Consider the following 144179-nt stretch of genomic DNA (forward strand, 5'->3'; position numbering starts at 1 on the left):
ATTTAACCCTTGAGCCTGCGGCAATCCTTTTGAACAGTATGCAGACACAGTCAGAGAGTTCTTGAGTGCTATCAATATACAGAGGAAGAAACTGTTTGACTGCTCTATGAATTAGTACCAACATTTATTTAGATTAGATAAGACACTTATGGTACACTGAAAACAAAGTGATTAAAAACATATTTAGGCAAATCTCATTTGTGGCAGATAAGGCTCTCAGATTTGGTAGTTGTGTGATCTAAGCAAATATGGTTTTAATAATGAATTAAGGTTTAATTTATAGATTTTCCACATTGGATTGTTTAGAAACTAGTGCCTGTTTGGGAAAGATCTGTTGCACTGAAATTAGTGTATAGGGACTGGTATAAGGTTAATGAATTTGGGTGTTTAGAATACATTTGTTCACTCAGTTCATTAGAAAGACAGCCTGAGGCCTTAAAAATAAAACTATCACCATCTGAACAGCAACAGTTAGTATTTATCAAACTATATAGTCAAAACAACCAGTTAGGGCCTATCAAATCTACAAAAAGAAACTGTGAGACCCTTAGCCCAATTTCAAGCACTAAAATATGAGACCTGAAGAGGTTAAATGGTTTGTCTAATGTCATACTTCTGGCATAAGCAAAGCCACAACTTATAGCAGGTTGCTGACTTTAAATCAAATATTTTTTTAGCCACACCATAGGGTCTTCGATACCATGGCTACTTATTTATATAAAATGGAACATTTTTTTTTTTTCTCTCAAATGTAGACATCAGTCATCATCCCAGACTGAATATGAGCCTATCAGTTCCCTAAGCACTGTGGTTGGTTAGCATGTAAATCTTACAAAGTATCTGTCTGGCCTGTAACCTCCCCGTTTTTATTTCTGGGAATTTCCCTGACATTTCAAAGGGTTGGACCTCTTGTAGCCATGTTTGTACTACATGACCCAACCCTGCAGTTTACAAGCTGTAGATGGACATTGGAGTTGGACTGAGTTAGACCAATAGGATTCTCACTCTAGGATTTTAGCACTGTAACTGAGAGGTTCTCTTCCAGTCCGAGCTATTCACTTGAATTGAAGTAATGGAAACTCTGGGACTGCAGGGCAGCCAGAAGAACTGTAGGAAGAGTGTCAGCAGAAGACAGGAGTAAAGCTGACATGCAGAGAGCAGCAGAGGCGAAGACCAGGTAGCCCCAAGAGAGACTGCCTTGCTTCCGCATCATTTTCCGGTTCCTGATGACTTTCTATCAATAGTTTCAAGGCTTAGCTATATTTTCTACTTTTGCCTTCTATAAAATACCTCTGAATCCTCATACCAGGAAATAGCATCTCTTGTAACAGGCTCTAAGAGAAAGTGTGGTATTGGCTGAGCCACAACGGCTTAGCTATGAGGATTCCCCCTGAGCCAAGCCTGAAGCTAGCATTCTTTGGAAATATACTGAAAGAATATGAAAATATGCTTGGTAATTCTCAGAGATTTTGAGTATACCAAACCAGAAAGAGATAAACTCTAATCCAGGCTTTTTATACTGAATGTGGAGAAAATTAGGGCATATACATAGAGACAGCTGATATCTGTCTAGATCAAGAAATGTATGATAAGAAAATTCTATGCTTTGCCCCTGTAATCAGTAAAGATAGGTTAACTACTGTGACAAGCATCAAAATTCCTGAAGCTTAGCATACTAAAGGATTATTTCTCACTCCAGCAAAAGCTCTGTTTAAGGCAGCAATTTTGGACAGATATCCTACAGGTAATATCTCAGGGACACAAACTCCATCCATCTGTGGCTCTACTATGCCCTAACTCTGATTCCATTGTTGAATTCTCTGTATCCAGGCAGTAGATGGGGGAAGAGAGAGAATCCAGAAGTTTGGAGCCTTGACAGTTAAAGCACTGCCTACTTCAGACTCCAAACAAGAGTTAAGACTGGAAAAAAAAAAAAAATTGAGCTACAAAAGTCCCTTAATACTCAGCCCCACAAAAATGATCAGATTCTGACTGTAGCCATCCCATCTATTCTTTCAGAAGGCATTAAAGTGGCCAGATACAAACTGAGAAGGAGGCATGAGGGCAGAAAAGAATAGACGTAAATCAAGCTTGAGCATTATATCTAGGAAAGAATTTGGCTGGTGGTCACTGATACATGAAACCTACTACAAGCAAGTACATCAGCAGCTTACTAAGCTTATAAGGGAATTGTATTACCAAAAGCAAATTCCAGAGTTAATACACCTTTGTTTGTAACAGGCTTAATATAAATTTTGGGTACTCAAATTTGCACCAGCAGGAAATGGGCTCAGAAAACCACGTAGCCACTAAGGAGAGAACAGTCTTCAGTGTCGATTTTAGATAATTTAAAAGAAAGCATCTTCAGAAGATGGAGCCTGAGTTCACAGAGAACAACAACCAAGGCAGTTCCTCCAAAAGAGCAGAATCATGTTCTAATCAAGGAAATTTCCTTACTCTTTGGGTAAGATTTTATAACTTTTATGAACCAATTATTGCCATATCTCTACCATTTTTCCTATTTCTGCATAGGAGTTTTATTGCTATTATCTTTTGCTGGTTCACAATTATGTGGGGGAAAAGATGGAGGAGATAACTTGTCTTTAGTCCTAGGTCACTGAGTGAAGATGCCACACTTTAGTCTGATGGAGATTATGAGCAACACCTAGAATTCTAACTGGACTTTGAGCAAATATGGTGGCCAGATGGGACTCTGGGTTATCTCTATGTGTAGGGAAAAGAGTGAAACAGATATTTGGTCACCAAAAGAGAAGACTATTGCAGTTGCAAAGAGTGGCTTGCTGTTGACCAAACTAAGGTGATTTTCCTCTAGGGCACACAGCCAAATTTTCCTCCCTTGCAATTAAGTGCAGTCATGTGACTGAGTTCTATTCAATTGGAAGAGGCCTTTCCATTTCTGAACCTCGGCAATACAAAACCCTTAGAACCAATTATCTCTCTCTTCCCACATCTACTAGTTGGAGACACAATCCCATGAAGTCCTTGCAAGCAAATTTTTTAAGATGGCAGAATTAACTTAAGTTCTTGAGTGACTGTCCTCTACACTGGTAGCCAACTAGACTTGTGAGTTAGAAACTTCTACTGTGTTAAACCGAGATTTGGGGGTTTATCTGTCAACTCCCAAAATTATCTTTGCTAATAAATCACCCCCACACACACACTGTAAAAAAGTTTAATGAGCTGATTGAAAGATGGTAGCTTCTTGGCCATTAGAATAGAAATAACAAAAAGGACCCAACTTTGAGACCATTACTCAGGCCCTCCAAGGACCCAGCTCCAATGGAATGAAAATAACCTAAATAAATCAAAACAAACAAAGTAAAAATAAAACAAAACACCATGATCTCTAAAGATGGAATGTAAATAGTCTCCACTATCTCCACATTTTTATTATCAATAATGCCCTGAGGTTAAGGCCACTGAGAAGGTGAATAATAGAGACAGAATAGCAACCAAATTTGCTGCTAAGAAACTGAAGTTTTATATTACCCCTGGTCCAAATCTGGCTTTTAATTCAAATCAGCAAGGATATTCCCAGAGTATGACTTTTTAAGAATTCTTAAGAGGTATTATAGTAAACTAAAGGCTCACATATAAAACTGAAGTTGTTTTTATAGAATTTGTGGTATCAAAAAATACCAGCTATACAAAAGAGGCACCTTAGGGCAGTCGGTTATAGGCCCTCTGCAGGCCCTAGGACTGATTACAAAGATACAAAGAAGTGGCCTATGAAGGCCACCTATCACCCCCAAAGAGTATCCTATCCCAGATCTTCCCAGTGGTTCCTAGATCCTACACAAGAAATAGCCACTCAGTAGAGGAAAAAATAGTGTTCATATTTATGAACCAATTAATACACATTGCTACAATAAACATTTGGTCCTTTCATTTACTTTCCTATGTGCCTCTTTCAAGATGTGTTTATCCTTTGGACACATGACTGCATGAGCTATTTTGGAGATGTTGGTTTTGCCCTCTGTGCTAATGGGATTTTTTTTTTTTTTTTTTTTTAATGACAGTTTTCTCTTCCACTCCTCTTCTCCCATAGGTTACAGGTGGTAGTAGTCTTTGAGCATTTCCTCTGGGCACTATAGCTGCCTAGCCCTGTGGGTTGTCATGTATTAGAAAATGGTGGAGCGAGATACTCAAGAACATCTGTGAATATGTGGGAAGAATGAATGTCATTCTTCTGTTGAGCAGCCAAAGAATGACACTAGGGAGACACCTCAGACAATGTCTCCCACCCCATGACAACTTTCTTTCTATGGTACTTGACCCTTTCCACCCACAGAGGAGAGCAATGTCTCTAGCAGTCTGTTTATACAACATGACTATGCAGATACCCTGTTCTGGGCATAACTGATAGAACAGAAGTGGGCACATCACTGAAACTAAACCAGTGAAGTTATATTTCCTAGAATTTTGCAGTTTGAGATCCTAGGTCAGCCTGACAGTCTACTTAAATTGAGATCATGCAACAACAGCAGAAATGAGGTTAGCATCCTCTGCTAAGATCACAGAGGAGCAGGTAAAGCTAGACTTCGAAGAATGGAAAATGACAAAAACAGGCAGAGAGAATCAGAGGCGAGAGGCCATGAGACCCGGAAAGAGTGAGGCTCTGTGTGAGGACATCGACTCCCCGTGAGTCCTGCTGAGACCAAACTGTCCTCCATGATCTTCAGTTTTGTAAAAGATAAGTCTGCATCTTCTCCACAAATGTTGTTCTGTTGTTGTTGCTGATGTCAGCTAGCTCCTGCTGGTTTTGTTTCCTAATGCCCAAAGCACAGGGCAGCAGCTAGCCACTCCCTTTGAGGCCAGCCCCTTTGTGCAGTTAATTCCCTAACTTTAGCCTCACCCGGTTAACTTAGTCCATTTTACCCACTGTCAGTCTGTTGAGGTACCAGCATTCCCCCGGCCAAGTCTTAATGATGATTATTGAAGGATTCCTGGTAGACACAGTAGACTGTTTTGGGGGGTTTTTTGTTTGTTTTCTTTTTTTTAGTTTCGCTGACTGTAAAATTCCTTTCCCTTTGCTTTATTGAAGTCAGATTTCAACTATGTAAGGATTATCCTTTATATGCGTTTATAGCTGCTATTCTGCTACTAATTCTATTTATCCCTTATCTATTTTACACTCGACATTACTTAAATAGGAGATATTTTATTCTGTGTGATCAGAAAACTTGTGATTTTTAAAATAATTTTCTTTGATGTATTGAACTCTCTGTGCTTAGTTCAGGCCTACCATGTGGTTATTTGAGCTGACCTAGCCAGGGTCTCCTACTGTGCTTTACACTGACTTTTGAGGCCTCCTCCAAGGCCAGGTTAAAGGTCACCTGAAAATACTTAGCTTCTAATAGATTAAACGTGCATCAAAGCTAATTTTGGTTTGTTTTTTTTTTACATATTTTGCTTTGGGCCTTATACTCTTGTATACTTTCATAAAAGTCCATTCTCCATTTAATGGAGAAACACTAGATTTCACTGAGCGCTTCTAATCCCATGGCCTATATTATACCAACACCAGACTCTCTCCAAATAACTTATTTTACTAGACATTAGAAAAGTAATAAGTTAACATTGAGAAGAAGACATTGCTTCTGCAGGTTGCCTCGGGATCTGCTATTCTAGAGTTGACTTAGATGGGACATCTCAACTGGGGTAACTTTGCTCACCTATCTCATTCACTTCCTCGGACCAGCAAGTTAATTCAGGAATGTTCTCTTTGTGGTGTTAACAGAAACACAACAGAACCACTCTGAATTCACTCAAGGCCTGGCACTGGCACCCTGTCACTTCTGCCTTATTTTGTCACCCAAAGCAAGTCACATAACTAAACGCAAAAGCCAATGGTCAGGGAATACACTTCACTTTTATGTGAGGAACTAAAAAACCCACATGTCAAAGGGCCCAGATAGAGAGAAAGATTAAAAAATCAAGGACCATAAGGCAACCCACCACCACACCCCCAGCTAGCCTGCTATCACTATATTTGAAATAAGGAAATTGGACTTGATACTTTTAGGCCCTTTCTATCTCTAAAATTATGGTTCTGTATAAACTTCTCAATATATTGCTTTACAATTGCAAATTATTTTCATTACTCTACTTATCATAGGTATCTGTGCAGATTGAATTTATAACATACTATAGATGCTTTAAGCTATGTAATACACTTATTGTTCTATTTCCAGGGAGGACTACAGTTAAATTACATAGAAAATCTGTTAATTACTGTTCTTTAAACTTAAGAGAAAAAAAACGGATTCTGTATACCCTTGTATGTAATTCATATATCCTCAGACCTTACCAGCCTGCAGAAATGAATGAGGTCACATCAGATTTTATACCACATCACATTTTACTGGTTCTGTAATCCACCTGTAAATTGCTACAGCTCCAACCTCCAAACCCCACACAGCTACTGAATCATTTTTAGGAGTCCCCAGTCTGCACTGTGCATGCTTATAAATAAGTCCACTTATACTCTCCAGCTCCAGAATATTTATTGATACTTTGTCCCTGCAAATACACTTAAGGACAGCATCTTAAGTTTTCTTGGCATAAAATAAAGTGCACACATTTTAGGTGTACATGTCAATGAGTTTTGACAAATTTATACACCTGTGTAACCTTAACCATAATCTAGATATTGAGCATTTCCATCACCCCCAAGAGGTTCCATGTACCCCTTTCCATCAATCCTTCTCCTTCTGCCCCCAGCCACAGGCAAACATTGACCAGCTTCCTTTCACTTTGGATTAAACTTGCCTATTTTGTAGAGGTTCATATAAATGAAGTTTTACATCAGGCTTTGTATCTGACTTCTATAGCTCAGCAAGATTTCAGTGTGATTTATTCATATGGTTGCTTGTATCAGTGTGTTTATTCCTTTACACTGCTGAGTAGTATTCCACTGTCTATACATAGTCATCTGTTTATCCATCCAACTGCTGAAGAACAGTTGAGATTTTTCCAGTCAAGGGTATCATGAAAAATGCTGATATAACATTTTTGCCCTAGTTTTTACATAGGTACTTGTTATACCTTTTAATTTAATCATTATAGTATGTATGTAATGGTATATTTTGTGGCTTTAATTTGCATTTTTCAGAAGGCTAATGATGTTGAGCAAATTTCCATGTGATTATTAGCCTTTTGCTTATATTATTTTATGTCATGTATTTTCAACATTTTGCCTGTTTTTAATTGGCTCAACTTATTAATGAGTAGTAAGACTTTTTACATATTCTGGACACAGATCCTTCATCAGACATATGTATTGTAAAGATTTTCCCCCTGTCATTTTATTAAATGTCTTCTGTGAGAAGTTATTTTTTTCCTGAGTACCTTTATCAGTTTATTTTTTTATGGTTGGTGGATTTATGTCCTTTTTGAAAAATTGGTATCTATCTCAATAGATTTTTATCTACAATTGTTTACTGCTAGTAAATAAAAATAAAATTAATCTTTATATATTAACCTATTGTTCTCTAATGTTGGTAAATTTATTTATTAAATATAATAGTTTTGGTGTATATTTCTTAGCATTTTTAAAATAACTATTATGAAATCTACAAATAAAGACACCTTTGCTTCTTCCTGTCCAATCTGAATGTCTTTTAATTCTTTTTTACACATTATTGCTGAAATGTTGAATAAGAGTGATGACAGGGGACAATCTTGCCGTGTGCCCAATTTTAGAGCAAAAACATTCACTGTGATAACTAAGCATGGCGTCAGTGCTATATTTTTTTTGTAGAAGCTCTTTATCAGATTGAGGAAGTTCTCTTCTGTTCCTAATTTGGTGATAGTCGTCTCACAAATTTGTTGTTAAATTTTTGTTATATGTTTTTTCCTGCCTCTATTTAGACGATCATATGGATTTTCTCCTTTATTCTGTTATTATGGTGAAATGTATTTCCAAATGTAAAACCAAATTTTTACATTCCTGATATAAACATTACTTGGTCAATTACTTGATATATTAACCTTTTTTTTTTAAACTGGATTTTATTTGTCAATATTTAAAAGTTTTTTTTTTTTGATGATCATATGGTTTTTATTCTTCAATTTGTTAATATGGTGTATCACATTGATTGATTTGCGTATATTGAAGAACCCTTGCATCCCTGGGATAAATCCCACTTGATCGTGGTGTATGATCCTTTTAATGTGTTGTTCGATTCTGCTTGCTAGTATTTTGTTGAGGATATTTGCATCTATATTCATCAGTGATATTGGTCTGTAATTTTCTTTTTCTGTATTATCTTTGTCTGGCTTTGGTATCAGGGTGATGGTGGCCTCCTGGAAAGAGTTGGGAGTGTTCCTTCCTCTGCAATTCTTTGGAAGAGTTTGAGAAGGATGGGTGTTAGCTCTTCTCTAAATGTTTGATAGAATTCACCTGTGAAGCCATCTATCTGGTCCTGGACTTTTGTTTGTTGGAAGATTTTTAATCACAGTTTCAATTTCATTACTTATGATAGGTCTGTTCGTATTTTCTATTTCTTCCTGATTCAGTGTTGGAAGATTATACCTTTCTAAGAATTTGTCCATTTCTTCCAGGTTGTCCACTTTATTGGCATAGAGTTGCTTGTAGTAGTCTCTTAGGATACTTTGTATTTCTGCAGTGTCTGTTGTAAATTCTCCTTTTTCATTTCTAATTTTATTGATTTGAGTCCTAACCCTCTTTTTCTTGATGAGTCTGGCTAAGGGTTTATCAATTTTGTTTACCTTCTCAAAGAACCAGCTTTGAGAAGTTTTATTGATCTTTGCTATTGTTTTCTTTGTTTCTATTTCATTTATTTCTGCTCTGATCTTTATGATTTCTTTCCTTCTACTAACTTTGGGTTTGGTTTCTTTTTCTTTCTCTAGTTCCTTTAGGTGTAAGGTTAGATTGTTTATTTGAGATCTTTCTTGTTTCTTGACATAGGCTTGTATTGCTAAAAACTTCCCTCTTAGAACTGCATCCTATAGGTTTTGGATCATCATGTTTTCATTGTCATTTGCCTCTAGGTATTTTTTGATTTCCTCTTTGATTTCTTCAGTGATCTCTTGGTTATTCAGTAACGTATTGTTTAGCCTCCATGTGTTTGTGTTTTTTACATTTTTTCTGTGTAATTTTTTTCTAATCTCATAGCGTTGTGGTCAGAAAAGATGCTTGATAATGATTTCAGCTTTCTTAAATTTACTGAGGCTTGATTTGTGACCCAAGATGTGATCTATCCTGGAGAATGTTCCATGTGCACTTGAGAAGTGTAATCTGCTGTTTTTGGATGGAATGTCCTATAAATATCAATTAAATCTATCTGGTCTATTGTGTCATTTAAAGCTTCTGTTTCCTTATTTATTTTCATTTTGGATGATCTGTCCATTGGTGTAAGTGAGGTGTTAAAGTCCCCCACTATTATTGTGTTACTGTCGATTTCCTCTTTTATAGCTGTTAGCGGTTGCCTTTTGTATAGAGGTGCTCTTATGTTGGGTGCATATATATTTATAATTGTTATATCTTCTTCTTGGATCGATCCCTTGATCATTATGTAGTGTCCTTCTTTGTCTCTTGTAACAGTCTTTATTTTAAAGTCTATTTTGTCTGATATGAGAATTGCTACTCCAGCTTTCTTTTGATTTCCATTTGCATGGAATATCTTTTTCCATCCCCTCACTTTCAGTCTGTATGTGTCCCTAGGTCTGAAGTGTGTCTCTTGTAGACAGCATATATACAGGTCTTGTTTTTGTATCCATTAAGTGAGCCTGTGTCTTTTGGTTGGAGCATTTAATCCATTCAGGTTTAAGGTAATTATCGATATGTATGTTCCTATTACCATTTTCTTAATTGTTTTGGGTTTGTTTTTGTAGGTCTTTTTTTTTCTCTTGTGTTTCCCATTTAGAGAAGTTCCTTTAGCATTTGTTGTAGAGCTGGTTTGGTGGTGCTGAATTCTCTTAGCTTTTGCTTGTCTGTAGCTTTTGATTTCTCCATCAAATCTGAATGAGATCTTTGCCAGGTAGAGTAATCTTGGTTGTAGGATCTTCCCTTTCATCACTTTAAGTATGTCATGCCACTCCCTTCTGGCTTGTAGAGTTTCTGCTGAGAAATCAGCTGTTAACCTTATGGGAGTTCCCTTGTATGTCATTTGTTGTTTTTCCCTTGCTGCTTTCAATAATTTTTCTTTGTCTTTAATTTTTGCCAATTTGATTACTATGTGTCTTGGCGTGTTTCTCCTTGGGTTTATCTTGTATGGGACTCTCTGCACTTCCTAGACTTTGGTGGCTATTTCCTTTCCCATGTTAGGGAAGTTTTTGACTATAATCTCTTCAAATATTTTCTCAGGTCCTTTCTCTCTCTCTTCTCCTTCTGAGACCTCTATAATGCGAATGTTGTTGCATTTAATGATGTCCCAGAAGTCTCTTAAGCTGTTTTCATTTCTTTTCATTCATTTTTCTTTATTCTGTTCCACAGCAGTGAATTCCACCATTCTGTCTTCCAGGTCACTTATCCGTTCTTCTGCCTCAGTTATTCTGCTGTTGATTCCTTCTAGTGTATTTTTCATTTCAGTTATTGTATTGTTCATCTCTGTTTGCTCTTTAATTCTTCTAGGTCTTTGTTAAACATTTATTGCATCCTCTCGATCTTTGCCTCCACTTTTTTTCTGAGGTCCTGGATAATTTTCACTATCATTATTCTGAATTCTTTTTCTGGAAGGTTGCCTATCTCCACTTCATTCAGTTGTTTTTCTGGGGTTTTAGCTTGTTCCTTCATCTGGTACATAGCCTTCTGCCTTTTCATCTTGTCTATCTCTCTGTGAATGTGGTTTTTGTTCCATAGGCTTCAGGACTGTAGTTCTTCTTGCTTCTTCTGCCTGCCCTCTGGTGGATGAGGCTATCTAAGAGGCTTGAGCAAGTTTCCTGATGGGAGGGACTGGTGGTGGGTAGAGTCGGCTGTTGCTCTAGTGGGCAGAGCTCAGTAAAACTTTAATTCACTTGTCTGCTGATGGGTGAGGCTGGGTTCCTTCCCTGTTGGTTGTTTGTCCTGAGGTGACCCAACACTGGAGCCTACCCGGGTCTTTTGTGGGGCTAATGGTAGACTCTGTGAGGGCTCACGCCAAGGAGTACTTCCCAGAATTTCTGCTGTCAGTGTCCTTGTCCTCACGGTGAGACACAGCCACCCCCCGCCTCTGCAGGAGACCCTCCAACACTAGCAGGTAGGTCTGGTTCAGTTTCCTATGGGGTCACTGCTCCTTCCCCTGGGTCCCGATGTGCACACGACTTTGTGTGTGGCCTTCAAGAGTGAAGTCTCAATTTCCCCCAGTCTTGTCGAAATCCTGCAATCAAATCCCGCTAGCCTTCAAAGTCTGATTCTCTAGGAATTCCTCCTCCCATTGCTAGACCCCCAGGTTGGGAAGCCTGATGTGGGGCTCAGAACCTTCACTCCAGTGGGTGGACTTCTGTGGTATAAGTGTTCTCCAGTTTGTGAGTCCCCCACCCAGCAGTTATGGGATTTGATTTTATTGTGATTGTGCCACTCCTACCATCTCATTGTGGCTTCTCCTTTGTCTTTGGATGTGGGGTATCTTTTTTGGTGAGTTCCAGTGTCTCTATTTAAAAGTTTTTACACCTATTTTTTTGAGGGATTTTGGTGTATAGTTTTTTTTTTTTTTTATTAATGTCTTTGGCAGATTTTCACTTCCGAGTAGTGTTGCCCTCATAAAATGATCTAAAAGAATTCCTTTCCTGCTCTATTTTCTAAAAGAGTTTGGTAGAGTTAGTGTTATTATTTTTTTAATTGTTTGATAGAATTTACCAGCAAATGCATTGTAGCTCAGAGTTGTCTTTGTGGGAAGATTTCAGTTATTAATTCAAGGTCCTCAATAGATATAAAGCTATTTAAATTTTTTATTTCTTCTTGAGTCAATTTTGGTACTTTGTGTCTGTCAAAGAATTTGCTCATTTCATGAAGGTGGTACAATTTGCTAATATAAAATTACTCATAATATTTCCTTATTACCCTATAATGTTGAATCTGTGTTGATGTCCTTTCATTCATGATATTGGTGTCTTTCCTCTTTTCTCTTGATTAATCTAATTAGAAGTTCCTCAATTTTATCACTCTCTTCAAAGAACAAGCTTTCGTTTTCACTGAGTCTTTTCATTTTCTCTTTCACTGCTTTCTTATTATATCCCTACTTCTATTTAGTTTGAATTTAATTTGCCCTTTCTTTTCTTGCTTCATAAGGTGGAAACATAGATAATTGATTTTGGACCTTGCTTCTGTTAATTATAAATACTTAAAGCTGTAAATTTTCTCTTGGTGTCGTATTAACTGCATCCTAAAATTTCAGATTTTTATATTTTTGCTTTTGTTCATTTATAAATATTTTCTGATTTCCCTTGTGATTTCTTTTTTGACCCATTAGTTAGAGGTATGTTTGTTTGTTTTTTTTAATTTTCAGGTATTTGAATCTTTCCTAGATATCTTATTATGTCTATTCCTAATTTAATTATATCATTGGCAAAGAACATACTTTGTATGGGTTTAGTCCTTTAAATTTATTGAGACTTTTTAATAGCAGCATGTAGTCTAGCTTTAAGAATGTTTCCATGTGCACTTGAAATGAATGTGTATTCTGCAATTGCTAGGTGGAATGTTCTGTATTGTCAGTCAGGTCAAGTTGGTGACAATGTTGTCCTAGTCTTCAATATCCTTACTGATTTTCTGTCTCCTTATTCTACTGATTACTGACAGAGGACTGTTGTAGTCTCCAAATATAATTGTGGATTTAGCTATTTTTCCTTTCAGTCTGTCAGTATTTGATTCATGCATTTGAAAGCTCTATTATTAATTATATACACATTTAGAATTACTAAGTCTAATTAATAAATTGACCTTCTATCATTTGAAATTCATCCCTTCATCCCTTGTTGTGAAGTCAATGTTTTTAAGATTATTGTTTACCTAGTATATATTGTTTCATCCCTCCAATTTTCATCTAGCTGTTTCTACATATATTAAGAGTTTCTTGAAGACAGTTCAATTGGGATTTTATCATCCAATTTAACAATCTCTGATTTTTAATGAAGTGTTTAGATTATTTACATCTAATGAAAGTATTGGTATTTTTGGGTTTAAGTATAGATTATGCTATATGACACTTCTGCAGGGTAGAAAATTCTAGGTTTACCAGTTGTTTTTATGTACTTTACATAAATTTTCCTTCCATTGTCTTCTCTCTTGCATAGTTTCTGATGAAAATTTATAGTCTTTTAATCTTTTTTCCACCATATATAGTGTGTATTTTTTTTCTCCAGCTACTGTTATGAAATTCTATTTATCACTGGTTCTCTGAAATTTCATTATGAGGTGCCTTTTGTATTTTTCCTGCTTGGAGATTTTTTAACTTCTTAGATCTGTATTCATTTTTCATCCAATTTGAAATAGATTTGTCATTATTTCTTTAAATCTTTTTTCTGACACTCTCCCTCTGTGGAATCTTACTACATATATGTTAGGATACTTTACTGTCACACAATTCACTAAAGATCTGTTCATTACTTTTCAGAATTTTTTTCTGACTGTGCATAGTCTTTATTATTAGGATTTAAGTTTATTGAATTTCTTCTGAAGTTTCTAATCTTCTGCTAACACCATCAGTGACTATTTCATCTTAGATACTGGTTTTTTCCTAGAAGTTTTCTTTTATTTTGTTCTTTTGTATATATTCCATTTCTCACCTATCTTCATATTTTCTTTTATGTAGTTGAGCATATTTGTGATAACATATTGGTAATCCCATCACTTTTCACTTGTGGACCTTTTTCTATACACTTATCTCTCTTCTGATTTTGTGTTAAAATGTCTCGCTTATCAGCATATCTAGTAACTTTTAATTGAAAGCCAAACATTGTGAACTTTATGTTGTTGAATGTCTGGTCTTTGCTCACTACATTTAAAGGGTGCTGATTATTGTTCTGCTTATCAGTTATGTTATTTAAAGTTAAGTTTGATCCTTTCAGTATTTACTTTAACTTTTTGGGGGTACTTCTATAGTAGCTTATACTCTAGGGAATGCTTAGCCACATTTCTAAGGAATAACTTTTTGGATGTCTAGTGAATGCCTTGAGTGATCAATGAGGACTTGCAACTCTGACTACTGGGAAATTAAACATCTTTCAATCCCGTTGTGCAAGGTCTAGAAACAATTCAGCTCACAGCTCACTCATACTTCTTTGTCCAACCATATGGAGTTTCATCCTATACTTGGTCAATTTAATATTCAGAATAGAATCAATAGGGCACTTAGGCAGATTTATGGAGCACTTGTTCTGTGTAAATCCCTTATTTTCAAAATCTACCACCACAACTTTCAACCATGATCTACTTGTGATCCTTCTCCCTGCTCTAAGGTCTAGATCATGCCTCCAAGGAGAAAGCCGAGGTAACTGTAGGGATAACCTTGTTTCCTTACCCACTCTCAAGAATCACAGTATTGCACTGGATGTTTTCCAATATATGAAACCTGTTCATATATTTTTTTCTTATTTTCTGGTTGTTTTTGATGAGAGGTTAAATATTATCCCTGTTATTCCATTGTTTACCAAAAGCAAAAATTTTATCTGAGAAGTGGGTAAAGCAGTATAGATTGGAAACAATTTTAAGGGGGACATTGTTGCTTATTAACACCAAGCATGGGAAACAGTAATAGTTTTTGAAGTTACTACAAAACAAAAGCCAATGGATTGTAATGCTTATTGCAAACCTGACATAATAATCAAATAACAATCTTACCAATAAGATCAATGTGGTTGAATAGAGAGATTTTAAGGAAAACTTTAAGAGCCTTTCTCTGATTCAAAATTGTATGCCAACAATTTGGAAAGGTAATCCTTAATGCAGATGATTCTAGAGAAGCACAGAGATAATGATCCCCAAATAATCATTCACTGCTCAAAGTACTGTTCCGACATCTTACACAGATGAGTTGCTGAACAAATGATATAAACTGTCAATATCCAGCTCTGTTCAGGTTTAAGAGAAGGATTTAGGTAACAGGGAAGTGAGATGTATAACATTTCAAGGGAAAATGTCTCCTACTGTAAGATGAGTTAAACAAACAAAATAAATACAAAACTGTGCAACAATTAAAGGGTATTTTGGGATGGGTTGTAGTTGTGTACTGGGTGTGGGGAAGGAAAATAAAAAGTTCATGAAGAAAGGTATGTTAAGATCATAATTTAAGAAATTTAATTCACTATTCCAGAAAACAAAAGAAATTTTAATATAACTGATTCATGTTATCAAGGATATAAAAGAAGATGTAGACATTGAAACAAAATATTCAGAATGGGTTACTCAGTAAGAAAACAAGATGAAGCAGTTACTGACTGATCAGATAGTTATTGCCTGAGCAAAGAAATTCAATGGATAATAATGCAATTGAAGACTTAACTTGGAAGGAATAGAAACTTTATAGAGAAGCAGAGAATATACATTATTTCGATGGGGAAGATATTCTGAGAAAAATCACAGAAGGAAAAATAAAAGAGAAGAATAATGAGGAAGAAAGGTGAAGGATATTGAGGGCAAACAAATATGAGTTAACATATAGGTATTTGATGTATCTAAAGAAGAGATGGGGGCTTCCCTGGTGGCACAGTGGTTGAGAATCTGCCTGCCAATGCAGGGGACACGGGTTCAAGCCCTGGTCTGGGAAGATCCCACATGCCGTGGAGCAACTAGGCCCGTGAGCCACAATTGCTGAGCCTGCGCGTCTGGAGCCTGTGCTCCGCAACAAGAGAGGTCACGATAGTGAGAGGCCCGCGCACTGCAATGAAGAGTGGCCCCCACTTGCCACAACTAGAGAAAGCTCTTGCACAGAAACGAAGACCCAACACAGCCATAAATAAATAAATAAAATTTTTAAAAAAATTAAAAAAAAAAAGAAGAGATGTGTACAAATGAAGCAAAATGCATTTTTAAATAAGAAAAACACAGAAAAAATTAAGGAAGACCTGAATCTACAGTTGAACAGGCCGCCCTATCCCAAAAAAAAAAAAAAAAAAAAGAGTTACAAAACAAGGTATACCTTAATGATGATATTCTTTAGCTTCAAGGGGCAAGAAGGAAACCTTACTTAATAGGGGAAAAAAGGAAGAGATTATCTACCAATCAGAGAAGAAATATGTGACTGGCCTGAACATTCTCAGCAACCTCAGATAACAGAGTTTTGATGGGAAAAGTCTTTGACAAAATTATATATTCAATCAGTCTGTTATTAATCATGATTGAAGGGATTAAACAGGCAGTCTTAAATATTCGGGGACTGTGGAATTGATAGATAGATAGATAGATAGATAGATAGATAGATAGATAGATAGATAGACAGACAGACAGACAGACAGACAGACAGACAGACAGACAGATATTTCCTGGGGAGAAAAATGTTTAACCCAATCCAGGCAACAAACATATTCAAATAAAAAACTCACAAATGAAGAACTTAGAGCATGAACTGGCTAATAGGAATCAGAGGATAAATATAAGCACCGACTTATCTTAAATTTTATTAGTATTTATATTCCCAACAGCTGAACTATTGTAAAAGTTAAAAGAATGCTATAAAGAAGGAATTTAAGTTATAATAGTAATAAAACTGAATAATAGATTGGCACCAAAACCCAAGATTGTGTTACCAAAAAAGGAAAAAAGAAGTGGAGAATTTCATCATCTTTGGGGATAAAGAAATTCAGTGTCTGCTGTTTAATTTCAGAAGTTTACAAATTAGAAAATATATTAAGTATACATTTAAGTTTATTATTTGAAGTTATAAAAGTAATAATTAGTTGAACTGAAAACATGCAGCCTACCTAACACATTACTGGTAATGGTGGCTAGGGATTGGGTAACAGACGATATAGCAAAATTTAGAAAATAATGAAACCAACAAAGAAGTCTAGAGCAAACATAAACAAGATGGAAAACAACAAACTTATCTAAATATTATGACACTGATGTATTATGACAATAAGTGTAAATAGGATTGATTTCCATAATAGTAATTGATTTAACAACAATCTGAGATCCTTGTACGTGCCAGGCACTAGAAATAAGATAGACAATATAGACCCAATTTACACCTTTATTTAGTTTGCCGGATAACAGACGACTGGAGAAATAGTGAAAGTCTTATGAGCGCTATGAAAGAGAAATACAGAATTCTAAGAACTGTGTAACAGAGAGAACTAAATTGGTCTCAGTGATCATGGAAGGCTTCTGAAGAAGTGGCATTTATCCTCGGACCTGTGAGTGAGTAGGATTACTTAGGCCAGATGAAGGGAGGGGTTAGAGGGCATTCCAGACAGACAATAGAACTAATACAAAATCACTCTCCAGAAAGAATATAGTGAGATGAAAGAATGTTGAAAAGTAGAGTATGTCCCAACATTGGCAAATGAGAAGGAAAGTTTCACATCACAAATCTGGCAGGGTAAGCAGGAAGGCCAACGTTAAACTTTTGAATGTGAATTTATAAACAATGAGAAGACCTGAAAGGTTTCACACAGGAGTCGGGTCTAATCAAATTTGCTTTCCTACTAAATGATTCTGGAGGCAGTGATGAGAATGAATCAGAGCAGTGTTTCTTAACCTCAGCACTATTGACATTTGGGGCCAGATAGTTCTTCGTTGTGGAGGAGTGTCCTGGGCACTGCAGAATGAGTAGCCATATCCCTGACTTCCATCTACTAGATGCCATTAGCATCTGTTGGTGAGGATGTGGAGAAAAGGGAACCCTCCTACACTGTTGGTGGGAATGTAAATTGATACAGCTACTGTGGAGAACAGTATGGAGGTTTCTCAAAAAACTTAAAATAGAATTACTATTTGACCCAGGAATTCTACTCCTGGGTATATATCCAAAAAAAAATAAAAACATTAATTCAAAAAGATACATGTTTAATAGATATTAATATATATTTTACATTTCAGATGTTACATGCAATATGTATCAAATATATATATATATATATATATATATCTGTTATTTTTTTTCTGGAAACCTAATGCCTAGCATATCTAATTAACGCTAATATTAATGGCTACATAGTAAGGAAATATCATTCAAACTGATTATCTTGTTGATATAGATGCCCTAGAAGTTTGGGTTGACTTTAGCCTTTTATATTTTTAGTGAATTTATCCAAATTGGGTTTGAATTTTCATCCTTTGATCCGTTTGACAATATGGATAGAAAATCTAATCCATTCATCTCTATGATGAACTGCAGAAATGCTCATTTTTCATGTTTTTTTTTAAAGAAAAATAGAAAGTAAGATTTACTTCTGATTCATGGCAGTCTACAGTGCTACAAAACCCTGTTTCCAAATTTGCATAAGCTAAGTGGATTCCAGGAATAGGAAGGAAAAGAACTTGCATGTGAGCAATTCAAATCCTTTCAAATTTTCTGCATTGTGAGCACAAGGACCTCCAGTCAGAAAAAAAAATCCTTATTTTTTTTCTTGACTTCCTTGATTTTCACACTGATTTAAATAGAAAGTAAATATTTCTGACAAGTACTTGGTTGGCAAATACTTTGTAGATGTTTCCATTACATTTTCCTCCGAGGAGTAGACAGGCTGTTTCAGGTGTCCAGGGTCTGCTGTACTGACAACATAATTAATGAAAAGTCACTGAAGTGTGCAAAGGTCCAAAGAGGCCAAAACGCCAACAGTCCCCACCACTACAATTCAGCATATTTCCTGAGACTTCCCCATTTCTAATTGTGATCTAATTCAGGTTGGCACCTGGCAACTGGTTGTTCTACTAATGGTACTTTCCTAGTAACAGACATTTTGTTTCCTCAGATGTTTGTCATTGCATCATAGCAGCTTCTTGGAAGCACTTTGATGGTAACTAGAAAAATCAAAACTCTTCTGAGATAACATTGAAGACATCTTCATTCCTTGGGCCTGCTCTAAATGTGAATACAAACAATGTAAAAATGTGTTTTACTAGGTGTGTCCATTGGTCAAACCTCAGTCCAGATATATTTTCAACATGTGTATGATGAGATATTAAGCTTTAGGAATTGCCCAGGGAGTACTTGGGAGATGGCTTACTCTGCCAAATTTGTGCACATCTGAACTGAAATAAGGGCCAGGGCAACCTCTGTGACAGATTTACCTTTAACTGTTTGATGGAATATGTAAATTTTACCAACACTCTAATATCAGTAGATAACTGCAGACATGACAATGAAATAAAACCTTTTAAGAAATGATGGTCTCCAAATTCTCATACAACCTTCAGATATATTCTAAAAGCCAAGTATTAGTTCAGAACTATATCTAGTTATTCCAGTTTAATGGTGACTGTAGGGGAAAGGAAGGAAGGAAGGAAGGAAGCAAGGAAGGAAGGAAGGAAGGAAGGAAGGAAGGAAAGGAGGGAGGGAGGGAGGGAGGGAAAGGCTCTTAGCACATAAAAGTATTTTATTTATATTAACTTAATGAAAAGAGCAAAAGAAGGTGTTAAAATAAGTCAGAGGGGTAAATCATTCTTAGGCTAATGAAGAGGACATGGAAAATATAATATTGGCTTATAGTAAAGAGATGGAAAAATTTAGTTTTAAGAAACTAGGTTCTTCTTTAGGAGAAATAACATTAAGTTTCACCTTTAATCACTCAGATGACAAGACTGAATTTACTATAATCTCCTAAATAGGCATTCAGATATAGTATGCAAAGGCAGTGTGCTATTTGATCTTATTTCCCCATCACCAAGCACAGGACCTGGCATATTCATTCACTGACTCAATAAATCTTTATTAAGTTACCATATGCAAAATGCTATGCTAGGCACAGACATGTAACACTGGAAACTCCTCCGTAAAACTATATTCTGACGGGAAAGACAAACATTGAATTAGAGACTGACACATAAAAGACATTCAGTAATGGATAACTAGATGGACGGATGGACGGACGGATGGACAGATGGATGAATGGAATGCATACTAAAATAGATGACCTAAGAAGTTGCATGAGGCTCTGCAACCTTAGCCTTTAGTACAGTAGTGTCTGGTATACAGTTGACGCTGAAGAAATTTTGTTCAATGTATAAATGATTTGCTAAATGACAACATGAAAGTTCTAAATTACTTCAAATACTTCCTCTATTGGCCTATTATGTTCTAAATGCCACAAACAAGTCTTCTATTAGTCTGATATAACTCTTTAAAATTTCACTATTAGATCACTCATTTCTAAAGAATATGCCAGAGACAGCTCATTCTCCACTGCTAACTTATTAGGGCTAATCACAGTTAATGAATAATCATAGTTGGTCTCACAAATGAGAGAGACATTTTCATAAAAGTAAGAATCTCATTACCAAGAAAATGAACAAACGTATGTTGAAGGAGTTGAGCAGTCAGGGCTGTAGGATGGTAATGGAAAAAAGTCTTTAGTTCAAAATTTACTTCTTGGATGGCCAACATGGTTAAAGAATTAGGATTTTTAAATTGTTATTAAATAATAACTGAACAAACCATTGATTCATTTCAATGATGTCATCCTAAGTGGAAAGTTAATAAATAAATAAATAAATAAATAAATAAATAAATAAATAAGATGTGGAAAGTACATGCACAAAACCACTTATTGCATACTCATGTTATTATTTTCCCATTACATTTATAGACCAAGCAACACAATATTATTAATATTAAAATCTGAGAAATCTAAGAAATTTACATACAGCCTACATATGTATAGGCAAAGTCTGAAATTATAGTCATACTCAATTGCTAATCACTTTATAAAAATTTTGGCTGTCTTTAAGTCAATGTTAATTATTATTGGGAAAAACCAGTTCAACTTCCTCTTACCTGCATTGACTTTGTTCTCTACATTTGGACTATCCAGCAAAAATGCATTAAAATTAGATTCTTATTATTATTTTCATTCAAACTGTTCATTTCCTAATTAGTACCAAAAAAGACCAAGTAACACTGGGGACTTCTGCTGAAAATTCTGTCTTGAGGTCATAGCTTATCAACACTGGGGAAGATCATATCCATTTAGTTCTGAAGTTGTTCTGAAGTCATATTCATAAGATCTAGAATGAACAAGTCAAAATTTTTTTATTCTCCACATTCAGTATTATTGAAAATATCCAAAAGGCAAAGACTACTCTGACCAGTACCATTGTAGGAAATGTGTTTGATGCAAGAACTGGAAGGGAAAAAGAAATGATTGGGTTTAAGGCTATAAATGTGTATGTCTGAGTCATATTCAAAAATATTTGTGAAATAAGTGAGATTGCCTTTTAACAGGAAAATTTTAAAGTAATATCCAAAAAGAATTTAACTGTATTAGACACTGAAACTATGACAACAAAATGAATGGTAGATTTAGTTGACCTCAATTTAGAAATTCAATTAAGTAATAAAAAACAATACAGCCATCCTTATTTGGCAATGTGTTGAAAAGTTGATTAATTTCTTTTTTCTTTTTTCTTTTTTTTTTTTTTGCTTTGAACTTTTCAGCCAGTTGCTTTTGTTCCATGTGAGCCACAGCTTTAAATTCCAGAAACTAAAGAGCTTGTCAAACCGATGGTTAATATTTTAGAAAAAACCCAATTAATTATACTGTTGTTTTTCCACACCCAAAGGGTGAACCAATTAAAAAATAAGACAAAAAGTTAGACAGAGTGAAGATTTTAAAAATCATCTGTATTACTGATAAAACTAACACTGATTAATATGGCTTTAAAAGGGAACTACAACTGCTCCCTCAAGGCTGCCCAGAGTGGGACAATTCACCCACCCACTCAGAGGCTGAACGAGGCAAAACTCCCTACATGGAGCCTTTCTCTGTCAAACTTAATTCCAGGCAGAGGTCAGGAGGCCTGTTTTCTACAGGCAGGTTGACCCCGGAGAGAAGGGTGGGGAAAGGCTGAGGTCAGATCCCCAGTGCTTCTGCCAAAGTCAACAGTGAAGGAACTCTCTCCATCTCCTTGGGGAGAAATAAATGTTAGGATTCAAGGTTGAGAGTATTTAGACAAAAACATATCCTCCTACACAGAAACTGTCATGAAAGTTTCCCTTCCACCCAAAAGTATTATCAGGAAACTAAAGTTCATAATGGAACTAAAAAACCCAAACCCTAGAGTTCAACACTGACACAGGACAAAAGCATCAAATGTTTAGAAAGAATTCACCTCTTTCCTAAAGAAAATCAATTATGGGAGCTCAGAAGCCAAGCCAAGTTTCTTAAATGACTAAACTTTCATTAAAATATTGTGTGCACACTCACTGATTAGTCCAGGTTTTAAAGTCATGTGCTTGTTAATATCTGATATGATAACCATATTTTCAGAGGCAATGGGCTGATGTTGAAATATCCTAAAAATTATGCCCCTACATATGCTTTTTTTTTTTTTCTCCTAATCCTATACCCTATTCCTGCATCTATAGTGCAGAAAAGAGGTTTACTGTAAGGTTAAAAACATTGACAGGTAATATTGCGATTTTGAGATTTGTGATTGATTTACAATTTTTTTCCTGCTGTATTTTCCCTTTTCCCCTCACCACACATATTTCAACTGCCTTCTTTCCTGTTCCAAACAGGGAGCCAGCTCAGAGGAAAGAAGGTATGTAAAAGAACTCAAAAAATGAGTAGCCTGCAACATTTTAGAAAAATTAGTAAGTTTGTTGAAAAAGAAAAAAAGCAGATTGAAAGTAGAGGCAGGTTGATTTGAAGAGCTCAGGGAGACATCCTTTAGCCATGTTTTCAACCCCTACACAAACTATGTATATAACTTAGTGCTGGGAAGGGAAGGAGGAAGGAGTCTATTGTGGTGGATCCCCTGGCTTGGTGCAGACACGACCCCAGAAAGAAATGTATTTCTGGGTCTCTAGCACAAAGCTGCAGACCTGAAGGTGCTATTTGGTCAAGAATATTGGTTGTCTTAGGGTAACTTGTGGAAATGTATGATTTGGTGATCCTTCCCCGACAAATCTAACACTGTGAAGTCCCAGACCCTTACATAACCTTGAAAAAGAAGGGAAGCCCAAGATTAACTTGAGATTAATTTCTGTGCCCTCTGAGTAGGATATTAGGCTTAATGTGGGAATCAACTGATCGATGGAAAATAGAGAAGTGTATTGTTCCTTGCTTGCCGAATTTGTAACGTGACATTCATGCCCATAGAAAATTCTAAGTGCTCATTTTTTATTATGATACCAGATAATACTCAATTTGTAGAAATTTTGTTGAGAATTTATGTGGGAAATCAACAGAAAGTTTATTTATTTAACAACATAATAGAGAGATCAGTATACAAAGAATCAGAAAAGTTGTGTTCAAGTCCCATCACCACTGTTGACAGTATTACTTTGAGTAAAACACACTTTCTTGTCTGTAATAATTCTTAAACAACTATCCTAATGGCTTGTTTTGAAGAAAAAGACCAGGGAATTTCTGAGTAGTCTGTAAATCACACTAGTTCCATGTATTATTGTAATGGTTATGACTAGGAATATAAACAATATCATCAGATGATATTTAGGCATAATTGGAGGTAGATAAGAAAAGAGTAATTCTCGCATGAGAAATATGTAATTTTACTGGAATTTAATTCAAGGTTATTGGCCTTTTCCCTTTAAAAATAAATTCAGCTATCACTGTATTTTTACAGCCAGGCATACATTTTATCCCATTCAGACAGAAAGAGACTGAGTATCAAATACTCTATATTAGAAAGTATAGACAATTAAACCTCTTGAATAAGGTCAATCAGTGATTACAGTTTGGGAAAAACAATAGTCAGGGCAGGTGCCTTTTTGCTGTAATTTCTGAGCTTCAATTTCCACTACTATCAATAGCAGCAGGGATGAGATAAAGAGATTTGTGCAAGATGTTATGGGTACTGTGAGAAGAGAACTTAGCTCCACTGGATGGTCAGGGAAGACTTCAAAGAGGAGGGATACTTGATTGGTAGGTAGTCTTACAAGCGGACAAGAGGAAGGGTGAGGTGTCGTAGGCAGAAGGGACAGAATGTACAACATCTTAGGCAAGAGAGAACACGGCACAGTAAAAAAAAATTCTAATGCTGTGGAGTAGTAGATGTGGTGGAATGCTGGGAGTTGAGTCAAGAATGATGGTTGGGGATGAAGATGATGGCCCTTCTTTGACATATTCAAGAGTTTATAATTGATCCTGTAGGTAGTAGAATTCTGAAGCATCATTTTTAAGCAGAACTTATAATATTGATATAATAGAAATTTTCTAAGACTGAGCAAATATGGTACCTAAAGCTTTTGAGACTCCTTCACTACCTCGTGCTCCTGCTTCACCTCAACTATAGAATCCAGAAGAGCCAAACTTGGAAATTAGTTCTTACTCTGATAGAAACCTAAATATACCAAGGATGAGATAGTTCATTAGTCAATGTATGGATCCACTGTATTAAAGCTTTGACCTACACAAATTGCCTTGGTTTCCTTAATCACGGTTTTCAGTTTTTAGTGGATCTATAATTGATAATCCGCACTTGTCATGCTCGTTTTCAACTTTAATGCCTTCCAGGTCCTCCAAGACCTATCTGTTCTGACTCATTGCCAAATTCTGATATTTCATCCTCTTTCTGGTTCTGATTTGATTGTTTTCTTAGCACAGATAGCTCATAAATTTATCACCTACTTAAATCTACTTTCTACATTTTGCTTTGGGCTTCTTATCTAAAGCACATTTCTTGAGTTTCAAACCTCTTATGTCCCCAGATCCTTGTATAGTGAGCAGTCTTATCAAGCTCTCTCTTCCCACGAAGGAGGGCCAAATTTCCCCACTCTTTCAGTCATATAGGTGAAAAAAAGGAAAAGTCAACATTCAGGTCAAACATCATTAGCAAAACCAGCTTGGGTTTATGTTGACAACAGTAGAGTTCCTTGAACAAAAGAAATGCCAAAATATACTCTTCTTCTCACAGTTATAAGGCACCTTACAATCCTGAGTAGGCCAGCTATGTATGCAAGGCCATTCTATATCTCCTTCCACATTTTTATTTGACAGGAATAATATGCATATCTCCTTCCCTAGACAGTCATGGAATTCTTGTTACCATTATCCAGTACCAACAAGTCTGCTGCCAAAAGAAGCATGGTGAGATGGGAGCTGCCTGTAGCAGCCTGGCTGTGTGACTGCCTTTGAACCTTGTCATCACTTATTAATCATCATGTTCTGCTTGAAACACATTGGACTTTTACCAAGTCCCAGTAACCAGTATGAAATGAGGCAAAACACACCATCTTTTTTTTTTAACTTACTTTTGTCTCACAGTATCAAAATCATTCAAAAATAAAATAAAATAAGCTACAAGGATATATTGTACAACACAGGGAATATAGCCAATATTTTATTATAGCTATAAATGGAGTATAACCTTTAAAAATTGTGAATCATTATACATCTGTAACTTTACATAATATTGTACATCAACTATACTTCAATTTTTAAAAAGACCATTGTTTTGACCTCAGAAAAAAGACTCTTGCTTTTTTCCTACAGGATAGAACTCAATTCAAGTTTTAGATTTTCCACTTTAAAATATGATATTCCTTCTTAAAGGAATGCTATCCTTCTGTTATTAAAAGATGACACGTTTGCTCACAAAATCTGGAGAGCAATATTTTAGTGGAGTAGCTTTATGATTTAAAAGTAACAAGAGAGCAAAGAAAAATATCAAAAAGGAAAATTTACGTATACTTTGATCTGGCAATCCAATTTCTAGAAAAATATACTACAGTTATACTTACAAATGTGCAAAATCACTTTACAAGAATATTTCTTGTAGCATTGTTTGCAACAGCAACAAAAAATAGTAATCTAAATCTTCATTAACAAGAGGTTGGTTAAATCTATTGTGTTGTATTTCTAAATGGAATAAAATGTAACTATTTAAAAGAATCAGGCAGCATTTTGAGTACTATTAAGAAAGACTGCCAAGGTATATTGTTAAGGAGATCGATCCTCATTATTCATTTTTCTGCATCTGCAGATTCACCTACTTGGTAAAATTTCTTTGTAACTTCAAAAGCAATACTCGAACTTTGCATTCTTTTGTGGATACGCACAGGGCAGCAAAAAATTTGAGTCCCCCAGTGCACATGTCCCTAGCTGAAGTCAAAGAAGGTGACTCTCTGCCTTCTTATTTCATTCTTATACTGTAAAGAAGTATTCTTTGGGGGCTCTGTCTAGTGCCTCATTTTTTATATTTTGAGGTTTTTTTCCCGAGATTTTGCTGTTTAAAATGGCCCCAAGCATAGTGCCCAAGTGCTGACTAGTATTACTCGGCACAAAAAGGCTTTGATGTGCCTGATGCAGAAAAATATATGATGGAGAAAAAAATATGGCTACAGTGGATTTGCACTTTGGGGAATTTTATATCACTTGCATGTATTACTGAATCAAAAAAGAAATAATTTTATAAAAGAACAACATTTTATTCTCCCTGTTTACAGTGATTTGAAGAGTGGCTTACTGTCTTGTGGTCAGTACGACGCGCAGATTACTTAAAGAAGATTATAATTCCCAACATCTACCTCCGAATCTGTTTTAGCCAGGAAGAACAACTCCTGCCTGGGATAGACTGTCATCCTTGGCGCTGTCCACACTTAGTGCTGAAAAGGGTGACCAGATTACATGCTTTGTATTATTTCACAGAGAGAGAAGCAAATGTACACTCTTCCAAACTTTCAGTTGGGAAACAAAAAGGGCAGAAGAGGGGATTAGAGTTTGCTTTTTTAGTGAGAACATGTGGCTCTTTATTACTGTAGTTTCACAAAAGAGTATCCCGTGCATAGTACTAATATAAGCACTATCACTGAAAATAGCTTCAGGTGTCTTTATAGGAATTTAAATTAAACCAAAACTTTGTTCAAGAAATATATGCACACACACACACGCACACACACACACACACATGCTCATGATACCACACTTATTTGCTCAGATATCTTTTGCTTGAGGTAGGAAAGAAGGGATTCGGAGATGAAACAAAATATGTGATAGAACTTTGGAATCTCTAAATCTGTCTTCCTAAATACAAGCCAGGGAGAAGGGGACATGCCAGTAGCATCTATAAATACAGAGTAGGATCTATGGGAAGATTTCTCTTTTTCTAGCTTTTTTAGGATATAACTGAAATCAGGGATGTTTGAGTGAAGAGAGAGTCTGTTACAGATAGTTGTAGGCAATTACAGTAATGAGAGCAGAGTTGATAGGCAGCAGTTTCACAGAACCTTGAGAACACTGGCAACCAAGGTCTTTAGACTAATTGGCAAGTCTGTTACTGTATCAGCGTGAGTGTACAAGGATATAGCATTGTGAAAACCACATATACTCCTTTCTAATTTTGGTTTATCATGTGACCTTCCCCTGCCTGAAGTAATGTCAAAAACCTTTCTGTTAACCAGGAGGACCTAAAGTGAAAACATGATAAAAATATTTTTCCATTGATAATACCTTTGAACTGAAGCACATTAAATTTAGTAAGAGCTTTCTTGAAATGAACAGAGATGCAAATCAATTAAAGATAGGGGCACTTTTCAAAAGAAAATATTTCTGAAGTGTTGGATGTTGTAGGTAGTGCCTGCCCTGTTTGGACATTTTTTATTTGAACTTCCCAGTTACACACTTTGAACAGAGTGTAATAAAACCAATGTTTATTTGAGCATTTAAAAAATAAAGCAGCTCCCTCACTTCACAGCTTCCCTTCACCACCATCACCATCACACACACACACACACACACACACACACACACACACACAGCACAAACACACACATTTTTAAAATCGGATTTTACTCTTGGTCCCTCGTTCCTTACCTTGGCTTCCATTTTGTTTTCAGCCCCCTTTAGGTTTGTGAGGTTTGCTTGTTTGGTGCTTTTCTTTTGGGGGAGCTATCTGGGCTGGTTGAAAATATGTGTTTTACTGTCAGACAAGTACCTGCTTCAACATTTACTAGCTCTGTTATTTCTTTATTGCTACTGTAACAAATCACCACAAACTTCGTGGCTTGAAACAACACAATTTTCATCCACACTTCTTGAGGTCAGACCTCAAAATGTGCTCCATTGGGCTAACATGAAGGTGTCAGCAGGCCTGCATTTTTTCTGGATGCTCTAGGGAAGAATGCGTTCCCTTGCCTTTTTCAGTTTCTCAAAGCCACCCACATTCCTGGGCTCATGACCCTGCCTCTATTCTCAAAGCCAGCAGTGTAGCATCTTCAAACCTCTCTCTGACTTTGACCCTCCTGCCTCCTTCTTTCACTTATAAGGACCTCTTTGATTAAATTGGGCCCACCTAGATAATCCAGAATAATATCACCATCTCAAAATTCTTAATCACATCTGCAAAGTCTCTTTTGACATGTCAGGTAACATATCCACAGATTCTGGAGACTAGGACATGGACATCTTTCGGAGTGAAGTGAGGTCATTATTACGCCTACCACACTAACTATCTGTCACTGGACAAGTTATTTGTTCCTTAAGCCTGTTTCCTCCTCTGCCAATTTAATATAATAGCAATGTTTATCTCATTAGGTGCAGGTCTTGATTTGGGGAGATTAAAAGAAATCTAGTTTCAGATTTTCCACATTTTTCATTTCCCTTTGCCAAACACTCTACTAAGAAAGGAATTTTGGAATCTAAATTTATTTTGAAAGTTTCTTTATACCAATGAAAAAATTAACGGCTATTGAATGTTTGGAATTTTAGTCCCTTTTCAGAGTATGACACTTCTCAAATGAATTTTGTTCATATTAAAGATCCACAGATCTGCTCTTACTGCACGGCATCCCACCTCATCTCATCTCTGATCTCTGTCTCTCTGTCTCTTTGTCCCCTCCCTCCCAACTCCACACACACACACACACACACACACACACACGAGCACACAGACACACAGTGTGAAAGACGTGAACCGTAGCATCTAATGACTTAAAGGTCATCCAACCCCATCCTCCCACTGCTATTTGAACAATAAGCTTAACACATAGTGCCACGGTCACTGCTTGGTGGAATGGGAGGACCTTCAAGATGGTGGAGGAGTAAGACTTGGAGATCACCTTCCTACCCACAAATACATCAAAAATACATCTACATGTGGAACAACTCCAACAGAACACCTACAGAGTGTTGGCAGAAGACCTCAGATTTCCGAAAAGGAAAGAAACTCCCCACATACCTGGCCGTGTGGCTGATAGGGTCTTGGTGCTCTGGCCGGTGTCAGGCCAGAGCTTCTGAGGTGGGAGAGCAGAGCTCAGGACACTGGACCACCAGAGACCTCCCAGCCCCACGAAATATCAATCAGCAAGAGCTCTCCCAAAGATCTCTGCCTCAACGCTAAGACCCAGCTCCACTCAATGACCAGCAAGCTCCAGGGCTGGACACCCCATGCCAAACAACTAGGAAGACAGGAACACAACCCAGCCTATTAGCAGAGAGGCTGCCTAAAATCATAATAAAGTCACAGACACCCCAAAACACAACACCGGACGTGATCCTGCCCACCAGAAAGAAAAGATACAGCCTCATCCACCAGAACACAGGCACCAGTCCCCTCCATCAGGAAAACTACACAAACCACTGACCCAACCTTACCCACTGGGGGCAAAAACAACCAACAACAACGGGAACTACGAACCTGCAGCCTACAAAAAGGAGACCCCAAACACAGTAAGTTGAGCAAAATGAGAAGACAGAGAAATGTGCACCAGATGAAGGAGCAAGGTAAAAACCCTCCAGACCAAACAAATGAAGAGGAAATAGGCAGTCTACCTGAAAAAGAATTCAGAGTAATGATAGTAAAGATGATCCAAAATCTTGGAAATAGAATGGAGAAAATACAAGAAACGTTTAACAAGGAGCTAGAAGAACTAAAGAGCAAACAAACCATGATGAACAACACAGTAAATGAAATTAAAAATTCTCTGGAAGGAATCAATAGTAGCATAATTGAGGCAGAAGAACAGAAAAGTGACCTGGAAGATAAAATAGTATAAATAACCACCACAGAAAAGAATAAACAAAAGAGAATGAAAAGAATTGAGGACAGTCTCAGAGACCTCTGGGATAACATTAAATGCACCAACATTCGAATTATAGGGGTCCCAGAAGAAGAGAAAAAGAAAGGGACTGAGAAAGTATTTGAAGAGATTATAGTTGAAAACTTCCCTAAAGTGGGAAAGGAAATAGTCAATCAAGTCGTCCAGGAAGCACAGAGAGTCCCATACAGGATAAATCCAAGGAGAAACATGAGAAGACACATATTAATCAAACTATCAAAAATTAAATACAAGGAAAAAATATTAAAAGCAGCAAGGGAAAAACAACAAAAAACATACAAGGGAATCCCCATAAGGTTAACAGCTGACCTTTCAGCAGAAGCTCTGAAAGCCATAAGGGAGTGGCAGGACATATTTAAAGTGATGAAAGGGAAAAACCTACAACCAAGATTACTCTACTCAGCGAGGATGTCATGCAGATTCAACAGAGAAATTAAAACCTTTACAGACAAGCAAAAGCTAAGAGAACTCAGCACCACGAAACCAGCTTTACAACAAATGCTAAAGGAACTTCTCTAGACAGGAAACACAAGAGAAGGAAAATCCGACAAAAACAAACCCAAAACAATTAAGAAAGTGGTCATAGGAACATACATATGGATAACTAACTTGAATGTAAATGGATTAAATACTCCAACCAAAAGACACAGGCTCACTGAATGGATACAAAAACAAGACCCATATATATGCTGTCTACAGGAGACCCACTTCAGACCTAGGGACACATACAGACTGAAAGTGAGGGGATGGAAAAAGATATTCCATGCAAATGGAAATCAGAAGAAAGCTGGAGTAGCAATTCTCATATCAGACAAAATTGACTTTAAAATAAAGACTATTACAAGAGACAAAGAAGGACACTACATAATGATCAAGGGATCAAACCAAGAAGAAGAGATAACAATTGTAAATATTTATGCACCCAACATACAAGTGCCTCAATACGTGAGGCAAATGCTAACAGCCATAAAAGGGGACATCGACAGTAACACAATCATACTAGGGGACTTTAATACCCCAATTCACCAATGGACAGACCATCCAAAGTGAAAATAAATAAGGAAACACAAGTTTTAAATGATACATTAAACAAGATCGACTTAATTGATATTTATAGGACATTCCATCCAAAAACTACAGAATACACTTTCTTCTCAAGTGCTCATGGAACATTCTCTAGGATAGATCATATCTTGGGTCACAAAACAAGCCTTGGTAAATTGAAGAAAATTAAATCATAGCAAGTATCTTTTCTGACCACAACGTTATACAACTAGATATCAATTACAGGAAAAAGACTGTAAAAAATACAAACACATGGAGGCTAAACAATATGCTACTAATAACCAAGAGATCACTGAAGAAATCAAAGAGGAAACCAAAAAATACCTAGAAACAAATCACAATGAAAACACAAAGACCCAAAACCTATGGGATGCAGCAAAAGCAGTTCTAAGAGGGAAGTTTATAGCAATAAAATCTTACCTCAAGAAATAAGAAACATCTCAAATAAAGAACCTAACTTTACCCCTAAAGCAATTCGAGAAAGAGGAACAAAAAAACCCCAAAGTTAGCAGAAGGAAAGAAATCATAAAGATCAGATCAGAAATAAATAAAAAAGAAATGAAGGAAACAGTAGCAAAGATGAATAAGACTAAAAGCTGGTTCTTTGAGAAGATAAATAAAATTGATAAACCATTAGCCACACTCAAGAAAAAAAGGGGGAAGACTCAAATCAATAGAATTAGAAATGAAAAAGGAGAAGTAACAACTGACACTGCAGAAATACAAAGGGTCATGAGAATTTACTACAAGCACCTATATACCAATAAAATGGACAATCTGGAAGAAATGGACAAATTCTTAGAAAAGCGCACCACCTTCCGAGAATGAACCAGGAAGAAATACAAAATATGAACAGACCAATCACAAGCACTGAAATTGAAACTGTGATTAAAAATCTTCCAACAAACAAAAGCCCAGGACCAGATGCTTCACAGGCGAATTCTATCAAACATTTAGAGACGAGCTAACACCTATCCTTCTCAAACTCTTCCAAAATATAGCAGAGGGAGGAACACTCCCAAACTCATTCTACGAGGCCACCATCACCCTGATACCAAAACCAGACAAAGATGTCACAAAAAAAGAAAACTACAGGCCAATATCACTGATGAACATAGATGCAAAAATCCTCAACAAAATACTAGCAAACAGAATCCAACAACACATTAAAAGGATCATACAACATGATCAAGTGGGGTTTATCCCAGGAATGCAAGGATTCTTCAATATACTAAATCAATCAATGTGATACACCATATTAACAAATTGTAGGATAAAAACCATATAATGTCAATACATGCAGAAAAAGCTTTCGACAAAATTCAACACCCATTTATGATAAAAACCCTCCAGAAAGTAGGCATAGAGGGAACTTACCTCAATATAATAAAGGCCATATATGACAAACCCACAGGCAACATTCTTCTTGATGGTGAAAAACTGAAACCATTTCCACTAAGATCAGGAGCAAGACAAGGCTGCCCACTCTCACCACTATTATTCAACATAGTTTTGGAAGGTCTACCCACAGCAATCAGAGAAGAAAGAGAAAGGAATCCAAATCAGAAAAGAAGAAGTAAAGCTGTCACTGTTTGCAGGTGACATGATACTATACATAGAGAATCCTATAGATGCTACCAGAAAACTACTAGAGCTAATCAATGAATTTGGTAAAGTAGCAGGATACAAAATTAATGCACAGAAATCTCTTGCATTCCTATACAGTAACAATGAAATATCTGCAAGAGAAGTTAAGGAAACACTCCCATTTACCACTGCAACAAAAAGAATAAAATACCTAGGAATAAACCTACCTAGGGAGACAAAAGACCTGTATGCAGAAAACTATAAGACACTGATGAAAGAAATTAAAGAGGATACAAACTGATGTAGAGATATATCATGTTCTTGGACTGGAAGAATCAACATTGTGAAAATGACTATACTACCTAAAGCAATCTAGAGATTCAATGCAATCTCTATCAAACTACCAATGGCATTTTTCACAGAACTAGAACAAAAAATTTCACAATTTGTATGGAAACACAAAAGACCCCAAATAGCCAAAGCCATCTTGAGAAAGAAAAATGGAGCTGGAGGAATCAGGCTCCTGGACTTCAGACAATACTGCAAAGCTACAGTCATCAAGACAGTATGGTACTGGCACAAAAACAAAAATATAGGTCATTGGAACAGGATAGAGAGCCCAGAAATAAACCCACACACATATGCTCACCTTATCTTTGCTAAAGGAGACAAAAATATACAATGGAGAAAAGACAGCTTCTTCAAAAGTGGTGCTGGAAAAACTGGACAGCTACATGTAAAAGAATGAAATCAGAACACTCTCTAACATCATACACAAAAATAAACTCAAAATAGATTAAAGACCCAAATGTAAAACCAGACACTATAAAACTCTTAGAGGAAAACATAGGCAGAACAGTCTATGACATAAATCACAGCAAGATCCTTTTTGACCCACCTCCTAGAGAAATGGAAATAAAAAGAAAAATAAACAAATGGGACCTAATGAAACTTAAAAGCTTTGGCACAGCAAAGGAAACCATAAACAAGATGAAAAGAGAACCCTCAGAATGAGAGAAAATATTTGCAAATGAAGCAACTGATAAAGGATTAATCTCCAAAATTTATAAGCAGCTCATGCAGCTCAATATCTAAAAAACAAACAACCCAATGAAAAATGGGCAGAAGACCTAAACAGACATTTCTCCAAAAAAGATATTCAGATTGCCAACAAACATGTGAAAGGATTCTCAACATCACTAATAATTAGAGAAATACAAATCAAAACTACAATGAGGTATCACCTCACATCGGTCAGAATGGCCATCATCAAAAAACCTACAAACAATAAATGCTGGAGAGGGAGTGGAGAAAAGGGAAGCCTCTTGCACTGTTGGTGGGAATGTAAATTGATACAGCCACTATGGAGAACATAAAACATACAGCCACTATGGAGAACATAAAACTTAAAAAACTAAAAATAGAACTACCATACGACCCAGCAATCCCACCACTGGGCATATACCCTGAGAAAACCATCATTCAAAAAGAGACATGTACCACAATATTCATTGCAGCACTATTTACAATAGCCAGGACATGGAAACAACTAAGTATCCATCGAGAGATGAATGGATAAAGAAGATGTGGCACATATATACAATGGAATATTACTCAGCCATAAAAAGAAACGAAATTGAGTTATTTGTAGTGAGGTGGATGGACCTAGAGTCTGTCATACAGAGTGAAGTAATTCAGAAAGAGAAGAACAAATACCGTATGCTAACACATATATATGGAATCCAAAAAAAAAAAAAAAATTCTTCTGAAGAACCTAGGGGCAGGACAGGAATAAAGATGCAGACATAGAGAACGGACTTGAGGACACTGGGAGGGGGAAGGGTAAGCTGGGATGAAGGGAGAGAGTGGCGTGGATATATATACACTACCAAATGTAAAATACATAGCTAGTGGGAAGCAGCCTCATAGTACAGGGAGATCAGCTTGGTGCTTTGTGACCACCTAGAGGGGTGGGATAGCGAGGGTGGGAGGGAGACGCAAGAAGGAGGGAATATGGGGTTATATCTGTACGTATAGCTGATTCACTTTGTTATACAGCAGAAACTAACACACCATTGTAAAGCAGGTATACTCCAATAAAAATTAAAAAAAAATTTTTTTTAATAATTCTAAATGATGCTTGTGAGATTGTGCCATTCGTTAAGATAGACACATGGAGTAGAGTTACAGTATAAATACATGTAAGGGGTATAGCCCAGGGGAGAAACAATCTTTAGGTTTAGACTAAGACAATCCCAAGAGCACTACCATGATCAGAGTGCTAAGTGTGCAACTTCATGTCTCCAGAATGTAACCAACTGACAAATCACCCTGATTGAGAATCTGACAAAACTCCAGACTCCACGGAGCTGCGTCTAAGCCAAATCATTTTAGGGGATATAAAAATAAGACTGAGGAAAGTCTTATAATGTCTAGATAAGATGACCCAAGGAATAAAGCTTACAGGGATGTCCAATAAGACTTTCTGAACTTGTTTTCATAGATGAGCTTATCAAATCTAAACCCATCCTCTTCTTATATGTTCACTCTAGTAAATTTAAAACACACAGAGACAAGAATAGACAGGGACAAAACAAACAGTGGTTTTATTAGCCACAAGGCAAGTTCCAGTCAAGAATGAGAGTTCATCAATCCAATTAGTTACCAAAGAATTCTCAAAGGAGAAATATTTTCCTAGGGAGAAATATAAACTTACCATTTATGGCTCAATGAAAAATAACTGGAGCTCTGATCCAATTAAAGACTTGCTCCCCACCCCCATTCTAGTCAGGGGAAGCTGCAGGGTCTTATGTTGTAGCATTGAGAGGCATCTTAGTTGGACTAAGTGAACTTCAAGACAGTTGAAATTTCCAAAATAACTAGTTTTAATAAAGTAAAAACTAAGGTTATTTAAACTCACTTCAGTAAGAGAGAAAGAACACCATCTTGACAAAGTTTTAAGGTATCAGTAGGGGGAATTTAGAAGTGAGATATTTATAGGGTTTGGATTCTGGCCTCAATTGGTTTAAAGCAGGCTTTTCAAAGAAGGGAACTGATTGGGATCAAAGTTCAAGACATAGTAGCTCCGGATTGGTGGGGATAGTAAGGGAAGGGTCTTGAAGTAAGTGTTGCAAAGTAAACTTTGTTTGATAAGCAACCTGTTTGAACAGATGAGAGCAACAGACAAACTGACTGATAATTTCCTGAAGCATATAGAGAAGTTATTTATTGATTTGCAGTCTTATCTTTTCTGGGCTGAAACAAACAACTACATCATGTTGACACAGATGCTCTTGGTTCTTAGTACTAACAGTTATGTCATATTGATGTAGGTGGTCAGAGTTCTCAGTCATGTCACCACCCACATTTTCCTACCCCTGACCCCTGCTTGCAGGTAGGTGGGACCATATATCTTAATTTTGGACAATGGGATAAAGGTGGAAGTGATAAATGTAACTTTAGAGTTGTATTCTTAAGAAGAAAAAAATGCACAATCTTTCTTCCCATTCTCCCTCCCTTTCCAGTGCTTGGAAAGTGATAAAAGGATCCAAAGCAGTTACCATAAACCATAGGAAGAAAATTCAATGTTGAAGATAACAGAAGAACAAAATAATAGAACTCTAGGTTCACATCATTCCCTAGGACCTCAGTCATAAACTGCTTATATTCAGACTGTTACAAAGAAATAGTCTATCTTTTTTTTTTTTCTTGGCTGCATTGGGTCTTCGTTGCTGCACACGAGCTTTCTCTAGTTGTGGCGAGTGGGGGCTACTCTTCATTGTGGGGCGCGGGCTTTTCATTGCGGTGGTTTCTCCTGTTGTGGAGCATGGACTCTAGGTGTGCGGGCTTCAGTAGTTGTGGCACACGGGCTCTAGAGTGCAGGCTCAGTAGTTGTGGCGCATGGGCTTAGTTGCTCCATGGCATGTGGGATCTTCCCGGACCAGGGCTAGTCTATCTTATTTAAGCCACTTTCATTTTCATCTGTTTTTCAACAGTTCAACCAGCATCCTAACTAAATCTGCATCTCAAAATTAGTATGTCTACTTCTCTGGTTACTAGATTTTTTTCTTTTTCACTTAAAAAGCACACTCAATCCTTTAGCACATCCTATGAAATCCTTCAAACCTCATCTCCAAACCTTCTACTTCTCTCTCCCTCCATGCCCACCACTCTAATTCCAGCCACCAGCATCTCTTGCCTAGAGTACTGTAGTAGCCTCCCATTCAGTCCTTGGTTTCACACTTCATCCCTCTTCAATCCATACTCTATCTAACTAAAGAATGGTCACTTTAAAACATGAAACAGGCCATGCCATTGCCCTGTATAAACCTTTCCTTTACACCTAAAATAAAATCCAAACTCTCTCCCATGGCATACAAACTGCAGTATGGTCTAACCTTTGCCCACCTCCACAGTGTCGACTCTCATCCCTCTCTTCTCCACTCACTGTGTTCCAGTCACACTAGCCTTCTTTGAATTCCTTGATAATCCAAAGGGATTCCCTCTTCAGTTGGCTCTCTGCACCTGATCTTTCCTCTACCTAGATTGTACCTCCCTCTGATCTTTATGATGTCTGACTTCTTATCATTCAGATCTCATTTCAGATGTTGCCTTGCATTCAGCCCTTTCCTGAGCACCCAATCTATTATTACGTTCCCTTCCCCTTCTTTAACTCTCTACTACGTTACCTGTATTGCTTTCTTCCTAGCACAGCACTTTCTGAAATAATCTTATGTTTTGGTTTGTTCATTTCTTATTTATTGTCAGTCTTTCCTACTAAAATTAAGCTCCATGAAAGCAGGGACTCGTGTGCCTTGCTCATCATTACAATCTCAATGCCCACAACAGCACCTGGAACACAGCACACACTTAGAAACATGCATGAAGGAATGAAGGAAATGGAAGCACGTTTGCTAATTGCTCTCCAAAGTGTCTAGAACATAACCAAAGAAAACTAAATCATAGGTCATGTGCTGTTGTTGAGTTGTTGATGAGTTGAATTCTCCCCTGACTCAGCTCTACAGTCCTAGTTTAGTATTGTCCAGGTCCTGAGGGGAGAGAGCCCTCCATAGTCCATGAGCCTGAGATCCTCTGAATCCCATCAGCAGAGCTTCCTTCTCTTCTCTCACCCACACCAAAACCACAAGGGAGGGATACAATGCCAACTCATTTGGCAGTAGTAAGTGTGTCACAAAATACTTGATTGCATTTCATGCACTAACAATGACCGCAAATATCTAAACCAGCAAATTCATAGCCCTACCTAATTTGAATCTTGTTTCCCAGTTTATAACAAAATTTTTGTGTGGTTCACATTACTTCCTCTAAAGAGCCTAAGGGACAAAACTTTATAGACCGTTGAGCTGGAAGGGTCACAAAGCAAAAAAGTGTTAGAAATGAACTAGAATTTGACATTTTGTTTCATAGTCCAACACTCCCTCTATCTCACCATGGAAGATATCTATGGAAAACAGATGTATTCAAGCCTCTAGAATATAACCCTCCAGGCCTTAAGATGTAAACCTGAAAAGCTGAGGAAGAATTTTGAAAACCATATACATATAAAAGAGTCTTGAGAATAAAGTTACTATATGTTATGTGTATAAAGATTGAGATTTAGTTCCCCAAATGTTCAGATCCAATATCACTCTGGGAGCCCAGAATGTGGAAGCTACATACAATGGACACCAAGGTGTTTTCTCCTTTCAGTTAATACCCTTCTCATCTTTGTGGCAATAGGAGAACAGAATAAAGCAGAAAACATATATTCTAAATCCAGCAAAGTTAACCCTTTAAACCTCATCCAGCACAAACATGGTAATATTACTTTGGGAATAATGAAAATTATAGTATTTAGAAGGAAAGAAACAACAGAGTGAAAGAATCTAAGTGCATTGTGTGTTTCCTGAGTCAGAAAGATGTGAATTAAAACTACTGTGTTATTGGCAGTAGAGCCAATTGCTATTTATGTTATGCCAGGGACCTTTATTTGTCTCTCTTTATTTCAAGGATTTAACTGTTAAGAGAGAGGGCTACTGACCAATTAGAGAAGAAATGAGAAAAAGGATTAACAAGGTAGAGTGTCCAAAGTTGCAAGAAAACATGATACTACAGAAAGAGTATGGCCTCCAATCATCACCTCTGCTCTTTCTAAGCTGACTTTCCTCAGACAAGCTGCTTAATCTCTCTAAATTTCTCCTCTGCATCTATGAACAAGAAACTGTCATGCAATCTGTACCTAATATGTGTTCCAAAATAATGTATACTTCCCTAGTAGATCACCCCAATCATAGCCTTCCTGACCTTTTGCAAGTTTCACACTTTGTAAATCAGTTGCTATGTACAAAGTCACTGGAACAGCCGAGACTACTGTTAATAAATAGTGGTATGTTATATTATCTTCAACAGGTATTTCTCAATTCTATCTCCCCCTTTTTAATTGCCTTATCTCTTTTTAATTCATTTAAAATTATTTTTGCCCCTTATTTATATATCATCTAGACAAATCTGACTTAACCTCTTTTATATATGGATAAAATATAATAGAGTTGTTGGGTTATGAAACACCAGAACCATGAAAATTCATACTATGTTCCTTGGATTGTCTGGACTTGAGGTTAATTACAAAGTCTTTTTATACACAAACACACACACACACATATTTTATTAGTTCTGTTTCTTTGGAAAACCGTGACTAATAAAAATACATACCAAACATGTTACCACTGGATTTCTTGGAGCCAACAATACAGGTATTTGATACAAGTCAAAGACTGAATAAACCACAGGTTACTCAGAAGCCATTTTCTTCATTCTGAAAGGAAATGCTAGCCTATTGAGTATTATTTCCTGAAATGATACTTTTGCTGAGGCAGTTTCAACTGGGGCTCTTTCAATTCAGAGAAACAATTTCTCAGACTGCCTTACTGTTAGATCTACATTGACCAGTACTCAATCTACAGTAATAGTCATTACACACTGATACCTACTATGTGCCTGGTCCTTTTCACAACCCTGCAAGAAACATATTGTTACACTCATTTTAGAAGAAATTGCCCAGGTAAGCCCTTTATCCAAAGAGATACCTCAATCAACATTGAAAGGTAAAGAATATCAGTATGATAAACTACTAATTAACCACTTAATCAGTAAGCATTCATTGGACATGTTATGTGCATTGAATACATACCATGTTGCATTATGAAGGTCTAAGACAGGTCAGCAGAGATATATTTTGGAAAGATTTTCTAAAAGCCAAAAAGATGTCTCGTCAACTCTCAAATGTTCAGGAAAAAAACAGTTCATCAGAGATCCCCCTTCCCTAATCATTTAAGTTATAATTATTTTCCAAGCTCCTGCTTCACCAAAGACCTCCATTCTCTTATATCCAGCTGCCTAGTCGAAATCTCCACTTGACTGCATAACACATTAAATCTCAGAATTAACTTGTCCCTGGTCTCCTTCCTTTCATTACACACCAATTCCAATTGATCAACCACTGGTCCAAGGTTGTATCCTGAACCAGACGACAACTAAGTATTGCTCCTGGTAGAATCTTGAGCCAAGGCACCACCATCATTCACCAGGACTGCCGTTAGAGCCTCCTAATTTGTCTTCTTGCTTCTATTCTCGTTCCCCTTCCCCAGAAGCCAGAATGATCTTTCAAAGTTTAAGTTAGGTTCTGTTACCCCTCTCCCCACTTACAAGACTCTGCACTTGTAATAAAAATCTAAACTCCTTCTCATAGCCTATAAAATTTAACCCTTGTTTTCCCTTTTGTTATCACCTTTTATCACACCCCAACTTGTTGACTGGACTTCAACCACACTGGCTTTATTTCTATCCCTGTATATGCTATTCTCTTTCCTGATTCACTTGTTTTCATCTCTCTAGAAGACTCTTTGTTATCTATCATCCCATTCTATCACCATTCAGTACCACCTAAAATGCCAATTCCTCAGATAGGTCTCCTGTAGATGCAAAAATTCTCAACAAAATATTAGCAAATCAAATCCAATTATACCATTATCAAGTAGGACTTATCCCAGGGATGCAAGGATTTTTCAGTATCCACAAATCAATCAATATGATACACCACATTAAAAAATTGAAGAATAAGAATCATATGATCATTTCAATAAATGCAGAAACAGCTTTCAGTAATATTCAACACCCATTTATGATAACAACTCTCCAGAAGCAGGCATAGAGGAAAAATACCTCAACATAATAAAGGCCATATATGACAAACCCACAGCCAACATTGTTCTCAATGGTGAAAAACTGAAACCATTTCCACTAAGATCAGGAACAAGACAAGGCTGGCCACTCTCACCACTGTTATTCAACATAGTTTTGGAAGGTCTACCCACAGCAATCAGAGAAGAAAGAGAAATAAAAGGAATCCAAATCAGAAAAGAAGAAGTAGAGCTGTTACTGTTTGCAGATGACATGATACTATACATAGAGAATCCTAAAGATGCTACCAGAAAACTACTAGAGCTAATCAATGAATGTGGTAAAGTAGCAGGATACAAAATTAATACATAGAAATCGTTTGCATTTCTATACACTAGTAATGCAGTATCAGATAGAGAAATTAAGGAAACAATCCTATTTGCCATCTCATCAAAAAAAAAAATAAAATACCTATGAACAAACCTATCTAAGGAGGCAAAAGACCTGTACTCTGAAAACTATAAGATACTGATGAAAGGAACTGAAGATGACACAGACAGATGGAAAGATATACCATGTTCTTGGACTGGAAGAATCAATATTGTTAAAATGACCATACTACCCAAGGCAATCTACAGGTTCAGTGCAATCTATATCAAAATACCAGTGGCATTTTTCACAGAACTAGAACAAATAATTTTAAAATTTGTATGGAAACACAAAATACCCTGAATAGCCAAAACAATATTGAGCAAGAAAAACGGAGCTGGAGGAATCATGCTCCCTAACTTCAGACTATAATTACAAAATCTAAACCCAAGAACAGAACTAAAATTATGTCTTAGTCAGCTTGGGCTGCCAAACAAAAGACCATATACTGTGTGGCTTAAACAACTGACATTTATTTCTTACAGCTCTAGAGTCTGGGAAGTCCAAGATCAAGGTGTCTGCAGAACTGATATCTGATGAGAGCTCTCCTTTTACAGAAGGCTTTCTTCCTTCTGTGTCCTCACAAGGTAGGAGAAAAGGACACTAATCCCATCATGCGGCCCTACCCTCATGACCACATCTAAACCTAATTACCTCCCAAATGCCTCACCTCCTAACACCATCACTTTAGGGATTCCAACTTCAACATATGAATTCTGGGAGGGATACAAACAAAAGTCCATAACAAATGGCCTTGCCAAGAAGAGGAGAGAGAAGTAAATATGCATGTTAATGTCTAATTGTATTTTTAAAAGGACAAAGTAACTGCAAACTAAAAAACGAAATAAGACATCTTACTTTATATCACTCAAAATCATGTAAATAAATACTGCTAAAATAATAGAGTTTGGATTAATCCCTGGAGTAAATGAATCATTGCAACATTGATCAAAGAAGAAATACAAAGCTATCTTTTGGCATTATAAGATTAATGAATAAAAGTAGTATTCCTTAGATCATATTTTAATTGGGTAATCACAGAATTAGAATACTTTCAGAAAGATTGAACAAATTTTATATAGATGTCTTCAATTAATGCAAGTTTAAGGTTGTATTTTTTAAAATACTCTTTTTAAAAACTTTAAAAATACTCTATTTCTAAACTTAATATGTAGTTAAAGGATCTGGATAAACAGCAAAACAGCAAGGTAAAAGTTAAAACTTTCAATAACTCTGGCATTTACTGTCAAAAATCCTTCAGGATATTTTGGGAGAAACAAATGCATAAGTAGCTCAAAAACGTACATTTTCTCATGCATGTAAAGCAGCCAGATATTTCCTTCTTGAGAAAGAGTTATGGTTTTTGTTTATGTTTTTGTTTTTTTTGGAAAATGTTTGAGCTCCTACGTAAATATCATTAATTGTGCAATAACAATTGTTTTCTGATACTATCTTTAATCTTTTCCTCCTAAGTTATCTATAAAATTACACTTCTACAGAACAGTACAGTTTCTAATGCTGTTTCATAAGGAAAAAAAAAAGTTTCAGTGTTAAAAAGGATAAAGAATTATATAATTTTTCATTATTACAAAATTCAAAGAAACACAAGAGAGAAAAACATAAAACCCAGAGCCTGTTAAAAAAACTCTCTTCTTTGATCCTATGCTAACACCCATGGTTTGTCCTACCCTATAGCTTTTATCAGTTATGAAAATCTAAATTGTTCAACCAACCCTAGATATGTGTACATTTTTTCCTGTACAATCTGTAAACATGATTTGCAAGAAGTGTCAAAGAGAAGGAGAGATTAAGAAACTTCACTCCAAGGCTATAGGAGATAATGGTGAGAGCCAGGAACTGACACTAAGCAAAGCTGAACTCCAAGCCAGTCATTCTATTGCCTTCCAATAGCCATGGATTAACTGGCATGAAGAATAAAAGATTAGGTCAAGGGAAATAGAATTACTGGAAAATGTAAAGGAAGTGAGGGAGATAGAGATTATTTCATTACCAAAAAGACTTAGCACCCTAACACTAAATCTGGTAGTAAAAGAGAAGCCAATTGAGTAGCAAAAATCATATTTTCCATTGTGATACTTCAGCTATGATGAAAGAAGCTACCTAAATATAAAAATCATGTTTTAAAACAGGTATTTTCTTAATACAATGAGAAGGTGGCAAAAGCAATAAATCATGGGTTGTACCATCAATGAGCATAAACTCTAGTATGGAAGGCAAAATGTAAGTGACTATAAAAAGGTCTTAATAAAAAACATCAAGGAAGCAAGAAGATCAGGTAAGATAACTGGGTAAAGATGATAATATTCATTTGTTTAAACATATTATTATTATTATTAAAACAAACATAATATATACTTATATCATAATGATGTGGTTATAAATTGATAGTTTAATTTATAATATATTTTAAATTAAATTATATTATATATTGATATAATAAATATAACATATAATAAAATAATACTATTATTTTATGATGAGAATAGGGGAATCCACCTTATTCTACGAAAATGAAACAAGTCATTTTACTTAAGAGAATAAAAATCATTAAATTAAGTATAATTTTTAACATATAAGTAATAATGATTTAGGATTCAAACTTCATTGTATTTCAGAATTATATTATACAAGGCAATATAATTAGACCAAAATTATTACATAGTCAGAGATTTCTTATACCTCCATACTATATTTAAAATCACAATAGCATTGCATTGCTCGCACATGTAGATACATTTTAGAGAATACTGAATATACTGTGTTCTTTGTATATAAACATATGCTGATGTCATCCATATAAGAGTATCAGATTTTCATGTTCATAAAAACATAGTTTGTAGTTTTTCTGTGTTTCTTTTTGTTTTTATCTTTCCATTCCTCTGAGAATAATAGTGGTCTTTTGCAAACTGGAATTAGCACCACTTCCAATATTTTTGGTTTTCTCCAAAAGACAAAGGGTATATAACTCAGTACAGATAGGATGTTAGCACTAAATGAAACTGCTGCATTTGTTCTCTGTGCTTTTTCTAATATAATTGTGCCACCCCATTCTTCCCCACCTAGAATTTTTAAGTAGATTTAGTGGGAGTTTTTGTACGGCATGTAAAATATAATCATAACCTTTAGAATCTAATTTCTCCTTCAACTAATAGTCTTTAGAGTGGATCAGTCAAGATTTTCCCCCTTAGCTCCTATACTCCTGTTTAAATCATTATTTAACACTTCTTAAAGTTCTTTATCTGATCATCATTTCTCAAAATTCTGAAGCATGACAGCCTCCTGAAATACCCACTAAAAAGCCATGTACCTAATTTCTGTACAGGGACTAGACACGGTATTATTCTCCTATAAATTGTCAGTCTCATCTTCCCAGGCTTGTAGAGAGCACACACAATGATGCCGTTCATTTACCAAGCCCACATTTATTAGAGCGCACTACTTAACATTATTCAGGAAGTGAGGCTCTCCTGTCAAAAGACCAAAGTGTCAAATGAAGTCTGCACATTCAGGAGATTTAAAGCAAAGACAGCTTTGGTCCAATAGGTATCCCTTTGTACTTAGGAACCTAACCCCAGATGTGTTAATCTGTAAAGCTGTAGAATAGGTGTGATGGGGTTTCATAGATCAACCCAGTGAACATGTGGCAGACACATGGATATAATAGATCATATGACTTTGCAACATATCCACTCCTCAGAGAAATGATTTAAGGACAGCAATATCCTGAGGACTAGCCACTTAGCAAGCATTTATTGAGTGCCTACTGCAGTCTTCATCACAAATCAGGCAAAAATTGTCTTTGCAGCACATATTACTTTGAGGTCACTATTTTTTCTTCATACATAGGGCTTGATCTGAGGAATAAAGAAGACCCATGTGGGTCTCCTCCCATATTTGGTTTCACGTGAAACAACTTTGAGAAGGGCTCATGAGCAACTGTTTAAAGTAAATCTGATGATAAAATGGAAGGAGTGAACTCAGTAGTTCCACTCTGCTCTGTCTTGATCCAAACTCCTTTCAAGATTTTTTCTGTGTAACTACTGTTTTCAGCAATTAAATGCTGTACATGAATCTTGGAAAGATAATTCTCTAAAATTCAGAATGTTATTCAAGTTATTTAAGCAGACATGATTGGTCTTGTGTGTGTTACTAAAAGTTAGGAAATTTTAGCAATTAGAAGAGAAGGAAAAGGTCAAGGATTCTGTTAACAGGTTGTTGGTTTTTTTTTAAAGGATAAAGTTTAAATACATCTTTGCCATTAACACCCTACCTTCAACAATTAAACCCAACAACAACTACCCCAAAAAAGAAAAGAAGTGGATCGTTCTGAGTACTTGATATATAACAACTTCTATACTTTATGTCAATTTTGGAAAGAAGTGGAAAATTACACGTAAAACGAGATTTTAAACTAGTTGGAGTTGATGAGACAGAGAGGTACACAGAGGTTACGGGAAGAGGGGCTTTAGATTTTTCTAAATTATCTCATCTTTTGCTTTGACCTGCACTGTCTTTCCACACCTAGAAATCTCTTGAAAGTAAATACACTATCTTACAATATTCTGCATATGGTGAAAGATAGATGGAAAAGTGCCTTTCGAACACCTAGAATAAGCACTAAGGGAGAATAATTGGGCAACTTCCACATACACCCTTTGCTGATGACATCATTAGATCATCCTACCTATTGTTTAGCCAAGGCTGACCTCTGATCAAGAAACAGAGTTAGGAGAGAGGAGGAGGATAAGGAGGAGGAGGAATAGGGGCAAGGGGAGGGACAAAGACAATGAATTATAACTAAAGAGAAGGAAAACATGTATTTCTTAGCCTGGCTTTCAATGCCACTAAACAGCAAAACCATAGAATATAATTCCAATTTTGTCTATTTCTTTCTTTCTTTAGTCCACCACTCTAGTCAAAGAAGTCCTCAATGTGCACGCTGCATTTTCTCACATCTCCTCTTGTATCCAGTCATTTCTTTTCCTGGAACGCTTTTCTTCTCTCCCATACCAAAAGTGACCTTTTTTCAAGATGCACTTTAGATCCCATCTTCATGAAACAGTTCCAGGTGGGGCCCCCTCAATATGATCTCTACCTTGTAGTTCAGTTCATTTGTTTTCATTTATTACTCTTTAAATCTGGTCTTAGCACATCAGATTTCAGAGGAATATGCCGGTAGCTTCAACTCCAAGGGTTTATCTCAACAGATAAATGAAATCTGGTGGTAGGCAGTGCAGAGGATGTAGAGCAGGGATCAGTAAACTACTGCTCTTTCTATGGGAATACAGTCCTAGCCATTCATGTACATATTATCTATGGCTCCTTTTCACTGCAATAGCAGAGTTGAGTGGTTGCAAACCTTTACAGGAAAAGTTTTCCCACCCTCAGTTTAGATACTCCATTTAGTATTTGACATTACTGAGGATTCAAGCCTCCTCTACAATGTACTCCGACATCCTCAGTAACAAACTTTTATCCCCATGGCTGGCCAAAAAAAGCAACCGGGGCACATTTAGGTAAGGATATCTCCATGAATAAGAATTACACAGTTTTTTCCTCCCAGCTGGATTATAGCTTGCCTGAGGATAAGGACCATACTTTATATTTACTTATATTTTTAATAGTTTGCATTTAGAAAAGTAAGAAATAGTTTTATTAGGTCTACAAAAAAATCCGAAGAAAAAACTCAGGGACACTTTTGATACTCTCTGTCTTCGTTTCTCAGAAATAAATTACCGATATTATTTTTGTACATGTTCCATTGTTATCCATAATCTACAAATTCCACTTGGAAAGAAAAAGGAACAGTGCTATTCTAGCATGTCAAATAAAATGTAATCATGTCTTCTTGTCCTTCATCATCATTATCATCATCATTATTATTATTTTAAATAAAACCAAGGATATTTCAAACGCCATTTTATTCTCCCTGTTCTGTATTTTCCTAGTGTTCTTTTCTCTACATACCAAAAAGGTATTCCAGTGATTTCAAGAAAAGCTAGTTTTACATGATGGGTTCAGGGTTGGGGTAGGGAAGGGGTGAGAGGCATTAGATCCTAGTTGAAACAAACTGTGTGTTTAATTATTTCACAGTTATCTCATAGATTCTAATAAGATTAAAAAGTTGAATCTGGTATAGAATTTGACTAATATGCGACTTCTTTCCCTTTTTTTTTTTAAGTGAAAAAAGGGGCACTCTCTGTGAGGATAGTGGGGGGCCAGGTGGGCCCACAGGTCCACATGGTATGGGCAGCCCACCAGCCCTTGCTTTCCATGCACCCAACTCCAAGGCTGCACCCCTCGCCCTGGCCTTATTTCACTTTTTAAGGACAGAATACTCATAAGGCTATAATGAATCTGACTAGGTTAATTATTTTTTAAGTTTTTGGTTTGGCTTTGCTTGCGTGTTTGTTTGTTTCTAAAAATAAGAATATTCACATGGAAGCAACCTGAGTGTCCATCAACAGACAATTAGATAGAGAAGATGTGATATATATATACAATGGAATATTAGCCACAAAAAAGAATGAAATACTGCCACTTGCAGCAACATGGATGGACCTAGAGAATATTATGCTTAGTGAAGTAAGTCAAAGACAAATATTATGTGATTTCTCCTGTATGTAGACTCTAAAAAATAATACAAATGAATGTATTTGCAAAACAGAAGCAGACTCACAGATATAGAAAACAAACTTGTGGTTACCAAAGGGGAAAGGGGATGGGGGAGGGACAGGTTAAGGGCATGGGATTAACAGATACAAACTAATATATATAAAATAGATAAGCAACAAGGATATACTGTGTAGCACAGGGAATTATAGCCATTATCTTATATAACTTGTAATGGAGTATAACCTGCAAAAATACTGAAACACTATGCTGTACCTGAAACTAACATAATATTATAAATCAACTATACTTCAATTAAAAAGAATATATTAATGTGTAAAAAGTTTTTCAGTTGAATAACTGTTCTCACTGTGGTTGTGCTATGTGCAACATGGAAATTACACAACAATTGTTTTGGTTAGTCCATTTGTGGAAAGAATTAGGCTCAATAAAATGTAAAATATACATTAAAAAAAGAATATTCATAGAAAAGAACCACTGCAGAAATGGATTCATGTTTCTTTATCAGTTATGTGTAATGACAACCATCAGAGAATCTTAGGTAGAGACGTCTGAACTTTTTAATTTCAAAACTAACAATATCTGACTAAGAGATATAATATTATATATCTGTTTCTAACTAGGTACGTACATTTGATATTTAGTTCATATTGTTCTTATTCTTTGTGGGAAAAAGCAAACAGGATTACTTCTTTAGTTGTCACAGGCTCTACAAGGTTATTAGGAAAGGCAAGAATATACAACTTTTGTAAAAAACAGTTTATCAGCATATACCATGTGTTTTGATTTTGGAATGGCTTTCACACTCCTTTGATATGAATTACATGGTGGAAATACTAACTTAAACAGGTATTACAAGTGCAAAAACAAAGTGTTCTCCATCCTACAACATGTCTCTGCTTCACTATGATAACTGGTGACAATGGCCTTGCCTTGAGGAAGTCATTTAGTCTACTTTGATCCTTACAATGCACAAGAAATACTTTCATCATTGACAATGATTTGTTATGCATTTGACTTTTTGATGAAATAGAGGGATAAATCCCTCCTTGTTCTATTAGTATGATGGCATAGCTTTACAAATTACATGTTTGTTTTCTAGTACAATATAAATGACACTAGAGAAAGCAATTTATTCTAAAACCATAGTATAAACTCCTATATTTTCAAAGAACTGATGTAATCAAGTTGATAACCCATGAACCAGGCTTATTTAAATGAGTCGTCTTTTGGCATATGGAGAGAATTATTTTCTGTTATGGAAATCAAACAAGCTGTTAGTGAATCACAGAAGACAAATATAGAAAACTGCCTTGAGAAACCACATTTCAGGAGAATCCATTGCCCATAGCAATGATAAAAGAACAACTGGAATAATCAGAAAGAAATGTGTCTTAGTAATAGGTTCTAAATATTGTTCTAAACAAATTAAATATTAATCATGCCAATAACATAAATGTTTGAATAACTGAAGTATATATAGTACTGCCAAAGCCCCACAAAATTCAAACTGTGTTTCTAGGAGTAATGGTGGATTAGATTCTCTCACGGCGCCCGTCATTGAAAAACAACTAAAAATGCTGAATAAAATATTTTTCTAATCTTTTAAAACACATTAATGAACTGACAAAAGCACTGAGGAATACAAAGAGGTTAAAAGGAAAGTAGAAGCTGTATCTCAGAGAATTAACCAGAGCACTGAGTCTTACAAATGGAGAGAAAGATTTTGTTGACCAAGAGAAATTCAGCTTTAGTTTTCATAGGCTTTAAGGAAATCAATGCCTAAAGAAAAGCCCAAGCAACATCCAAGGTAGATAGGCTATTAGAAAACTTCCAGATATCTCTGGGACCTCAAAGTTCTTCACCTTTGATTTAAAGGTGAATTAGAAATAATCCTGGACCCCAAATGTCTACTATGGAAGATTTTCAGAAAACTGGCCAAGTAAAAACTTAGTGGTGAATTTGAGGTGGTATCTGCTGGGAATTCATAACCATAAGTGTGTCTTCCCTCAGTTTACAACCAGTTCAAAAAGCTACAAGTTAAGAGTTTGATTTAAAGAGGTCATGGATTGGAAATGCCTCAGACCTCTGGAAGGAACAAATGTAAATCATCACTGGAGGAAAAACTTCCATATAAATTCTTAATATTGAACACAAAAAAGTTTTCAGTAAATAGGAGGATTCAGTCCAAAAAACAAACACACAAGGAAACAAAACACCATGAGGGACAACAATAGCAGTCCTTCAAAAGATATGAGGTGTTGGGATTGTCATATATAAAACACCATGTAATTGTACTTTACACAATTTAAAGAAATAATATAATTTAAAAGTTTAAAGCAAAAATATAATAGAATGACAAAGGAACAAAAGGCAAAAAAATTAATTATCAAATATATTTGAAATGTAAACAAATAGAAGTTCTAGAAATAAAAAAAAATAGACATTAAAAAGTCAATGAATGAGATTAATAGACTAGAATAGTTGAAGACAGAAATAGTAAATTCCCGTATACATATAAATCCAAAGGGCAGCACAGAAATACAAAGATGTAGTTATTAAAAACAGTGTTTGAAAGACAAGGACCAAGTGACAGTTCAACTTATATTCCATTGCAGCTGCATAAAGGGAAAAAGAAGAGAATAGAGCAGAGGCAACTTTAAGAGTAACGATAGAAATTTTGACGAAAGTTGAAAAGCGCCAATACAGATTCAAGAAGGCCACTGTATTACAAACAGGATAAATAAGAAGAAATCCATACCACAGTGGCAGTAGAGAACACAGACAAAAAGAGAAGATCATAAAATAGCCAAACAGAAAAACACAGATTGCTTAAAAGGAAGGGTATTTAGAATGACAGCTAACTTACTGACAGCAACAGGAAGAATACAGTGAAATAACATCATCAATGTACTGAAAGAAAACATCCATCAACTTCAAATTAGATACTTCGCAAAAAATATTATAAAGGTTATACTTCAGGAAGAGGGAAAGTGACCCAATATAAAATGTTTAAGTCATGAAAAAGAATGAAAATTAAAAAATGGTAAATATGTAAAACTAAACAAAAAATAACTCTTTACAACATTAATAATTGCAACTTGATGATTTTTTTTTAAATACAAAAGATAGATTAACGTATGAGACAAAAAACAGTATATAAATCCAGAGGGTTCATGACAAGGAAAAAGTTCTTTTAGTTGCTGTATCATTTGTGAGGCTAATGGTACTGATTAGCTTTAGATTTTGATCAATTAAAAAATCAGTAGGGGCTTCCCTGGTGGTGCAGTGGTTGGGAGTCTGCCTGCCGGTGCGGGGGACGCGGGTTCGAGCCCTGGTCTGGGAGGATCCCACGTGCCGCGGAGCGACTGGGCCCGTGAGCCACAATTGCTGAGCCTGCGTGTCTGGAGCCGGTGCTCCGCAACGGGAGGGGCCGCGGTGGTGAGGGGCCCACGCACCGCGATGGGGAGTGGCCCCCGTTTGCTGCAGCTGGAGGAAGCCCTCGCACAGAGACGAGGACCCAACACAGCCGTAAATAAATAAGTAAAATTTAAAAAAAAAAAGAATCAGTAATAGCAACAGTAAAAGAATGTCAATTTTCTTACAATTCCATAAAGGTCTAAACAAGCCAAGATCCCAGCATTTTAGAATAATTTGAAGGGAGTTACTAAAAAGACAATTAAAAGGGGATGAGTCTAATGCAGGGGAACCTAAAGGGAGAGTTCAGTATATTGGGCTCTTACCACCTCCAGACCCAATGGGATGAGGGAAGAATCCTCAAGAAGAAAAGCCTACAGAGATGGCTTCCTTGAGAGGAACTGTAAACATGAATAAGGTGACAAAGTCAACCTGAGATGACCACACAAAGTAATAAGTACCCTGAATCCTTCTCCTCTCTATCATCATTGCCCTGCCAGGGTTTGTTGTTAGCTGAATCCTACCAGGAAATAGATGGCAAAGAAATATATTGATGTAGTTCTTACATGTCAGTCTCCTGAGGCAGAGACTCTGATGGAGAGGCAAGACAATGGATGTGGAGAGTAAATAGATTTCTAGGAGTCATATTTGATTAAGCTTCACTGCTGCTTTTTGTGTGTGTGTGTGTGTGGCAGCAGACAATAAGAAGAACAGATAGTTAAAATGTGGTGGATGCACACCATGAAATTCTAGGCAGCAATTAGAAGGCAGACAAGATGCACAGTGAGTAAAAACTCAAATTTTAAAGTGCTCATGCTGAGTGAAAAAATATATATATAAAGAAGATGGAGAGATCTAACACAATAACATTTATCTAAATTAAAAATACATGCATAACAGCAAAGGAAACCATAAACAAGATGAAAAGACAACCCTCAGAATGGGAGAAAATATTTGCAAATGAAGTAACTGACAAAGGATTAATCTCCAAAATATACAAGCAGCTCATGCAGCTCAATATCAAAAAAACAAACAACCCAAACAATCCCAAAATGGGCAGAAGACCTAAATAGATATTTCTCCAAAGAAGATATACAGATTACCAACAAACACATGAAAGGATGCTCAACATCACTAATCATTAGAGAAATGCAAATCAAAATTACCATGAGGTATCACCTCACACCAGTCAGAATGGCCATCATCAAAAAATCTACAAACAATAAATGCTGGAGAGGGTGTGGAGAAAAGGGAACACTCTTGCACTGCTGGTGGGAATGTAAACTGATACAGCCACTATGGAGAACAGTATGGAGGTGCCTTAAAAAACTAAAAATAGAACTACCATATGACCCAGCAATTCCTCTACTGGGCATATACCCTGAGAAAACCATAATTCAAAAAGAGTCATGTACCACAATGTTCATTGCAGCTCTATTTACAATAGCCAGGACATGGAAGCAACCTAAGTGTCCATCGACAGATGAATGGATAAAGAAGATGTGGCACATATATACAATGGAATATTACTCAGCCATAAAAAGAAACAAAATTGAGTTATTTGTAGTGAGGTGGATGGACCTAGAGTCTGTCACTCAGAGTGAAGTAAGTCAGAAAGAGAAAAACAAATACTATATGCTAACACATATATATGGAATCTAAAAAAGAAAAAGTTCTGAAGAACCTAGGGGTAGGACAGGAATAAAGATGCAGACATAAAGAATAGACTTGAGGACATGGAGAGGGGTCAGGGTAAGCTGGGATGAAGTGAGAGAGTGGCATGGACAGATATACACTACCAAATGTAAAACAGGTAGCTAGTGGGAAGCAGCCTCATAGCACAGGGAGATCAGCTTGGTGCTTTGTGACCACCTAGAGGGGTGGGATAGGGAGGGTGGGAGGGAGATGCAAGAGGGAGGGGATATGGGGATATATGTATATATATAGCTGATTCACTTTGTGATACAGCAGAAACTAACACAACATTGTAAAGCAATTATACTCCAATAAAGATGTTAAAAAAAAAGTACTTGCATACAGAAACCATCCACATTTTGTAAGACCATGTAACATCAAAAAGATTAATATGAGGTAAATTATGTGGAAAAATAATAATTATGAGGAAAAAGGAATAAGTATAAAAATATGCACATAGTACAAGAGAGGATTTTGCACACAACCACTGGTAATAACGATAATGTGCCATGAACTGAGGATTATAATTAATTCAGTGAGAAAACATACTTGATAAATCCAAAAGAGAGCAAGAAAAGAGGAAAACATTATGTTGGAAATAAATCTATCTTTGATTGCAACAAATATAAGATTACATAAAATATTATTAACTCTAAGAGAGGGATACTAATAATGAGAAAATTTTCAATTCTCCAGAAAAAATGTAAAGATTCTAACATAGTATAGACTAATAACTTCTGAGCATACAAAATAAAAATTAATAAAACAAGAGAAACTGACAAATTCATAATGGTACTGGTAGATTCTGACACATGTAATTATTGATTAAGCAGACAAAATAAATCATTAGTAATATGGAAGAGGTAAACAGAAACATTTATAGATGATCAACACACACAGATATAACAATGCACCCTAAAATTTCAGAACACATATTAGTTTCAAGCTTACATAAAGGATTTCTCATTCTGGTAATAATGGTTCTCTTATTGTAGACCAACCCTGACAAAATATAAAAACTATCAGTCCAAAGACATTTAAGACACAGTAATGCAATGAAGATTTAATGGACAAATATCTTGGAGGAAGTGAAAAACAGCCCACTTCAGCTTCATTCCTCACTTTTATTCTCAACATGTTTGCTGATTTGCTAAAAGCACAACTTTCAGCAATCTTAAGGGGCTATGGAGCCAACAATTAGTGTAACTGACCCTTCCATAGAGGAAAAATCCCTAATAAACGCCTCATGCTTTCAGCTGAAACTAATGAAAGACTACATGCTAGGAGTAGAATTGAACCAGAAATAGAGCAGATCTCATAAGACTGAGGCTCAGTCTCTAATTATATCCCTTTTAGGGGACAAGAAAACATCCAGAGAATCATATTACCGCTAAAACTTTTCTTACACCATGTTCAGCATCACTAAAAAATTACCCAAAAAACTAGGTCACAAGACCATATGACAAAGCAAGATGAGAAACATGGTAGAAAAACACTTGGAGGTCACCCAGAGGTTGGAGTTATCACAAAAAAAGTATATTTATTTTGTCTAGTAAACAAACAAAATAATAATTTGGAAAGTGTCATTTGATAACTGAAAACTATAAAAAAAGAATCAAATATGTATTCTTAAATGAATACATATAAAGTTGAAATAAAGTTTAAGGAACGTAGGAGGCAGGATTAAGACGTCAGAGTAGGAAGACTCTGAGCTCATCTCCCCCAGTGGAACACAGCAAAACTACAATGACATATAGAACAACTCAAATGATCTGAAGACTAACAGAACAGCTCTTCTACAACCAAGACTATACAGATAGAACAATACACAGTATAGTAGGAAGGGAGGAGAAGCAATCTAGTTAGGACCCACACCTCTAGCAGAAGAGGAGGGGGATATTATAGGCTCAGGGATCATCTCTAAGGAGCAAGGGGTTCAAGTCCCATATTAGGCATGCCAGCCCCGGGGTCCAGCACCAGGAAGAAAAGCCCCATTAGCTGGTTTCAAAACAGAGTGGGGTTTACCAGAGAGCTGTGAGAAACTGAGACTCCACTCTTGAATAGTGCATGGATGAACTTCCCGGCTCCCTGTCCCAGCACAGAGGCAGCAGATTGAAAATTGTCTGGTGCTCTGGCCAGCCTGCCAGGACTGCCACTGCACACCACATGCAGCCGGGACCAAGCTCCTGCCCCAGTCCCTCCTCTCTGGCACCATCACCATCGCATGCACACACACTAGAGGAAAAGTGGAACAAGCTCAGAAGTGCAGCTATAACCCATCAGGCCCCAAACAAGCCACAAACCAAGGCAGAAACAACCATTGCCATCACACACGTGCACACACTGGGAAAAGCAGAGCCAGCTCAGAAGTGCAGCTCAAGACCCTCAGGCCTCTTCCATGCCCCCAACCAAGGCAAAGACTCCTATTGTTCTGAAGCAAAGCCCACTTCCCTCAGGACTCCTGCTCCAGCCCCTCAGGCTCCACTCCACCTCCCAATAGGACAGAGACTGCCATTGAGCCTGGGAGAAGCACAGGCACACACCTGGCTCTGGCTCTAGCCCATCCTACTCCAGCCGTACCTCCCATCAAGGCAGTGGCTGCCAGAGCACACTGGGATATAATGTACCCCCTCTCACTTCAGATCCAGCTCTCCCACCAAAGCCACTGGGCACACACACACAGCATAGGGACTTTCCCTCACAAGGAGACACCTTCAAGACTGGGAAAGGTAACTGTTTTGCCTAATTTCATAGAGATAAACAGAAAAAGTAAAACAAAATAAGAAGATAGAGGAATATGTTCCAAACAAAAAAACAAGATAAAAACCCCAGGGGGAAAAAAATGAAACAGAGATAAATGATTTACCTGATAAAGAGTTCAACGCAATAGTAATAAAAATGCTCACTGAATTCAGGAAAGAGTAGAGGAGCACACTGAAAATGTCAGTGAAGAACTAGGAAAAATTTTTTAAAGAACCAATCAGAGCTGAAGAATACAATAAATAAAAATGCACTAGAAGGAATTAATAGCAGGTTGTGTGATACAGAACACACAAGCAACTAGGAAGATAGAAGAGTAAAAAATCACCAAATCAGAACAATGAAATTTTAAAGAAGATAATATAGATAATTTAAGGGACCTCTTAGACAACATCAAGCATATTAACATTCGTATTTTAGGGATCCTAGAAGGAAAAGAGAGAGAGAGAAGAGGGCAGAAAATGTATTTGATGAAATTATGGCTGAAAACTTATCTAACCTTCCTAACAGATATCCAGATCTAGGGAGCACAGAGAGACCAAAACAAGATGAATCTAAAGGGATCCACACCAAAAATATCTTAATTAAAATCTCAGAAGTTAAGAACAAAGAGTTTTTTAAACAGCAAGAGAAAAACAAAGAGTCACACACAAGGGAACTCCCTAAGGCTATCAACTGATTTTTCAGCAGAGACTTTTCAGACCAGAAGGAAGAGGCATGGTATATTTAAAGTGCTGAAAGAAAAAAACAAACAACCTAGGATACTCTACACAGCAAAGCTATCATTCAGAATTGAAGGAAAGATAAAGAGTTTTCCTGACAAGTGAAAACTGAAAGAGGTCATCACCTCTACACTGGCCTTGGAAGAAATGTTAAAGGGTCTTTTTTAAGTGAAAAACAAAACAAAACAAAAAACACTGTAACAAGAAATAGGAAAATATAGGAAGAGAAAAATCTCACTGGTAAAGCAAATATACAGTAAAGGCAGTGGATCAACCAGTTAAATAAGCCAGTATAAAAGTTAAAAGGCAAAAACTATAAAATCAACCATAACTACAATAAACAGTTAAGAGGCATGAAGACATAAAATATGATGTCAAAAACACAAAAGGTGGGGGGAGTAAAAATCATAGATCTTTTAGAATGTGTTTGAACTTAAATGATTATCAGCTTAAAACAAGTAGATGTAGTAATAAGTTGATACATATGTATATCATGGTAACCACAAATAAAAAAACTTAGATACATAAGAAATAAAGAGAAAAGAACCTGAATAAAACACTAAAGAAAATCATCAAAGCACAAGGGAGGAGATCAAAATAGAAGAAAAGAGAAGAATGGCTAAAACAACCAGAAAACAAGTAATAAAATGGTAGTAAGTACATACCTATCAATAATCATTTAAAGTGTCAATGGACTAAATGCTCCAATCAAAAGACATAGGGTAGCTAATTGGATTAAAAACAGACCCAACTATATGCTGCTTACAAGAGACTCACTTCAGAGCTAAAGACACACACAGACCGAAAATGAAGGAATGGAAAAATATTCCATGCAAATGGAAATGAAAAGAAAGCTGGGGTAACAATACTCATGTCAGACAAAGCAGACTTTAAAACAGAGTCTATAATAAAAGACAAAGAAAGGCACTGCACACCGATAAAGGGGTCAATCCAAGAAAAGGATATAACATTTGTTGACATATATGCACCTAATATGGGAACACCTAAATGTATAAAGAAAATATTAAGAGACATAAACAGAGAAATTGACAGTAATTCAATAATATGGGACTTTAACACCCCACTTACATCAATGGATAGATCACCCAGACTTGAAGCAGTGGCCTTAAATGACACATTAGATAAGATGAACTTAATGGATACCTACAGGACACTCCATTCAAAAACAGCAGAATACCAAGTGCACGTGGAACTTTCTTCAGGATAGATCACATGCTAAACCACAAAACAAGACTCAATAAATTTAAGATTGAAATTATATCAAACATCTTTTCCAACCACAATGGTATAAAACTAGAAATAATTACAGGAGAGAAAACGGAAAAAACCACAAATGTGGAGACTAAACAACTTGCTACTAAAACACCAATTGGTCAACAAAGAAATCAAAGGAAAACTCAGAAAATGCTTTGAGAAACAACTTTCCAAAATCTATGGGATGCAGCAAAAATAGTTCTAAGAGGGAATTTTATATTGATACAGGCCTACCTTAAGTAATAAGAAAAATCTCAAATAAACAACCTAACTTTCCATTTAAAGGGATTAGAGAAAGAAGAACAAGCAAAGCCCAAAGTCAGCAGAAGGAAAAAGAAATAAAGATCAGAGTGGAAATAAATAAAATAGAGACCAAAGGAAAAAAATAAAAGATCAATGAAACAAGAGCTGGGTTTTTTTTAAAAGATAAACAAAATTGATACATCTTTAAACACATTCACTAAGAAAAAAAGAGAGAGAGCCCAAATAAATAAAACAGAAATGAAAGAGGAGAAGTTACGACTGATATCACAGAAATACAAACAATCCTAAGAGACGACTATAGACAGTTATATGTCAACCAGTTGGACAACTTAGAATAAATGGATAAATTCTTAGACATACACAATCTTCCACGACTGAAACAGGAAGAAATAGAAAATTTGAACAGACAGATTATTAGTATTGAAATTGAATCAGCCATCAAAAAACTCCTAACAAACAAAAGTCCAGGAAAGAATGGCTTCACAGGAAAATTCTAACAGACATTTAAAGAAAAGTTAATACCTGTCCTTCTCAAACAATTCCAAAAAAACTGAAGATGAGGGAACACGTCCAAACCCATTCTACAAGGTCAGCAGTAACCTGATACCAAAACCAGATATATATTTTACACAAAAAGAAAATTACAGGCCAATATCACTGATGTGTCTATCATATAGATGCAAATATCATCAACAAAATATTAGCAAATAGAATTCAACAATAAATAAAAAGGATCATTATGATCAAGTGAGATTTATTCCAGGGATGCAAGGATGGTTCACTATCCTCAAATCAATCAATGTCATACACCATATTAAAAAAACAAACAATAAAAATCACATGACCATCTCAATAGATGCAGAAAAAAGCACTTGACAAAAATCAACATCCATTCATGACAAAAACTCTCAACAAAGATGGTTTAGACGGAACATCTCTCAACATAATAAAGGCCGTTTATGAAAAACCCACAGCAACACCATACTCAATGATGAAAAGCTGAAAGCTTTTCCTCTAAAATCAGGAACAAGACAAGGATGCCCATTTCTGTCATTTCTATTTAACATAGTATTGAAAGTCCTAGCCACAGCAACCAGACAAGAAAAAGAAACAAAAGGCATCCAAATAGGAGAGGAAGAAGTAAACTTGTCTCTATTTGCAGATAACATGATACTATATTTAGGAAACCCTAAAGGCTCCACAAAAAAACTTTTAGAACACATAAATGAATTTAGTAAAATTGCAGGATAAAAGATTAATAAACAGAAATTGATTGCATTTCTATACACTAATAATGAACTATCAGAAAGAAAAATAAAGAAAGCAATCCCAGGAGTTCCCTGGTGGCGCAGTTGTTAAGAATCCACCTGCCAATGCAGGGGACACTGGTTCGAACCCTGGTCCAGGAAGATCCCACATGTGGCCGAGCAACTAAGCTTATGCACCACAACTACTGAGCCTGTGCTCTAGAACCCGTGAGCCACAACTACTGAGCCCACGCACCACAACTACTGAAGCCCGCGTGCCTACACCCTGTGCTCCCCAACAAGAGAAGCTACCGCAATGAGAAGCTTGTGTACCACAAGGAAGAGGAGCCCCTGCTCACCACAACTAGAGAAAGCCTGTGCACAACAACAAAGACCCAACGCAGCCAAAAATAAATAAGTAAATAATATTTTTTTAAATAGAAAAAAAATAATGAAAAAAAAAAGAAAGCAATCTCATTTACAACTGCATCACAAATAATAAAATACCTAGGAATAAATTTAAGCAAGAAAGTGAAAGACCTGTACTTTGTAACTATAAAACATTGATGAAGGAAACTGAAAATGATACAAATAAATATAAGGATATCCTGTATTCATGAATGGATGAATAATGTTAAAATGTCCATACTACTCAAACCGTACTACTTAATGCAATCCTTATCAAAATACCAATTATATTTTTCACAGAACAAATAATCCCTAAATTTGAATAGAGCTATGAAAGACCCTGAATAGCCAAAGCAATCATGAGAACAAAAGAAACAAAGCTGGAGGTATCAGGCTCCCTGATCTCAAATTACACTATAAAACTATGGTAATCAAAACAATATGGTACTGGCACAAAAGCAGACATATAGAGCAATGGAACAGAATTGAGAGCCCTGAAATAAACCCATGCACATATAGTTAATTCACCTATGACAAATGAGGCAAGAATATACGATGGAGAAAATAAAGTCTCTTCAGTATGTGTTGGAAAAACTGGACAGCTACATGTAAAATGAACTTAGAATATTTACTCACACATATAAAAAAATAAACCCAAAATGGATTAAAGGCCTAAATTTAAGAATGGGAACCATAAAATTTCTAGAAGAAAACATAGGCAGTATGCCCTTTTATACTGGTCTTAGCAATATATATTTTGATCTGTCTCCTCAGGCAAGGAAAACAAAAGCAAAAATAAACAAATGGGACCTAATCAAACTTAAAAATTTTTGCAAAGCAAAGGAAATGATCAACAAAACCAAAAGGCAACCTACTGAATGGGAGAAAATATTTGCAAATGATATGTCTGATAAAGGGTTAATATCCAATATATATAAAGAACTCATATATTTCAACATCAAAAAAACCCCAAAAACTAACAACCTGGTTTTATAAATGGGCAGAAAACCTGAACATTTTCCTAAAGATATACAGATGGCCAACAGGCACATGAAAGGATGTACAATATCATTAATTATAGGGGAAATGCAAATCAAAACCACAATGAGATATCACCTCACATGTGTCAGAACAGCTATTATTTACAAAAATAGAAAGAAATAACAAGCACTGGCTAGGATGTGGAGAAAAGGGAACCCTGCTACACTGTTGGTGGGAATGTAAATTGGTGCAGCCACTATGGAAAGCAGTATGGAGGTTCCTTAAAAATTAAAAGTAGAACTACCATATGATCCAGCAATTCCACTCCTGGGTATTTCTGAAGAAAACAAAAATACAAATTCAGAAAATATTCACCCCCATGTTCATAGCAGTATTATTTACCACAGCCAATATATGGAAGCATTCATCAACAGAAGGATAGATAAAGAAGATATGGTGTATACATTTACTTCTTTTTTATGGCTGAGTAATATTACACACACACACACACACACACACACACACACAAACACAATGGAATATTATTCAGCCATAAAAAAAAGAATTAAAATTTACCATTTATGACAAAATGGATAGACATGGAGGGTTAGTGAAATAAGTCAAAGAAAAACAAACACTATATGTTTTCATTTATATGTAGAATCTAAAAATAAAACAAACAAACAAAAACAAATATAACAAAAGAGAAACACACTCATAGATACAGAGAACCAACTAGTGTTTACCAGAGGGGAGAAGTTTAGGGGGAGAGACACATAGGTGAACGGGATTAAGAGGTACAAATTACTAGATATAAAATAAATAAGTTGTAACAATGTAATGTACATCACAGGTAATATAGCCAATATTTTATAATAACTTTATATGGAGCATAATCTATAAAAATATTGACTCAGTATGTTGTACACCTGAAACTAATATAATATTGTAAGTCAACCATACTTCAATAAGAAAATAAAATTTTTAAAAATAATAAAGTTTAATGGATGTAGTTAACAGCAGACTAGAAACAGCTGAAGGAAAACTAATGAAATTGAAGATAGGTTAGAGGACAATAAGACTGAATCTTAAAGAGAAGAAAAGATGAAAATATTAAAAGAAACTTAGGAGTCATAGGATACATAGTCCAAACTTCTACCATGATGTAATTGGAACTCCAGAAGAGAGAGTAATGAAACAGAAACAATATCTGAAGATATAAAGGACAAAAATGATAAAATTCATCAAGGCATAGATCCAAGAAGTTCTAAAAACCACTATAAATAAAGAAGAAAGAATGCATACTTATGTAGATCATAATAAAACTGGTGAAAGTAAAAGAAAATTATTAAAAGTAGCCAAGAAATAATAAGTATTATCTTCAAATGACAAATAGACTGAAAATTGATTTCTCAACAAAAAAAAATGTAATTCAGAAGTCAGTGTAATGATATCTTCAGTTTCCCAGTAGAAAATAACTGCCAACCTAGTGAAAATATTCAACAAAATTAAGGCAAAATAAGAATATTTTCAGAAAAACAAAAACTGAGAAAATATATCATCAATAAACCCAAACTAAAAGAATTACTCAAAGGGGTTCTTTAGGCAGAAGGAAAATGATTCAAGGGATGTATAGAGATGCCAAAAGAAATTAAGGGTAAAGAAAAGGTAAATATGTTAGTAAATCTAAATAAAGATAAATAATAACATTGCCTTTTGCAAATACATTTATAATCATAACTTGTACTGTACTTTAAAGTAACTTGTACTTTAAAGCAAGAAGCATATCTAGAAATATAAAGGACATTTTACAACATAAAAAGATATGTGTTATTATACATACATAACATTCATCAAGGTGCAGATTTAAAAATTATGAACATATATATCATATTCAATAGCATCAAAATATATGATGTCCTCAGAAATTTATCTAATAAAAGATGTGTATGGCATTTATAGAGAAACTTATAAAGCATTACTATAAGGCATTAGAGAATTAAATAATCTAGAAAATGTACTATAATCATGGATTGGATGACAATATTATAAAGGTGGCACTTTTCCCCAAATTAATCTATACAGTCAAAGTTATTTCCAATCAAGACATTTCAAATCAAAATCACAACTTTGGAGGAGACAGAATGAATGTCACAAGCTAATTTTATAATGTATATCAAAGAACAAAAAACTATAAACAGACATTCTGAAGAATTAGAGAAAGGTGAGAAGATTTGATTCACAAGATAACAAAATGATACCTTTAAATAATGGCATTTTTGTATTAGTGCAAAGATGGACACATTTGACCATGAAGATCCCAGAAATAAGACACGTTTATGGCAGAGCAAGTATTACGACACCTGGGAGAAGAAAGAGACAATTTGATAAAAGATACCTGCACATTTGGGTATCCATGTGTGGAATAAATATGAAATTGGACCCCTACCTGACACCATCCACAAATACTGTTTTCAGGTAAATTAAAGCAAATGTAAACGGCAAAATTTTGAAAGACGGTAAAATCTATTCATCAATTCAAGGAAGGGAGGGGTTTCTTAATCAAGGCACAAAAATAGACAGCAAAAGAGAAATAATGAGAAATTTGATGGCTAAAGAATTTCTCTTCATCAAGACATCATATAATAAAAAGAAGAGCCACAAACTAGGAGAAGTATTTGTGGCATATTAGTTCTCAGATATGTAAAAACATCTAGGGCTTCCCTGGTGGTGCAGTGGTTGAGGGTCTGCCTGCCAATGCAGGGGACACGGGTTCGAGCCCTGGTCTGGGAAGATCCCACATGCCGCGGAGCAACTGGGCCCGTGAGCCACAACTACTGAGCCTGCGCGTCTGGAGCCTGTGCTCCGCAACAAGAGAGGCCGCGATAGTGAGAGGCCCGCGCACCGCGATGAAGAGTGGCCCCCGCTCGCCACAACTGGAGAAAGCCCTTGCACAGGAACGAAGACCCAACACTGCCAAAAATAAATAAATAAAAAATAAAAATAAAGGAATTCCTTTAAAAAAAAAAATCTACTCATAAATAAAGAAAAAATAATGTAATTAGAAGAGCACTTAATACTCACCACCCCAAGTGTTGTAAAGGATGAAAAACAACTAGATCAATTTATTTAGTGTTGGTGTGAGAACATATTCTTGAACAAAAAAATAAGCAAATTGCAAACAAACATAAATTCATTTATATGAAATTCAAAAACTTAGAAAATGAAGCCAAACATCATTTAGGGAAATAAACATATGTAGTAAAACTATAAAGAAAAACAAAGTATAAGGAGGTAATGATTAAAGCATAAGCCAGGTAGTGATTACCTCTGATGGATACACTGGGGAATTCAAAGATAATGGTTATGCTCTTTTTTGTTAAACTTCGTTCAATATCTCATAATCCTTGATATCTGACATCTGTCTGATAAATAATCCTTTGTAACTATTCAAATTGTAAGCGCAATTTTCAAGAAGAGTTTAGGTATTCTCCTAGACTGACTCTAAGTAGCCATAATAGTCTGCCAATAATTTCCCAGAAACAGTACACTGGCTCCACAGCCTAGACAGAATATTTCACAATATTTGGAATTCAGCAACTTCTGGCAACCAAAGCCTTTCTTTCTTAAATACAGGTTTTCATTAGTTATCTGTTTTATACATATTAGTGTATACACGTCAATCCCAATCTCCCAATTCATCCCACCACCACCACCACCCCACCGCTTTCCCCCCTTGGTGTCCATACATTTGTTCTCTACACCAAAGCCCTTTTGTAAACTTAGGTAGTGTATTATTGGCAGAAGGTGATAACGGCTAATCAAGAGGAAATCCTTCCAATGTATCTCGGAATGTCCAATAATTAGTCATGAATTATTATGGATTTTTAAAGAAATGTATTCACAAAGGAAGACAACCCTCTCAGCATGGGGTAAATTCTAACAGGGCACCCAAGAACCCAAACCCGTGGGATATTATAGCCCTGCCTTACGGAGATGGATATGTGAATTGAATTTTATGAACTAAAGGTGGCTTCCTTTTAGTAAGCTTCTTAACAATGATCATAACTTAATTTTTCAATATTAAAACTCAGATGAGAAGCAATACTTTCTGTATTAAAGTTTGTGCACCGGAAACTGGCTGAAGGCTTCCAGTGGAGGGCAGGCAGGAGTTCCTGACAAAGTGATATGACTTCACACCTCTCCTGATCCCCCAAATATATTCTTTATAGCCTGCTGCTACCTCAAATCCTCATCTCATGTTTAATATCTCTAGAAAGGTGACAATCATCCCTTAGAGAAAGAAGTTTATAACGTCCTTTCCTGAGAGAAATACATCATAGAGTGAGTCAAATGAAGACAAGAAAGAGGAAGGACTCAAGTCCAAAATCATCTGACTTCATGACTAAGGGCAGCAGGGAAACATACAGCATTTGAGTGGTGAAGGAATTACCACAGAAGGGAGAGACAGGCGAAGAGAAGTTTATTCCGGCTTGCAAGGCGAACTTCACCTATTTTATCACATTCCAACATTTCATAAAAATTCTTATAAACTCTACATTCACTGAGCTGAAAAGAGTGCAGTAGTGCAGAGGGAGAAGCAAACTATGTTTACCTTCAACAAAAATGTATGAACTAACTGCTAACAACCAGGATTTTGATGGAGTGGTAAAGGAAATGAGTTGTATTTTCTCAAATATTGTTTATTTACTTGAACTACAAAGGAATGTTTTGGTTTTTTTTTTTTTTTTTTCTTTTAGGTCTACGTGTTTCCATGAAAAGCTCAACCTGTAAAAATTTATCTGGAAACCAAGAAAGAAAATCAGCCCATCTGAATATGTAATTGCCCACCTTTAACATGTTATCTCTTTCTTCATAATTGATGTAGGTGAAAGATGAAATAAACAGTATGAAACTGACTTTAAACTCTACTGCTAATACACAGACACTATAAGGCCTCTGTCTATATGGCAGCCACATGTGACTATTGAGCACTTCACACATGGCTGCTATGACTGAGGAACTAAATTTTAAAATTAAATTTAAATTTAAATTTGAAAACTAACACTGAATTTCATTGTTGGAAAAAATTTTTAAGTATGCTTAGAATAATTCGAGTATGTGAATCTGCTTTTTTGACTTTAAATTTTATGTCGTATACAAGTTAAGTATTTCTCATGAAAATTTAGCATCCAAAGTGAGATGTACTTTAGGTACACACCAGATTTCATAAATTTTGTACAAAAAAAAAAAGCATGAAATAAATCATTACCAATTTTTAAATTGAATACATGTTGAAATGATGGTATTTTTGATATTTGGGATCAAGTAAAATATATATATTACTAAAATTAATTCCACTGATTACTTTTTACCTTTTGTAATGTGGCTCCAGGAAAAATGTAAATGTCATGTGTGCCCCCTGCTATATTTCTGTTGGACAGTACAGCTGCGAAGGACAAATTTAGTAGTGTAGAATACGTAGAATACATTTAAGTCTGGGCTTCTTCAGTTTATACTTATGTGAACAATTCACTTAACCTCTTTGAACTTTATTTTTTATGTAAATCAAGGTAATAATGTTGAGCAAACAAGACTGTTATAAGGCTTAAATAAAATACCTTATGTAAAGGCCTTTAGAAAACCCCAAAGTACTGGGCAGATGCCACTTATTTTCAGATATTTTATTTTTAATCAAGTGTACATTTGAATTGCAAGCTAAATGAAGGTTAAGAGTTAGTCGACCTTCTATTCAATCACTGTGAAAAACAAGGTTGGCCCTAAGCTGTAAAACTCTATGCCAAGAAGTTTCCAAAATGCCAAGAACCTATTTTATAGCAGAATTCCAAAGTGCTGATTTTTAAGGTAGAAAAAGTCAGGTTCTTTAATACTTGGGCCACCCTAGTGGTTGCCTTTAACACTTTAAAGCTATTGCCTGTAATCCACTTTAATAAATTTGTTTTATTGGTGAGTTGAACAGAAAAACAGCAGAGTAGAGTATAAGGCATTGAGGACTTCCGGTGGGTGCCAAAGTGAATCAGGTCCTGTTTTCTTCTCAGAACAGGCACAGGAGAGAAACTAAATGTACAATAAACAAAACTAAATAGTAGTTTCATTCATCTTATTTAACAGATTAATCTCCACTGGAAGAGTGGGCTGGTAAAATATTGGTGTAGAATGGAAAAATTTGAGAAAAAGGCACAAGGCTATTCTAAATATTAAGACAGAGGTGACTCTGAAAATAACTTCTGAGCAGCCTGCATTTTACAGAAAGCCTCACTTTAAAGGTGATGTGGAAATAGCTAGCTCTCTTGCATACTGTAATCAATTTACATAAGTCATATTGTCTCTGTTAATCAATGACAGGTCAATAAATTGATTTAAGCGGCCCCATTTTGCATTGCAAAACCTTGGTCAACAATGACAACAACAACAACGGCCTGAGTGAAGGACTTTATTTCCAGCAGCTTCCTTATCAAATGCATTCTACTGCCAATCCTTGAGCTTTGTCCAAAGTCTACAGTGTAGACCGAAATGATTTACTAAAGAAAAGGAACTTGCCCTACTTGGCTTACATTATATCTTATTATGTGTACTCCTTCTTTCCAAGAATTGTTAACTTTTTTCTTATCAAATGGAAAATTCACAGCCGAAGCTCTTCAAGAGTGATGACCTTCACTATTTTATCATATTTTTGAATGATTCTGAGGTTACAAGTAGATTTGAATTACAAGATTTCAGCAAAAAACTCCCTCACTCTTTCGGTAATATTGGATACATAATACTTGACCACTCACTTCTAGTTTCCTAGAACACCATAAACCCCTTGGACAGCCAGAGGCTAACCCATTATAATTCTCTTCTCTGCCCTTTTTGCTATCCTGTCTAGTGAGATTATTCATGTGGTTTCTATCTTAAGCATAGGTGGAAACTCTGTGACTTTTGAATGCTGACTCTTTCTTTGGAAGCAAGTCACAATGTAAGGAAAAGGAAAAAATGTCACAAAATTAGTATGATAAATAAAATGGTTCACTTTTTAAAGTTATCATTTAGGAAGAAAAATATAAAATTTCCAGAAAAAGCTTTAAGCGTTTTGTTTTCATTTTTAACAGTAGTGCTAATAGTGGACATTTATTGGACATCACGTCAAGTGCCAAAGATGAGTTATCTTTGATTCTCACGACCATCCTAGAATATAGGTACTACTATTGTGTAGACTTCAAGGGCTCTCTGCAACCTAAAGAGATTAAAATCTCACATGATTGCTGTGTGGGTCATTCAGGCACCCAGGATGATAGAGGTTCCATCTTTACCTGTTCTTCTAAAACGCTAGTCTTGGGGAAGGGAACACAGTGATTCTGCACTGGTTTTTTAAGCTTCCATCTTGAAATGATACACAGTTCTACTCACATTTCATTAGCTAACACAAATTACATGACCACATCCAACTTCAAAAGGAGAGACAAAATGAAATTCTCCCTTGTGCCCAGAATAAGAACCGGAACCACTGTAAACAGCATTAGTGACCACCACACATATTAAAGATATGCTACTTAAGTGATTTTGTTCTGGTCTAGGCGTTATATGAACACAATATTATATACCTTATGTTTCACCTGTAACCATCCCAATTCCTATAATTTACTTATTGACATATGCTATATTTTCAATGTAGAGATAAAATTGCCCTAAGAAAATGTCTATAACTTGGAGTACAATAATAAACACTTATCTTGAAAATCCCTCTTTATTTTTCTCATTGTATAGTTGAAACAGAGACTTGGAGATGCTTATAATAACCCATATTACCCCACTTTTCTCCCTGAATATCCTTTCCAAATAGATTATTCTGCATCATAAATAGCCTTCAAGTTGGTGTTCTTATGCTTCACCTACACCGTAAACATAATTTTAAAAATTAAGAATTTCAGTCCCTCTCCTTAGTTTCTTTACTCCCTGTTTCCATAGATAAGCAACTAGCTTCTTTTCTTTTTTCTCTTCTTTTCTTTCTTTGGAGTTATGTGCCACCTAGGAATTGTTGTATAAGGGATGTAGAAATTCCTGTGAGTGATATTTAGGTGTGGTCCTGACTTGACCTTGACATACTAATTCACATTAATAGCTTTAAACCTTTATATTTTCTAGTAAATTTTTATTCACTTGTTTAATAATTTCCTGTTCTATAGTTGTAAAAATATTTCACATCCTACAGTGTTTGGTTGGCATTGTGGAATCCTTCTCTCCACATTCTTCCCATGATAACACCATAAAATATTTTAAGTGTCCTCTGTGATATTTTATTCGTTTTATTGAAACCTGAGAGAATATGAACATAACATATGGGCAATGACTAGAATGGTTAGAGAATAAATAATTCAGAAAATAAATATTAAGATCCGGTAAGGTTAAACTTTGTTCTTTTGTGTGGTGAAACACTAAAAACAGCTTGAGTTATTTTGTATGGTGTCTGGCCGCAATAATAATAATAAAAAAAAATAATGCTCTAAAGGAAAAAGAAATAGAAACATGAAAAAACAACCAAAATAAACTTTTTAAAATTTTGTTTCTTCCAGTTTTCTTAACATTTTATTCTGATTTCATGATAATTATCTTATTCTTTTGATTAAAAAAATGATTTCATTAGTCAACAAATTTTGATTGTTTACCTGTTATAAGCTACATATAGATCTTTTCTACTAGAAATGATTTAAAAGGTGATGTGACCATCACCACATTTTGAGGATAAAGCTCTTTATTTAATTACATTTTTAAATGCAACAAATGATTTCATCACTAGTCTAAAAACATGATGAAAACAACTTGTGAAAAACTTATGTTGACATCCTATATCTTAACTGGAAAGTTGTTCCAGAATATAAAACACTGATTTTTCTTTTATTAGTCTTCTTTGTCATCAGAAGTGATGTCAATGTAAGTAATATGATTTTATTTTAGTACTTTATTAGTAATTTTATGAGTATAATTAACTGTGCCTGATTAAAACCTATTTGGCCTGACACTAAATTTCAAGAAAACCTCTAAGCATATAAGTAGATATATATAAAAGAACTGAATTTTAATATGTGTGTTATTTAGATTATATTCTAAAATATATCTTGGTGTATATTAACATATAAATTTTAAAGAATAAGATGATCTACATTAATCCAAAGCTCCAAAGCTACAATAATTTTTATATTTCTCTTCACATTTATCAATTTTTCTTTTTCCCCCTCAAATGAAAAGTCTGGGAACAATAATACCCTCTCGAGATTTTTTTTTTTTTTAACATCTTTATTGCAGTATAATTGCTTTACAATGGTATGTTGGTTTCTGCTTTATAACAAAGTGAATCAGCTATACGTATATATATATCCCCATACCCCCACCCTATTGCATCTGCCTCCCACCCTCCCTATCCCACCCCTCTAGGTGGTCACAAAGCACCGAGCTGGTCTCCCTGTGCTATGTGGCTGCTTCCCACTAGCTATCTATTTTACATTTGGTAGTGTATATATGTCCATGCCACCCTCTCACTTCATCCCAGCTTACCCTTCCCCCTACCTGTGTCCTCAAGTCCATTCTCTACGCCTGCGTCTTTATTGCTGTCCTGTCCCTGGTTCTTCAGAACCATGTTTTTTTTTTTAGATTCCATATATATGTGTTAGCATACGGTATTTATTTTTCTCTTTCTGACTTATTTCACTCTGTATGACAGACTCTAGGTCCATCCACCTCACTACAAATAACTCAAGTTCATTTCTTTTTATGGCGGAGTAATATTCCATTGTATATATGTGCCACAACTTCTTTATCCATTCATCTGTTGATGGACACTTAGGTTGTTTCCATGTCCTGGCTATTGTAAATAGTGCTGCAATGAACATTGTGGTGCATGACTCTTTTTGAATTATGGTTTTCTCGGGATAAATGTCCAGTAGTGGGATTCCTGGGTCGTATGGTAGTTCTATTTTTAGTTTTTTTAAGTAACCTCCATATTGTTCTCCATAGTGGCTGTATCAGTTTACATTCCCACCACCAGTGCAAGAGGGTTCCCTTTTCTCCACACCCTCTCCAGCATTTATTGTTTGTATATTTTTTGATGATGGCCATTCTGACTGGTGTGAGGTGATACCTCGTGGCAATTTAGATTTGCATTTCTCTAATGATTAGTGATGTTGATCATCCTTTCATGTGTTTGTTGGCAATCTGTATATCTTCTTTGGAGAAATGTCTATTTAGGTCTTCTGCCCATTTTTGGATTGGGTTCCTTGTTTTTTCAATATTGAGCTGCAAGAGCTGCTTGTATATTTGGGAGGTTAATCCGTTGTCAGTTGCTTCATTTGCAAATCTTTTGTCCCATTTTGAAGGTTGTCTTTTCGTCTTGTTTATGGTTTCCTTTGCTGTGCAAAAGCTTTGAAGTTTCATTAGGTCCCATTTGTTTATTTGTGTTTTTATTTCCATTTCTCTAGGAGGTGGGTCAAAAAGGATCTTGCTGGGATTTATGTCATGGAGTGTTCTGCCTATGTTTTCCATTAAGAGTTTTATAGAGTCTAGCCTTACATTTAGGTCTCTAATCCATTTTGAGTTTATTTTTGTGTGTGGTGTTAGGGAGTGTTCTAATTTCATTCTTTTACATGTAGCTGTCCAGTTTTTCCAGCACCACTTATTGATGAGGCTGTCTTTTCTCCATTGTATATTCTTGCCTCCTTTATCAAAGGTAAGGTGACCATATGTGTGTGGGTTTAACTCTGGGCTTTTTATCCTGTTCCACTGATCTATATTTTTGTTTTTGTGCTGGTACCATACTGTCTTGATTACTGTAGCTTTGTAGTATAGTCTGAAGTCAGGGAACCTGATTCCTCCAGCTCCGTTTTTCTTTCTCAAGATTGCTTTGGCTATTCGGGGTCTTTTGTGTTTCCATACACACTGTGAAATTTTTTGTTCTAGTTCTGCGAAAAATGACATTGGTAGTTTGATAGAGATTGCATTGAATCTGTAGATTGCTTTGGGTAGTAGAGTCATTTTCACAATATTGACTTTTCCAATCCAAGAACATGGTATATCTCTCCAAGTGTTTGTATCATCTTTAATTTCTTTCAGCAGTGTCTTATAGTTTTCTGCATACAGGTCTTTTGTCTCCAGAGGTAGGTTTATTCCTAGGTATTTTATTCTTTTTCTTGCAATGGTAAATGGGAGTGTTTCCTTAATTTCTCTTTCAGATTTTTCATCATTACTGTATAGGAATGCAAGAGATTTCTGTGAATTTTGTATCCTGCTACTTTACCAAATTCATTGATTAGCTCTAGTGGTTTTCTGGTAGCATCTTTAGGATTCTCTTTGTATAGTATCATATCATCTGGAAACAGTGACAGTTTTACTTCTTTTTTTCTGATTTGGATTCCTTTTATTTCTTTTTCTTTTCTGATTACTGTGGCTAAACCTTCCAAAACTATGTTGAATAATAGTGGTGAGTGTGGGCAACTTTGTCTTGTTCCTGATTTTAGTGGAAATGGTTTCAGTGGTTCACCATTGAGAACGATGTTGGCTGTGGGTTTGTCATATATGGTCTTTATTATGTTGAGGTAAGTTCCCTCTATGCCTACTTTCTGGAGAGCTTTTATCATAAATGGGTGTTAAATTTTGTCGAAAGCTTTTTCTGCATCTATTGAGATGATCATATGGTTTTTCTCCTTCAGTTTGTTAATATGGTTTATCACATTGACTGAATTGCATATACTGAAGAATCCTTGCATACCTGGGATAAACCCCACTTGATCATGGTGTATGATCCTTTTAATGTGCTGTTGGATTCTGTTTGCTAGTATTTTGTTGAGGATTTTTGCATCTATGTTCATCAGTGATATTGGCCTGTAGTTTTCTTTCTTTGTGACATCTTTGTCTGGTTTTGATATCAGGGTGATGGTGGCCTCATAGAATGAGTTGGGGAGTGTTCCTCCCTCTGCTATATTTTGGAAGACTTTGAGAGGGATAGGTGTTAGCTCTTCTCTAAATGTTTGATAGAAGTCGCCTGTGAAGCCATCTGGTCCTGGGCTTTTGTTTGTTGGAAGATTTTTAATCACAGTTTCAATTTCAGTGCTTGTGATTAGTCTGTCTATATTTTCTATTTCTTCCTGCTTCAGTCTCAGAAGGTTGTGCTTTTCTAAGAATTTGTCCATTTCTTCCAGGTTGTCCATTTTATTGGCATATAGTTGCTTGTAGTAATCTCTCATGATCCTTTGTATTTCTGCAGTGTCAGTTGTTACTTCTCCTTTTTCATTTCTAATTTTATTGATTTGAGTCTTCCCACTTTCTTTCCTGATGAGTCTGGCTAATGGTTTATCAATTTTGTTTATCGTCTCAAAGAACCAGCTTTTAGTTTTATTGATCTTTGTTATCATTTCCTTCATTTCTTTTTCATTTATTTCTGATCTGATCTCTATGATTTCTTTCCTTCGGCTAACTTTGGGGTTTTTTTGTTCTTCTTTCTCTAATTGCTTTAGGTGTAAATTTAGGTTTTTTGAGATGTTTCTTGTTTCTTGAGGTAGGATTGTATTGCTATAAACTTCCCTCTTATAACCCCTTTGCTGTGTCCCTTAAGTTTTGGGTCATTGTGTTTCATTCTCATTTGTTTCTAGGTATTTTTTGATTTCTTCAGTGATCTCTTGGTTATTTAGTAGCATATTGTTTAGCCTCCATGTGTTTGTAATTTTTACATTTTTTTCCTCTAATTGATATCTAGTCATATAGCATTGTGGTCAGAAAAGATACTTGATACAATTTCAGTTTTCTTATATTTACCAAGGCTTGATTTTTGACCCAAGATAAGACCTATCCTGGAGAATGTTCCATGAGCACTTGAGAAGAAAGTGTATTCTGCTGTTTTTGGATGGAATGTCCTATAAATATCAATTAGATCCATCTTGTTTAATGTGTCATTTAATGCTTGTGTTTCCTTATTTATTTTCATTTTGGATGATCTGTCCACTGGTGAAAATTGTGCATTAAAGTCCCCTACTATGATTGTGTTACTGTCTATTTCCCCTTTTATGGCTGGTAGCATTTGCCTTATGTATTGAGGTGCTCCTATGTTGGGTGCATAAATATTTACAATTGTTATATCTTCTTCTTGGATTGATCCCTTGATCATTATGTAGTGTCCTTCTTTGTCTCTTGTAATAGTCTTTATTTTAAAGTCAATTTTGTCTGATATGAGAATTGCTACTCCAGATTTCTTTTGATTTCCATTTGCATGGAATATCTTGTTTCATCCCCTCACTTTCAGCCTGTATGTGTCCCTATGTATGAAGTGGGTCTCTTGTAGACAGCATATACATATGGATCTTGTTTTTTGTGTCCATTCAACAAGCCTGTGTCTTTTGGTTGGAGCATTTAATCCATTTACATTTAAGGTAATTATCGATATGTATGTTCCTATTACCATTTTCTTAACTGTTGTGGATTTGTTATTGTAGGTCTTTTCCTTCTCTTGTGTTTCCTGCCTAGAGAAGTTCCTTTAGCATTTGTTGTAAAGCTGGTTTGGTGGTGCTGAATTCTCTTTGCTTTTGCTTGCCTGTTAAGGTTTTAATGTCTCCTTCAGTTCTGAATGAGATCCTTGCTGGGTAGAGTAATCTTGGTTGTAGGTTTTTCCCCTTCATCACTTTAAATATGTGCTGCCACTCCCTTCTGGCTTGCAGAGCTTCTGCTGAAAGATCAGCTGTTAACCTTATGGGGATTCCCTTGTAATATTGTCTTGTATGTTGTCATTTTTCCCTTGCTGCTTTTAATATTTTTTCCTTGTATTTAATTTTTGATAGTTTGATTAATATGTGTCTTGGTATGTTTCTCCTTGGATTTATCCTGTATGGGACTCTGCACTTCCTGGATTTGGGTGGCTATTTCCTTTCCCATATTAGGGAAGTTTTCAACTATAATCTCTTCAAATATTTTCTCAGTCCCTGTCTTTTTCTCTTCTTCTTCTGGGACCCCTATAATTCGAATGTTGGTGCATTTAATATTGTCCCAGAGGTCTCTGAGACTGTCCTCAATTCTTTTCATTCTTTTTTCTTTATTCTGCTCTGTGTAGTTATTTCCACTGTTTTATCTTCCAGGCAGGTCACTTATCCTTTCTTCTGCCTCAGTTATTCTGCTACTGATTTCTTCTAGAGAATTTTTCATTTATTGTGTTGTTCATCATTGTTTGTTTGTGCTTTAGTTCTCCTAGGTCCTTGTTAAACGTGTCTTGTATTTTCTCCATTCTATTTCCAAGATTTTGGATCATCTTTACTATCATTACTCTGAATTCTTTTTGAGGTAGACTGCCTATTTGCTCTTCATTTGTTTGGTCTGGTGGGGTTTTGCCTTGCTCTTTTATCTGCTGTGTATTTCTCTGTTTTCTCATTTTGCTTAACTTACTTGTTTGGGGTCTCCTTTTCACAGGCTTCAGGTTCATAGTTCCCACTGTTTTTGGTGTCTGCCCCCAGTGGCTAAGGTTGGTTCAGTGGGTTGTGTAGGCTTCCTGGTGGAGGGGACTGGTGCCTGTATTCTGGTGGATGAGGCTGGATCTTGTCTTTCTGGTGGGCAGGACCACGTCTGGTGGTGTGTTTTGGGGTGTCTGTGAGCTTATGATTTTAGGCAGCTTCTCTGCTAATAGGTGGGGTTGTGTTTCTGTCTTGCTAATTGTTTGGCATGGGGTGTCCAGCCCTGGAGCTTGCTGATCATTGAGTGGAGCTGGGTCTTAACGTTGAGACAGAGATCTCTGGTGAGCTCTCGCCAATTGATATTACGAGGGGCTGGGAGGTCTCTGGTGGACCAATATCCTAAACTCGGCTCTCCCACCTCAGAGGCTCAGGCCTGACACCCAGCCAGAGCACTAAGACCCTGTCAGCCCCACAGCTCAGAAGAAAAGGGAGAAAAGAAAAAACAAAAAAAGAAACAAAAAATAAATAAAATAGTTATTTAAATAAAAAATTAAAAAATATTTAAATAAAAATAAGTAATTTTAAAATAAGAGAGCAACCAAACCAATAAACAAATCCACCAATGATAACAAGCGATAAAAACTATACTTAAAAAAAAAAAAAAACGGACAAACAGAACCCTAGGACAAATGGTAAAAGCAAACTTACACAGACAAAATCACACAAAGAAGCATACACATACACACTAAAAAAAAGAGAAAAAGGAAAAAATATAAATATTAAAAAAAGGAAGAGAGCAATCAAATCAATAAACAAATCTATCAATGATAATAAGCTCTAAATACTAAACTAAGATAAACGTAAAACTAGAAACAAATTAGACACATAAAGCAAACCCTAAGTCTATAGATTGGTCCCAAAGTCCACCGTCTCAGTTTTGGGATGATTCGTTGTCTCTTCCACAGATGCAGGGTACATCAGGTTTATTGTGGAGATTTAATCCGCTGCTCCTGAGGCTCACAGAGAAATTTCCCTTTCTCTTGTTTGTTCACACTGCTCCTGGGTTTCAGCTTTGGGTTTGGCCCGCCTCTGCTTGTACGTCACCCTCTGGCATCTGTTCCCCACCCAGACAGGAGGGAGTTAAAGGAACGGCTGATTCAGGGGGCTCTGGCTCACTCAGGCCAGGGGGAGGTAGGGGTTCGGAATGCGGGAAGAGCCTGTGGCAGCAGAGGTCGGCATGACATTGCAACAGCCTGAGCTGCTTCATGTGTTCTCCCGGGGAAGTTGTCCCTGGATCACGGGACCCTGGCAGTGGTGGGCTGCACAGGCTCCCAGGAGGGGAGGTGTGGATAGTGACCTGTGCTTGCACACAGGCTTCTTGGTGGCTGCAGCAGCAGCCTTAGCATTTCATGCCCATCTCTGGTGTCCGCGCTGATAGCCGTGGCTCGCGCCCTTCTCTGGAGCTCATTTAGGTTGTGCTCTGAATCCCCTCTCTTCATGCACCACAAAACAATGATCTCTTAACTCTTAGGCAGGTCCAGACTTTTCACTGGACTCCCTCCTGGCTAGCTGTGGCACACTAGCCCCCTTCAGGCTGTGTTCATGCAACCAACCCCAGTCCTCTCCCTGGGACCTGACCTCTGAAGCCCAAACCTCGACTCCCAGACCCCGCCTGCCCTGGCAGGTGAGCAGACAAGCCTCTCAGGCTAGTGAGTGCTGGTCGGCACTGACCCTCTGTGCAGGAATCTCTCTGCTTTGCCCTCTGCACCCCTGTTGCCGCGCTGTCCTCCATGGCTCCAAAGCTTCCCCCCCCACCCCCCATCTCTACCAGTGAAGGGGCTTCCTAGTGTGTAGAAACCTTTCCTCCATCACACCTCCCTCCCAGAAGTTCAGGTCCCATCCCTATTCTTTTGTCTCTGTTTTTCCTTTTTTCTTTTGCCCTACCCAGGTACACAGGGAGTTTCTTTCCTTTTGGGAAGTCTGAGGTCTTCTGCCAGCGTTCAGTAGGTGTTTTATAGGAGCTGTTCCACATGTAGATGTATTTTTGATGTATTTGTGAGGAGGAAGGTGATCTCCACGTCTTATTCCTCCACCATCTTGAAGGTCCTCCCCTTTCAAGATTTTTTTGTGAGATTTAGAGAGTTTCCATGACATTTCATTAAGGCACCTGAGTAAAAATGACTAAAGAGGCAAGTTCTACACAAAGGCAACAAATCATTTTGGAGCTGAAACATATAGCAGTATCTTAAAAAATAAGAACTGAATATATCCAACAAAACATTTCCATCAAAGTGTTTCTTTTAATATGTTCCATTCTGTTCTGTTGCATGAAATGTTTTTCAAAAGAATAACCACTGTTATCATATAGCAGTATCCATTCATTACTATGTGGCAGGCAGTAATCTGACAGCTAGACTTAACGTTACCTCATTCAGACTTTATGTCAAGCCTGAAAGGTAGGTGTTTTTACCAAAATTTAATATATGACCAAACTAGGTTCCGACAAATAAAGAAACTTGACCAAGCTTAAACTTACCAAGTCTTTAAGTAATTGTACTATTTTATTTACTATGAGTACATGAACCAAGCAGAATCTTTTCCATATAGCTTTGTGCAATCTTTGAAACCTAATCAATTTAAATTTTTTCTCCCTAAATTAACTAGGTTTCTTTTTCCAAAATACATTTGTCCCTGTCTTTGTCCAGTGATTGCATCATTTACAAGGTTGATTACAGGAAGATCATAAGGGTTTGAGGAAATATTCTTAGCAACATTGCAGATGGAGCCACACATTTACCTTTTCCAGAACTGAACATGATTCTACTTTTGTCATCCAGGATTTCCAGCATTTACTAATTGTTCAAAAATGTCCTTCAAATGATTAGTAAATTTCCCAGAATTCATGTTAGTTCCCATATGAACTATCAGAGTCATGGATGCCTCAGGATACCCTAAGGGTGTTAGTGGTTACTGGCTTGAGAGTGAACTTGCAAGATGCCATTGGGCAAATGGTTATTTCTCTCCATGGCTTTGGATCAGAATCCTAGAACCCTCAGAAAAACAATGCTAACCTCTGTCAGTAGTACTTTAAAATGAAAAAGTAATATACTTTTAGCACTTGAATAATTCTTTCTGAGAGTTTGACCAGATAAATCATAGAGGGAAAGCTGTAATATATTTCACAGGCAAACTTTAGTATAATCAGGAGATTGGCTTCGTACTCTTTCTTAAGTATACTTATATCATTATAAAGGAAGTTCAAAATTACACTCAAAGATTTAGATTTAAATAATTACTAGGGGACAAGTGAAAGAAAATGTTAATATTTTTCAAATAACAAATATATTGTCATTATGGTATATTCCTTTTGAACAGCATTCTTGAATATCCTTAAGTAGATAAATGATAGATACAGAGATACTTAGATACATAGACACGTACATGGACAAATTATTTTTTGGCTTTTGACAACTGAGATATATATATAACTCTGATAAATTCAGGAACTCTTTTAAAGCTCTAATTTATAGTTCTGAAATAAATTGATAAGATCAACTGGAGCTTCCTAGGGTACCAAAAAATATTCTAGCTCATTCAATTCAGCATGGTTAATTAAGTTAGCTATGTGAACAAAATCCATGTCTCATATTAAACCCCATATCTATATTTAGGGAACTTGAAATAAGATACTCCTCTGGAAGCTTAACAAAAATAAAAACAACACCTTGCTCTCTGCAGGAAAATAGGTGGAGGCCAGACCTTTAAGAGGTTTCACAGAAATCAATAAATAACTAGAAGATCTGCTGTAAATATATGTTTGAATATAAAATAGTTTGGCAGGTAAGAATGTTACTTTGTTTAGGATAACCTTAGTTTCAAATAGCCCCGAGAGGTGACAGGTAGGAAGGCAGATAGACAGAAAGGCAGACAGACAGACAGAGAGGAAATGATTTCTGTTAAAATTCCCAGAATAACTCATTAAAAGTAATTTTCAAGGTATAGGGATGATAAAGGGGATGCAAAATATAATTTGTAACATTGACAGACTAATATTAGTTAATATCTTCTTGACTTATCAGACTATTTGGTGTTAAAGTTCCTGGAAGAAAAGACACAAGCCTCCCCTGGAACTGATCTCTACCTTAAAACATGGGAAGTCCAAGAGATCCAACTGAAACTAGCTTCACCGAAAAATATAGTAGAGGTGGGAATGAGTCAGTAAACTCAGAGAGTAATAGAATAAGCATGAAGTTGGGGCTTTCTAAGGGAAATGCATATTTATTTACTTTTTTTTCTAAATTTTCAAAATAAGATTTTATAGAATCGTATGATAAGAAATAGGAAAATCTCAGCTACAGTTTAACAATGGTCTTCTATGAGCCCTGGGCTTTCCTAGGTATAATATCTAGTCACATTGATATCACATCCCCACTGTAACTCTATAAATTGGGTACTATTGTGTCCATTTTAGTGTTTAAAAGAAATCCTCAGTTTTCCATATACAAGTGTATTTCAAATTTGTAGGCATATAAGAACTAACAATTACTTGACAAAAATCCAGATTCCAGGCCCCTTCTCTGCTGAAGTCTAATTCAGTAGGTCTGGGATGGAGATTGAAAATCTGCATTTTAAATACATATCTACAAAAGATTTTTTTTTTTTTTTAGAGGCAGCCAATTTGGGGAAAACTGCTTTCCACTTAGATTCTCTATGAAAGAAATGAGCAGATCTTGAGTTTAAGAGACAGTCAAGATAAATTGAGAGAAAAATATGCATATTTGTCTGTTTTAAAAGACAATTTTATCATCTTATAAGTGAATGAACAAAAATCACATTTTTGTTTAATTGCACATGAATATAGGACAAAGACACTTTTAGACTTGTGTTAACATGGCAACTGTGGCAATGTAGAGATGATCAATGTATTCATTAGAAATAACTCATGACTAGCTAGCATAAGCACAGCATTATATGAAGCCAAGATAAGCATTCAACCTAGCAACAGGTTGAATGAGGGGACAGAAAAGGTTTACAAGAAATGGTTGCTCCCTTCCAGGGACTTAAAACAATTTAAGGGAGCAAATATACACACATATGAAAATTATTAGGTAAAAGTAAACTTCTTGCACAGAATATTAATTTTATGACTAGATAATCTAGTTAATGAAGAAATTTCACAAACAATATGCATTCATCTCTAATGTAGGCAGAAGTTGTGGTGGAAGGGTCTTCTAGAAAAGTGCAGTTGACTTAGAGCCTTGAAACACAGGCAGGTATGTATGTTGGAGGGGAAGAAGGAGATCATACAGGACTGCAAAAAGAGCATAGTGCCGAGGCCTGGTGAGGGGACCAACATGAGTTGAGTGTGTGCTTAACTAGGATAAAAATTCTTAATAGCTTTTATCTTAACTTGAGAGATCTTTGGAAGAACTCTACAGGGTTTCCTTGCCATTGCACATCATCTCAAACTGCATACTCATTCATTCATTTTAAAAATTTGAGCAGTGGTCCTTGTATAGATAAAGTTTTAATATTATAAATCATTCCATGCCAGCTATTATAAAGCACTATTATCTTCTTTAAATTATGTGTCTAGTCATATTTATTTCTTCTCCCACAAAGACAGTTGGGTGATAATTTTTTAAACAAAATTATTTTAAAAACGAAAACATTTTTGTCTTCTCACTATAGCTTATCTAATATGCACTAAGTCCCCTACATACAAATGAGTTCCTTTCCAAGACCACATTTGTAAGTCTAACAAAGTTAGCCTAGGTACCCAACTAACAAAATTGGCTACATAGTACCGTACTGTAATAGGTTTATAATGCTTTTCACACAAATAATAAGTGCATAAAAAACAAACACAAAAAATAAAGAAAACATTTTTAATCTTACAGTACCTTGAAAAGTACAGTTGTGTAGTACAACAGCTGGCATACAGGGGCTGGCACGTACGTTTGCATCTTTGAAAGTTCACAATTTGAAGGTTTGTATGTACGGGACTTACTGTATTATGATTTCAGAGTCATAATTAAAGCTCAATAGACTGCAAGACACCAGCCCCCAAAATCCAGAGGTGCAGAAAAGTGTAACTTTCTTTATACTGCTTTTATTTTAAAAAATAAGGTAATTTTAATTGCTAATGGAGACTTATTTAGCAGATAAATGCTTTCAGCGATCTGACTCAGACTTATGGCTTCATGTTGTCTCCTTCACTGAGGCTGGATGACAGCTGAAGGAAAAAAACTTGTTACCCTCATGAAGTTGAATAGGCTCTTCAATCAGGTTTTCTTTTATTCATAACACTTATCTCTAGTTTGATTCCAAATGGCTTTATTTCTTGTTTTAAACTCATGTACTTGAAAATTATTAGTTTCAGTTGCACTACAAATTTAAGCAAGGGCTGATGGTATCTGCACGTAATGGATACCCTCTCAGAGTTCAGCAGTATGTACCCCTAACAGAGATAAACAGGAAATGTTTTATCAGTGGCATTTCTATCAGACCTAAGAGGATCAGAGTATATAATAGTTATTATCTAATAGGCACTTTTCCTTTACAGAAACAAAAAGTCACTAGAAATAGTAAATGATCTTTTTCATCGCTTACCACCTTCTGAGCACTTGTTTTTATTACCCCTTTACACTACCATTACAAGCACAAGTACGATGCCAGTGATGAAATAATCTTTTCTCATAGCTCCTCCATACACTTCTCCTCACATTGCACATCATAACTGTGGTCAATAGAATTTACTCAAGAGCCACATGACAACTGAGAGAAGAGAGACCTCTTTATGGTATCAGATAATGCAAGTGAGCCCTCTGGTTCTCTGTATCATGTCCCCAGTTCCAACTCTGATTTCAGCTGCAGCTGGGATGGACAGCGCTGCGTAAGTTCCCACTGATGGTCACTCTTCTCAAGCATGCTCCACATATCTTTCTACGTTCTGCCCAGAACATGCTTCAACACTATGAGGTCCACTTGCCCCTCATACAAACACAACCCAAAAGTACTGGGTTAATACTCCAGTGGCAACCCTAAACTATTGCAGGACAGGAGCCAGTGGGTAAAGGCTCCTGTCTTCTGCCCTTGAGGTTGGCAATTTAGGAAATTCAGGTAGACATTCTGTCTACTTCTCAGGACAACTTGATGGAATCAAGAGAACGTTGTACAAGCAAAAGCAGCTACCTCAGTTACACACCTGCATGCTCACTTCATTACATCCCTTCATGACCGTCTCCTTTACCCCCACCTCCTAGATCACCTCCTGTATAAACTACTTGCCTCCAGGTCCTTGTCTCAAGCTTCACTTTCAAGGAAACACACAACTAAGACACTTAACCCTGTTTACTACCTGTTCTTGCTTTAGAGCAAGGACCCATAAAATTTTTCTCTAAAGGGACAGATTGTAAATGTTTGTAGTACATATGGTCTTTGTTGCTGCTGCTCACTTCTGCCATTTTAGAGTGAAAATAGCCATTGGCAATACACAATGGGCCTGACTGCATTTCAATAAAACTTTATTTATAAAAACTGGTGGTGGGCCTGATTTGGCTGATGATGCATGGATCACTGCCCCTGTGAATCTCCTAAATTTTCCTTGTAATGAATTAGGATATACTTAGATCTCCCTGAGCGTCAGTATCCTAATGATAATAAATGATGAGATTCATAATTACCTTTTATTAAAATTATTATGTACAAGGCACTATTCCTAGCAGGTGTTTTACACACATTATCATGTTTTATTCCCAACGTTTTTATTTCATGTGTGAAGAAACTGAATCTCAGAAAAGCTGTGTTAGTCATTCATGCTGTTCGGAGCTGCAATTCTCTGCCTTCTAAATACATGATTGGGTTGCAGTTCCTTATCCTCTTTCTAGTAAAGTGAGGCCATCTAATTATTTTCAGGCAATGTGTTATGAGATTTAATTGATGCCAAATGATCCTCCAGAACTCTTTTCCCTTTGTGACAACTATTGACAAGTTCCAGATATTAAGTCTCAGCTTGAGGATGATCTGATGCAACAAACACCCAAAGAGGAGAAATACAGCTGAAATTTTGGAAGTTATTTGTTACCATTTCATATCTTAGCCATCTTGTCTAAGACAGAAACTAAGTAACTTGAGAATGACAAGAGATAGTAAGTGGCATAAATAAAATTTGAATATGGGTCTTCAGACTCCAAGACTTGATTTCTTTCTGCTATACCTCCCTCACTATGTATATGTCTGTTCCTGCACATTAAAAAAAAAAAAGAAAAAGCAAAAACAAAAACATGTTAAGGCAACTCCTTCCTGCAGTGGAAACCACTGTAATGAGTCAAAGACCTTCTTTCTTAGCTGAGTTCAAAACGCAAGAAAAGAGGAAAATCTGGAAAAGAAAGAGCAAAAACAAACACTGATTCCAGAAAAAAATGTCAGGTATATGAAATTTATATTCAGGGTCCTGCCATCTCTTTCTTACTCTGACCCACAGTTCTTATAGACAAAACATTCTGGGACATCTGTCCAATCATGGAGATTTACGTTTCTGAGCTAACTATTCCGCATTTCTCTCCAGTGAGCATGGGGACTCCCTACTCTGTGAATAGACTATTTCGAATTGACCATGGATGGACCCCTGATCCGAGATGGGACAATCAGCTGGTCTTCCCAGGGAAACTGGAATCTGGGCTGACCCACTGAAGTCAATCTTTCCATTGCACTGAGCCCATGACCTTACAATTCTGAGACTGTGAAGCAGCAGCCTTCATCATGTCATCTGAACTAAGGTCTTCAGAGAGAGAAACATAAGCAGAAATGCAGAAAGGAGCTGAGAGAAAGATACACAGAGAGTCTTCACAGCATCTGAGGTCTTTGTTCCAGGTCTAGCTGCACTCCTGACACTGAGGCTAATGAGATTTTCCTCAAGTCTGGTAATAAATTCTTTCAGTTTGCTTAAACCACATTAATTTTTTTATTATTATTTGCAATCAGAGTCCTAAAAAATACAACTCCCAGCCTATGAGCACTTTTTCACAACTGCTCAAAAATTTAATGGTAACGAATGCATTACATCTTCTAGTAAAAATAATCGATCACAATGGCTTCCTCAAAAAGACTGATAAAATATTTCAGTCTTAAGTATCTTATAGGAGAGCCATTAAAAATAAATAAATATTTGATTGCAGAATCTGAGTATAAGTTGAGATATTTTAATCAATTACCTTTCCAATACTCTTCAAATTATCCTCACACCCTTTCTCACATCACACTAGTGCTAACACAGTACGTGTTTCCCAACTTCAGGATCAGAAAATAAGTACTTCTTAATGTAAATAGGAAAACTAAGTAAAAGTTTAAATTTTACTATCACAATTTATCTCCTTTTAACTAGAAAAACAGGAAGAGAATAATTAATTCAGTGTTTTGGTTTTCAAAATATGGTCAGTCCTTTTGGATTAATCTATCCAAAAATACATTTTAAAACACAAAGTATTCTTGCTAAAATAAAGATAAATTGTTCAAACTAAACAAATATCTCATTTTTTTCTCACAAAAGAAGGAATGTTATATTATATGGTAATGTCAGTAGCAAGTAACATGATTCTATAAATGTATAGACCAGCTCACTTTTCATCATTTGCTATATAAATAGAAAAAAAAGTTTAGTTTTAAAAAGGAAAGAGATAAACAGCTATTTCAGAAATAAACAGCTATTTCAGAAATAAATCATTTAATCCTTTGATTAAACCATAAACATAAAATAAATATAATATGTGGTCTGCATCAAAATTTCCTGAAATTCAGGAGGCTAAACTGAATTAATATTATTTGTTGCCTCAGGAGTTGCAACTGGCTGCCTTGGGAAATATGTGTGTGTGTGTGTATATATATATATATATATATATATATGGCTATATATCTTCTAGACTGTGATATAAAACAAAATCTGAGAAAATAAGACATTGTTTACTGCCTGAATATTTACAGAGTGGGAAATTTTAGCATCAATAACATTTTCAGACATGCTGATGTTCATTTGGGCTTAGTTTATTCTAAAATAACTGCAATTAGAGTCTAATTATAATTTTATATTATCTCATCCTACATTGAACCACATGATATTGTTTTTATTCTTCTTATTCTTTTATGCCTTTTACTCCTATTTTTAAATTTATTCCATATAGCATTTAGAAACATATTTTTGAACAGAGATTTTACTCAAATAATAAAAATTTTCATAACACTACATATTCTAAAAATTTGTAAGTGATCTATTTTCATTCAAATATTGGAATATTTACAATAAGGCAGACCTTGATTGTTTAATGTTTAATTTTCAGCAAAACTTAATTTCACATTAGTACAAATAAGTTTTTAAATGACATTACACTACAGAATTAGAATTCCTAATATATCAATTCATTTTTATAATCACACTTTGAAGAAAACTGTGGAAATAATAAACTGCTCACATAAAATTTTCAAAGACGTAACTACAAAATGAAAAGTAAAATTAGCAGTGCCATCTAGCTGGATAATTTATTTAAAATATGATAACTGTAAACCCAGGTAAACCTACAACCAAGATTACTCTACCCAGCAAGGATCTCATTCAGATTCAACAGAGAAATTAAAACTTCACAGACAAGGAAAAGCTAAGAGAATTCAGCACTACCAAAAAAGCTCTACAAGAAATGCTAAAGGAACTTCTCTAGGCAGGAAACACAAGAGAAGGAAAAGACTTTCAATAACAAATCCATAAAAATTAAGAAAATGGTAATAAGAACATACATAGCGACAACTACCTTAAATGTAAATGGATTAAATGCTCCAACCAAAAGACATAGACTGGCTGAATGGATACAAAACAAGACCTGTACATATGCTGTCTACAAGAGACCCATTTCAGACCTAGGGACACATACAGACTGAAAGTGAGGGGATGGAACAAGATATTCCATGCAAATGGAAATAAAAGAAAGCTAGAGTAGCATTTCTCATATCAGACAAAATAGACTTTAAAATAAAGACTATTACAAGAGACAAAGAAGGACACTACATAATGATCAAGGGATCAATCCAAGAAGAAGACATAACAATTGTAAATATTAATGCACCCAACATAGGAGCACATCAATACATAAGGCAAATGCTAACAGCCATAAAAGGGGAAATCAACAGTACACAATAATATTAGGGGCTTTAACACCCCTCTTTCACCAAGGGACAGATCATCCAAAATGAAAATAAATAAGGAAACACAAGCTTTAAATGACACATTAAACAAGATGAACTTAATTGATATTTATAGGACACTCCATCCATAAACAGCAGATTACACTTTCTTCTCAAGTGCTCATGGAACATTCTCCAGGATAGATCATATCTTGGGTCACAAATCAAGCCTTGGTAAATTTAAGAAAACTGAAATCATATCAAGTATCTTATCTGAACACAACACTATGAGACTAGATGCCAATTACAGGAAAAACTCTGTAACAAGTACAAACACATGGAGGCTAAACAATACACTACTAAATAACTAAGAGATCAGTGAAGAAATGAGAGGAAATCAAAAGATACCTAGAAGCAAATGACAATGAAAACACGACAACCCAAAACCTATGGGATGCAGCAAAATCAGTTCTAAGAGGGAAGTTTATAGCAATACAATCCTACCTCAAGAAACAAGAAACATCTCAAATAAACAACCTAAATTTACACCTAAAACAATCAGAGAAAGAAGAACAAAAAACCGCCAAAGTTAGCAGAAGGAAAGAAATCATAAAGATCAGATCAGAAATAATGAAAAAGAAATGAAGGAAATGATAGCAAAGATTAATAAAACTCACACCTGGTTCTTTGAGAAGATAAACAAAATTGATAAGCCATAAGTCAGACTCATCAAGAAGAAAAGGGAGAAGACTCAAATCAATAGAATTAGAAATGAAAAAGGAGAAGTAACAACTAACACTGGAGAAATACCACGGATCACGAGAGATTACTACAAACAACTATATGCCAATAAATTGGACAACCTGTAAGAAATGGACAAATTCTTAGAAAAGCACAACCTTCTGAGACTGAAGCAAGAAAAAACAGAAAATATAAACAGACCAATCACAAGCACTGAAATTGAAACTGTGATTAAAAATCCTCCAACAAAAAAAAGCCCAGGGCCAGATGGCTTCACAGGCGACTTCTATCAAACATTTAGAGAAGAGCTAACACCTATCCTTCTCAAACTCTTCCAAAATATAGCAGAGGGAGGAACACTCCCAAACTCATTCTACGAGGCCACCATCACCCTGATATCAAAACCAGACAAAGATGCTACAAAAACAGAAAACTACAGGCCAATATCACTGATTAACATAGATGCAAAAATCCTCAACAAAATACTAGCAAACAGAATCCAATAACACATTAAAAGGATCATACACCATGATCAAGTGGGGTTTATCCCAGGAATGCAAGGATTCTTCAGCATACGCAAATCAGTCAATGTGATACATCATATTAACAAACTGAAGGAGAAAAACCATATGATCATCTCAATAGATGCAGAAAAAGCTTTCAACAAAATTCAACACCCATTTATGATAAAAACCCTCCAGAAAGTAGGCATAGAGGGAACTTACCTCAACATAATAAAGGCCATATATGACAAACCCACAGCCAACATCATTCTCAATGGTGAAACACTGAAACCATTTCCATTAAGTTCAGGAACAAGACAAGGTTGCCCACTCTCACCACTATTATTCAACATAGTTTTGGAAGGTTTAGCCACAGTAATCAGAAAAGAAAAAGAAGTAAAAGGAATCCAAATCGGAAAAGAAGAAGTAAAACTGTCACTGTTTCCAGATGATATGATACTATACATAGAGAATCCTAAAGACGCTACCAGAAAACCACTAGAGCTAATCAATGAATTTGGTAAAGCAGCAGGATACAAAATTAATGCACAGAAATCTCTTGCATTCCTATACACTAATGATGAAAAATCTGAAAGAGAAATTACGGAAACACTCCCATTTACCACTGCAACAAAAAGAATAAAATACCTAGGAATAAACCTACCATGAAGACAAAAGACCTGTATGCAGAAAGCTATACGACACTGATGAAAGAAATTTAAGAGGATACAAACAGATGGAGAGATATACCATGTTCTTGGATTGGAAGAATCAACATTGTGAAAATGACTATACTACCCAAAGCAACCTACAGATTCAATCCAATCCCTATCAAACTACCAATGGCATTTTTCACAGAACTAGAACAAAAAATTTCACAGTGTGTATGGAAACACAAAAGACCCTGAATAGCCAAAGCAATCTTGAGAAAGAAAAACGGAGCTGGAGGAATCAGGTTCCCTGACTTCAGACTATACTACAAAGCTACAGTCATCAAGACAGTATGGTACCAGCACAAAAACAGAAATACAGATCAATGGAACAGGAGAGAAAGCCCAGAGATAAACCCACGCACATATGGTCACCTTATCTTTGATAAAGGAGTCAAGCATATACAGTGGAGAAAAGACAGCCTCTTCAATACGTGGTGCTGGGAAAACTGGATAGCTACATGTAAATGAATGAAATTAGAACACTCCCTAACACCATACACAAAAATAAACTCCAAATGGATTAGAGACCTAAATGTAAGGCTAGACACTATAAAACTCTTAATGGAAAACATAGGCAGAACACTCCATGACATGAGTCACAGCAAGATCCTTTTTGACCCACCTCCTAGAGAAATAAAAACAAAAATAAACAAATGGGACCTAATGAAACTTAAAAGCTTTTGCACAGCAAAGGAAACCATAAACAAGATGAAAAGACAACCCTCAGAATGGGTGAAAACATTTGCAAATGAAGCAACTGACAAAGGATTAATCTCCAAAATTTAAAAGCAGCTCATGCAGCTCAATATCAAAAAAACAAACAACCCAATCCAAAAGTGGGCAGAAGACCTAAACAGACATTTCTCCAAAGAAGATATACAGATTGCCAACAAACTCATGAAAGGATGCTCAGCATCACTAATCATTAGAGAAATGCAAATCAAAACCACAATGAGGTATCACCTCACACTGGTCAGAATGGCCATCACCAAAATATCTACAAACAATAAATTCTGGAGAGGGTGTGGAGAAAAGGGAAACCTCTTGCACTGTTGGTGGGAATGTAATTTGATACAGCCACTATGGAGAACAGTATGGAGGTTCCTCAAAAAACTACAAATAGAACTACCATACGACCCAGCAATCCCACTACTGGGCATATACCCTGAGAAAACTGTAATTCAAAAAGAGTCATGTACCACAATGTTCATTGCAGCTCTATTTACAATAGCCAGGACATGGAAGCAACCTAAGTGTCCATCGACAGATGAATGGATAAAGAAGATGTGGCATGTATATACAATGGAATATTACACAGCCATAAAAAGAAACGAAATTGAGTTATTTGTAGTGAGGTGGATGGACCTAGAGTCTGTCACACAGAGTGAAGTAAGTCAGAAAGAGAAAAACAAATACAGTATGCTAACACATATATATGGAATCTAAGAGAAAAAAGAACAAAGCTCATGTAGAACCTAGGGGCAAGACGAGAATAAAGACACAGACCTACTAGAGAATGGACTTGAGGATATGGGGAGGGGGAAGGGTAAGCTGGGACAAAGTGAGAGAGTGGCATGGACATATATACACTACCAAACATAAAATAGATAGCTAGTGGGAAGCAGCCGCATAGCACAGGGAGATCAGCTGGGTGCTTTGTGACCACCTAGAGGAGTGGGATATGGAGGGTGGGAGGGAGGGAGACGCAAGAGGGAAGAGATATGGAAACATATGTATATGTAAAACTGATTCACTTTGTTATAAAGCAGAAACTAACACACCATTGTAAAGCAATGATAGTCCAATAAAGATGTTAAAAATAAATAAATAAAAGAGAGAGAAAAACAAATACCGTATGCTAACACATATATATGAAATCTAAAAAAAAAAAAAAAAATAGTTCTGAAGAACCTAGGAACAGGACAGGAATAAAGACACAGACTTAGAGAATGGACTTGAGGATATGGGGAGGGGGAAGGGTAAGCTGGGACAAAGTGAGAGAGTGGCATGCACATATATACACTACCAAATGTAAACTAGGTAGCTAGTGGGAAGCAGCCACATAGCACAGGGAGATCGGCTCGGTGACCACTTAGAGGGGTGGGATAGGAAGGAGATATGGGGATGTATGTATATGTATAGCTGATTCACTTTGTTATACAGCAGAAACTAACACACCATTGTAAAGCAGTTATACTCCAATAAAGATGTTAAAATAAATTAAAAATAATAAATAAAAAAAAACAGGTAGCAGGTCATAATTATAATTTTTCTCAGTGAAATCTGCATTTGATCTCTCTGCATTTAGAGAATTCAGCATTTTTGCCCAGTCTTATAAGGTTTAAAAAAAAATAGCCAAACTAGACAAAGTGCAATTACTATTCCTTAATAAGGCAGTGTGTAAGACACAAGTATAGTGATAAGTCTTACCATTTCAAGGAGAAAAGGGAATAATTCCTTTTTCACTCTAAACATCCAGAAGGGTGGTCCCATTAATTCAAGGTCTCTTACCCTCCAAAGGAAATCATCTAAAATTTTATGCGGCCATTTAAATGACTGCTGGGAAATTTATATGGTAGTCATGGGAACAAGTAAAGAGTTCAAGGCAACATTGATCACTTTAATAGTGTGCAAGTGACCCATCCAATTTGTAAATACCTTAGACCACTCTTCTAGGTCATGAGTGATCCGAAAAGGCATTTATGTGAAATTAATGAAATAAAATATAAGCTAATTAATAGCTAGAATCCCCTAAATTTTTTTAATTAGCTGGGTTTATTGTAAATTATCTGAGCTTTTGAAAGAGCAAAAAACACCTTCTTTACAGGGTTATTGCATTCATTTTTGAAAAGGTATGTTTTCTCTTTCATGATTCAGAACTAATTCCTTTGTTCTTTTAACATTCTGAGTATTCTCCCTGAATCACAGTTCCCTGCAAAATACACTCCTCTGGTTTCACCAACATTTTTCTGCATATAACTAGTGAAGATACAAATGTGGTGCTCCTATATATCTTGACAGCCCCCATCTTAGAGATTAACTGCGGCAAGCACAGACAGATGGGGCAAACCCCAGACCTGAACCAGATCCTCTGACTCCCAACCCAGGCCCAAGAATGAAGCAGGTGACACAAGAACTGAGCAAGCTTGGAACACTGGAAAGAGACCCATCCTCTAGACAAAACACATTGATGATATCTGGCAATAAATACTATAAACAGTGATATAGTTCAGGAAAACAATTTGAGTAAAGGGTAATCGTACATGCAGCATGTTCTGGAATTCCTGAAAAGAGTAATGGAGGGAAAGAGCTAAGCATCTTCAGAATCCAAGGCAAGCAAGCAGAAGGAATCAAGTCTGAGAGCAAGTAGCTGGACCTCGGCTTCAACGTTGGGGTTCAGGGACTAATCTCTGAAGGGAGATGAAGAAGCCTCCAGTCATAGAGGGGTCAGAGGATCAGACAGATTACACAAAGGCACCAAGTGTCAAGGGAACAAAGTAGAACACTAGGTACAAGAATGAGAAACTTAGTCACTGTATGGAAGAATTGATTGGTTATTTATGTTTAATTTATGATAACTACAGTAAAAATCTAGGAAGAACATCACATCAAGTAATTTTCCTTTGGCACCAAGGCATTCTGCGCCTGAGGCTGCAGGTATAATAGCCACACCCTGGGAAAGAAGGCTACAGGTGGATGAGGAGGCAGTGCTGGATGCTAACAGGCAAAGGTCTCCTTGTGGCCACTTTACGTTTTACCCCCATGAAAACCCAAGCCTAATGCCTTACAAGTACCATTAAGATCACACCTACCATTCTGGTTTACAGAAAAGATGAAATGGGTATGTGTTATTAAAGCTTCTCACCCAAAGCAAAGCCAGAATAATGCTGACACCACTCTATTTTTATGGCTGTCATCCAGATTTTCCAGATCTCTCCCACACCTACAGCCCTAAAATCTGATTTCTATTTATATCCTATCATACTCAGTTTGCATCCCAGCCAATCCAGTATCACTTTCAGGTGGGAAGTAACTATATCTATTTCTTTAAAAAACATATAAGCATGCTTACAGAACAAACATTTATATCTTTTTGAGCTGTATCAAGGCACAAAGACCTAGAATCCAGTATGCTTTCCTTCTCTACAACTCTCATCACAATCTGGCCAGGGGAAGGCTGAGTAGTGGAGCGGCCTCGTGACGCAGAATGCTCATTTCCCGTGTTACAGCTCTTCCTCATCCCCTTCCTGGAAAGGGCTGACCATTGCAGAAGCATCCCAGCAACCTTCTGGTCTGTGTGGTCAAGTTAGGTAGTAGTTATGGATTTAGCAGCACTGAGCCATTTGGATGGAATAGTTAGCAGTAGGGTAAAGACCAGAAGATGTCACCTCCTGGGGTTCGCAGCAAGAACTTCTGGGAATCCACTGGAGGCCCAGCTTGATGTTGGCTGCCAAGGGCAACTCTATGTCTTAAAGACATAATTTCTGTATGGTTGTATTGAGTGGGGCAGAGGTATCTCTTCTTAACATCAGAAATTTCAAGTGCTAATTTAGGAGCTTACTCCCTGATCTTAGCTAGATTGCAGATTCCCAGAAATCTCTGTTTATATCTGCAGCTCAGAGAATCCCCCCACCCTTCCACTCCAACCCAAAGCCGTGTCAATTCCAATTACAAAGAAGGCTACATGTTTAAGGAAAAGAAAAATGGAAGTGTGGCTTCTCTTCCCTTTGTTTCTTTCTCAACATTTCCCTGTGGTACTTAAAAAAAAAAGAACAATAACAAAAACCCAGCCACAATATTTTCCATGAATTCCAGTCAAGATATGCAGTCTATTTCTCTGCTGTTTGACTTGCTCATGTGACTCGTGATGGTTTGCGAGGCCTTAACAGATGTGATTCAGCAGAGGAATTTATCCTCTGCTTACATCTTGCTGGCTCTTTCTTTGCTGCTGGGAACTCCTTTGTCACCATGTCAGCTGGCCCAGGCTGACCCCCTCCAGAATGATATACCATGTGAGCAAAGGCTCTGCTGTATCAGCTATGGGCATAGACATATGAGCGATGCTTCCTACATGATCCAGCCTTAACCAAGCTGGCCCAGATCAAAACCGCCCAGCTGACCCACAGAATTGCTGGCAAAAAATATTGCTGTTTTAAGCCACTAGTGTTTGAGGTGCTTTGTTATGCAACAAAAGCAAGCTGAAATATTCCTTAGCTCCCAGAGTATAGAGCTGCAAAATAAAACAGTGTTTAATGAGTTAATTAAGTGAATAAGAGCAGCACGGCTTAATATTTGATCATTTTCTCAGGAAAAAAATGTAGGATTAATTTTGCTGTAATGAGTAAGTAAAACAGGTCAAGGATTACGTAGCACATATCTGCCTGAGAATATAGTATTTGCATATGTATATTCAACAGTAACTATTTCTTACATTTATTAGTATTGTTAGTTACACAGTGACAAATAGGGGGAGGGGCTACTTGTTTTTTCAAATTACTCCTCTTGGGAAATATTACCTAAGAAGATATACATTTTCCTTGAAATAGGAAAAAGCACTCACTTTAACTGGATTTTGCTCCTGTTTCCACAGACACAATCACATGGGTTATGTTATGGGCAACTGTAAATTTGTGCTGGAACAGCTTTAATTGTGTTTTTCTTTAATAACATGGGCCAATGGCTCAGAGAAGACACATGGTTCTCTCCTCCCAAGGAAGAGGAAGAATCAAAGTAGCCTGGACAGTGTGTCGGTAGTCAGTTATGCAGCTGGATTTTATTGTTCAAAATTAGAACGTAGGGTCAGTGTTCAAGGGATGGGAACTGTATTCATTATGGTTCTTTTCACTCATACCAGGCATTCTGACCACACCTACTGACTTACTGCCATGAAATTGTGTGAGCTTGGCACGCCCAACTGCTTGACTCTCTAAGATGCTACAAAAACTTACCAGACACATGGTAATAGGCTCACTTTCCTTTATATTATTCAACAGAAATGGACCAAAATTAGAAAATTGAGACATTTGGGTTTTCTTTTTTCTAGAACAGTGATTTATTTAGTAACCCTAATTTGAAGACATTCACTTTCAAAATGGTGAGGAAATTGTAAAAAAAAAAAAAAAACACACACAAATTTCTGGAAGCATCCACATCAATAATAAAAGTGTCCCTTTCTAGTTTATGACTGAAAATCCAGTAATGATCAACAGTGGTATCGATTTCTTCCTGCACAGTCTTCTTTTGAATTACTAATTAAAGAACCATTTAAACTGATAAGGTCCACAAATTTTATGAACTTGAATTTTCAAGGAGAAAATATGGATGATAGTTTTTTTAAAAGTTTTAATTTGGTGACGAAATGATGTCACTTCAAGCAAAAATATTAATTACTTAAAAAACAAGTCAATAAGGATCAACTTATATGAATGGGAAATTTTTTAAACTTGAACATATTTGTATATATAAGCATATATGCAATGTCTATTTCTGATCTCTTTTGGCATCACTACTCATTTTCAAAGTGAATAATTTCTTTTGGTGGGGGAGAGAGGAGTTGCTTTATTTTGTTTGCTTTTTAAGTTATTTCTCTTGAGAAATATTTCCAAAGATAAGCTTTTTTTCCCCTAGAAATAGGGAAAAAACACCTAACGAAATGTTGCTTCTGTTTCCAAAGACCCAAAAGCCAAATGACATTAAAGGTGAAGACAGAGACTTTTCAAAAGTCCACACAGATCTTCACTATGAACTGTAAATGTTCTATCCCACAATTTAGAGAAATCAATTAGTACTTTTGAATTCATTTTCTTTTCCGTCTTGCCTTAATCTTTTTTCTTACATTTTTTTAATTGACGTATAGTTGATATACAACATTATGTTAGTTTTAGTTGTACAACATAGTGATCCAACATTCATAAAGGTTACAAACTAATCATCACAACAAGTCCAGTAACCATTTGCCACCATACAAAATTATTACAGTATTATTGACTGTATTCTTTATGCTATATATTATATCCCATGACTTATTTTATAACTGGAAGTTTGTATCTCTTAATCCCCTTCACCTATTTCTCCCCTCTGGCAACCACCAGTTTTCTCTCTGTATATATAAGTCTACTACTGATTTGTTTTGTTTATTCATTTGTTTTAAAGAACTGCATATTAGGTAATACTACTGAATTATTTCTAATTTTCTCTGGTACAGTTATAGTGTTGTGGTTACATAGAAGAATATACCATTTCTTAGAACATACATGGCAAGGTATTTAGGGGTGAAATGTTATGATAGTTGCAACTTACTTTCAAATAGTTTAGCAAAATTAACACTGTGTGAGCCAGAGAAAAAGAGACAAAGAGAAAGCAAATGTAGAAAAATGTTAATTGGTGATTCTAAGTGATGGCTATATGCATATGTACACTATTCATTGTACTAACTTTCCAGTTTTTATATAGGTCTGAAGTATTTCAAAATAAAACTGTTGGAAAAACAAGAGAGTAGAGAAGTTGAATCGGGAGCCAACAAGCATAAACAAATATATTTGTGAAATTTTTCTATGAGATAGGAAAGAATTAGGACAATAAATGGGAGAGATGGGAATCACTAAATTTTTTGACTTAAAAGTTAAAGAGAATCATTCAGGATATTTACACATAGACCTTTAATCTATGTGTAGAAATCATGCAATAATTTCTACCTCTGTTATAATCTTTGCTTTATCGTGTTCCCATAACTTTTTTCCTTTTATTTAAAAATATCCCACTACAATAATCAAGACAGTGTGGTATTGGCAAAAGAATAGATAAATAGATCAATGTACACAATAAAGAGCCCAGAAATAGACCCACATAAAGATAATCAACTGGTTTTTGACAAAGGAGCAAGGGTGATACAGTGAAAAAAATATAATCTTTTCCACACATTGTGTTGAAACAACCAGACATCCACATTCCAAAAGCTAAAACTAGACACAGACCTTAGACCCTTCACAAAAATTAACTCGAACTGGCTCATAAACCTAAATGTAAAACACAAAACTATAAAACTCAAAGACGATAACATAGGAGAAAATCTAGATGACCTTGGATATGGTGATGACTTTTTAGATACAACATCGAAAGTACAATTCATGAAAGAAATAATTGATAAGCTGAACATTAAAATTAAAAATTTCTGCTCTGTGAAATACAATGTCAAGGGAATGAAGAAACAGGCCACAGACTGGCAGAGAATATTTGCAAAGACATATCTGATAAAGGACTGTTATCCAAAATATACAAAAATCTGAATAGACACCTTACCAAAGATAATATACAGAAGGCAAATAAGCATATGAAAGCACACTCCACATCATATGTCATCAGGGAATGCAAATTAAAGCTGTAAGATACCACTATATACCTATAAGAATGGCCAAAATCCAGAACAGTGACAACGCCAAAAGCTGGCAAAGATGTGGAACAGAAGAAACTCTCGTTCATTGCTGGTGGGAATGCAAAACGGTAGAGCCAAAATTACTCTTACCATATGATACAGCAATCACATTCTTTGGCACTTACCTAAAGGAGTTGAAAACTTAAATCCATAACAAAACCTACACACAGATTTTATACCAGCTTTTTCATAATTGCCAAAACTTGGATACAACCAAGATGTCATTCAGTAGGTGAATGGATAAATGAACTGTGGTACAACCAAACCATGGAATATTATTCAGTGCCAGAAAGAAGTGAGCTATTGAACCATGAAAAGACATGGAGGGAACTTAATTGAACATTACAAAGCGAAATAAGCCAATAATAAAAGGCTACACAGTGTATGACTCCAACTATATGACATTCTGGAAACAGCAAAACTATGGAGACAGTAAAAAGATCAGTGGTTACCAGGGGTTAGTGGGGAAGGAGGAATGAATAGGTGGAACACAAAGGATTTTTAGGGCAGCGAAACTATTCTGTTACAGTAATGGTGAATACATGTCATTATACACTCGTCAAAACCCATAGCATGTATAACACCAAGAGTGAACTCTAAAGTATGGACTTTGGGTGATAATGATGCGTCATTGTAGCTTCATCCATTGCAACAAATGTACTCCTCTGGTGCTGGATGTTCATAGTGGGAGCGGATGTGAGTTTGTGGAAGGTAGGGCGGTATATGGGAACTCCCTCTGTACTTTGTGCTCAAGTTGACTGTGAAGTTAAAACTGTTCTAAGAAATAAAGTCCATTTAAAAGGGAAAAATACATCCAAAACTAGGGCAGGTATTAGTTTGAGGAATGAAATAAGAACTAGTTTTAATCACCAGCAGAATTCACTGCACGCCACATGCATTATTTTAATAAAAGATTTAATACATTTTCATGAATCTTGCTGTATCTCTATGTATCGTTTAACCCTCTTATCAAGAAATCTTAATGTTTACTAAAATATGATTTTATTTGTGTTTGTTTATAAGTATTTTCAGTTTAAGAATTGAGATACTGTTAAAACCATATTGAAAATATCTTTGATATCTTTTTATTTGTCTAAATTTCTAAGACTAGGATCCTTGCTGTAGGCATCTTATTGAACCTCTTCATTATTGGCTAAAAGAACAAATAAACACATTCTCAACATTCACCAACACAATAAGCATATTATTGCTTTTTTAATGAGCCAGAGATTTAGCATATAACCTTGTGCTTGTAGGAGCGGTAAACAGATTTGAGAAAAAATGCATGAGACCAAATTACATGAATTTGTATGTAAACATTTGAGCACACAGAAATTTACTATGCACAGAATTTATGAAATTTATGAATGAGAAACCTGATTCGTAGATTCATGAATGATGATGCAATCATGCTGAATAATGAATCCTATCAAGGTCACAATCACGATAAAGGCAGCCTTCTGGTAACCTCTGGTACCTCCATTTCCTTAACTAAATTTATATTGTCTATTCTTAATGATAGGCAACGCTAGGATTTATTTTGCATTGTTTTATAGCATTTGTGCTTCTCTGAAAAGGCTTTTTGAGAAAAGTCTTGGTCCTGCCTGAAGGTATTCCTATAGCAGACCTCCAGGGATAAGAAACACTAGCTCAGCTCCGTAATTATTTTATCAAATGTCAGTCATGCCTAAATTCTAAAGCATGTGGGTTGCCTTTCAATCAATAAGACAGAACATCTACACTTGAACGATTCCCATCAGAAAACCTACGGAGACAATTGCTGCTCCAGATAAGGAGAGACTAGCCATTTATTTCCTGAGATTCTCTAATTCTCACCTTTTTATCAGCTCAGATCATGAGAAAGAGGTACGCATTTAGAACATTACATTAACTCTTCCCACATAGAAATGTCTTCTCAGAACTACAATTGAATACTGAACCTTGCCTTTTACCTGGAGAGTATATGAAATGGTGAAGGACATGGCTTCACTTATTGTTACTTATACAGGATGAGAGTTTATTATGAACTTCTATCTCATTTATAATACATGTGGTATATTTTTCTGAGTTCAGAACTAAGACATATCGGCTATTTCTAGTGACTTGGCATCATTTATCAAATGAGAATTATTCAGTTCAACACTTTGTCTTTTCCCTCTGGCTGCTAGGAAGCTAAGTGATGTTTTCTCATTTTTTTCTTCATTAGCTTTCTCCACTTCCCAACTCTTATCATGCTGCCCTTGTTTTCATTTTATAAAAACTCACTTCATCTCTCCAATATTACAAAACACTTCACATATTCTATGGGAATAAATCCTAGGCATGTGTACTGAGCAGTTTAACTACATGGTAATCTATGGCATTAATGAGAACACACAGGCAAAAAGCCAGATGAAATATCTTGAAGGAGGCTCTTGGAGATTTACAGCAAGTCAGCATCCAAGCAACAATGGTCATAAAATGAAATATGAACTATAATAGAAATAGGTACAGGGTGCAGTGGGAATATAGAAGGAAAAATGCCTGCGGTTTGACAGAAGCGAATGAGAAGACCTCACAAAAATGTAAACTCTTAACCTGGGTCTAGAAGAATGGGAGGCATTTACAAGCAATTATGTTTGTAATGTATAGTGAGACATGAATCCCAGGGCACAAAAGCAGGACATATGAGACAACATCCTTTTTCTATAACCAAAGGTATCCCATTAGACCCTAGTCCTGTCATTTAATCTGAGTAATTTGGTCTCTCACCTACAAGCCCATAAAATCTTCACCTGATCTGGGGAGTTCAAGGGAAAAAAAATGGCTCTGATTCATTTCATAGTCTTCTAAATCTAATGTCTTTTGCCCGGATGTGGGCCTTTGAAACTCAAAAGTCAGATATTTGATTCTTTTCATTCTCTTTGTAGTTTTGCTGTGTTGTTCCTTGTCAGAGGTAATAACAGCAAGATATAACACTGCAAGAAAGAGAGAAGCCAGGTACTAGAGTACCTAGGACGGGGTACCATATAAAATATCATCCCTCACCTGAAAGGAATATCAGTGGTGAAAGGAATCTTAGACATTCTCTAAGTCAGTTCTTTCACTCTCATTTTATGGAATAAAAATTTGATGTGAAAAAAGGCAGAGTGGGGGTCCCAGGATCACCCCAGTCATTGGAATGGTGAACAGCACTCAGTCCCTCAGCAATATTCAAGATCTCTTCAGTACTTTCCTTTAATTTGGGAGAATTGCCAAGGCAGTTTGTTAAAATGTATTGATTCTACTATTAGAGATTCAAGTATAGAGAGGAAAGCCAGAAACCTACATTTTAAACAAGCGTCCCAGGTGATACTAATGCAAAGGACCCACCTTCCAAAAACACTGCCTTAGAGGCTGAACTCCATAAAGGCAGAGGCCTTTTTTTCATAATCCTTTTTAGCCCCAGTGCCTACAGAGCACGTAATGTTTAAGAAATATCTGGTGTTGAATGGAGGAGTAAACCATATTTCTAAAAATACATACCACCTTTAAACCTCGCTGTTTGTTTCTATCAAAAGTACTGCCAAATTTGTTCTTTACTGGAATATTTTGAATTGTCACCTTTGCATTGTAATGTTTCTGCATTTCACTATAGATCAAGCTTTTCAATTCAAAATCCAGATTAAGCTTTTTCAACACAAAACGACAGCTACCTCAACAAAATCCCAGGAAGCAAGAATTCAAACAGTGAAAGAGAATGTTTTGTTTAAGTTGTCAATATTCACCCTTTGAACATGTAAGACGTAATTCCAAACCAAAACCCAACTTACTTTTTTGGTATTTTGTGATTTATTGTAGCATTGTCTTCATTTAGGAGAAAATATAAGAGGGTTTTCTCCCCCATTAAATATGTAACTCTTAGGTATAGAGACTAGATTTCTCTATATTTTGGAAACAAAATATCCTAGAAATCAGCAACTTTTTAAATAAATGAAGGTAAGTGAGGATAATGATATGGCATAGGAAAAATACATTCACTGGCTTCTTTTGAGAACTATTCTATTCTATAAAATAAGTTATGATATTTTAAAACCACATCTGGGAGAAGTCACCATTCATAAATAGCTCATTAGGGAAGAAGTCTACATGCAAATATCCTGAGATCAGAATTTTTTCAACACTGTCTCATAGTTCACAGAATAAGTAATTAGTGTATCTTCATTTTGTAAAGGCTTAGAGAGAGCCTCAGAATAATCGGCCCCTAAAATGTTATCTCCTAAATAGCCACGTTCTGTATCTCACACCACATGGCCCCTCCCTGCCTTCCAACTTTAATTCACATAATCTGGTTATCTGATTCTGTAAGAATTACAAAAGTCCATTTCACTGGGGTAATTGCAGGTGAGTGATATCCAAGACTGAGAAAATGTAGATTATTAGATTTAGCAAAATGTTATAGCATGATTCATATTTGTTGATTGTGAAAATGCTTTGGGGAGATTGAATTAGCAGCAAGAAGACCTTTTAGGAGGCTCAGAGAAAAGAATCTCAGGAGTATAACTTTGGAATGAATTAAGTTATTTGTGAATCTAAACAAGCATGTCTGAAAATTAATATAACAAAAGAAAAGTTGTACATAAGAGCAGAAAGTCAGCATTAAGCCAGATTGGTTTTGACATTTGACAAGCAATTTTTATAGTGAAAGTAATCATGAAAATTCAGATGACTATGTTTCTTGTGATTAATTTTGGCTAGAGTTTAACACAATTATCTGGATATTAAAACAAAGGCAAAAATGATAATTTTCTCAAAACATTTTTTCTGTATTGTTTGGATAATTTTCCTATATTACTAAACTTTCTTCAGATAGTTCATAATTTTGGTTTAGGAGTAATTGTTTTTTAAAAAAACATCCACCTTTTCTTTTCTCATAAAGTATCATTCATGGCCAGAGCCCAGAACATAATACAAAAATCATAATTTTTAACAGTGTTCTACTTCAAGGGTACATCTTCATTTCAATTGGTAATAAGTCTTACACAATGGAACGGTTCTCAAATTATTTAAAGTGAATTACAGGGTGGCAGAACTGGTACAAAGGGAGAGGCCTTTGGAACACGCATGAATTATAATTGAAAGCTTCATTGCTTCAGTCGTAAATGGCCCTGGTATTTGGGACCATCCAGCTTAGATGAAAGATACCTTACTACAGACTTTGGCAGTGACTACATTGTACCAGAAGGTACTAGTAAGTGATTAGGTTTAACCATCTAGCTGCTTGGTCACCCACTCAGCAGTGCTCCCCAGCACCTTGCATGATGGACCCCAAGCCCTCTCCCTTTCATGGATGGAAGCACAAATGCCATTTTGGACATTGAACAAAGTCACTAGGATAGGAGATTACCTTGTTCTTCCACTATACACGGTAACATTCTTTGTACTAAAACAACATAAGTAAGGAAAAGCAACTGAAGAAAGGGAAAACATCTACATTGAGTTAATATGCTCCAAATGAGAAGTAGTATATTATTTACTGAAAGGACATAATAAAATATGTTAGTCCATAAGAACCACTATATAAATTGATAGGTATTTAAAGATAAGTAATGGCAGGGGGGCATTTTTAATCTCAGTAGACAACATTGAGGGGGGTTCTTTCTCCTTCATAGAACTACAAAAAGGTGATTTGTGCTGTGTTTCGTTCAACTCCTTCCCCATGAATATTATCTGTTAGATGAATCTTCTCTAAGACATGTATTGCCCTTTTACACTGACTGCATGCGTGAGTATGCATAAAATGCCACATTTCCAATTAGGATGTGTATATTCAGGAAGAAAGACATATCAGGGCTGTCAGGCTAAAAGCTCTACAGCTCAGGAGAATTTTCCATATCATTCTGTGGGCTTGTCAAGATTACGAGACTTGTCTCTTAGTTTTCTTCATCCTCTCTTTTCTTACCTTTGATTCCATCATTCTCTCTCTCAAGCTAGATGTTGTATTTTTCAGATGTCTCTAGAAATAATGTGAATTGGTGATCTCTCTTACTAAAATTTCAGTAATGCTTTGTTTGATCCCAGTAAGATACACACCCTGTTGTTTCCAATATGGATTAGTTGCCAACAATTGGCTTTACCTCTCATGCAAAAAAAAATGTGCTGTTAACAGGCTACTGAACAAGATTGCTTTCTGTGGAAGGAACTCCAGGGGGGGAAATTTGTACTGAAGGCTAGCACTTTATGATGTCTTCTTGGAAAATCTTAAATATTCTGCAAGTGAAAATGTCACGACGTCACTGTTATATATTAGTGGTACATCGTTTTAGCTGAATGACACCTAACAGGATAATAATGTGAGAGTTTCAGAATGACATTGTAAATTTTTGAAATATAAAGATGGTGTTTGGGAATACACAGTATTTTTTTCTGTAAATTTCAAATCCTTATATTGGTAACAATGAGAGAAAAGGTAATAAGACAAATGGGGAGATGTTGGTATCGAATTTGAATGTCAGGTAGAAACATAAGTTATTTGAGTTTACTGCTTCTAAAAGTCATGAAAATATTCAAATGCATGACTCAGAGTTCCACTAGGTTCAACTTACTAGTACTGTATTAAATTATAAGGTCTAAGGTAAGAGGCCAGGGGTATTGGTTTTGTAAGCTACATGGCTGAGACAGAGAATTTGTGTGCCGTTTTTTGAAAGCCTTGATGATTCAAGCACCATAGATTCAGACACCTCCAAATTCATCTGAAAGTACCATTCACATCTTTATTACCCTGAGAGAGCTAGATAAGATCACAGAACCGGAAGAGACACAGTAGATGATCCAGTCCATTTTTCCTGCTATTTGCAGAATAATTACCATATTTTTTCAGGCTGAACAATCAATAATGCCATTCTAATGCTTTCCATTTCGTTCTCTACAATATTGGTTTTAATGTCCTCATCTTGCTGTTAAAAGTTCCTTTTCTCTAGTTTTCTAATCGGCCCAAGTTGATCTTTATAAAAGCAAAGAGGCAATAACTAGCTAAATGACAAAGCACATTTGCTCTCCTTCAAAGCCTATTACAGACAGCAGCTCAGCCCTGCGCACTCAGTCCTTCTGATGATTTCAGGGGAGGAGGGGCTTTATTATTCACAGGGGAAAAACCCTAGGAACACGAAGGGCATTTTCTCTAGGCATGTTTATTCAACGTAAATGTGGGCTTACATTTAAGACTGCCTATTTTGTGTATCTGGTAAGTTTTGACACTACAATTTTAATGCCATAACTGTTGGCGCTTAAAGGCTTTAGTTTTATTAAAAGTGTAATGAAACAAGATTTGTTAATTCAGACATAGTATGTTTAGTTTTGTTTTGTTGTACAATAGATTCTTGCTTTGTAAGATATGGAGGCTTTGATTGACAGAAGTACAGAAAAGATTAAATGACTTCTCTGGGATAACATCAAAATTCAGTGGCTCAGTTCAAATCAGAAACCCAGATCACAAACCTTTGCTCTAAGCTCCAGACCATGTAGCCTACTAAATTCTTGAAAAACAATATTTTGTGCGTTAAATGAGGGATAGTGCAATTTACCCTTGTTGTCAGTTAATGTCATTGCTTTTTTGTTTATTACAGAAAGATGTACAGCCACTGATTGAAGTTGGCCTTAAAAAGTTTTTTTAGTGCAGCATTATATCCTAAAATAAAATTCAGTGCTTACAGTCAAGATGTATATAGATTTTAAAATTCTCACCACACTGAGATGAAGGAACTACTTCTGCTAAATCAACAGGGAAAATTCCAACGATTCCATGTCCCCAGAAATAATATCCAAGGATGTTATTCTAAGCCATTTTGAATGAACAATCAGCATTACTCACGTTTTATAAAAGAAACAGATGAAAACTAATCATTTCCCTCAAGGAACTTATAGTCACCTTGGGAGGATGGAACAAGACACAGTAAATAAAAACAACCAGTGAAAGACCAGATATGACTAAGTACTAAACTCTGTTTTATAGATTGGCAATACATTCAGGGAGAAATCAGAAGAGATGAACAGTCAATCCTGGCTGTTAGAATAATTTGGAATATTTTCTTGAAGAAGTTCACATTTAAATGAGATATCAATGGTTGGATACACAGGTAGAGGGGGAGAGGAGAGCTGTTCTAGGTGGGACACGGGGAAGTAAACATCGGATGCTTCTGAGATAGTAAAATGTATTTATGACACAATGACTAAAATGAAGCTTACATGCTCATTTGGTCATCAATTCAGCAAATATTTATGGAGATCCTACTATTCTAGATACTGAGGATATAATAGTAAGAAACAAAAGTAGTAAGAAACAAAATAGTAAGACACAAAATAGTAAGAAACAAAATAGTAAGAAACAAAAATAAATACATAAAAAAAGGAAGATAAACTTCTGTATCATTTACAGTTCCAGCAGGAAACACATAGCTTATCTAAAGAGGGTGAGAGGGAAGGGTATAATCTAAAGACTCTTTACAAAGGTGTGAGCAGGTGTTAAGGAAATCTGCAAAGGATAATGCAATACCCCAAATCTAGCAGTGATGGGAAGCAGTTAATATCCCTAGGTTTGAAGGGAAAATGGGGAGCAGTTATCAGACCCCAGGAGAAGACACAGGAAAAGGGCTGCCTGACAAGAGGGTGGCCTTCAGTAAAGGGTCACTATCAGCTTGCAGTGACAGCTGGGAGTCAGTCTGGTGAATACATAGCCCATCTCCTGCATCTCAATTTCTTCCTACTGGCTCCCAACTAGAAGGCAAAAGAGCCACTCAGTGCAGTCAGAATAGGGCCACGCAGGGCCACAGAGCTGGTAAAGAAGAGCAGAGAGAGATCTGAAGGGACAAAAATATTCAGCATAGTCTCTGCATCAGTCAGGGGTCTACCAGGAAACAGAATCAGTAGGATATACACACACCCCCAGAGATTTACATAAAAAGGTATAATTTATATTTTATATATAAAGTATATTTATATTTAATTTAAATATATAAATTTCTATGAATATAAAATATATTAAAATATATACAGTATATATGTATATGTTATATATATATATATATTTATAATGAGATTTATTTCAAGGAATTGGTTTTGCACAATCGAGGGGGCTGGCAAGTCCAGAATCTACTGAGCAGGCTGGAAACTCTCCAGGAGAAGCTGAAACTGAAGTCAACAGGTTGAATTTCTTCTTCCTTAGGAAAACCTCAGTTTTGCTCTTAAGGACCGTCAACTGATTGGACGAGGCCCACCCGGGTTATGGAGGATAGTCTCTTCATGAAGTCAACTGATTATAGATGTTAACCATATCTACATAATACCTTCATCGTCATACCTCAGTTCATGTTTAATTGAATAACTGGGTACTATAGCCCAGACAAGCTGACACACAAAACCAATCATCACAGCCCCTATTCTTCTGAAGCTTCTATTTTAGTAGAGGGAGACAGAAAAATTTCTTTAATCTTTTAAATATACCTTCTAGGTGGTGATAACTGCTAAGAAGAAGAATAAAGCAGAATATACCAGCAAGGTGTAATGAGAAGTGCTATGTTTTAGATAGGGTGTTCCTCGAAATATTTAAGCAGCTGGTCTTTGCACTGAGGCCTAAATCAAGTCAGGAAGTGAGGCCTATGGATATGGGGGGATATTATTCCAGGGAGAGGCCCAGATAAGGGTTCAAGCTTGACCTGTTCAAGGGTTAGTAAACTGAGGTAGCAAAAAAAAAAGAGTGGGAGGAGATAAGATTAGATGGTAGCCTGGGGTCAGATTAGGAAGGGCCTTTTAAACAAGATAAGAATTTTGGATTGTATTTTGAGTGAAATAGTTAAATCACTTGGAACTAAAAAGTAATATAACAAGATTCTATTTGGGTTGCTTTTTAATTGTTTTTGTTGTTGTTGTTTTCTTATTGTTTTTGAAGAACTGCTTTAGCCTTTGGGTGGAGAAAAGACAGCAGGCATCAGGGTTTGAAGGGGGAAACAGATGGGATGCTGAGGCTGTGGCCTCCATCCAGCTGAGATGAGAGTTGTGGCGGTGGAGACTGTAATGTGGAGACTGTAATAGAATTTGAAGGTCGTGTCAACATGATTTGCTCTGTAGGTATGGCACATAGAAGAAAGAGAGATGTCAGGAGGACTTGATGTTTGGCCTGAGCAACTGAATAAGTATAATAGAATTATTCTGAGACGTGAAAAAGAAATGACTTATTCAGATAAGATGGAAAAGACTAGGAAGGGACAGGTTTGGGGTTGGGAGGATGAGGAGCCAGGTGTTGTATTTTGGAAATGTCAAAGCGGTTATTGATCACCCAGTTGGATATGGTGAGTAAGCTGTTAGTGCCTGAGACGCAGGAGAGAAGTTAGGGCTGTAGAAGTCAACTTGGTGGTTACCGACATAAAGGTATTGGGGAGAACAGGAAAGAACGATCCACAGCTATAATGGGGTAGCTTATGATAAAGAAACAGTGGGCGTTAACAGAGAGAGAGAGAGAGAAGCGTAGACTCTGGGGATTCCTACATTAGCAGCTTACTCATTTGCCTCACTTACTACTCTGTGATCTCCTTCAGAGAAGAAGCCATGCCTTAATCATTTTGGATGCTTAACACATAATTAAGTAGCCAACACAGGATGGTCTCTTGGTAACTATGGAGTGAATGAATGAAGAATGAGTTAAGGCACTGGAGGCCACCGAGTGTTAGGAGTAGAGGCCTGGCATGATCCAGCCCTTCCCTCCACCCTCAGGAAACTACACAAAACAACACACTTCACCACAGGTTGCTTGGCAGTTGCTCAGCTGACATAAGCGTGTAGTGGAAGAAGCAAGGTCCTTGGAGGTTGACAGCCTTGAACTGCAGCCCCAGCTGTTACTTATTCGCCATGTGACCTTGGCAACGTAATAAGCTCTCAGACATTCAGCTGTCTCAGTAGTATATATGAACATTGGAACACAGTGCTTGGCACGTGAAAAGTGTTTAGTAAAATTTAATCTTGCTTATTTCTTCAGGAGCTCATTAAAAAGACCTGGAACTTCATCATTTGTGAATTTTAAATAACATGTATTTCATGGGCTACAGAGCCCATGAAACTAGCCACAGCTCTAAATCAGGCAGGTTTTGCTTTGTTATTTAAGCAAGTCGGAACTCATTTAAATCTGCTCATCTAATTAATGTCATTCCAGTGATTCTCAGAGCTCTTGTTACTTTTTCCTCGTTGGAGGCCCCATTCGCATATTCACATAACATTTATTGAGAGCTGACTATATGCTGAGTAGAGTTCAAGGCATTGTGGATACAATGGGACTCAAGTCCCATCTCAGATTCAACTTGTCTTATCAGTAGTTGAGCCTCCAGTTTACAAATTTTATTTATCAGTGGTTACAACAGAACCACTGATTTGCTGGTTAATTTTAGGAAATTACTTTCTACTTCCTTCACCTTTACAAATAAAAGAGAACAACTATCCCCTTATCACAGAAAGTTTTAAAAACTGTATGGCAACCCCTGACCAAGAGAAAATAAAGTTATATGTTGCTACACTTTAGATGAGACGTAAACATAGAAAGATACAACAGTTGTCCTCAAGGAGCCATCAGTCTTGTAAAAAAGATAGGACAGGAATAGACTCCATGAGAGAGCATGTAATACATGTGAGAATTAGAATACATAGACTAGGCATTCAGTAACTGAACGAACAAGTGAGAAAACAAAATAATAAATGGTATAATAATTTACAGGTGCATATCATTTATTTCAGCTGAAGTTAACATGGATTGCCCTATAGAGGAGGTAAGATTTTAGCTGGAACTTCAAGAAAAATTAAACTTTTATAACTTATGATTGAGAAACAACATTTTAAACAATAAAACTGGAAGCCGTAGTAAGTAATGTGGCTAGTACACAGGGAATAAATCAGGAAATAGTAGGAGATAAGACAGGCCAAGGTAAAAATATGGATTGTATTTAATAGGTAATATTAATAAGTATCGCTTAGAATACTTCCTTTGTAATTAACAGAAAACTCAATTCAAGTTTAAAAAACACTAAGGAAATTATTAGCGCTCCTACCCGGAGGTCCGGCTGTAGTGTAGACTCTGGTGATGATTAACTCTGTGACTCCATCTTGGATCCCTGCTATTCTCCTGGCTCTGCCGTCCTCTCTGCACTGGCTTTATCCTTAGCTTGGTAGTTAAATCACTACCACTGTTCAAGTTTCACATCCATGGATGTGAAGCGTCCAGAGGAAAGGAAATGGTCTTTTCAGTATTGCACTCTTCTGAAAGTGTCGGGAAGCACTTCCCAGTTGCCTCCAGAGAACTCGAACTCACATCTCATTTGCCAAATTAATTCACCTGCTTTATCCAGAATTAATCCTCGTCATCAGATCGATGCCCTTATTGGCTCAGACCTGGAACCCTGACCAATCCCCAGCAAGGAGGATGGGACTGTTGTGATTGAGTTAGACACCTGGGGCTGCCCGTGGAGTAGAAGTCAGTCACCCAAGCACTCAGTGGCCACACTGGGGGTGGGGGCAGGGATGGGGTGGGAGTGAAACAGATATTGAGGAGGAGACTTCAATATTCATCCACTACAGGGAATTATTGAGATATTTTATACATAGGAGTCACATGAACAGATAATTCTACTGAATATTCATTTGATGATGATAAATAAAATAAAAACTCTCTACTCCTAAATATATCTCCAGAGTAACCCCTTAGGTGAATATCTTTATTATCTAAATATTGCTTATAAATAAATAATTTTTAAAAATAAAACCTTGTGAGAAAAACAGGCAAAGAAACTAAAAAATGAGTACATAGTATAAATACAATGTTCTATTTATTTACAGGAAAAAAAGGATACTCTACCTTACTAATATTCTAAAACTGTGAGTGAAAACATACAAGAGTATATGTTTTTCCCTTTAAATTAGATTTTTTTTAAAAATAACGCCTATTGCTATTGAGGATTTCTGATGGTTGAAGATTAGAGTTGTGTAATCCTTCTAGAAGGCAATTTAGCATTATGTTTTAGGATCCTTAGCGATGTAATTACACTTACAGGTGTGTGTCTTAAGGAAATAATTAGGAATGAAACTAGAGTTTGTATATAAGGACTCTCAGAGCAGTGTTCTGTATAATAGCTAAAACCTGAAACGACCATTAACAGCCAACAACAGGGAAAGGCTGAAAAAGGAATAGTTCACACAATGGAAAACTATGCAGCATGAAAAATAATTTTGATAATAGAGGAAAATGTTGACTATAACAATAATGTTTTTAAAAGCACTGGGATCTCAAATATATACTTTTTTAAGTTAAACTATGTTTTGAAGGGGAGAGAGATTTTTAAAAGAATAATCCTTTAAAAAGTCTCACTACGTTCTAACCTACTCTAAGTTCCTGCCTAGAGAAAAGACGTCTTTCAACTTGCTGAGCATCATAAGTGAGTGATCTTTGAATACAATCACAATGGTAACTTTTCTACTGTCTTTTCCCTAACCTTCTAAAATGCACTCTTAAAATGCAAAACATAATAAAATAAAATGCAAGCAAAACCTCACTTGGATTATAAAACAGCAATATTATTAACTCAGAAATATTGACTCTACCATGAGCCTGTCATTGTTCCCAGTGTGGAATATTCAAGTATTAACAAATTTATTAAAATAAGTTTGATCATTTTGATGCTGGGCTCACGGTCCTTGAATCATGAAAGTGGCTATTTAAAATACTTTACAGTGTTGGTCATCGAAGCAGGATGATAGCTACATGGGAATCGATTACATTATTCGAATTTGGGGTATATTTTGAAATTTTCATGATAAAAATTGAAAAATAAAATAATTTACATGGAACCAGTGCAAGCATGTGTGGTCCACAGCAGTTTTCTAAAACTCAAATTCTAAAACTTTCTCAATTATGTGTACACTTTCCAGTTAACAGAGTTTGAAAATATAGTCTTTTATTTAAGTACTGATAAATAATATGTTTGCATAAGCATAAACTGTGTGCAACCTTAAGCATTATTTAATATATTGCAGATGTTTATGCAGTCATATGCATATATCAGACTTTGTATTAGAAGGGGCCTTGTTTGGGCATTGGAAAAAAATTGATATATGAAAGTTATATTAACAGATTCATCTTTAATCATCTGACATTTTATTTTAGGATCAAAATTCTATTTTGATAAGCAAACTCATTCTACTAGGCACTTCCTTGTATGCTTTTATTATTAAATGTATCTGCAATTTGACAAGCTGTTTGATCTTCCACATTTAATACAATTTAATTACCATAAAATAATACAATATTTTAGAGTTATATAAACCTTAGAAGTAATCTAAACTATGAAATAATTAAGGATAAGATGAACAACTTATCATTACAGCCCTAATTATGGGCATTCGATTAAAAACGTCGCACTGACTAGATTTAGTCTACTTTCCACATAGGGAAGGGCTCTTCCCCATACGCTCTTGACTGATGGTTCTATTAGTCTTGCTACAAGCCCTTCCAATGACAAGGAATTTATTAAATACCCCTGGTTTCTATAGCAAAGTACCTCAAGCTGGGTGGCTTAAAATAACAGAAATATATTATCTTACAGATCTGGAGTCCAGAAGTGCAAAATCAAGGTGTCAGCAGGGCCAGGCTCTCTCTGAAACTTGGAGGGGAGAATTCTGCCTCGCCTCTTCCAGCTTCTGGTGGTTGTCGGCAATCCTTGGCATGCCTTGGCTCACAGCTGCAGCACTTTAATCTCCTCCTCTCTTGTCACACGGCCTTCTTCCTGTGTGTCTCTGTCTTCCTATGGCATTCTCCTCCTGTGTTTCTGTGTCCTTACATGGTATTCTCCTGAGTCTGCCCAAATTTGCTTCTTCTGATAAAGACACCCATCATATCAGATTAGGGTCCACCCTAACGACCCCATCTTAACTTGATGACATCTGCAAAGATCTTATTTCCAAATAAAGTTACATTCACATGTACTGGGGTTTAGGACCTTGCATATCTTTGGGAGACTAAAACTCAAGCCATGGCACCTCCACATAGGATACTGAGACACAGACAACTGTAGGAACAGGCAGTGATCTTTGGTGGATCCCTTCAATTCTCTGGGATGAGGTTTTTCTCATTTTACACCTACCAAGGGCTGATCAAGTGCTACGCACATGTTCAGAGCACTGAAGAATAACTCCTTGAGTTCTCACAAAGACCTTGCTCCTAGTAATTTCAGCCCCATATGAAAGGCCTTCAAATATTTGACGATAGCTGTTATATTCCTACTAAGTCCTTTCTTCTTCAAGATAAACACTATCAATTCCTTCGAACATCTTTTATGTTGAATCATTTCTGATCTGTCAATCTGAATAATCCTGAGTTGACTGTGCAGAAAATTAGAATTATGATTATCTGCATTACCTGCCTTCTAATTAAAACTTAAATATATGTATACATATATGGATATATATATATTTGGAATATATATACTTAGAAAAATATATATATATATATATATTTGGACAATGATTCTTGCTTATCCAGAATTCACAAACTTTGTAGCAGGAATTGAATAAATTTATTTTCATAAATTCCACACCGGTAGAGCTGGAGTTAATAAGGCTTTACAACACATACTGATAATGCTATTATACTTTGAATACTAGGCAATTCTGAATATTTTAAAGCATTCATAATAACTATTACTTCCTCATTTATGAACTGGTAAAAAGTGAAAGTAAAATGGGCTTGAAAGGCCCTGGTGATTATTTTCATAGAACACTGCAATGCCCCTTTTTAGATCCATCTCTTTTCACAAGAAATTTCTCAGAGGATTTAGTCAAACATGAAACTTTTTTGCTCTATTTGTAAGTAATGTATTTTTATTTCAAAATGAAATCTAATATGCTGCTATTTTGGATCTTAAAAATAGCTCAAAAGGCTCTTCGATCTTCATTTTGATCCGCATATGTGTGTCTGCAATTGGATTAGATAAATTGGAACTTCATGAAAATTAGGTAGAGTTAAACTATTTCATGCTCTGGTTTCTTATGAAGAAGTAATATAATTTTATCACGGGTCCATGGTGTCCTGGTGCTAGACTAAAGCTGAAGCCAAGTTCAGGCTTCTATCAAAAATTAAACTTTGACTTTGAGCCAAGATTCTGGTTTTCAACTAAGATGCTTTACATCTATGGCAGCTTTGTACTTCATGGACTAATTGCCATAATATATGATTACTGATGCAGAATCCTCCATGGTTCCTTTTGGTCTGGTAGACTTGCAGATTGAAACTTGAAGCTTTGACATATTTAATAGTACAAGTGACTGACTTTGCAGAAATTTCCTCACTTAAATCCTGACAGCCTTGTCCCCCTGTAGTAAGGATACCCTTCCTTTATCCCCATTTCTCCACCCACACTTCTGGCTGCTTACCACTAGCATTGCCCAGATTATCAGTTGCTGGCATCTGGTAAATCCAATTCCTACTGGCCCAGAATGTACTAATTATATCCTACAGCTGATTAGAAAGCAGCCTCTTTGCTAAAGAACAGTTTATTTAGCTTGTCAATGAATAAGACTTGGTTTGAATTTTGATTTAAAAATCAAAGGGAAACGGAAAAGGGGTGAGAAGGAGGAAAATATATTCTTCATAAAGCAGGAAGTTCTGTTAATTAAATTGAAAAAAATAAATATAGATTTTGTATAAGACTGGAAGGAGGGGCTTTAGGCTAAAACACTAAAACTGGAGGAATTAAAATGTGTATCTGCATTTCGAGAACCTGACTTAAAAAAATCTAGAAATACGTTATTTTAAAATCTCAGCATACTTGTAGGAGATTCGTCAATGACCTAATTTGAAAACTAGTCAGACTCTAGACAGAAATGGGGAAGGTTATGTTTTATTGATGAATGTTTCATGAATAACATGCATGATTCAATATTTACGCTTTGGTTAAATGCTTTTGAATAGTCAAATTTCTGTAATCTGTATTTTTGTTCACTGTTTACACAAGATTTAGTAAGGAAAAGATACAGCTCCTCATATTAACAGAGCTTTACAATGAATTTAGAGGCGACATCATTTTAGGCAAGTGCTAAGCACTGAAATAGATAAATAATAGCCTGATCCATTCACTTTTTTCCCCTTTCTTTTCATAATCAAATCTGATCACCACAAGCAACAAAGAAAGACATTTCCATGCAGTTTTCAAAACTGTTCCTAATTTACCATGACTAATTAAAATGTGAAGCTCCGTAACACTTTAGCTCAGTGGTTCTCCAGTCTGGCTGCACTTTAGAATGATCTAGAGAAGCTTTCTAAAAATGTACGATATTGTCCCCACCCCCTTGCCACTCCCCACACACTAATTTATTCAGAATCTCTGGGCATGGGACCCAGGAACCATACTTCTATTATTAAGTCTCCCAGGTGATTCAAATATGTATGTAGGATTGAGAATAATCTTTCTTTGGGGAAGTTGGTCATGAAAGATTGGGAAGCCATAAGAAAATGTGGTGAATTAAGAACCAGGTAAAAACAGAAAATCAATTAATGAAAAGAATTAGTTTCAGAGACGTGGAGGGTCTTGGAGATACTTCCTGTATCCTGTACTGCAGAGTTTTGTAAGGGGCACATGGATCCCTCAGAAAAGCTGATGAAAAGCTATGGACCTCTCCACAGAAAAGCAGACACATCCAGAGCACATGACACTGGCATGGAAGGTGTTATATTTGGAGGAAAACCAGAATCTCAAGACAAAAATCCCTTAACTACAGCAAAGAAAGAAATGTTTTCAAAGATGAAGGGCTAAAATCAAGAAATGAAGCCCAATTATTGTATGCACTGGGCCATGCAGGCAGAGATTACAGTAACACATAAAGGTCTGTGAGATAGAAAAACTTTCCAAAACGACATAAACTTGTTCCATTTTAAGAGAATATACATACGAGCTTCTATCTTTGCTGAATCTAACATGCTCTCCTCCTGCTTGCCACACCCTACAGCCAAAGGGAAGATTCATGCATTGCTTATTCTAGTGTAGCTTCCTGCACCATTCTCCAAAAAGTTTTACAAATTTCCTCTATTCCCTTTCCTTTTAATAACATCAGACTGATGCTGCAAAAGTAGACTGTCAAATTTTGAAGTCCTTCAGTTTTCAACCTTGCTGTACTCAAGGATATACTAACTGTCTACTTCACGGTCTTTTTTATAATTTGAATTTTATTTCATTCTTTCTCTCTAGAATTTCCACTCAGTGCACACTGATTTTCTTTGAGCCATTCTTAGACGATCTATTCAAATCAAACTCTTTAAATTTTCTCAATCCACCTTTTTATATTAACGACACTAAAAGTGTAACTTGGGTCTTAAAATCAATTCTGAGGCTATTCTAACTATAATCACTCGGTCTAATAAATCCTAGATTTGTCTGTGCTTTCTATAACATAAAATTATTAAGCAATTGGGTAGCCCGAATCAAAGGATTCCTTAGAAGTTATAACATTTTGAATCCACTGGTCTGTATAAGTAGACCAAGCTATATCAATGCTTCCTAAAAGTTAAGAATATTTCAAGATTCCTATTCAAGCTGTTTTTAGGGTCTTTTCATTCAAGCCATTATCTTGATACTGTTATTATTAATAGACAGGTAGCAGAAGAGAGTCACATCAGTGGCACACTGAACAGCATGGCATGTGAACATGGGCAAGGATGAAGAACGATTAAAAGATTAGGAAAGTGAAATCCACGAGATAACAGTACATGTCTGTATAGCAATATATCTACACAGAAATGCATTGCAGGGGATCAGTGAAAAAAGTTCTCCATCAAACAATAGAACATCTAAAGAATACTGAAGGTCCGGCCCATGGAGCACAGCGTTTCTATTTCTGTTGTACTTGTATGTGGCATGTTGGATTGGATTATTAAAATATCTGTGTCACTCCGCATCATGAAAAACTTCATTTAAATTACAACTAAAATCTTGCTCCTGTGGTAACTAGATTTAATCTTATTGTAGCCATTAATACTGACTAGTCCCCTTAACTGAGTTCTCATTAAGAACACTTACATAAATTTATATCAGTCTTACTTAAAATTAGGCCACCTACATTGTAACTGATACATATTTATATATTTATAACATAAATATTATAATTTACTTTACTCTCCTTAAAGGCTGTCCACTTCAACTTCTTAAATGGATACATTTCTTTGTTTAGACATAGTTTATAATTCTACACAGTTTCATATAAAGAAAATGAGTGGAAATCCACTGGAAAAAAGCTATAAAGCTTGTATCATCCCAAAGTTATCCCTAAGGAGCAGAAAAACAATTATATGTCTAAAATTTTGCAAGCAGTGAATGTTCATTAAATATTTAAAGGAAGGCAGTAGAACTCAGAAGCCCTCTCGCCAGTATATCCAGAGCAGTTCAAAAGAGAATTTTATGCCTTCAATAAAATTTACCAAGAATTTCTGGAAGACAACTTTATCCAAAACACCATATATCTTTTATTATCAATTTTTTCTTTGCTATTTGTAATCATCTAAACAATTATATGATACCAAAATGTGAAAGACCATGTAGCTCAGCAATTTGTCACTTCTCGTACTATGCTTATAATAAACAGAATTTACCAAATTTGAATTTTAGCAGAAATCGAAGCTCAAAATTTAAGACTCTTTAGTTTCAGCAGATCACATTTTGATCTTTCTGAGCCCACTGTGCTACATAGTACACATGAGTCACCACTTTTGCAAGATACAGCCTGCAGTGGGAGTTGAGAGCTCAGCTAACAGACTGTAATTACATTATTCAGTGATCTGCAGTGTGTGCCTCAAGCAGCAGCTCAACACGCCATTCATGGCTGTGAAGGCTGGAAAACAAGGAGCAAAAATCAAAACAGAGAAAAAGAAAATCAAAAGTAAAAGCTAGTGTTTGTCAACGGGGTTCAGGTTCGAATTAAAGTTGCAGCATCCAAGATCACAGTCGACGTCAAATTTTGGTAGCATCAAGAATCCAGCAAAAAATTACATGTGGAAACCATTTGGGGTTGAGTATATTTGCAGGAATTTAAAACTACTGTCACCTAAGCCAAGAGCAGAGCCATTTTCTAGTCTCCCAATTTCAAGCTTGAAACCTTAAAATATAAATAATGCTAAAATGGGCAATTTAACAGAAGTAATCAATATTTGATTTTATACAAGGAGAACAATGCCCCGTCACCCAACAACTAGATTTCTCAATACTGCCAGGTAAGTACTGTTACCAGAAAGTTATTCATCAATTTTTAAAAATTATATGTATATATTTATACACACACACATATACATATATCTAGACACGTGTGTCTGTTCACAATATTAATCAAAAGAAATCCTCGTCTGCTTAAATCAACCAGCAGCCTAGTAGAACTAATCATGTATATCAGTGTGGATTTCAAACATGAGCAAAAGAACAACCTTTGTTTGCAGCATAAATGAAACTCTGCCTGGTTGGAACACTGCCCTACCACTAAGTGATCTATTGATAACTTGTGGCTCAAAATACTGCCATCATCAGATTCCTTCCTTTGGTAGTACTATACACATTTTGTTGTTAAGATAACATGTACACTTCACATGCAAGATATAATGAAAGCAGAAATTGCTCCCTTGATTTAACCAGTAGTTATTTATGAATGTTGAGCTGTGCAAAATTGTGGTTATTTGCAGATCCTCATTAATAACACTTCAGACTACTTCTGCAAAGGCAAATGCACTATGACATTCAATATTTTTTCTTCACAACGGTTTGAATTCCCTCTGAATAGAAGTAGAAAATAGGTAATTGTACCTGTGGTTCAAAGAGCAATACAGTTTATTTTAGTGTTATTGTGAGAGCCAATGGGTTCCTTGTCTGTGTCAGTGTTTGAACAAATAAAATTGCTTCTCTTCCCACAATATAAAATGCCAGAATGGTGTTACTTTTCTCAAGGAGATTGTACAAAAAACAGTTCTATGGTTAAAAATCCCTTAAGTGTTTCAGACCCTGCCAATGAAATTTAGTTGCTCTAACAGAAAAGTAAAATCTATAAAACCTAACAAGCAAGGATAGACAACACTGGAAAATTATAGCCTCAGTAACAGTTTAGACAGAAAGCAGCAGCACAAAACTAAAAGCTTCCCTTTTGTAATATTAGTTTTAATTTAGGTTACACATGAAGCATTTGGAAGTATTCATCAAATAATTGCTTAGTCAAAGTATTTGAAGGATTATAGACGAGACTATAAATAAGATAAAGATTCCCAGCAGCACCTTGTCCCCACCTCCCAACACTTATGCTCCCTCATCCTGTCCAATCTCTGGGGCCCAATTCCATCCTTACCTGCCTAATGTCTCCCAGTGGATCTCATCACATATGTCTCTGTCTCTGAACACGCCATTTCTCCAAGTCTTTACTTGTCTGTCTTCTTCATGAAAATATACATGTCCTGAACTCTGTTCCCACAGAACACATCAGTGATATTCAACCTCCAGCATCTTTCAATTATGCACTCTGTTAAAGAAGCTGTGCTTAAGGGACATCCCTGGCGGTCCAGTGATTAAGACACTGTGCTTCCACTGCAGAGGGTACAGGTTCGATCCCTGGTTGGGGAATTAAGATCTCTCATGCTGCGCAGTGTGGCCAAAATATAGGGGGGAACAAGAAAAGAAACTGTGATTAAGATGAAAATTTTCCTTATTCTGAGAAAGATAATTATGAATTTAGACTATATAGACTATGTGTTTATTCATTAATGTAGACATTCTTCTAAGGGCTTAATAGCCATCATGAAACTATACTCTTGAGAGAACTGTCTTTTATTCACCTGTGAACAGTGCCTAGTACCAGCACATGGGAGTCATTCAGTAAATGTTGCTTGAACTTAAAACTGAATTACATCCAATTTAGTCCAAAATTTTGTATTGTTGATAAAGAAACTTTGCCCTTGGTAATGGCTAATACGTCCAAAAGAGTAAAATTTTTAACGTTTATTGCATGGTTTGCAAGAGTCATTAACCATCAAGATACCAACGAATAGATCCCTGCACCCCCGCTGAAGAGCACGTGACTTAGTTACCCTGCATGAGGGACACCTCACATTGTATCCATCACAGCATGTAATACTCCAACATCTGTTCGTATAACTTTAATTTTGAGGGCTTATATTGTATTTATTTATTTTATTTATTTATTTTTTTTTCTTACAGACTCTCTCTAGATATTTTTTCTTACAGACTCTCTCTAATATCTCTCCACTCACTTTTTATTTATTGCTTTGGAGGGGGAGAAAAGAATGCCACCTTTTTTTTTTTTTTTATACACCAGGTTCTTATTAGTCATCCATTTTATACACATCAGTGTATACATATCAATCCCAATCTCCCAATTCATCCCACCACCACCCACACCCCCCGCCGCTTTCCCCCCTTGGTGTCCATATGTTTGTTCTCTACATCTGTGTCTCAATTTCTGCCCTGCAAACTGGTTCATCTGTACCATTTTCCTAGGTTCCACATATATGCGTTAATGTGCAATATTTGTTTTTCTCTTTCTGACTTACTTCACTCTGTATGACAGTCACTAGACCCATCCAAGTCTCTACAAATGACCCAATTTCATTCCTTTTTATGGCTGAGTAATACTCCATTGTATATATGTACCACAACTTCTTTATCCATTCATCTCTCGATGGGCATTTAGGTTGCTTCCATGACCTGGCTATTGTAAATAGTGCTGCAATGAACATTGGGGTGCATGTGTCTTTTTGAATTGTGGTTTTCTCTGGGTATATGCCCAGTAGTGGGATTGCTGGGTCATATGGTAATTCTATTTTTAGTTTTTTAAGGAACCTCCATTCTGTTCTCCATAGTGGCTGTATCAATTTATATTCCCACCAACAGGGCAAGAGGGTTCTCTTTACCCCACACCTTCTCCAGCATTTGTTGTTTGTACATTTTCTGATGAAGCCCATGCTAACTGGTGTGAAGTGATACCTCATTGTAGTTTTGATTTGCATTTCTCTAATAATTAGTGATGTTGAACATCTTTTCATGTGCTTCTTGGCCATCTGTATGTCTTCTTTGGAGAAATGTCTATTTAGGTCTTCTGCCCATTTTGGGATTGAGTTTTTTGTTTTTTTAATATCAAGCTGCATGAGCTGTTTATATATTTTGGAGATTAATCCTTTGTCCGTTGATTCGTTTGCAAATATTTTCTCCCATTCTGAGGGTTGTCTTTTCGTCCTGCTTATGGTTTCCTTTGCTGTGCAAAAGCTTTGAAGTTTCATTAGGTCCCATTTGTTTATGTTTGTTTTTATTTCCATTACTTTAGGAGGTGGATCAAAAAAGATCTTGCTGTGATTTATGTCAAAGAGTGTTCTTCCTATGTTTTCCTCTAAGAGTTTTATAGTGTCCGGTCTTACATTTAGGTCTCTAATCCATTTTAACTTTATTTCTGTGTATTGTGTTAGGGAGTGTTCTAATTTCATTCTTTTACATGTAGCTGTCCAGTCTTCCCAGCACCACTTATTGAAGATACTGTCTTTTCTCCATTGTATAACTTTGCCTCCTTTGTCATAGATTAGTTGACCATAGGTGTGTGGGTTTACCTCTGGGCTTTCTATCTTGTTCCATTGATCTATGTTTCTGTTTTTGTGCCAGTACCATATTGTCTTGATTACTGTAGCTTTGTAGTATAGTCTGAAGTCAGGGAGTCTGATTTTTCTAGCTCCGTTTTTTTCCCTCAAGACTGCTTTGGCTATTCGGGGTCTTTTGTGTCTCCATACAAATTTTAAGATTTCTTGTTCTAGTTCTGTAAAAAATGCCATTGGTAATTTGATAGGGGTTGCATTGAATCTGTAGATTGCTTTGGGTAGTAGAGTCATTTTCCCAGTATTGATTCTTCCAATCCAAGAACATGGTATATCTCTCCATCTGTTGGTATCATCTTTAATTTCTTTCATCAGTGTTTTATAGTTTTCTGCATACAGGTCTTTTGTCTCCCTACGTAGGTTTATTCCTAGCTATTTTATTCTTTTTGTTGCAATGGTAAATGGGAGTGTTTCCTTAATTTCTCTTTCAGATATTTCATCATCAGTGTATAGGATTGCAAGAGGTTTCTGTGCATTAATTTTGTATCCTGCAACTTTACCAAATTCATTAATTAGCTCTAGTAGTTTTCTGGTGGCATCTTTAGGATTCTCTATGTATAGTATCATGTCATCTGCAAACAGTGACAGTTTTACTTCTTCTTTTCCACTTTGTATTCCTTTTATTTCTTTTTCTTCTCTGATTGCCGAGGCTAGGACTTCCAAAACTATGTTGAATAATAGTGGTGAGAGTGGACATCCTTGTCTTGTTCCTGATCTTAGAGGAAATGCTTTCCGTTTTTCACCATTGAGAATGATGTTTGCTGTGGGTTTGTCATATATGGCCTTTATTATGTTGAGCTAGGTTCACTCTATGCCCACTTCCTGCAGGGTTTTTATCATAAATGGGTGTTGAATTTTGTCAAAAGCTTTTTCTGCATCTATTGAGATGATCATATGATTTTTATTCTTCAATTGGTTAATATGGTGTATCACATTGATTGATTTGCGTATATTGAAGAATCCTTGCATCCCTGGAATAAATCCCACTTGATCATGGTGTATGATCCTTTTAATGTGTTGTTGGATTCTGTTTGCTAGTATTTTCTTGAGGATCTTTGCATCTATATTCATGAGTGATACTGGTCTGTAATTTTCTTTTTTTGTAGTATCTTTGTCTGGTTTTGGTATCAGGGTGATGGTGGCCTCATAGAATGAGTTTGGGAGTGTTCCTTCCTCTGCAATTTTTTGGAAGAGTTTGAGAAGGATGGGTGTTAGCTGTTTTCTAAATGTTTGACAGAATTCACCTGTGAAGCCATCTGGTCCTGGACTTTTGTTTGTTGGAAGATTTTTAATCACAGTTTCAATTACATTACTTGTGATTGGTCTGTTCATATTTTCTATTTCTTCCTGGTTCAGCCTTTGAAGGTTATACCTTTCTAAGAATTTGTCTATTTCTTCCAGGTTGTCTGTTTTATTGGCATAGAGTTGCTTGTAGTAGTCTCTTAGGATGCTTTGTATTTCTGCCATGTCCACTGTAACTTCTCCTTTTTCATTTCTAATTTTATTGATTTGAGTCCTCTCCCTCTTTTTCTTGATGAGTTTGGCTAATGGTTTATCAATTTTGTTTATCTTCTCAAAGAACCAGCTTTTAGTTTTACTGATCTTTGCTATTGTTTTCTTTGTTTCTATTTCATTTATTTCTGCTCTGATCTTTATGATTTCTTTCCTTCTGCTAACTTTGGGTTTTGTTTGTTCTTCTTTCTCTAGTTCCTTTAGGTGTAAGGTTAGATTATTTATTTGAGATTTTTCTTGTTTCTTGAGATAGGCTTGTATAGCTATAAACTTCCCTCTTAGAACTACTTTTGCTGCATCCCATAGGTTTTGGATTTTCATGTTTTCATTGTCATTTGTCTCTAAGTATTTCTTGATTTCCTCTTTGATTTCTTCAGTGATCTCTTGGTTATTTAGTAAAATAGAGTTTAGCCTCCATGTGTTTGTGTTTTTTCCGTTTTTTCCCCTATAATTCATTTCTAATCTCATAGCATTGTGGTCAGAAAAGATGCTTGATATGATTTCAATTTTCTTAAATTTACTGAGGCTTGATTTGTGACCCAAGATGTGATCTATCCTGGAGAATGTTCTGTGCGCACTTGAGAAGACAGTGTAATCTGCTGTTTTGGATGGAATGTCCTATAAATATCAGTTAAATCCATCTGGTCTGTTGTGTCATTTAAAGCTTCTGTTTCCTTATTTATTTTCATTTTGGATGATGTGTCCATTGGTGTAAGTGAGGTGTTAAAGTCCCCCACTATTACTGTGTTACTGTCAATTTCCTCTTTTATAGCTGTTAGCAGTTGCCTTATGTATTGAGGTGCTCCTGTGTTGGGTGCATATATATTTATAATTGTTATATCTTCTTCTTGGATTGATCCCTTGATCATTATGTAGTGTCCTTCCTTGTGTCTTGTAACATTCTTTATTTTAAAGTCTATTTTATCTGATATGAGTATAGCTACTCCAGCTTTCTTTTGATTTCCATTTGCATGGAATATCTTTTTCCATCCCCTCACTTTCAGTCTGTATGTGTCCCTAGGTCTAAAGTGGGTCTCTTGTAGACAGCATATATATGGGTCTTGTTTTTGTATCCATTCAGCAAGCCTGTGTCTTTTGGTTGGAACATTGAATCCATTCACGTTTAAGGTAATTATCGATATGTATGTTCCTATTACCATTTTCTTAATTGTTTTAGGTTTGTTTTTGTAGTTCCCTTTCTTCTCTTGTGTTTCCCACTTAGAGAAATTCCTTTAGCATTTGTTGTGGAGCTGGTTTGGTGGTGCTGAATTCTCTTAGCTTTTGCTTGTCTGTAAAGCTTTTGATTTCTCCATCAAATCTGAATGAGATCCTTGCCAGGTAGAGTAATCTTAGTTGTAGGTTCTTCCCTTTCATCATTTTAAGTATATCATGGCACTCCCTTCTGGCTTGTAGAGTTTCTGCTGAGAAATCAGCTGTTAACCTTATAGGAGTTCCCTTGTATGTTATTTGTCATTTTTCCCTTGCTGCTTTCAATAATTTTTCTTTGTCTTTAATTTTTGCCAATTTCATTACAATGTATCTCGGCATGTTTCTCCTTGGGTTTATCCTGTATGGGACTCCCTGCACTTCCTGGACTTGGGTGGCTATTTCCTTTCTCATGTTAGGGAAGTTTTCGACTATAATCTCTTCAAATATATTCTCCAGTCCTTTCTCTCTCTCTTCTCCTTCTGGGACCCCTATAATGCGAATGTTGTTGTGTTTAATGTTGTCCCAGAGGTCTCTTAGGCTGTCTTCATTTCTTTTCATTCTTTTTTCGTTATTCTGTTCTTCAGCCCTGAATTCCACCATTCTGTCTTCCAGGTCACTTATCCATTCTTCTGCCTCAGTTATTCTGCTATTGATTCCGTCTAGTGTAGTTTTCATTTCAGTTATTGTATTGTTCATCTCTGTTTGTTTGTTCTTTAATTCTTCTAGGTCTTTGTTAAACATTTCTTGCATCTTCTCGATCTTTGCCTCCATTGTTTTTACGAGGTCCTGGATCATCTTCACTATCATTTTTCTGAATTCTTTTCTGGAAGGTTGCCTATCTCCACTTCATTTAGTTGTTTTTCTGGGGTTTTATCTTGTTCCTTCATCTGGTACATAGCCCTCTGCCTTTTCATCTTTTCTATCTTTCTGTGAATGTGGTTTTTGGTCCACAGGCTGCAGGATTGTAGTTCTTCTTGCTTCTGCTCTCTGTCCTCTGGGGGCTTATACTTTAAATTGTTATTTGTTCTCTTTGTCCAGTTGCTTAAAACATACAGCATACAAGAGTATGCAAATAACAGACTTTGATTCCAATCACTCTGTGAAATACCTCCTTACCTACAAGCTCACCCCTCCCTTGCCAAAAGTTAATTTATATATGCCAATATACTACACAACTTATACTCTAAGTCAGATACTGTGCACACACACACATGCACTCTGGAGAAATAGAACCAACTATTTGTGTGTGTGTGTGTGTGTGTGTGTGTATATATATATATATATATATATATATACATATATATATGGGATCAACATAATCTAATCTAAAATACCTTCACAGAAACACCTAGAATAATGTGTAACCAAATATCTGGATACTGTAGCCTAGTCAAGTTGACAGATAAAATTATCATAAACTCAAAGCATTTGGGTTCTCCTATACTGCATTTAAAGATGAAGAAACTTAATTTTGTTCATATAACAAACTATTTAATCAATCCTCCTGTAAAGCTGACCCAAATCTCCCTGGTAATCATTAACTGATAAGGAGATCAGCAAAGGGACAATATATGTCTTTGGTTGCGTGTCATCATTTTGATGGAAATACCTTTAAACACAAACACATGAAATGTGTAGAATTAAGTTGCTAGCATAAAGGCGGTCATACTTTATGATACATACTAGAAGAATCTGCTCTTCTCATAATATTTGTTTCTTAACTAGCTGCAATAAAACTTCTTTATTACAGAGTCCATAAAGCATTTTCACCTCCTAAATTCACTTCTTAAAGTAGCCATTAAGTGTCTACAATGTACCCATTTGTAATGCTATTAATAGCAATTATGATGCCAACTGTAGCCAGCAAGAGGGTGAGATGCAATGAAAATGTAATCCTAAAGACCTTATATACTGTAATCTTCTCAGTGATGGTAGAATTCTCTGCTCTATATACACAGTCAGAAAATATAAAGCTTTGTCCTTCCAGTTTAATTAGTAGAACATGCTTTCTCTGAAGATACAAAATCTAGGTAGGAAAGATATGTAAGGTGATTCTCACCACCCTCAGCCATTTTCCTAGAATGTACCTCTGATCATGTCAAGTAATTGTTCAAAAAATCTTTGATAGAATCTCTCAGTCAGCAAACTATACTAAATCCAGCCTCTGGCCTGTTTCTGTGCAGCTTGAGAACTAAAAATGGGTTTTACATATTTAAAGTGTTGTTGGAAAAAAAAAAAAAGCAAAGAAGATATGTGACAGAGAACATTTTTGATCACAGAACCTAAAATATTTCCTGTCTAGCCTTTTACAGAACAAGTTAACAAGTCTGCCAACCCCTGGTTTAGAAGATGAAGTACAGAACCCATAACATGTTGTTTAAGGCCTTCCACACTCTGAAGGCCAAATGATAGACTAACCATCCCTCAAGTGTTCACTGTCTTGGCGTGTCCTTCTTTTCCTCTCCTGTCATCTAAATTCAGCTGTCCATCAAGATGATGCTCAAGATCATCTTCTCTATGAAGCATTATCTTGCTGCTCAATTCCACAGTAATCTCTCTCTCCTTGGAACTTGGGCAGACATCAGTATTTGCTTTACTCACTGATGATCATGATTCTTTTTATGCACACATTTTAATCTAAACTTATCTTCCCAAAAAGAGTGTAAGACCCTGACAGTGTCATGCAGATGTTTAGTATCAGTATTGCAAATTTTAAGGACTTTCTATGTCCTGCAAGTCTGATTTCTTTTTCGTCAATAGTTAATCACCATAATTTATGAGCAATTACTATTGCCAAATGTTGCCAAACCTACACATACATTTTTTCTTCAATTTAGTCCTTACAAAATGTTTGGTGATAAGAATAATTCTCTTATTTTTACACAGAGACTAATATTAAAGTGAATAAAAGAGTATGCAGTACACAAGAGAGCACAAAAGCCAGAGGGAAGAGGGAAAGATAGACTGAGAGAGAAAGAGAGAGAGTACATTCCCACAGTTTATATAGTACAAATGTTTATATAATGGAATTGGAGTGAGGAAACTTTATGAAGATTTGGTTGGTAGTTAACATTTAAATCATTCAGTCAACCGAAATGGAAGTAATTCATGAGTTCTAGGTTCTGTGAGGAAGATAAATTTGATAGAAGTCCTTCATGACATTGGATTTAAATGATATATTGGATCTGAAACCAAAAATATAGGCAATAAAAGTATTAAGAGATAAATCAGACTCCATCAAAATTAAAAACTTCTATGCATCAAAGGATACCATCAACAGAGTGAAAAGGCAACCTATGGAATGGGAGAAAAATATTTGCAAATTGTATATCTGATAAGGGGTTACTATGCAGAATATGTAAAGAATTCCTACAACTAAACAACAGAAAGCAAACAAATTGATTTAAAAATGGGCAAGAGACTTGAAGAGACAATTCTCCAAAAAAGATATACAAATGACCGACAAGCACAGAAAAAGGTTGCTCAAATCATTAGTTGTTCAAATCATCACTCATCATTAAGGAAATGCAAATCAAAACCACAATGAGATACTACTCATTGATGGCTACTGTCAAAAAAAAAAAAAAACAGAAAATAACAAGTGTGGGCAAGGATGTGGTGAAACTGGAATCCTTGCACACTGTTGGTAGGAATGTAAAGTGGTGCAGCCTCTATGGAAAACAGTATGATGTTTCCTTAACAAATTAAACATAGAACTACCATATGATGTAGCAATTCCACTTCTGGGTATATGCCCCAAAATAAATGAAAGCAGCATCTCAAAGAGATTTGTGTACACCACTGTTTATATCAGCATTTTTCACAAGAGCTGAGAGATGGAAGCAACCCAAGTGTCCATCAACAGATGAATGGATAAACAAAATGTGGTCTATCCATACAATGGACTATAACGCAGCCATAAAGAGGAAGGAAATTCTGACATATTCTACAACATGGATGAATCTTGAGGATATTATGCTAAGTGAAATAATCTAGTCACAGAAGGACAAATATGGTATGATCCCCCTTATGTGAGGTATCTGGAGTAGTCAAATTCATAGAGAGAGAAAGTAGGATGGTGGTGGCAGGGGCTGGGTGAAGGGAGAGGGGGAGTTCTTTATTGGGTGTAGAGTTTCATTGTTGCCAGGTGAAAAGCACCAGGAGATTGACTGCACAACAGTCAATAGTACAATGTGAATGTACTTAGCAGTACTGAACCGTACACTTAAAATGATTCAGATGACAAATTTTATGTTCTGTATACTTTACCACAATTAAAAATTTTTTTAATAAAACAGATTTCATAGAGGTCTTCTATTCTTGTCCTGAAGGAATATTCACCACATTAACAAAACTTAAAGTGACTGTGAGATGACAAAATCACAATTACAACATAAACCCAAGATTCCTAAAATGGGCCCTGGGCCTAGGCACCTGAAAGATGTTAGAATCTGCTTGGTTTTCACACCTGTGGAAATGCAGAAAGTTTCATATATTCTCCAGTAAGGTACAAAACTGCAACTTTAAAAAAGTCTTCTATACTTTCTCTGGTAAACAGTGACTTTGCTCTTACATGAATGTATTAATACCATCTCATGATTTAATTAATTCACCTCATTTTTAAAAATCTCTTGCCTTTTCCAATACAATAGAGAAACTATGTAGAAATCCAAATTTTTGTTACTGTTTAAGAAATTAACCCGGTGCACGAATGGAAAGTAAACAGGAGATGGCATTTGTCATTTTCCTCCCAGGTGACTTGACAACTGGGACGTGAGCTGCTGCTGGGCATCATTAGTCATTAGGTGTTTCAAATAATTTCACATCATTCGTTAATTCAAATTTCCATGCCACAAAATAATCAGATTACCAAATCTGTGTTCTGTGCAAAACACAAAGGCTTATTAAGATTCTGTAAGGGCTTCATTTCTACTTGAAAGAAACTTTTAGAAAGTTGAAGAGATAGTTCTACACATGAAAAGTTAAATAGCAACATAGGACTGAAAATATAAAGAAAATCAGGAAAGGGAGGTCTTAAGGAAGCACGTGTTTAATTGCAAATACAGAGATAACTAATAAAGGGCTGTGGTTTTTGCAGAGGCCTCGGAAAGATCTGCAAAGACTTATAGGGAAGGATATATCAAAGCAGCAGTTCTCTGTTGAGGGCAGTTGGTCCCCCCCCCCTGGAAATGCTAAGCAAGGCAGGCTTGGCAATATTTTTGGCTGCCACAGCTGGGAGGGGGAACGATATGGGTGTCTCGTGGATAGATGTCAGGGACGCTGCTAAACATCCTACAATTCACAGGACCATCCCCCACAAAAAGGAATGATCTGTTCCAAAATGTCAATAGTGCTAAGGTTGAGAAACCCTGGACTAAAGCTAAGCCGTTTTCATAAAAAGGATTTTTCTAAAGTGCTGAAGGATGGAAGAGAAAAGATATGACGGATGGAAGTAAAGAATCATAAATACAAAGGGCTAAAGGGCTAAAGGGCTAAAGCATTAAGGGGTGCTAAGTGGATGAATTTAACTTTAGTGAAGGGCTTTATATAATAGTGGCCAGTCTTGAAATATAGGCTAGAAAGAGCATGAGATTTGGAGCTCTGCTATTACCAAATGTGAGACTTTGAACACTTATTTGTCTCCTCTGAGCCTGAATTTTCTTATCTATAAAATGAAGATAATATTTACCTCTTTTATTTGTTGACAAGGTCAAACCAGATAACTTAAAATGCTTCCCATGTTGGCAGGACAAAGGAGACAATCAATAGGAGACAGGGGAAGGTCCATCCCTTCAATTATCTACATCCCAGGGATTATTGAGGTTCAATTTTCAATTACTGATTGAAATGACTGATTTTCAATTACTTACCACAATCAACCAAAAGCTGATTAGTTAAACTTTTATTATCAGCTTCCATCCTTTCCCTCATTTATTCAACAACTATGTCTTCAGTTATCCTTCTTTTCAGGCAGTGCTCCTTTTCCTTAAGAGAGCCTTCAATCACTTAGAGAAAAACAGATTCAATTTTAAAAATGAAAGGAAGTCTTACAAAGCCTCTGAATGAATAATGTACAGATGACTCCAAACTTGTAACTTAATTATTTCCTCAACAAGGATCATAAAGGGATTTTAAGTCAAGAGTCTCCTGTGATGGTACTTGCAATTCACCCTGAACTCTGACATTATTGATACATCAACGTTCTCTCTTAACATGACCAAATTCTCCTTGTGCAAGTTGAAAACATTTTCTTTCACTGTTTCACCATGTTTGTTCTCAAATACATACAGACTTTCCCACATACAGGCTGCCTTTGTTAAAATCATTGCCTGATTCAATGGTATATAGATTGTCTCCCATTGACTAGGCAAGCATACGATTTTTTATAAATAACCTTGGCTGGGACTGGTGTCCATATGGAGTCCTGAGGTTGCAGTTAAACAAGTGTCGGTCGTCACTTCTAGTACAGGCTGTAGCCTTGAATATGGAAAGATAGGATGGCAGAGGGAACACGTGATATCATGAACCCTGGTTGCCTAAAACAGCTCTGTGAGGGCACAGAGTAGAAAATAGTCAACGCTGGCTGAAACAAGTAGGAAATGATGTCATTTGGAGTGTTTGAGGTGTGAATTGAAAGATAAGTAAGTGCTCACACGACAGACAAATTAGGGGTGAGTATTCTAAGCAGAAGCAATAGCTTAAAGATTAAAGATTTACAGGAGGAAGACAGGCTCAAAGAGGTGGAACGCCAGGCGTGGTTCGCCATGGCTGGATCATGCAGGAGAAGCAGGGGAGAAGCTAGAGAGGCACAGCAGCCTGATTACAAAAGGCCAGGTAGGCCATACAGATGAGTTTGGCATTTTGTAAGGTTATGTGGAGTTATTAAATATTTTACAAAAGAAGGTAATATCATCATATTTGAGCTTTTAGAAAGCCCCTCTGGCTGCAATGTTCAAGGTGGATTAGAAAAGACAAGACCAAAGAATAAATAAGGCAAATATCAGTAGAAAAATTTCTTGACTTCCATACTTGATCTTGTGACCATTGTCTTGGCATAAATTAGATTATAAAAATGGGGTCCCCTGTATACAACATCACCTGGTGGGAGGTAACATTTCTTGCTTAGTGTATTATTAAGGGTTCTTGAGACAAAAGGAACCAATAGGATAGATACATGAGATAGATAGATAGATAGATAGATAGATAATAGATATGATAGATAGATATGGATAGATATAGATATAGATAGATGATAGATAGATATAGATGATAGATAGATAGATAGATAGATAGATAGATAGATAGATAGATACAGATAGATTCATTTTTAGAAATTTATTTCAATAAATTATTCTAAGATATTAGCTCATATGATTGAGGCTGGCAAATCCAAAATCTGTAGCGTAGGCCAACAGGCTGGAGACCCAAAGAAGAGATAGTCCTGCAGCTCAAGTCAAAGGCCTTCAGCCTAAAGATCCAGGAAAGAGCAACATTGCAGTTCAGGTCTAAACGCTATCAGGATGGAGACGCAGGAAAGAGCCCATGTTGCAGGTCAAAGGAAGTAGTAGGAATGGAGAAGAAGTGACTGGAACTAGATATGGGCTTGTTTGGCCAGATATTTCTGAAAGCTAAATTCAGAGCACTGTGGCTTAGGGATCACAGATAGGAATTTAAAAGGGCGATGACCCAGACACTCAGATACTCACAGTCACGAACCTTAACACCCTCTCTCCTCCTTTTTTTTGACAGCAAGGATAGTCTGGCAGTTTTGGATGACTTAACCAAATGGGATCTATCTGGTTACCAGCAAAAGGGAAATCTTCATTATTCTTTGTACCTAGTAATGTGATCAGAGGTAAATGACCCTGTTCACTAAGACAATTTGTTTTCATTTAAATAGATGCTTATTTAAAGCCTGAGTTATTGCTGTTCTCTCAGGGCCTAATTTTCTGCCTGCACATCATGGGTCTTTCTTAAGTAAGTTACTTATGGAATCCTTTGCAATCATTGGATTTAATTAACTCTTTGGAAGGCCAACCTTAACATATACAGTACTGTGGATAGTCTACATTCAAGGTTCTTCATTAAGGAATGGGTATATTCAAAATAATGCATAGAGACCAGCAAATCTTTCAAATTATTTTTTGAGATTGCTATCAGTAACCCAGCAAGAATGATAAGCAACTAACAAAGATAGTGACAATAGAAAGAGAAAAAAATGGGACCCATGGAAAAGACATTGCAAAGCACAGATAGAATCTGGTGACTTGACACACAGGGATGGACGATTACCATTTCAAAACCAGGAAAGTAACATAAGAGGTGGGTTAAGTATCCTGGGGGGAAATGGTGAGTTCTAACTTATAAGTGCTAAACTGGTATTTCCAAAATGTTATCCAAGAGGAAATGTTCATATTATAAAGTAGAAGCAGCCTAAGATCAAGAACTAGAATTTAAAATAAAAGATTTTTAAAAAATTGAGATTAATATGGAAGAAAGCCATGGATTTGGAAAATCTCTGAAAGATGAGCCAGTAGAGAAAGAAATAATTCTGAAAATGAAAATAATCTGTCATACCTTTAGGAATAGAGAGCCACGAATTAGATACTGAAGGAGTGGTTACAAAAGAGAGTAAGGGACCAAATGTTGTGGTCGAGAGAAGAAAATCTCACTTAACCTTAGATATGTGTCCCTTAACACGCCCAAAACCTCTCGCTATCACCCCGTTGCTCCTGTTATGTACAGCAACGTTTTTAGAATATGAATATTTTGCTACATGTCCCTAGTACCTGATATCCACTTGAACTTCTACCCATTACATAGGAGCCATATCCCAACCACTCCCCTGAAACTGTCCTCTAAAATCTCAGGGTGCCTCATGGTCACAATCTAATTGACTTCCACATTTTTCTTTTCTTACTTTACTTCTCTGCATTCTTTGGCACTACAGACTACACCTTTATTTAAAAATATTTCTTCTCTTGGTTTATTAAAACCAATAATTTCTGGATTTCTAAACTTTGTGGGGAGAGGGTCTTCTCAGTCTCCATCTTGGTCTTTCCTTTCTTTGCCTCTAAATATATTCTCCAAGTTTCTTTCAGCTCTCTTCTCCTCTCACATTTTAAGTGATCCCCAGGCAATTTCTCCTATATACATCAATTCAGTCCATAGACTATGATGACCCCCAAATCTCTTTTTTTTTTTTTTTACTCACATCTTTCTTATGGTCTCTGAACAATAATATTTGATTGTCCACTTGATATGTCCAATTGGTGGGCCCATAAGCATCTATAAGTTAACATTCTTCAAACTTAATCCAAATCCTTCCCCAAACCTGCCATTCCCCCATTATTTCCAATCTTGAATGCCTTCCTTCTATCCAGTGGTCTAAGCTAGAAACGTGGGAATCAATTTAGGTTCGTCTATCTCCCAATTACCATAACAAAGCATACACCTGGGCATGAATTTTTGACCACCTAAGTATCTCTTTTATTTACCCCTTTTTTTTCCATTTCAACTGCCATTACCCTACTTCCACATAATTATCTCTTACCTAGGATACTGCAATGAGCTCCTAACTGATCAATCTACTTCTTATCCCACCTTATATCTCTTTATCAATCTGCTTCTCCGTGTTCTTTCTCCAACATGCCCACTTCAGATACATCCACCATACTGAAATTTTAAAAAGGTTTCATGTCATCGCACTCACATACTTGGAAAATTCTCCCCATAACCTACTGAAAAAAATCTGTACAATTTCCAACATAAACAAATTCTTGCATGACTTGGTTTCTGCCTAACTCAAATAATCTTACCTCTCAACCTCTAGATCCTTATATCCAGACAGAATTCCCCTACCCTGAAATTCCCAGCCAAGCTTCCATTAAAGAGACCTTCCTTTGCATAGAACATCTTCTCCTCATGTCACAACTCTCTTTTGTGACTGGTGAACTTCTGTCACCATTCCCTTTTCAGTTCAAGGGTTACTTTCTTCTAGTACCTACTGTATGCCAAGGACTGTGTTCAACACCAGGAATATGAAGATATATAAGACAGTGTTCTCCACATGGCAAATACCCAATAAATACGTACTTAATGAAAGTATAAGACAGAAACTAAAATACGTTCAAAAAATGATTATGAAATGCAATGTAACACATAGCAGAGGAATATGGCTGGTTCTTCCCTTGAGGAGTCAGGGCATCAGGAAAGGTTGTCTAGGAGAGATGACCACCGTAGAGTTCATGCTCACCAGGTAAACAGAATTGGAAGAATAATTCCACCACAGAAGAGTAGCCTGAACCACAAAAGCGCATGGCATGCAAGAGGAAATTGCAAATGTTTCCACTTGACTGGTGCACAGAAAGTCACATGGAGAGGTGAGTTGAATAGAAAGAGGAGGAGAGGGAGCATCAAATGATAATGCTGAAAAAGATGGTTGGCCAAAATCATGGAAGGATTTGTACGCAAGCATCCAATTACTAAGACAATGGGAAAACTAAATGGAAATGGTTTTAAAAGAAGGATGGGGTATGAAAGACAAACTAGGAGATTAGGAATAACAGTCACTGATGATTGATGGGGCCCTGTAAACAGAAGATGAGCATGTGAATTCATCAGAAAAGATATGGTGAAGAGTTAAAACAGATATGTAAGCTATTAAAGAAGCAAACATGAATGAACTTAGAATAGATTTTATGTGGTTTGGAGTGAGGAAGAGGGAAAGAGTCCATATTGATTCCTGCTTTTCTGATTCAGGTGATTTGGTGAATGTTACCATGACAATTCAACCCTTTTTTCAGAAATAAAAAGTTTTAAATTTTACTAGTGTCGTTGTTGTTTTTTTTATAATTAACCACTGTTAATAAAGATGAGCATATTTGAACATATCATTATCTTGACTAGCAAACCTAAACATTTTTTTAAACATCTTTATTGGAGTATAATTGCTTTACACTGTTGTGTTAGTTTCTGCTGTATCACAAAGTGAATCAGCTATACGTATACATATATCCCCATATCCCCTCCCTCTTGCGTCTCCCTCCCACCCTCCTTATCCCACCCCTCTAGGTGGTCACAAAGCACCGAGCTGGTCTTCCTGTGCTAGGCGGCTGCTTCCCACTAGTTATCTATTTTACATTTGGTAGTGTATATAAGTCCATGCCACTCTCTCACTTCGTCCCAGCTTATCCTTCCCCCTCCCCGTGTCCTCAAGTCCATTCTCTACGGCTGTGTCTTTATTCCTGTCCTGCCCCTAGCTTCATCAGAACCATTTTTTTTTAATGTTCCATATATATGTGTCAGCATACGGTATTTGTTTTTCTCTTTCTGACTTACTTCACTCTGTATGACAGACTAGGTCCATCCACCTCTCTACAAATAACTTAATTTAGTTTCCTTTTATGGATGAGTAATATTCCATTGCATATATGTGCCACATCTTCTTTATCCATTAATCTGTCGATGGACACTTAAAACCTAGATATTTCAACACAAAACAGTCTTAGTTAATATTTATCAGTTGTAGTATTTTACAAGTTTTTCTCCTTGCTGCGAGCAAACACCAGAGGCGTATTATTTTTTGCATTCAATCTTGAGTCTCCAAGGGTTGGATTACCGTATTCTACTTTTTTTGTTTTCAAAAACAAAAAAGTAAAACTACTTTCACTTCTAAAAAAATATGAATTTTTACAATCTGTATTGATTAAATGTCTTTAAATAGCAACTCACTTTTGCTACATATCCCACTGACCAGAAAATCTGTGATTTTAATGGTCACGATAAAAAGCCACACAATACCCCTTTCTGCAGTGTTGTTTTAATTGCAGCCCAACTTGTTCTTTTTCCTTTTCAGTTAACAATGCCAAAAACATATGTGGTGAGTTACCAGCCAAAGTAATTGAAATGTGGGATTCTTGGCTACTGATAGGGCAACACCAAACCTTGGGAGCTAACAAGAGGTGTCGACGATTCATTAACAAAACATAAAATTGTGAGGTGGATAGCTAAGCATCCAGGAAGAGCCAATTACTGCGACTCGTTCCACAAGTTTGCCTTTGGCTGGAAAGAACTACCAGTCCACAGCCTCACCATTGGCCGCCATTCCCAGGAAAGCTGATGCTTCCATATTAGCACGTATGAGCTATTTACACAGAGGCGGAAGAGACCAGTGGATTATAAAGTTCCTCTACTTGTCTTCACAATATTAATCTAGAGGGAAATTAGGTGAGATCTCTTTTGCAGAAAGTTCTACAATCTTCCATATTAAGGACAGACATCTTATGCTTGAATGGTGGGTTTGTTTAAAGAATTTCACACACATTGGCAGCATAAGTTGTATATTTATAAGTACACATAAATGACAAGATGGCTTGCCCAGAACCCGGTTTCCCAATTCCAGCCCCTGTTCAGTAACCAAAATTAGCATTTCTACACAAGCACTCTAAATTGTGTTAGAATTGGAGCTTATTAACACATCCCCAGTTTAATAGCTTTTGATATAAAAGGGAGCTGCCTTTCAGTCACTTCTATTCCCATGCAAAACAATATTTATGAACTGTTAACATTTCATGTCATGTGTTCAAAAAAAGAGATCCCAATCCAGTTGCTGTCAGCCAGCACTACAGAAGGTAAAACGGAATACCCCCAGATTGCTATATTTCATGCCATGTCTGCTGCTTCACAGCACAAAGCAAACAGAGAAAGTTGATGATTATTTAATATGGCCAGACAGACAAGTCATGCAAATTGGATGAAACAACATCCCTGCATATTACTTCATAGTTCAAATATTTAAATTTCCTTCATACACCTTATTAATTTTCTGTTTCCCCCCTTTAACTTGTGATCTGTAGACTTTACCTATTATAGATATTTCCTTTATTTTTCTTTATACATTTATTAAACACTTATTGAGTGCCCACTATCTTTCAGACACTGAATATTACTTGAAACAGGGTTAACCAGTATTTTGAGATCATTGTAAAGCACAAGTTTAGTAGTGATTACCAAAGAACTCAAATATGCAAGTAATTTAATTCCTATTAAAGTTATTTTAATCTACTGAAGGATGGCATGCCCAAATATGACTCATGTTCTGTTAATAGAATATATTAAGAATATCCCTGAAAGTTATGTGTCTGTCACAAGTTATCTCCATGGATGAACATTAAAACTGAATGAAATTCTTGGGAAAAACATCCAAATGAAAAGTGAGAAGTCTTGTCAACCATCTGGAACTTTCCTACACGATGCCAAACATCCAGATACTTGTTAAAATCTGGATGAGCATTAGCTGTCACTTAGTTACAGCTTGAGCTATTTTTTTTTTCAACATTCAGATGGTTCTAGTAAATGTTAATTTCTAGACTATTATGTATCTCTAAGATGACATCTCATCAACAATATTAGGCTTTTCATTTTAGTTTTATTATTTTGAATAAAAGCATATGATTAACAAGTTTTGTAGTAACACAATAGGCAAGCGCCAATCCACTTGTAAGAAAACTACTTCATCTGAAATTGTCACGTCTGATCTGAAGACTGGGTTTAATTTTTATAGAACTGTAAGTGCAAAAGTATAGACTGTCCTTTTCATCTTGCTTATAAAACAGAAAAAAAAGTTTAACATGTCATGTTTATGACCAACACTTGATAAGCTTGATTTAACAGAATTCTGTCATTAAGACATACATCCCTTTGTCACCTCCCCCCATTAAAGACAATTTGAATGAATTTTTCAACAAATGTAGACACAATTTTGAGCTTATAAAGTTCTTTAAAAAGCACAAGTTGCCCTTAGTGCCACCCATAAAGTTTCTACGAGATGATCTAATCAATATTTGCTATTTATTGTCCTTCCCTCCCTCCCCCCTCCCCAGGTGCCAGGTATATTTAAGACTCGCTAGTAAAGAAGATCAGTGATAAATTTCTTTCTCAAATAGAATATATTCTATGCTTTCAATGTGTTTCTTGCATTATTTAAGCAAGCTATTTTTTCTATTTTATTTTTTTCATATGTACAGTTTTTAAATCATTTAATAAAATAGAAATATTTATTATCATACACTTTCAAAGTTAGTATTGCCTGCTGCCTTAAAACGTATGACCCTAAGCAGAAGTAAATGGGTTTGAATAGTTTTATTCATGAAATTTTATATGTGTAGAAAAATACATATACCAGAAAAATCTTAAGAATGCTTTGCTGATATTGATAAACCTAGAGTTGCTTTTAATATATACAATATCCCTTTGAATTTGATATAATTAATACTGGTATTAATTAAATGTCATACGAGTTAATAAATTTAACCAACTTAAGTGTGGTTTTGAAACTGATACCCTTTTGCTTCAGAGTTTCAAAGTGAAATCATTTCTTCTAAAAGAGATGAACCAGCTTGGTCAACATGGATGCTAAAATTGCAGGGAAATTTTTCTTGATCCTCAATTCAGTTAGAAAGCTTTTAAGTAGGTTTGGAACAAGTTAGATATGTGGATCTACTTTTCAAGAGCAAAGCTTTTCAAGTCTAAATATAGATCAAATATTGTTGATGAAAATTTAGTGGCCGAATTGAGATGAACAAAATAATCTATGTTCCACTTGGCATTTTTGAGTGTTATTGAAAACTTTATATACATGCAAAATCATATACACATGAGTACACTGACTTATGTGCTCAAGTCCATTGCTAATTCCACTTTTTAGCCCAAACATTAAAAGAGCTCACAGATGCTTTCAAATCTGCAATGATTGCAAGAAAATTCTCAGATGTGGATTGGGCATTGGCATAAACTTAGCTAGTTGGCATCAGCATTAGTAACAGGTGGCATAGTAGGCAGTGAAATTGCAAAGGCAGAACAGTTTGCATTTCCTGTGTCATCTCAATTTTTTTTAGTAAGTATAATTTTGGTAATTAGGAGCAAGTTTGTTTTTTCATTGGAATCCCCAAAACCCAAGAATATTTATTCATTATTGTTAATATTTAAGTTTGTATAGAAGGTTTTTAACCTATCATTTGAGAAATAATAATGGTGCCTTTACATATCCTATGACAGTATACAATTTTTTCACATACATCATTGTATTTTTCCCCACTCCAAGGCATGGATCTGACAAGCTCAAAGAATAAAACCCAATTATATTAACAACTTCTATCAACTAACTTCCTCATTGTTGTGCTTGATTTTTAAAAGTGTTACACCATTTTCACAATGTCCCATCTATTGAAATTGTATTAATCCAAATAATTACAGTTGCCAACATTTATAAAATATCTTCTATATGATATAAATTTTTGTAATTTTCTTTGGGCAATAATATTTCTATTTGGATTATGACTTACAATGTGTTTTAGATTTATTGTTTATAGTTAATGTTTGTATTAAAATTAGAAACACAATGCATGACTTTCTTCTGATTGGTTGGTGGTGAAATACTGGGGTGATGTTTTAAGAATCCTAATCATCTAACCTGATTTCAACCAGTCTGGGGTCTCCGTGCTTGTGGTCAGAATGTAGCTACCATCCTCCACCTGAGCCAGGTAACAACTCCAAGATAACTGTCAGATTATTATGTACATCCCCTGAGAAAGAACTAGGACTGTTTTATTATTGAACTATTGTTCAGGCTATCTGGCTTAACTGCTTGTCCTTTGTTTCTGCATTCTCTCCCTTCCCTAATTAGTAACTGCTTGAGCCTACTCTTTGGAACACAAGAAAGGCCTAGGAGACTAAATCCTTTTTTTATAAAAAGAAACGGGGGGACCCAGATGGGTTTTGTACCTGGGAGGACCCCACAGGGTCCTGCTCAGTTTCAATATAAGGTACAATTTATATCTGGCTTCTTCCTTCAGCAGAATGACCTGAATGCTCAGTTAAAGTTGTATCTGCATCATTGAAGACAAATGGTTACCCTACTAGAGTTAAAACGATCTATTGGAGTCACATTGAGATCTGTCATAATTCACAACCCTTTTTCCTTTACCATTTATTTTTGTACTTTAATTGTACTATAGTCCTATTCTTCCTTTCTCTATCTCTTTATAAATCACTCATACCTAATAAGATTTTGAATTTTCCCATTTTGGAGAATAAAATAAATTCAAAATAAAATGAAATACTAGTATTTAAGCCTTTCATGAACATTTTGGCTCATATCCATGTCATTGGTCTTAGTGACATCCAGTGGCCATGACAAGTCAGTGGCAGGACTTCAGGTCTTTCCAAAAGTATCTTTACGCACTTCTTATCTAAAACATAGGAAAAAAGACAATATATCCTTAGATCCCTTATCATTTTAACATTAGTGTAATAAAATACTCCCATGTCATTTCTCATTCATAAACTGAACTACCTTACATATCAGAAAAATAAAGATTATGACATTTAGTTTTATTTCACTCCATCTTCATTAATAAATTAATATCTCTTACCACTTAAAAATATTTAATCTACAAGTTTTTTAAGTTCTAAACAGATATGGCTTGTACTACCAAGTAATATTTTGTTTTCACACATCTTTAGGTTACTTTTATTTAAATAAAATTATCAAATATACTATTAATGGTATGTGTTATTCTAAACACCCAAAATTTTTCTTTCTAGGTTCTTTTGATCTATGATTTAAAATATTACCTATTTCATTCGAATGTAATGAAAAGTTTTTGCTGAAACATGATTATTAAGGTCTGACTAGGCCCCAGGTGCTGAAGTCAGAGACTGAAGAATCAGACTACTGCTCTAGTTTTTAAAAAGTCCACAAAATCTATGGTACAAATTTTTGTGCCTTGAGGCAAGTTATTTAGTTCTTTAGGCTGAGTTTCTGATAATAATGATGCTGATCATTATAGCGTTAAGCTAAGAACCAACTACAAACAATGATTACCTAGTACTTGGTAGTTTAAAAAGTCAATCATGCAAATTTGCCATAGAGAAAACCTAAGGGGAGTCAGGAAGTAAACCCTTCTATCTTTCTAAATAATAGGAAGGTAATCCATCTTAACCCCCTTTTGTTATGTAGCACAAGGCTAGGAGCTGTGTCCTGATGGAACATGCCACAGAGAACTCACTTAATGCATACTTGCAGTTGAATAGAACTCAAGAATATGGTACTTACATTTTACTGGGAAATTGATATACATATGTGAAATCTCTAAAAAGGGTTTGGTTGAGTACATAATTAAATGTTAGGCTCTAAAAGAGTTATAGAAGTTGAGTAGTGGAACAATGTCAGTGGGCTGCAGTAATAAGGCTTCAGGAGAAAGGAGTGTTCATCCTAACAGAAGCACAGGCATTTGATTATCAAAGAGAAGTACGAAGAAAGGGAGAAAAGAGGCAGTTTAATTTAAGGCAGAGATGGAAGTAAAACGTGGAAGGGAGACACAAGTACATGGGAATGGTGAGGGAATGATCCTGAGCTGCAGCTTTTTTTTGGGGGGGGGGTTAAGGGGGAAGCAGGGCACTTGGGGGGCCAGTTAATATGTGCTTTGACCAAAGGCTGATGGACCTGATTACCAGGAGAAACAAAGAGTCAGTACACATTTTCAGAACTCAATGACATGATACAAGCAGCATGACAAGAAATTTAAACTGCTATTTGAACCAAAGATGCATTGTGTTTCTTGTAAGGTGACCATTAAAGAAAACCGAACATAAGTTCATGAAAGCGTAGATAGTAACGTTGGAAAGGAAAGAAAGATTTAGAAATGCCAAAGCACTAAATGAGCCCAGTGACCAGTAGCCTGTGGAAGTGAGGCAGGAGATAAATGGACCCCAGGCTGAGCAGCTGGAATCCATTCCCTGCAGACAGATACCCCAAGATAAAGATGGTGGCAGGAGCAAGGAGAAGCTGAGTCCTGCTTAGATAAAAGTTAGAGACCACATATTTCTCATTCTTGAGGTCAAGGAGACCTCCCAAACTACACATGCACAGAAAGGTTCCTCAGGGCTCAGAGAAGGGAGGGGGCGCCAGACCATAATATATTCTGTCAACTTCCCAGAGACCCTTGTGCTGGAATCCATCTTGACTAGAAGGTGCACATGCACACAGGGGAGGGCCCTGAGTCAGACCAAATATGGACTCAGAGCCAGACAAAGCAAGATGATTGGCCAGTGGAAACCTGGAAGAACTGCCCCCATATAAGTGATTTAAACTACCCCAAACGCACAACTCTTTCTCTGAGCCTGCCCGTGGGTCTATCTACATGTTACTTTTTTCCCTCCTAATAAACTCTTTACTTGTTTCACTACTTTTTGTCTCTCTGCTGAAATTCCTTTCTCCAGAGCAGATGAGCCAAGGCCTTGTCACCAGCCACTGGCCCTCATGGTCTAGTGGCTAGGATTCAGGGCTCTCACTGCCACGGCCTGGCTTCAATCCCTGGTCAGGGAACTGAGATCCTGCTTCAAGCCTCCGCAGGCTGCGGCCACCTCACAGCCACCTGAGATCAAAAGGTACAGGTCAGCCAAAAGTAAAAGAAACCACTCAAGATATAGACACTGTGCATGGTGTTGCTCCAAATAAAGAAATTTAAAAAATAAATACAAAGGGAGAGAGGATAAAAGGGGAATTTTTTGATGGGAAAAGACAAAGTTTTTACATTTTCAAAGGAAAAGTTCAATAAGTACCTAGAATTGTTAGGGATTGGGACCAAAGGTGAGAATTTCAGGGTCGAAAGTCTAGACAAGATGCTTATATACTCCAAACAGTAATGGAAGGTGGAAGCCAAAGCCAGTTTGGGCTGGGAAGTTGGTGGAGAGAAGAACTGTTAAGGTTAGGAGAAGAAAAGTGAAACCATGAAAGGTCCAGAGATCTGGAAACAAGAGAATAAAGTATCTCAGATGTCAAAAAAATAGTATTGTTTAAAAGAATGGAAAAGTAAATAGATACAATTACAGCAGAGAAATCAAGGAGAATCAATGCTGAGAACAGGTATTCAGTGCAGATGGGACAGGAAGAGAGGAGAGATGGAGTTTGCCATGACTAACTTCAGAGAAAGTGTTTTCATGGAGTGATTGGACCCCTATTCAAATTATCAAAAAGTTAGGAGGAAAGATGTTAGTGAGGGAATTCATGAATTAAATTGAATAAGACCATTCATTCAAAGAACGCAATTGATAGCATAAATGGAATGATATTAGGAAGGAGAACCAGGATGCAGTAAAAATTTCACTTTTATAAAGAAGATTAAGGCAGCTTTCAAAGCAGAAGGAAAGACTTCCGAGTTTGGGAAGGGGGACGATTAGGAGAGGGCAGGAAAAATTAAAGGGAAAGGCAGTAAAGAGAAGAATCAAAAAAGTTCCTTTAAAAGTGTGAAGAGATAAAAGCCAAGGGACAGGGCTTCCCTGGTGGCGCAGTGGTTAAGAATCTGCCTGCCAATGCAGGGTACATGGGTTCGATCCCTGGTCCGGGAAGATCCCACATGCCGCGGAGCAACTAAGCCCATGCGCCACAACTACTGAGCCTGCGCTCTAGGGCCCGCAAGTCACAACTACTGAGCCCATGTGCCACAACTACTGAAGCCCTCGTGCCTAGAGCCTGTGCTCTGCAACAAGAGAAGCCACCGCAATGAGATGCCCACGCACTGCAACGAAGAGTAGCCCCCACTCGCCACAACTAGAGAAAGCCTGCGCGCAGCAATGAAGACCCAATGCAGCCAAAAATAAATAAATAAATAAATAAATTAATTAATTAAAAAAAAAAAAAGCCAAGGGACATCAGGCATCTGCTTGAAATGTCAGAAAACTTTTGAGAGAGGATATATCTTTCTTTGAGACTTGAGAGAAGACTAAAAGATAGATAGATAGATAGATAGATAGATAGATAGATAGATAGATAGATCAAATTAAAGTTGAGAGGTCTGATAGGATTGAGGTCTTAAAGAAAGAAAACAAGTCCTGAAAAGTTACAGAGAATAATCCAGGGAACCAATGAGGGGTAAATAAAAGGAGTGCTGAGCGGGTGGACCTGGCCATGTTGAGGCTGTACAGCAGGACTTTCTCTGGGAGCAGTCTGCAGTCTGCAAGTAGAAGGCTTACCATGGAGCCATCCACGGCTGGAGATGGGGAGGGCCCACGAGGGAGTCCAAAATGCTGGCAGGAGCACTGAGGCAGCTGACCGCTTAGCATTGTACACGGTGGGAAGGACTCAACTTTGGTCTGCTGAGAGAAGCTTGATTTTAGCCAGAAAAGGCTGGGATGAGTAATGTCATAATTCCCAAGGCAGAAAGCAAGTTTCAACAGTTGTGGGAAAAAGAGACACAAGAAAATTCGCAGAAGAGCTGAATTTGACACTTCTGAGTGGCTGGGAGAGGTGTTTTATGATAGGGAGTTCCGTTCATGGCTGATGTGTCAGGGAGGTGGCATTAACCATGAGATCAAGGGTTCTGATAGTTAAGAACTTGGAGGTTGAAAGATGTCATTTTGGATGAGAGAATGAAACCATGAAGAGGTAAGCCATGAGCTGGGTTCTACTGGTTTGGGTAAATGAATTTTGATTTTTTTTTTTTTTTTTCCTCTGAGCAGTGGTTCTCAAAGTAGGGGCTTCAGATGGGCACCATTAGCATCATGTGAAAAACGGAAAAAACATAATTTCTTGGGCCCCACCTCTCTATTGAATCAGAAACTCTGGGGATGAGACTCAGCAATCCAGGTTTTAACAGGCTCTCCAGGTGATAATGCATGTTCAAGTTTGAGAACAACTGTCTTAGGGAACAGAGCAAGAAAGATGAAAAGGACAGATGACAAGGAACTTATCTGTTAAAAAGTGGAGTGAGTGAGGCTTGATCAATATTCTGAAACAGTCATGTAAAACACAAGTAATAATGATAACCAAGCAATAAACACTTTTGTAAACCTTTTGCATTTTAAACCTTTTGCATATATTCGAAAGTTTCTTTCAAATATATCTACATTTTCTGCATAACAAAGGAAAGACTGATGGAAAAGGAGAAAAGATTTGCAAACCATACTTCTGATAAGAGGTTAATATCTAAAATAAAT

The sequence above is a fragment of the Eschrichtius robustus genome, chromosome 18, assembly GCF_028021215.1.
Source record: "Eschrichtius robustus isolate mEscRob2 chromosome 18, mEscRob2.pri, whole genome shotgun sequence".
In the NCBI taxonomy this organism is placed as follows: domain Eukaryota; kingdom Metazoa; phylum Chordata; class Mammalia; order Artiodactyla; family Eschrichtiidae; genus Eschrichtius; species Eschrichtius robustus.